Source organism: Eucalyptus grandis, chromosome 2 (genome assembly GCF_016545825.1).
Source record: "Eucalyptus grandis isolate ANBG69807.140 chromosome 2, ASM1654582v1, whole genome shotgun sequence".
NCBI classification, from domain to species: domain Eukaryota; kingdom Viridiplantae; phylum Streptophyta; class Magnoliopsida; order Myrtales; family Myrtaceae; genus Eucalyptus; species Eucalyptus grandis.
This window is the reverse complement of record NC_052613.1, coordinates 738,266-881,035: the sequence shown is the minus strand read 5'-3', so window position 1 is coordinate 881,035 and position 142,770 is coordinate 738,266. Positions and strand designations below refer to the sequence as shown.

At 40.7% G+C, this 142,770-nt stretch overlaps 12 protein-coding genes and 3 pseudogenes across 13 annotated transcripts in view; 9 read left to right on the top strand and 6 right to left on the bottom strand.

Annotated features, from left to right (window-relative positions):
• LOC104417107 (transcription factor GTE10) overlaps positions 1-3,421 on the bottom strand; it is a 5,850-nt gene extending 2,429 nt beyond the window's left edge. The window contains exons 1-3 of the mRNA XM_010028430.3: positions 1,445-3,421; positions 1,283-1,331; positions 1,017-1,175 (exon numbers count right to left, since the gene is read on the bottom strand). Coding sequence (XP_010026732.2) covers positions 1,017-1,175; positions 1,283-1,331; positions 1,445-2,758 — 1,522 coding nt within the window. The 5' untranslated portion in view covers positions 2,759-3,421. The remainder of the gene's footprint in view (positions 1-1,016; positions 1,176-1,282; positions 1,332-1,444) is intronic.
• A 3,442-nt stretch (positions 3,422-6,863) lies between these two features.
• LOC104417097 lies at positions 6,864-8,344 on the bottom strand. The gene has a single exon (XM_010028419.3). The coding sequence runs from the start codon at positions 8,150-8,152 to the stop codon at positions 7,160-7,162; it is 993 nt and encodes a 330-aa protein (XP_010026721.2). The 5' UTR covers positions 8,153-8,344; the 3' UTR covers positions 6,864-7,159.
• A 10,927-nt stretch (positions 8,345-19,271) lies between these two features.
• LOC104434230 (4-coumarate--CoA ligase-like 9) lies at positions 19,272-24,300 on the bottom strand. The gene is given in 8 exon segments (XM_039305991.1): positions 19,272-19,733; positions 20,336-20,438; positions 21,189-21,228; positions 21,231-21,255; positions 21,355-21,500; positions 22,081-22,270; positions 23,190-24,127; positions 24,130-24,300. Coding segments are annotated over 8 exon segments (1,698 nt in total). The 5' UTR covers positions 24,260-24,300; the 3' UTR covers positions 19,272-19,607.
• Positions 24,301-30,124: 5,824 nt separating this feature from the next.
• LOC104434229 lies at positions 30,125-39,221 on the bottom strand (annotated as a pseudogene).
• A 9,937-nt stretch (positions 39,222-49,158) lies between these two features.
• Positions 49,159-53,718, bottom strand: LOC104417088 (annotated as a pseudogene).
• Positions 53,719-65,719: 12,001 nt separating this feature from the next.
• Positions 65,720-70,038, top strand: LOC104417065 (beta-glucosidase 24). Its single transcript, XM_010028390.3, has 13 exons — positions 65,720-66,094; positions 66,307-66,376; positions 66,526-66,584; positions 66,714-66,789; positions 66,989-67,066; positions 67,733-67,820; positions 67,935-68,187; positions 68,275-68,390; positions 68,743-68,963; positions 69,050-69,081; positions 69,178-69,283; positions 69,362-69,470; positions 69,676-70,038. The coding sequence occupies exons 1-13, from the start codon at positions 65,906-65,908 to the stop codon at positions 69,881-69,883; spliced, it is 1,605 nt and encodes a 534-aa protein (XP_010026692.2). The 5' UTR covers positions 65,720-65,905; the 3' UTR covers positions 69,884-70,038.
• Positions 70,039-74,074: 4,036 nt separating this feature from the next.
• LOC104417080 (4-coumarate--CoA ligase-like 9) lies at positions 74,075-78,936 on the top strand. Its single transcript, XM_010028405.3, is given in 7 exon segments — positions 74,075-74,818; positions 74,821-75,356; positions 76,303-76,492; positions 77,127-77,272; positions 77,370-77,437; positions 77,879-77,981; positions 78,609-78,936. Coding segments are annotated over 7 exon segments (1,680 nt in total). The 5' UTR covers positions 74,075-74,307; the 3' UTR covers positions 78,735-78,936.
• Positions 78,937-79,226: 290 nt separating this feature from the next.
• Positions 79,227-82,007, top strand: LOC108954995 (annotated as a pseudogene).
• Positions 82,008-90,905: 8,898 nt separating this feature from the next.
• LOC108956559 (beta-glucosidase 24-like) lies at positions 90,906-95,497 on the top strand. Its single transcript, XM_039305901.1, has 14 exons — positions 90,906-90,996; positions 91,352-91,446; positions 91,648-91,726; positions 91,873-91,931; positions 92,042-92,117; positions 92,290-92,367; positions 93,203-93,290; positions 93,402-93,654; positions 93,769-93,884; positions 94,235-94,455; positions 94,544-94,575; positions 94,688-94,793; positions 94,870-94,978; positions 95,230-95,497. Exons 1-14 carry the CDS (start codon positions 90,906-90,908, stop codon positions 95,420-95,422), a joined length of 1,596 nt encoding a protein of 531 aa, XP_039161835.1. The 3' UTR covers positions 95,423-95,497.
• Positions 95,498-96,094: 597 nt separating this feature from the next.
• Positions 96,095-102,585, top strand: LOC104417055 (probable aspartyl aminopeptidase). The gene is made up of 11 exons (XM_010028382.3): positions 96,095-96,390; positions 96,619-96,754; positions 96,857-96,935; positions 97,055-97,257; positions 97,363-97,432; positions 98,764-98,850; positions 100,537-100,692; positions 101,353-101,526; positions 101,688-101,762; positions 101,841-101,981; positions 102,087-102,585. The coding sequence occupies exons 1-11, from the start codon at positions 96,312-96,314 to the stop codon at positions 102,306-102,308; spliced, it is 1,422 nt and encodes a 473-aa protein (XP_010026684.2). The 5' UTR covers positions 96,095-96,311; the 3' UTR covers positions 102,309-102,585.
• An 809-nt stretch (positions 102,586-103,394) lies between these two features.
• LOC104417044 (adenylate kinase 4) lies at positions 103,395-106,009 on the bottom strand. The gene is made up of 6 exons (XM_010028371.3): positions 105,687-106,009; positions 104,783-104,928; positions 104,556-104,675; positions 104,245-104,412; positions 104,020-104,109; positions 103,395-103,779 (listed from the first exon to the last, which is right to left on the bottom strand). Exons 1-6 carry the CDS (start codon positions 105,784-105,786, stop codon positions 103,678-103,680), a joined length of 726 nt encoding a protein of 241 aa, XP_010026673.1. The 5' UTR covers positions 105,787-106,009; the 3' UTR covers positions 103,395-103,677.
• Positions 106,010-108,191: 2,182 nt separating this feature from the next.
• On the top strand, positions 108,192-113,800 carry LOC104417009 (probable inactive leucine-rich repeat receptor-like protein kinase At3g03770). Its single transcript, XM_010028339.3, is given in 9 exon segments — positions 108,192-110,141; positions 110,144-110,176; positions 110,179-110,349; positions 110,520-110,653; positions 110,776-111,016; positions 111,861-112,072; positions 112,151-112,176; positions 112,433-112,544; positions 112,936-113,800. Coding segments are annotated over 9 exon segments (2,289 nt in total). The 5' UTR covers positions 108,192-108,988; the 3' UTR covers positions 113,143-113,800.
• A 3,425-nt stretch (positions 113,801-117,225) lies between these two features.
• Positions 117,226-127,236, top strand: LOC104434227 (ribonuclease J). 2 transcript variants are annotated; one of them, XM_039307725.1, is made up of 17 exons: positions 117,226-117,568; positions 118,188-118,416; positions 118,532-118,655; positions 119,116-119,172; positions 119,583-119,774; positions 119,872-119,949; positions 120,397-120,579; positions 120,666-120,746; positions 121,723-121,788; positions 121,877-121,969; positions 122,717-122,842; positions 123,076-123,189; positions 124,354-124,449; positions 124,528-124,625; positions 124,707-125,158; positions 125,846-126,321; positions 126,841-127,236. In XM_039307725.1, exons 1-17 carry the CDS (start codon positions 117,397-117,399, stop codon positions 126,934-126,936), a joined length of 2,733 nt encoding a protein of 910 aa, XP_039163659.1. In that variant the 5' UTR covers positions 117,226-117,396; the 3' UTR covers positions 126,937-127,236. The 2 variants fall into 2 exon arrangements, with proteins under 2 accessions (XP_039163659.1, XP_018721706.2); XM_018866161.2 differs by lacking the exon at positions 117,226-117,568 and having other exon boundaries at positions 118,247-118,416; positions 118,532-118,641.
• Positions 127,237-129,297: 2,061 nt separating this feature from the next.
• LOC104417001 (putative calcium-binding protein CML19) lies at positions 129,298-129,940 on the top strand. Its single transcript, XM_018866143.2, has one exon. It carries the CDS (start codon positions 129,430-129,432, stop codon positions 129,853-129,855), a length of 426 nt encoding a protein of 141 aa, XP_018721688.1. The 5' UTR covers positions 129,298-129,429; the 3' UTR covers positions 129,856-129,940.
• Positions 129,941-140,881: 10,941 nt separating this feature from the next.
• Positions 140,882-141,515, top strand: LOC104416990 (probable calcium-binding protein CML31). The gene has a single exon (XM_010028320.3). The coding sequence runs from the start codon at positions 141,039-141,041 to the stop codon at positions 141,468-141,470; it is 432 nt and encodes a 143-aa protein (XP_010026622.1). The 5' UTR covers positions 140,882-141,038; the 3' UTR covers positions 141,471-141,515.
• Positions 141,516-142,770: the final 1,255 nt, after the last annotated feature.

Here is a 142,770-nt window from a genome sequence, read left to right as displayed (position 1 = left end):
CAAAGAGATCCACTCCCCATTTCTTCAAAAAATTAGATGGTTAAGCATACACCAGCACATATACCATTCTACATGCATGTCTACTTGCAAACCTTGTATGAAACTACTTCAAAAAACATCATGTGCAAATTTGAGGGGACTTGCCGGGTGAAGTTAATCTTAAGAACTGATAAACCAAATTTAAAATCCAGTTTAAAACTAATAATTAATTTGGCAGGTTTAAATTACTACATAGAACATCATCACCCAGACCCTTCAGCAAACATGAGATGAACTTAAAAAAGGTGTACACCATGAGATATGATGTGCACATCTTTTGAATAAGTGGTGCAAAAAACCAGTTCTCATATTTCTCTGTTTCATACAATTTTTTACAGAAAAATGTTTATTGTCCTAGAAATAGGTACTACAGAAAAAAAAAATCAGAAATATAATGCAGATCTTGCCCAGATCCCCCAATTTTGACCACTCTACAGGCATATTTGCGTACATATAACCAAAATGAAGAGTCCTTCTGCCATTATATTGAAAACTAAAACTCCCCATAGCAGCACTTGTGGCTCCTTCTTCGAAGGACATCAAATGAACCCTGGAGAGAGATCATGACAGGCAACAGGCGAAGCTGACACAAAGAACCAGGGAATTTTCTTATTCTATTCTACTATTCTGAACAATTGATAACAAAGGCAATCAAACAAAGCAGATGGACTTGAGAACTTTAAACACTTCATATGCAAATACTAAGAAGAGTGATCAGCACTTAAGGACTTGGTGCATTCAACGACCAAGTTCAAAATAAAGTGCCCTCAGAAGTATGAACTTCACAAATAAAAGATTGAAAATATACAAAATCAGATTATGACGCGGACTAGAAAAGCAGAAGATGTCCCTAGCATTTGTGTATTGGTAATTATAGAAAGAGATGTGCTCCATACAGTTAGACAATACAACTTCCAAAAGAGAAAGTATAACTTTATGAAAAAAGAAAGTAGAAAAAGATCTGCAGAGGCACGAACCACTTGATGAGGACCCCGATTCAGTACCGGAGCTACTGGAACTACTGCATTTACTGTTTCTATGCACTGCATCTTTCTCTATCTCTACTGGAGGGAAGCATGAAACTGGAGCGTCATTCCCGCCAACTATATCTACATCCTCATCAATCGCGTCATTTCCTAGTAATATACAAGAAGAGAAGAATGCAGTGTCAGATAGACAGCCCTTGTGCAGGCCATGCGCTGGTGCATGCATAACTATGACTTGAATATTTGACAAGGATTACCTTTGCAAGGCGGCACTGATGAGGTGCTGACACCCGACATGTTATGAACCTGTAAGAGAGAAAAAAACAAAGCGATAAGCCAAGTGAAACTCATCTTCTTCTTCTTTTTTTTTTTTTTTTTTTGGGCAGCAAATATCAAAGGAATCATAGAGAAGTCAGGACCTCCATTTCACAAGGTTCAGCTTTTGCCTGTTTTTTCTGTTTCTCCAGCAAATAGTCATCTACAAGCTTCCGTAATTTGAACAGGGTTTCATGCCCAAGTGCATCAAGATCTATCTCAATTTCATCCTCATTGGTCTGCTCTGCTCCAGAGCTTTGCTCTTTAAGAAAATTGACAGTGCTCTCAGGCAGTTCTCCCAGGAGATCATCTAGTTCAACGCTTAGTTTATGCTTATCCTCATCACTCATGATCTGCTTCTCTGGCTCAGGCTTAGTCCGAGGGTCAACTGGACTACCTTTCTTCTTTTTCATAGGTGGCATTTCGGTGCCAATTCCAGTTTCACTATGGGCGGGGTATTCAGGGACTGCCTGCACGTCATTAACAGCTGGAAGCTTTTTCTCTACAGGTTTCCACTTCGTCTCAAAATACTTTCTGAGAGTGTCAGCCATAATATGCACATTGTTCTCACGAGGGTTGTAAGTCATTGCATTCGAGAAAGTTAGCCGTACGTCAGCCGCAAACCCAAGAGGGCTGGCATATTCTCCTGAAAGCAACTTTTTTTTCACAGTCCCTAAATCCATAGGGTGCTTAATCACAGTAAAGTAGTCCGGAATGTTCAACTCCACTATGTCCACAGGTGTATTAAAAACCCAACCATGTTGGTGCGACATCAAATGATTCAACACTGTTTCACACTGTTTTAATAACATAGCATTCGATGTATTTGCTGAAGTAGCAGCTTTTATTGATTCAGAGCGGCCAGGGGCACCCTTCTTACTTTGAGACCCGCTGCGAGCTGAAGGGAAACGCTTCTTTCCATTCCGAGCGGACAATTCTGAAGACCTTGGGAAGCCATCCACTGGAGGCTTTCTCTGCCCCTCACTCCAACTCCGTACATCACGAGATGGAGACAATGCAATTACATCAGAGCCCATGCGCGCAAGTTTTCTCTGGAGATTCTCAACTTGCTTAAGTTCCTTTTTCAACCTCAGCTTAAGGTCTCTCCTCTCACGCCTTGACATCTTAGCCAAAGACAACACCTGTATTGGGACCCTGAATTTATTGCTTCCGTCTACATTCAAGCTAATGCATTTCTTTCTCGGGGCAGATGAATCATCGGAGGCCGTCATCTCAGTGTCAACCCGTCCTGAGCTCCCGAAGCCCTCCGATTCAATAGTCTCAACAGCATGCCGATAATCTGGTACAAAGCCACTGGAAGGCCCTTTCGACGAGAACTTCCGCGACTTGCCCATCGAGGGAGAACACCTTATCGACTCTCTCTGCCCACTAAACTCTATGGGAAAAGCTGGTGCCATAAAATCAGCACCCGGTAATTGCACATGTCAACTGCAGGCGTCCCTTCTTTTCCGAGCGTATATCAGTTCCTATATCAATCCACCAACAACTCCAGAGCCCTAGTCTCGATCAACAAGGCTCAGAACAATTAATCATCCCGCGCCCCCGATGCCTCTTCACCCGCCGCTCTTCCTCTTCCACCAGCAGGACTCCACTGGAGATAAGCCAGTCCGCCTCGAGAAACGAATCCACCCCAGACAGGATGCTCGACACGAATCCTCCAATCCCGTTCCGACCGAGAACCCTAGCGCTCTCAGCTCTTCCGCCTCGTCGTCGTCGGCTCGGCAACCCGCATTCGATCCCCGCGACCGAATCGCCGCCGCCTCTCCGAAACCGAATCCCCGATCAAGCTCCCCGCCAAATAGGGAAAACAACTCCCGAACAATCCTAATCCGCAATCCGAGCGGGCCGCGCGAATCGAAGAATCCTAGAGAAAGAATCCGAAAGCAATCCCAATCCGATTCGAGGAGAAGGAGAACCTGGAAAACCCCCGCGCGATCCCCGACCGCCGGCCCCCGACCTTCGATTGCGCGCCTATGGAGGAAAACCCTAGCCTTCGAAAAAGCTAGAGAGAGAAACGACAGAGAAGGAGGAAGAGAGAGAAAGATAGAATGCTTTGCTACGGACAGCCCTCGGCCCCGCTATTTATAGCGGCCGAGTGGGATTCGTCGAGCGCCGCCACGGAGTCGATCCCAGCCGTCCAGCGATGACGCGGCCGGGATCGCACGGCCCCCGTTGTTAAGCCGTTGCGGGCCGTCCGATCGGATCCTGACGAGCGGCGTTGGTTCCCCCTCCCCCCCCCCTCGCCGTGCTGACGTGGAGAGTAGAGTAACAAGGGGCTCGTCGGCGTCGTGACGTCGACGCACTCGTCACGGAGCGTGCGCTGCACTCGCCAGGTCCTGAAGCCACGTCCGTAGCATTGACTTTTCTTTGTGCGTGACGCGGCAAGTCAGCCTTCGACATGTTTTCTAACTTTTTAGTTTTTATCATTATCGCTAACGAGAGAACAATCGAGATGCTTCTCACGTGTTAAACTTTTCTCCGCTCGAAATGCGTTACGCTTTTGCTGAATTTAATCAACATAAAAATAAAAAAGCCTTGCCCATAATATATTATTTAATTCCTACACATATATATATATATATATATATATATAACTGTAAGTGTAGACCAAAATAGTTACTTTTTATGTTTTAGTAGTTAGGACAATCAAATTCTTCCATGCATTCTTTCTTCTTCTTCTTTTTCGTCTCTAAGAAATAAATTTAGAAAATAACATAAATAGTCTTTGAATTTGGGTTCAATATGCAATACGATCCCCAAACTTTTAATTTGTTGAATATTTTCATAGAGTTCAATAAATCAAATTGAAAATATACAAAAATCAAAGGAATATATTACACAAATTAAAATTTAAAGGGTCGTATTATATATTGAGTTAAAGTTTATAAATTATATTAAGTAAATTAAAAATTTAAAAATAACATTGTATATTGAATTATAATTCTAGGTCTCATAATTCAAGGTCATTTTTGTCATTGTCCCAAATATATAACGATAAGTCACGGTCAACGCGACAACGTCAAAACAATAAATGAATGCTTCATGTCAAGAGGAAACGGAAAAAAGTGACCAGACGAAGTTCCAACCTCAAGGATAGTCTTTGGCTGATGTGAAGCTTTGGTGCGTCCCTTTCAGTCAGAATGTTGTAGATTTTCGGGTTGGTCAGAGACTGGTTGCTGGTTGCTCGTGTTTTGCCCAGATTCTTGCGAGCTTTTCAGATACTGCCATTGAATGTGCAGGTTTGATATGATGGTATAGAAGGTTCAGGTTTTTTTACGTGACAAGTTTTCAGCTACAGGATAACAAGTCATATAATCGGTGATTATTCGAGCAAACTGAATAGTGGTTTTGTTAATGGCTCTTTTGCATTACGACTCCAGTTATGGTGTTTGATTCATTCAATTCCGCAATGACATGGTTAAAGAGGACAAAGATGTGTTCAGGGTTGAAATACAGCGACGAATGGCGATGGGTAAGCTGTCACGAAGGATAAGTTAACAAGTACAACAAAAAATAAAAGTTTGAGGGGGGAGCATGTAACTATTCAAAGTTCGAAGGTTGCTGCTGCGCAACGATGTCTAAGTTTGGGGGGATTTCAACCATAATTCCAGATGGAAGAATCATGGGTGTTTGAAATTTCAAAGAACCAATCGAAGTTTGGCCCAAAATCAAACAAGATATGGCCCATTTGAGACCAGCCTGGTCGCGGAACATTGGTTTTTTGTCTTCGATTTTACCTCATGGGCCAGCAGAGTGTTTCTTCCTGTAGCAACATGGGCAGCCCTTGATCGCGTTAAAGCGTATGTTCTCCACAAACAAAGATCTTTATTCGCCGTTCCACCTTCTCCTCTGTCGAGTCGACCGCCATTTTGGCCGGAGCTCCTGTGGTGAGGCGAGTCGATGGATAATGACAGAGAGCTCCCGAGGGGTATTGCTTTATTCACATTCTTTATTAGGGGTATCACTGTAAAAAAACTATCGAATTATCCCTTCGGCTCACTCGATCTACATCAATGCTTGGTTCATATTGTCACGATCTACCAATCAGAGCTATCAATGGCCCGGACCCAAATACCAAATATGCATGCCACAATTGGGCAGATTCCATGACTCTTCTAAATATCTGCTCGGTCCTTGAATCCTTACCTCAATCGACTTGTAACCGAGAGTTCATCACGAGCTCGTACTCAGCTCGACTACTATACCTTTATGTCGTGTCCTGACCAAAAAGAGTTCCATAAGGACAAAGAAAATACCCACCATCATACATTTTCCCGTACGCGAAACATGTCAGTTCTATAAATAAATCCGAATTACCCCAAAATACACCTCACTTGATGGGGCTCAAAAGCACCATAAGCACCCGCAGAAAACATATGGAATCATGATAACCTCATCCAAGTGACCATTATCCTCTTCAGTTTAAGACCATCTATCTAACAAGTGAGTATTTAGATCTAACTTGTCACTTGGACATTAAAAGGGCAACTAATTTCGCACGAGAAGCCTCAAATGGTTAAAAATACCTTGCGCAATACCTGTATATTTCTATTATCTTTCTAAGCTGGGATTTTATTCTGCTGTAAAATATTGTTTAACCGGTGAGAACATGCCTGGGAAAAAGATGCACTGACTAATATGGGAATTAGGGTTTGCTCTTAGGCTTATGCCGGAGGGATCCGTTAGTTTTACGTTCCGCGCGAACAGGAGATACGACGGGCCTTATGTTCTTCATCTCAATCTCATCCCCCTCCTATTATGTTGGAGAACTTGCGCCAGTCCCCTACAACCGAGTTCTTAGCCTCTAGTTTCTACCATTCGAGATCGATCCAGCGAATCGGAGGATGATCTTTCTGCGCTTGGGTGCATAGCCAAGAACCAAGCTCGAAACTCTAAACGGGAGTCCCAAGAAGAATATGAAAGTGGGAAGAACACTTGGTTCTCAGAAAATCTCAAGAGAGAGAGAGTGCAGGAGCTCATGAACATGGGTTAATTTCCAGAGAGAGAGAGAGAGAGAGGAGCGAAAGAAGATGGGAGTGGAGCGACGAGAAAAGACAGAGAAATCTGGCGGTCAGATCTTCTCCGATGGCAGAATGAGAAAATATTGCGCAAGAATGGAGAAAAGCTTGCATGGCAAAGGACACGTCTTCACCCTCGTGTCACATCACGTGAATCATCGGCCCACCTGTCGCCCCAGAACCCCGGGACACGTACCCGGTTGTTCGGCACGAAAGAGAGATCCGAAAGCAAGGTGAAGGCCTCTTCCAATGGACGCCTCCCCTCTTTTTCGCAGGGGTATTCGAATTCCCTTCCGTTCCACGTCCACCACCTGTCCTTGCGCATGGTTCTTTCGTTCCATTATTATTTTTATCTTTCCCCGAAGACTCCGTATTAACTTGGACTGGTGCGATGGAAGGACGCTGCAGCTGTGCAGTGATGAACACCTCACCTCTCCCCCTGTCACCGCTAACGTGCATGCACAGTGATCTTGGGTACGGAAAATCAAGAACCAGCAGATCGGACATTCAAAGTTGCTTAAAGCTTGAACATCTTACAGAGTTAAAGATAATAATATGTACTTACATAAAAGGGCATTCCCGCTCCAAAACGGCTTCTCAGGAAAAGGCCAAATAACCAGAGAGAGAGAGAGAGAGAGGAGTGCAAGGGACAAAAGCTGAGAAAAAGCAAACTGTATTCACATGCACAGTTTAGGTTAAGTTCTTCCCAGGGTGGTTTTTTTGAAGAGTCTTAGGTTTGAGACTCGGTTATTATCTCATCCTGATCACCCTTTTTCGTTATCATCGTCCCAACCGCAACGCAGCCTCCACGTCCAGCCTCCATGCAAACCCTCCCCCGTCCATCCTCCACACGTCGCACGGCAGCGTGACCGCCCTCCTCTCCCTCCCGCGCGTGTACTCCATCCTCACCCGACACGAGAACGCCCCGCACATCATCCTCCCCACCCTCGCCCCGACCTCCTCCCTCACCGCCAGCCACACCCCGCAGTCCTCCTCCTCCTCCTGTCGCCCCACCATCTTCCGCAGCGCCCCGTTGGTCCACGTCACCCTCCCCAGGCCGTCCGATGTGAACCCGGGGCACGTATCCCGCTCCAGGTTCCTCCTCCTCTCGCCGTCGGTGCGCCCTAGCGCCTTCCCGTCCACCAACGTGTCCGTCACGCACTCCACCGTCACGCACGGGGACGGTCTGCCCCAAGGCTGCAGCAGCGGCGCCGCCGCCGCGATCGTTGCGCCAAAATGGCCTCCGCTCGCCGGATTCGGGGCGTTATCGTCGAAGCTAAGCCACTTCGGTACGTCCCGCATTTCCCTTTCGGCCTTGTCCCGGCAGAAGCCCGGATCCGCGGCACGTCTGGAATAATCAGCAGCCTGCACCAAGCCCGCCTTCACGTTCCCGAGATCGCCACCGACTCTGCGCTCGGGCATCTCCGGCAACAGCGGCAGGGTCACCTTCTGTCGAGGCGGCGACGCGTCTCCGGCCTTCTCCTTGCCGCAGGCCCTCCTCTTCCTGCAGGAGCGCTTGGCGGTGGCGGCGTCGTTGCCGCTCCTCGCTTTCCGTCTCCTGCCTCGGCCGGGCCGGACGCGAGTGTCCTTGCCCTCGGGGGAAGATCCGCCGGAGGAGGAGGAGCCCCCGCACGCCGGCTTGGGCGCGATGGGGCGGAACCTCAGCATTATGCGGTCCACCTTGGACATGTCATAGGGGCCGCCGCCGCCGCCGCCGCCGCCACCGCCGCCGGGGGCGTATCTGGCGATGCAACACCCTCCTCTACCGTCCATCTGTCTCCACAGCCCTCTCTCCTACACGATCTCTCGCCCTCGCTAATTCAAGCAAAACCCGAACCAACTATTTCTCATCGATCTACAGTTTCTCTCTCTTATCTCTCTGTTTCTCGAACCCTACCAAGTTCCTCGAGGAGTTCACCGTGGAGGAAAGATCGAAGGCAGTAAGTGCAGAGCCGGGAAAGATGCCCATTTATAAGGACTGTAGTCGGGGACACGTGTGACGCAGGACACGTGTGGGGGCGATCGACTCGAACGGCAGCGGCGCGGGGAGGAGATGAGAGAGCGCCAGCAAGCCATCGGTTGGGATGCGATGCGAAACGTGGCGCGGCGAGAGAGGTGGGCCCGCGGGGAGCACGCTGGGCGGGAACGTAGGGAAATAGTGCCACGCTATGTTAAGCAACCATAGTTAGACTAAAGTCCGTCGAATTGATATAATCATTATAACTACGCGACCCCAGTCTAATTGATCACACGCAAAATCTAATGAGATTCCACCGTACCGCTGGATATATTTGTTTGTATTTCGATTTCAATAGACTTAATATACTCCTTAATCACATTAAAGAAGCATGCTGTAATGATTTCGAAATGTCTACCTAATTTTGAATTTAATTTGTGAAAACCTTTGCTTTTGTATTCCATCTATCATGTCAATACAAATGAAAATTAAATCTAGTCAATGCAAATGAAGAAAACTCAAACATTCAACTATTTTTACGTTAATATTATGAAAAATCTGAAAACTTGTATTTTTATAATACTTGCCTTTACCAAAAAAAAAAAATTTACTTTAAGTTAACTTTTTGACCATAAAAAATTCAAATTAATATATCCACGACAAATCCAAATATTCTGAATTAGCACGTTAAATTGAATTAATATCATTAAAAATTACAAATTTTAGAAATTAAAATTCTAAATTAATATATCTATTAATTAGTAAAATTTAACGAAATTAATAAAATATTTCATAGGTTTTATCAATTCAAGTTAGTTTAGAATAAATTTATCAGGAATTTTTTGTGGTAATAATATTAATCTTTTTATATTAAGAAATGAGGACGAATCATATAATAGTTCAAGTCCAAATATGAGAAAATTCATTACACCGACCGGGCGAGATGCCGGGAGATCTTTTTTAGAAATGGTAAGGGCGGGGCCCACGGAAAGGAAGGGGAGCCAATGGGAGGGCGCGAGGTGTCGAGATAAAAAGAAGCCGAGGCAGAAAAAAGGAACCGGGGGGGGCCGCGTAGGTCAGCAGGAGGAGGAGGAGGAGGAGGAGTTAGTGGTGGAGGTGGTGGTGGCGGTCGACCTCGTGGGATATGAGGGAGTTCCAGAAGCTGGACACGTGGGGCGACGTGGGTAATCCGGATAGAGATTGGCCGCAGGGAGGGGGGGGGGCGGGGCGTTTCCATAATTAGCGAGACCGGGATGGCGCCACGTGGACGGCGGGATGGCGACAGAGATCTCCCTTCTCCCACCTACACCTGACGTGGGGTTTTTGCCGTTTGTTCCCCTCCGCCCGGCCCGCGATTGGAGATTGGAATGGGAAGGTGCGGGGACCGCGTCCCACGTTGCCGAATATGCCCTTTGCTTTTTTTTTTTTGTTTTGTTTTTGTTTTTTGTTTTTTCGCGTATTTTAAGGAAGGTGTCGAGGGGCGCCCCCGTTACTGGCACGGTTTTGGAAAAGGGGTCTCGGCGCCTCAAATCCCCTTACGTGGCTTTCAACGTTTTCGGCAAGCATCTTTTCAGGATTAATAAAAAAAAAAATTATTTACTTTTTCCTAGGATTGTGCAATTGAACCGATTCTATCCATAAATCAGATCAATATATCCTGAAAATTGATATGGTTTCAAGTTCCTAATTCCAAATTTTTGGAACCAGTAAGAATCGATTCCGAGTAGAGAATCGGACCACTCGAAAAGAATTTGGATTAAGGGTGTGTTTTGTAGTAATTTTGTTCTTATAAATAATTTCTGATTTGAAAATAGTGTTTTCCGATTATATTCCCTAGATGAGTTTTTGAACATTCAAAAATATTTAGTAACTATATAAAATTTCTATTCTCGGAATAAAAATGCATTTGGCACGATTTTTAAATTTTTTTGTAATTTTTTTCTTATTTTTCCCTTCCTCTTCTTCTTCCTCTAGTCAAATGCCGACCTTAACCATGGCCAAGGCGAGGTCGAGCCTTACCTAGCCATCTCAAGGTCACTGGACCTCATTTAGCCGGTCGTTGGCCCTCGTCATAGCCAAAGACAACTAGAGGAAGAAGAAGAGGAAGAGAAAAAGAAGAAAAGAAAAGAGAAAATAAGAAAATGGTTTGGGCTTAATTGTTAAATTGTTCCCGAGAACATTGGAGTAACTTTTTTCTACCTCTTAATTCTGTTCAAATCTGTTCCCAATAATTAAAATATTATCAAATGGATTTTTATTCTCTTTTTATTCCAAGGACAAAAAGAACGGAAATAATTACTATTTAGTTAGTTACCAAGTAGGTCCTAAAAAAACCCTAAATTATCCATAGACATTTCTCTCTCTCTCTCTTCAATTCTCTTCCAAAGGCACCCTTACTTTGGGTTAAGTTGGACTTGGGGCTTTAGCTACCCGTTCAGGTGAAGGAATGGTGTTTTGAACAGCGCACCATTCATCTTCTGTTGCATTCAGGCGAAAATGGGGGCAAATTAGGGAATCTCATTTGCATAATCTTTCATCTGCCAATAGCAATCGAGTAATCTATAATTCTAAACTCATTTACCAGCAATGAGAATGAAAGGACATGACTTTGCATCCACCATTAAGCGTCATTAGAATAATTGAGATCTTTGTTCCACGATTGGCCTCTCTCCTATCACTAGCCCTATGAACTTACTTAATCCACATGCAAAAGAAACTTTCATTGGACCACATGTTAGTTTTGCCATTCAATTCCTCATCTTCATATGCTAAGACACCACTGAATAAAGATTGTGGTAATCCCAATCAGCATCTAAAACTCTTTTTAACTCAATTGTTATTACCTATTGAGGATGATCTCGCAACTCTTTTTCCTATCCAACTTAAGTGCGTGTCTCTCTCTCTCAAACACAAAATGATTGACCTTTGCTACTCTTATACTATGAAAGGTCAGTATGATATCCGGAACTCGAAATGCCCTTGTCCTTGGCATTTGATCATCACGCCATCATATAGAGTATTTTACATGACGGCAAAAGAGATTAAAGTGGGGATGATGGTTCACCTTAGTTGTTAGAACACCGCGTGTAATTCGTTTTGATTCGTGCCATCAATGGAATGCCGTAAATCCTACTTTATAAGTCACATAAAAGGGTGGGATCTCAACGTGTTTCTCACGTGCATTCCTGGTTTCACCATGTGTGCTGGCAATCTGGACTCCTAGGAGGAGTCAGCTTGATTTTTCTATGGTTCATCACCACTACCGCCAAAAGTAGGATTCCTTCATTGTAGTTGTACCACAAAGGCTTGGCCAATAATGGAAGGACCGGTCACATCCATCATCCCTATTATATACAGGATCTGCGGAGGTCTATCTCGACAGAAGGATGACTCCACATGAAGACATTGAACATGCCACAGAGGTTTGCATCCACTGAACAAGCAAGAAACATCCAATCTAGACAACCTGCACATGTTTCGCACCTCACTTAAACGGCAAGAATTGCCCGAACAAGTCCTAGATCTATTATGATTATACCAATTCATTTAAACTTTTTGTCAATCGAACCATAATTTTTTTGTATTCATACCAGTTCTATCAATCCAATCAATTTTAACTGTAAATCACTAATATTGAAAAATGTTAACAATATTTTAACTTTTTTTAAATTATTTATTATTTATTTTTTTTCCTTTTTTTCTTCCCTTCTTTATTCCTCTAGTTGGTTGCTAGATCTTGATGACCAGCCAAAGGTGAGGGCCAACAAGGTCCTCGTGGGCCTTTGGCAAAGCTTGCCACCACTAGCTATTGGTGAGGGTGAGCCTTGCTCGCCCCTGGTGAGGCTCGACGTCACTGTTGCTAGATGAGGCTTGACCCTTGTTAGCTAGCCATCCCTAGGGGCCAAGCTTTGATGATCGTGGCCCTTGGATTGACCTTTGACTACCTAGGTCGATCTGTCACTCCCATGGTTGTGTGGCGACAATTACAAAAGTTGGATGGTAAGGATAAGGCTTGAACTCGTTGGATCTAGCAAGACTCAACCTCATTGTCACTAGATGAGGTCAGCCTTGCATGTGGCAAGACAAGGTTTTCAAGGTTCGATGATTGGCTAAAGAAAGAATGAAAGGAATGAAAAGAAAGGAGAAAGAAGAGAAAAAATAAATAATGAATAATTTGAGAAAACATTAACTTATAATTAAAAATGATCAATATCAATGCTTACCGCGCTATGTAGGATGACCGACATTCATGCTTGTGATTTCTAATCAAAATCGACCAAATTGGCACAAATAATTCCCTTGCATAAACCCATTGGTAGTTCCAAAAGAACTTCATTTCCACTTATTTACGTTCTCAACTGAATATGGAGACCCATCCTCGATTTTTATTTGTGAAGTGTCTATTTCTTGAATATGGAGACCCACATAACTATAAACTAGTCCATACTCAACTAGCCATGTAGACGAACGATCCTGTGCATTTTTATCTCTCTCGCGCATTGATTTGTTTGTTCATACCTATGGTAGTTCACACTGATCATAAAATGAAATTTATGAAGATTAATTCGTCCTTTATATGAAGCGATTCTGCATGGTAGTGGAATTTTGTGCATTGATTTTAACAGTTTGAGAAAGGGCAGCCGTTAAAAGCTGTTCTAAGCAAGTAATGCCCTGTCGTTTTAAACGTCACGACAATTTTAATTTGACAACTATCGGTGAGATGTAGACATCCTGGAAATTAAGAAACGAATGAAAGAGGATAAGGTACGGACTCATATGCATTTGTTTAAATCGTTCTCAAGTCCACAAAATACTACCGATGAAAGCAACCCTAAGCATGGCGGTTGTAGGCAAAGCATTGGATATTTGAGGAGCCAGAGAGAGAGAGAGAGAGAGAGAGAGAGGCGATTGAACTGTTGAAGACGTTGTGCGGAAAGGAGTGGGGCCAGCGTTGCCGAAAACTAGCTATACAGGTGGAGAAATCCCAGCGGGTTCACAGTCCAAAGAGGGGATATGATTGAATCTTGTGGGCTTAGATTGGAACATAAGAGAGAGATTTTCTTTATTAGGTAGCAGTAATAATTGAAGGTTTGAGACCACCAAAGCTCCTCGAGTGCGATGGCTTGGAAATGTCCGTTCCCTGCGCCAATGGTCAGCTGGACAGCTGACCTGTGGAATCATGAGCAGGCCTCTTACGTTGGCGTTCTCCCATACGAGCTGGGGCATCGACTTTCATGAGGGGAATTCTGAAATTGACGTGCACCTATAAGCTTCAAGATCCTGGAGATCTATTCGTCCAATGTCCTGAACGGCCACTGGTCCATTCGGGGCACTCTCTCTTAATCAAAAGATGCCACTCCAAAGCCGTCACGTCTCGTTTTTCCAAGCCTCGCTAGGGCCCGCTTTGCAGTGGTGGGCGCCGATCTTTATCATCGCTCAGGGTACGTGGCCCACGCATCTCCTGTCGAACTTTTCACTTCGCCATCGGATGCATACGCGTGTCCATGCCTGGAAGGTGCTCTCGAAGTCTGGGACCGACTGTTGGCTTTTGTGCATGGAGCTTTTAGCCTTCAACTGCAGCCTCCAAGGAACGACCAAGAACAAATATCTATCTTATTCTCTTCAGGTCACCGTTTCCTCTCGCCAATTGCAGCTCCATCCGCGCAGATAAAGAAAGAAAGGAAAGATCAGTTCAGCAGAAAGTGGGTGGTGGGAGTGACGAGGACTTTGCGGGGACCTTTGACCATATCTTTTCCTGTAGAAAAGAGAGAAAATATACGACGTTGTCTCACTATCTAAAGACGCTGCTTTCCCCTTGCGTCCATATCCAATTGAAGTTGCGGGATCGCTAGCTACTTGGCCAGTTCTCACATTCATTAGTCGACCTAGCAAGAGATTCTCCGTCATCTTCCTTGGAGGTTGTCTTTGGAAAACGATGCAAATGCACCTCTCTCTGTGTCGCTAGGTTAGTCCAAGTCCATGCATGTGAATATGTCTGAATAAAGACCAAAATGAAAAAAAAGATTACAGACGTTGTTCCAACGTCATTGGGGGCATAGATATAATGCTGGTGGCTGTCCAGAAATAGAATCAATCCATCATTACTTCATGTTAAGTGGCATTGCTTTTTCAAAGTGAATAAGACTTGTTTTAGCATAGGGTCGACCAAAGCAGACAAGATCTTCCCTCGCGTCATTCTCCTAAAATGCGTGCGAATCGATTGAGAGTTAGGTCTCGAGGAATATTTAAAAATGCTGTACAGTCCAGCCAAAAGGAGGGGTATCTAGGGCTTCGCCATTCCTTACTATAATAATTAGAGGGAACAAAGAAAAAACAGAGCATGCCCCTTTCTAGTGCTGATCACATGATAGTGAAAATTAGAGCAAAAATGTCTGACTAATTTTGGGTCTCGACTTATGAAAAACCCTAACTCTCGTCTTGTATGCGGTGATTTATCATTGGATTGAATTTGTAAGCGTGTACATATAATATACACAGATTGAAACTGTCAAGTAAGTGATGGATTGGTTTATATGGTTAGGTTGTATAATATGACACAAGAGTTACGTAGCTTCCATCGAAATAGAGATCGATTTCAGATATCATCAAATCGAATTTGCACACGAGAATATACATAGATTAGAACTATCGAGTAAGTGACAAATTGATCTATGTAGTTAGGTCATCTAATAAGATACAAAAGTTAGGTAACTCTTATCGAAATAAGAAACTCAACTATCGTACTAGAATTATCGAGATCTATGAGTGTCTTCTCCATCTCTCCATCCTCTCATTGTCGTTATTACATGATTAATTGATCTTTTCTTGCATCTCTAAATAACTATACGTCTAGACAATTTTCAGTACGTATGGTGAAGTGTGGGAATATATGCTATTCTTGCAAAATATCTTCAAGACAGGCATATATATAATTGAGCAAGAACATGGACGTCACGGCCAGGTTTTTATAATCTCCTGTATCCGTGAAAAGAACGTAGATATCGTCCACATGGCGGCTCCATCTTCAACGAGAGAACCTCTCTCTCATCGACTTTCGGGGTTGGTCTGAGAAATATTTGCTAGATCTGCAAGCTCCCTTCTTTAAATAATGTTTGTTGCTGTCGTGACCTAATAAAAGAAATGCGGAAGGACCATCGATGTTTGGCACATCTGTCTCCACTTAGGAGGAGGGATCGGCGTAGCATTTTACTTTCGTCGCCATGAGTTCGCGTGATCGAAGACTCACGGATCATTCCTGCGTGCATAACCAGCAAACTTACTCATTGGTCGGTTCGTGAATCCTAGGTTATGTGTCCTGGAGACTGTTCAGTCAAGAACTAATGATGTTCCATCGAGACGAATGATGGAAATTTGGTGGCTCTATCTCGCCAATAGACTCTTGACTCTCACGCATGCCGTTTCGCCGTTTGCGATAGCCTCGGGAGATGATCGAGCGAATGATGATGAAGGGTTCCTCAGTGCCTTTTATCTTAATGCTTCTCCAAGATAATTTATCAAAGTTCAATGCCTTCTATCTTAATGCTTCTCCAAGATAATTTATCAAAGTTCAAGGAATGAAAAAGCTCTACATGGCATGTCGCGTTATGCATATGTTCTTGAGATTGTGAAAGATCTATCGAGCATGTTCAAGCAAGGCTATTAGTCTGCATCAAGGGCCAATGTCCATGTTTTTTGTCCAAAAGTTGCATAAAGTATACGACTGAATGAGCTGAAGAGAAATTATTATGCTGCCCAGTCACCATTTAATAACAAGCAATAGGACGGTTCTCATAGTAAATCGCACATCTGTTTTTTCTTCTTTTTTCTTTTTCTATATTAAGAGGGAAAGTTAGGTTGCTCCATGATTCGAGCATCTGCATCCAGTGGGTTTGGAGCACGTCGAGGCATTAAGAAATTCGAAATGAAGAAAGGGGTTTGGAGCCCATTCCTCGGGGCCCTTAATTATTTGACCTTTTTCCCTTGATTTGGAAAGCTAATGCGGGGATGAAGCCACGTGTTGGAGTGGGTACCAACCTCACTGCTAGGGCATCTACAAGGTTGAGCTGAAGAAGGGATCGATCTGTAGAGAGAGAGATTAGGTTTTGGGGCCGCGTAATGAAAACCAAGAGAAATGACTAGAATCATCTATGACTTTAGGGCAACAAAAGAGAAATGTAACCACCACTTTTTGGGAATATCTCCTTACCTTGATGCTCCATTCGAGTGAACCTTACGTTTTGGCATGGAACCTTGTCCCTCTTTCGATGTTGCTCATAACTCAAGGAACTTGCTTTGCTTTGCTAGAACATTCTTTCATCACATGCATCATTAGAGGTTGAAGTGATCCTTAAAAAGTGATTTGAGTGGCGAAATGATTGGAATAATCTTGCTGCACTTTGAGAAGTGTAGGGTTTCGGGTTTGGTTTCTACCCAATGCAATTACTTGAAGGTGGAAAGTCACGAAGAAATATTTATTTTGAGAATCCATTGTTTTTGACATGAATGGTTCACTTTCGACTGGATTAAAAAAAGTGGACTTTTGTTTTATGTGCGAAAGCTGGCACACAACACTACCAAAAACGTTAAAAAAATGGTAGATATTGCAACGGTTAGAAGGATATTGGAACTTTACAATGCAAAATGATTGACAATTACTTTATCACCAAACAATATAACTAACGGAATAAAAATTCGGTATACACGTAAAAGATTGATTTGATTATTTTCATAACAGATTTTCTGAGTTTATTATAATCCATTGATCTAAATATTCACCGACAATTTGTTACTTTATTGAAATAGCTAACATCGCTCCTTTTATAAGACAGGGCCCAATGGGATTGCAACTTTAAACCTCAAAAAGAGTAGGGTTTCCATATTCAATTTTAGTATCACTTAACCCAATTAGATTCTAAATGGTCGGGGACTTCATTCTCTACCAAATTAGCAAAATAGACATAATTTAGTGTTGCTGGCCGACATAGCACTGGTTTACTTAGAGATATTATTCCAGATCGTGAACCAAAAAAAAAAAAAAGATTTCAGAAGTGGGAAATTATTGTCATTATTTTTGTGTAGACAAACCTTTTCAGGGGTTGTGTCAAGCTAGCAACAAATACCTTCTGCACTACATATAATACTATTCCATGTTACATGCTGCCATTTTCATCAGCTTCAACCCTAAATGCAGCTTCATGTCCAGTACATATTCTGATATAATTATTATACAATCAGTGCTGGTACGGACGGAGATATCGGGTTCGAGAGAGAGAGCATGAACAGGGAAAGAGAAAAAAAAAAGGGGAATCAACTTATATTAAAACCTTGGTTAAATAAAGGAAGGGTACTTAAAATTTGGTTAGATAAAATGACGGTTCTTTATATGTGAGTGCTCAACCGAAAGTTACAGATTCATATACATTCTCTCCATATGGATTTAAATATGTGGTCATGTCCAGCTCAATTGTTTTCAGGTTCTTATCATTTTCCTGCTCTTAAAGGAGAGATAGAAACTCCAATTCATACACCAACTCCTTTTATACTGGAAGTCCCAGCTTCCGAAACAGATGGCTTATTAGGAAATAACTTGGAAAAGATCTACGGGCGGTGATGTTAACCAGTGCTCGTTTATCTTGTGGGATGCAGTATACGTAAAGCCGAGAAAGGAAATAAAAATTTTACTGACTAAACTTCAGCTTCCTCACTTAACTAAGGGTACTTTTTTTCCTGCTCATCTGTCTTTATTTAATCTCTTAATGTACAAGCTTTAGAGATGATGGTGCCAAATTATTCTGGTCTAGCGGCTGATATCATCTTGACATGCATCTTTAGGTGGATGTCATGTTTACCTACCGCTTTTAGATAAGCCAAGCTTTCCAACATGTCGCCATTATCTGCTTGATTGCTTTTTCTAGATTTAGTGATGCATTCAGTGACAGATTGTGATGTTATTGATCGCAACGTCTTAATTTCTGCGTTCTTGAGAATTTCTTAATGCAATAATGTAGCTCTCCCCATCCCCAGCTTACCTAGTTTGAACTGAGAAGGAATCCTTTCTGTTTCTGTGTTTTTCGAGGTAGGGACAGAAATCTACAGTACTCAAACCAGAAGCCATACACAATTTCAACCGCAGCACAAGGAACTGAAGTATGAATCATGTTCTTTAAATGGATTTCCTTTTCATTTATAACATTTTTGGGGATAAATATTATCTAAATTTGGATTGTGTGTTGAAGACTCCTCCAAGAGATGAGAAATCCAGACGTAGTTTTATATGTCAAATTATGCACACATGCATGTAACATTTCATTTCTGATTGGCTACACCAAACTAGGCATAGTGAATGTAAAAACTAACGTTGGTATTGCCATATGGTTCGATATTTCAACTAAAGTTCACATTTCAAGCTAGGGGAAGATGTATGTATGGTCATATCATATCTGACAGTCACCAAAAGGGGTCATATTCCCGGATTTTTCCATTGAGTAGGGTTAATTGCCGATAGCAATGAAGATCGCAATTCACATTAGTCAAAGAATCGCGAGCATCTCGTGAAATGGTTAGTCTTTTCTAACATCGTAGAGTACGTACTTTCTTCTACCTTCTGTGGATTTTCCAGTTTTCAGTCTTCATTTGACATGTCCACACACTTGTTTCGAAACCAACTGAGCAGGACTATCTAAAAACCATCTGCCACAGGACATTGATTTAGGTTAGGTGATATTCTAGCATGTCATGTCTTCCATGTCTATTATCAAATAATGAACGCATTTACAAACTATTTGAAGAGTGCTAATTCATCATATCTTGCTTGTTCAGAAGCCAAACAGAATCACTTTAACATATAGCGATTGGTTTGATGGTTTGCATGAGTAGCGTAATTAGCTCAACATTATGCTCCCATAATTAGACTGATGCAATGGAATGAGAAGTGAATCACGTATGAAGTAGGCCGTTGTAATTCTTACTGACATTTAGTCACAAAGAATGAATACAGGAAATGCTTCTGTTGCAGTTCTACGAAGGGGGATTCCTAACGTTACAACATGGGTTGCTAAAGAAAACCCAGACAACAGAAACGAGGCTTTTGAAATGGTGTCAGTTTAGTCCTCTTTCACTTCAAGGAAGAGCTCTTTTTGATTAGCTTTTGTTTGAACAAATTAAAATGGATTACTACTCGCTGGTGATGCCTTGATGGCCTCCCAGATTTAGATAGATGCCTCAAAAACACAACACGTCAAGAAGCCTCATTTCCTCTTCTGAGCATACTGTCTAGAGTTTAGCTGATCTGACAGACATGGCCAGATTGACAAGTTCTCTCCTCAAGATCTTCCCTGCTGGAGATTTTGGGATGCTACTGATGAAAGCTACTCGCCGTATCTTCTTGTATGGAGCAACCTGCAGCAACACTCAAACTAGTAATTTGGATCCACCAAACATGCTGTCAATTCTAATTCATAAATTGTGGCTAAAATCCTATATCCCAGAGTATAAATTCCTAAAAACTCTCGAAACTATGGTTCCAAGAGTCAAAACATTTGAACAAAAAGCAGTACCATGTTTAGATGACCCATAAGGTATGCTAGCACATACTTATCCACAGTGTGCACAGATTATGAATAGATAAACTTCAATGATTGAGATGGAATGAGTGGAAGGTCCGGTGTTTGCTTTCAGTCCACTCAAACCCACAAGGTATGAGAGCAACATACGCTACTCCATGGCCTGTTACTTTTCTTATTTTACCATCTCCATTGTGATAAAGAGCATCAAGTGGAATCTGCTTCCTATCATGTTATGTGGCAGGAAACAGACCCCAGAAAAGCAACTTGCGATTTTTTGGCAGCACAGAGCATAAGATAGCAGCAACTCGTTGCAAATTAATGCAGATACATACAGCATCCCAGAGACCAAAGGCACCCATGCTATATGTTAAGAAACAATCATCTCCCTGCTTTATGGGAGAGAAAAGTACACAGACTGAGGATTCTAAAAATTACCTGTTTAGCAATGAAGTCCATAACCTGAGATTCAGTAATGTTGCTTCCAGGTTTTCTAACCACAAAAGCCATGGGAATCTGTCCTGCTTCTTCATCAGGATAACTGCTTCCACAAAATCAGAAGACACAGAAAAAGTGGATCAACAAAAGCAACATATCACTACTGTACAGTTAAGAGAAGGCGAGAAGACAAACAGTCTAGGAAATTCTCATAAACTTGTTTTATAACTGATGTCCATATCTAACTGATGTATCATCCTCAATCAGCAATAGTCTCTTGAAAATGCAGAGCACATCCTACTAAGAGATGCAAAATTTTTTAAGAGTGTGGGAAAAGTTTGAGATAGAAGCAAAGCCGGTGATTAATATGAATCATACCAAGGATTTAAAAACCAAAAGGATATATGAGTTCTAGACCCATCAAATGGGTGGGGTTGAAACTGGTCCAACCCAAATAGACCCATTTAACCCATTTTGACTTATCTTCATGCAATGCAAAATCTAGTGACCCATACTTGCCAATCCAACCCATATCACTAAAACACTTCTATATTTAACCCAATCTACGAAAACTCATACCCAAGTGAGGTGAAATTGTGGCTGAGTGAGCATGAGATCGAGTAACCTATTTATGAGGAGAGAAGGTTGGTTGGGTTTAAGTAAGTTATAAACCCATTTAACACCCATATTGTGTTTGAACCCATTTATGATCCATTTACTGAATATAACTAACCCACTTATGATCCATCTAACATCCATATGGGTTAAGAGTCTATGAGGTCTAATGAGTTGTTACTCCTGCAAAATGTAATTTGAGCGATAAGAAGAGGATTAAGGAAGTGAAGATGCATACGGAATCACAGCAGCATCCGCAATATCAGGTTTGGAGTGAAAAGATGTTCCAACTCAGCAGGAGGAACCTGAAAGATGCATGCGATAATTTATCACTGGTTCATGAGAAAAGACAACACAGACAAGTCAAAACCCATCCAGGGAAAATGCCATATCAAATTAGTCACCTGATATCCCTTGTATTTAATCAACTCCTTCAGTCTGTCCACAATGAACAAGAACCCCTTGGAGTCAATATAACAAAGGTCACCAGTCCTCAACCAACCATCCGAGTCAATTGTCTCGGCAGTTGCCTTGTCATCCCCTACATAACCTGCAGCTCCAGTCACCCACTTTTAGTGCCATTCTAATGTGGGGACTTCACATACTTTCTATTCAATGGATTAATGAGCTCAATTTATTAATGATAAATAATAAACAATAATGGAAAGGCAGTAATAGTACTTGCTAGCAATCATTATTTGCATAGCACCATGTCTAATGCAGCTACCTTTCAAGCAAGCAATTTGAACTTCCTGTTCACAAGGGAACCTAGAGTCTGGTCAACATAGATTCATTTTATACCGTTTTGATCATGCATCAACCAATCGGCCCAGTATTGGCTGTCATGATTACTAAACCTCGGAATTTCGATCCACAATGACAAAAAGGTGCAAAATGAAGAGGTGCAATGCTCGATACTGGGAAATATACTGTTAAAGGAAAATGTGTCCAGAGAAGCAACAGTGAAAAACTGTAATGTATACAGAGTCCTGTGATCAACAGCAGATCAAGTAACATCCCACACAGAAAAAGAGCCAATCATTTGATACTAGGCAAGATGCACGATAAACTGATGGAAGGTGTTATTTCCACACAGTTTAATAAAGCTCCTAATTATGGCCAATCCTTACCTTTCATGATAGTTGGGCCTCGTAGCCATAGCTCTCCTCTCTGACCAGGAGGCAGGGGATCCCCAGTGGTAGGATCAACTATCTTTGCTTCCATATTTTCAGCAATGCGACCGACAGAACCATGGTGGCTTGCCTCATCGGGCCCCAATGTCCTAGTTGCCCCTCCACAAGTCTCTGTCAGGCCATATCCCTATTATACAATGAGAAGTTTGACCCTTTGAGTCAGATATCTGAAGAATTATTAAGAGCATCGTAGTTTTCACACATTATGAACCTAATAATCAGAAGAACAATTTGACATCTCAAATGTAAGCAGAGCAGAAACAGAACTTCGATAGTTTCCCAGTTTGGTAGACAAGTAGAAGTTAGAGCTTAATAAACTAGATATTACATGAAGGAATCATTTGAACCCACACAGTCCAATCAACGCATTGTGTTACTTTCAGCATATCGTTCGAGTTATTAACAAATAAGTTGAAGAACACCCCGGCTATATCTACAATGATCCAAATCCGATCCTGGGGGCTTAAGTTCTAAAGGAAGCAACCAAACTCAACAACTTGGTTAGACAGTTATACAAATTTCGCATGTCGAACTCAATTGCACTCCATCGGACTTGAAATCCAATAATGCACCACTTGCTGCTATGCCTACTCCTCCATTGTCTCCAAAAGAGAGTATTCAAAGCTGAAAATTATGGGATGACCTCTTCTTCTCAATTGAACACATGTAAGATGCCATTTCATACTATTCAGCCCACAGATATCAGAACCATTAGAGTTCGCATTCAAATTGAACATTAAACAATAGTTTAATCGCACACCCGTCTACGGGTTTTGTTGCAGATTCGCACTCCCCCAAGGTATTATATTATCAGAAAAGTCAGAAGGTTAGTAGAAGATGGGGTCTTCCCTAAACTCGTCAACGGGCTCTAGAAGCCCATCATTTCGAGGTCAACAATGTCACACTATCGGTGAGGATAAACTATCGCGCATTTGATAAAAAGCGTCTCAAAAGCGTCTCAATTCTTGAATTTGACCCCTACCCACCACCGCCACCGAATGTCATGTGGGGGTCACATGAATGACAATGATGAATGATAAACTAACCTGGACGATCTCCACGTGCGGGAACTTCTCCTTGAACCGGTCGGCGACCTCCTTCCCGAGCGGGGCGCCGCCGCACCCGAGCACCTGGAGCGAGCTCAGGTCGTACTTCCCCGCGATCTCCGACTTCACGAACGCCACGATCAGCGGCGGGGACACCGGCATGTACGTCACCCGGTACTTCTCGATCGCGCTCAGCATCCCCACGAAGTCGAACCTCTCCATCAGGACCGCCGTCTCCCCGAACGCGAACGCCCGGACCAGCATGAAGAACCCGAACACGTGGAACAGGGGCAGCGTGAAGAGGGACACGGGGTGCGGCTGCTGCTCCGACTCGTCCTGCTCCTCCCGCAGGTGGTAGAGCCCCGCGAGCAGCGCGATCAGGTTGCGGTGGCTCAGCAGCACTCCTTTGACCTTGCCCGTCGTGCCCGACGAGAACAGGATGGCCGCCGGGTCGGACTGCTCGACCCGGCTCGGCGGCAACGCCTCGGCCGCCCCCGAGGCGTGCCGGGTCAGCATGGAGTCGAACTCCGGGGAGTCGACGAGGACGGTGCCGCGCGGGAACGCGGGGAGCTTGGGAGCGAACTGGGAGGTGGAGAAGGCGACGGCGGGGCGGGAGAGGCGGACCTGGTGGGCGATCTCGGAGGGGGAGCCGAGCGGGTTGGCGGGGCAGACGACGACGCCGATGGAGAGGAGGGCGAAGTAGATAACGGGGACGTGGGAGGAGGGAGGGGCGAGGAGGAACGCGACGTCGCCCTTGGACAGGGAGAGGCGGGACCGGAGGGAGAGGGCGAGGGAGCGGACGCGGCGGAAGAAGTCCGGGTAGGTGAGGCGGTGGCCGGAGGAGGCGTGGACGAGGAAGGCGGTGCCGGAGGCGGAGGCGGAGGCGGAGGCGGGGAGGAGGGAGGCGGCGTAGTGGGCGACGGAGAGGGGGAGGGAGGCGGGGGGAGGGGGACGGGAGGGCGGAGGCTGTGGAAGGTCCGGGTGGCGGAGCAGTAGCCGCTGTCGGGGTCGACGGCGGAGGCGACGGAGGAGGAGGAGGAGCCGGCGGAGGCGCTGGTCGGCTCGGCCATGGCGATTGGTTTTGTCGGAAGGTTCTCTTATGTTATGTGGCTGTCGGACAAAAGGCCAGAATCTGAATTTAAGGAGGACGTGAATCGAAGCCGAACCGTGTTTGTTTACATGTTGACATATAGCATGACGTCCTCCTCCTCTCTCTCTCCCGCCGCTAACTTTTCCCGGATTTTCAGCGGTAATAAATTAACGATGAGTTTATATTACAAAATTCAAAAAAAAAAAAAATTACTGCGGTCGTCGATGAATATGAAAACGACAGAAAGTGTTCTTAAACATTGACTGAACTTGCAGTCTCTTATCCGTAAGATTAGTCGTTGAAAAGAGAGCTTTTTAATTGTTTTGAGAGTACAGATTTCTCTGGGCACAACCAGAATTTCTATTCTCAAATTATCTTGAATCCCATTTTCCCTACTGTTGATATCTTCCTCGGAAAAGAAAAGAAATATCAAAATCTCGTAATTTGAGATTGATTCAGTCCATGCTTGCTGGTTCTTTTTTAGAGGTCAAAGGATCCTTAATTGGCTTTAAAGAAGGAGAGTCGCTCTCGCCCTAGCCCTCCCCTACTTGTAAGGATAGATAGATTTGGCTAAGAGTACGGATATAGATTGGGTCCCGTTTCGAACTGAGAAATAAGGAAAAAAAATCCTATTTCTATGTACCTGGAATGAATGGCTCCAATTGAAAGCCCTTTTCAATAAATGCTTGGAAGAACCAATTCAAGCTCCAAGCATTTATACTATTCAAATTTAATGTCAAAAAGAAGTGCCTTTGTCCTTTCTATCCAAAAAGGAAAAAATTTATACTTTAGTTTGGTGAATATGGTATTTGAACTTTAATTTATTAAATGTGGTGGTCCCTAAACTTTTAGCAAATATACAATCTAGTTCTTAAATCATATAAAAATACTTAAATTATCATTTCATTAATTCAAGTTCAAGGATCACAGTGAACAAATTAAAAATTCAAGAATGGTATTATAAATTAAATTAAAGTTCATAATCGCAATGAACAAATTAAACGTCCAAAACTTATATTGGGTTAAAGTTTAAGAATCACAGTGAACAAATTAAACGTCCAAAAACGACATAGCAAAATGACCCGAAATTCAAGGATCATTAATGAAAATCACTTAGACTTAGAATATATCATATTAGTGAACTCATTAAAGTAAGAAATCAATTTCGTTTTTGTTTAAGTGGTTTGATGAGGCACTCGGACCGATGGAGAGCGTCGGCGCACCTTCACGTGAATTTCCAATGAGAAAAGGACAAAGAGGCAAGCTAGATGGGAACATGTCGTGGAGGATTAGTTAGTTTGCGGCTAGGGAAGGGGGTCGTGTGAATGCTTGATGACTCGAATCGTATATGAGGAATATCCCTACATTTTGTTAATCTCGGTGCGGATAGCCCATATGACGGGCCATATGTGTCGCTATAGAGAAATTTAACGTCAAGGAATTCTAGATACATCATGAAAGTTTGGCAACAACAGTGTCGGAGGATTTTTAGCCATGAATCGTCAGGGAAAGGTTGGCCTACCATGAAATTGGTGTTTTTTCTTGCATGGGTTCTTGTGGAGACGAAAGAACAAGGTAAATCATGTACCAGATATGGCAACGTTAACACCACAAAAAAACATAGTCAAACTATTTTGGCTGACGGATAGTGTTCAGTCACCAAAAAGCCCCAAGAGTTGATTGATGAAACCATTGACAGAGTTATCGATAGTGAGCATTGACGGACTGCGACCAAGTGTTGGAGTAGAATGATCAGTGAGTAAAATGAAGATCCACTTGCATGTCAACATGAAGATGTAATGGTCAATTAGTGGAGTTGATAATTTTGGGAATTGAAACTTCTTGTGGATAAATGTTGATATATAATAGGGGTTGTGAATGGCATGTGCTCCTTAGTAATTGTTTGTAAGTATTGTCTATTGTAGGCTATATAAAGCCACATTGTGCTCTTTGTAAGGGTTCACTAAAAAGCATAGAATATTGATTGTTCTTTACTTTTTTTGTGATCCTTTGTCTTCCATTTATTATCTTCATTAAAAAACAATCGTTCCCAGTATTCATACACTTAAATTTTTGGCTATTTACTTTCATGTCCAAGATTAGTTGAAACTATTTTCCCAAACAAAAAAAAAAAAAGTAAGAAAAAAATTGCAAGATCAACTGAGGTGAAACATTTTTTTGACATGTCTAATAAGACACTTTTGATTGATTTGAGAATATTATCATGGCAAGAGCCAGAATGCAACAGGAAACTTGCAATGCTGTCGGCAACAATCCAAGCGATAACGAGAGGGCTGTGCACTTTGAACCTTTAATCACTTGAGAATCGGCCGAATGAGGGAAGTGGAACAAAACCCTAACATGGGGTCGACTATGCGAGGTTTCTTGAAGATCAGCAAAAACGAGATGGTCCCCAATATAGTAAGGCACCTTTCAAGCCTATGGTCCTTACTGCAGTCAACGATACCATGGCGAGACCAGGATCGTCTGACCAGCCACTTCCACTCTTAAGGGAATCCAATGGTGTATGGCTAAGTTCCTGCTTCATCTGGCCAGTTGGATAGTAATAATAATGTAGGGCAGAACTTTTCACCCCTGCAAGAATTTTTCGAAAGGCCCGATTCTAATCCAGTACAGAATAATAGTAATGACTTAAACGTGGCTGGCCTAGTTAATGCAAATAATGCAAAAATACTGCTGGTCCGAACAACCAAAACAGAGCTAATAATTAGACAGTCAAGATGGTCCACCGAATGGACCAATGCCAAACATTCAACGTGTAAGGCTGGCCGGTGCAGTAATGCCGCATAAGGTGGCAAACATCCTTGTAGGCCTAATGTGCCGATTTTTGGTAGTAAGGATAATTCGGCTAGACCAGCATTGCCTAGCATTGCCTAGGGTTTGAACGTAAGCCGAAGGAGTTTGGCAATAATTAGGATTAGATAGAGGAGTAGATAGACCTGCCTGCAGGAAACTCTTATCCTGAGTGGGTTGACGCCCAGCCTTTTCCTAGAGGCTTTAAAACTCCTGACTGTGCCATCTTCAATCTTCACTGGTGAAGATGATCGGTTGACTGTTGAACACGTTGGTCGAATCATAGCCCAATGCAGTGAAGGAGAAACAAATTAATTTTTAAAACTTAGGCTATTTCCTCAGTATTTGTCAAAAATTGCATTTATATTGTACACTAGTTTATTCCATAATTCAGATGTAATTGGGTATAGATGGAAAGATAATTCCATTCTTAATTCTATAAAACGATGCTTGATGTATCGGTTGCTGATCTTGCAAGACTCTATTAATCGGTCAATTCATTGCTTAATATAAGAGAGTTAGAAATAAATGCCTCACTTTACTCTTAGAGAAAGAAATTCTAAATTTGGCTTTCTACTTAATAAAATTCAAATTGAGTAAAAGATTTGGAAATCGAGATTTTGCTGACTTGTTTCAATTGGCAATGAATAGTTACCCAAAGAAAAAGATAAGAAGCCGTGCAAAGATTTCAAACCAAATGTGACTTTCAATAGAAAATCATGTACCGAAAGGTGAATCCGATCAAGACAAATACATATAAGTACCTTGCGGAAGAAATGGTGGTCGACAAGCCTCAATTTGTTTAGGCCCGCTTGTGCAAAAGAGAACCATGGCTACGGCTAAAAGATGCCTAAAGTCGGCACATACGATGTCGACAAACTGGACGTAATTTTAGTCGATTTGCTTTTGAAAAGTGGCTTTATAAAGTAAACGCAATTTGCGCCTTCGCGCTTTCTGATGACGTGGAATCTGTCGCGGCCCGCGGACCCAACTTTTGGAATCAAAAAAGGGCATCGAAAGAAAGCTGTCCCTCTGCCAAAAGTCAACTAAACTTACTTTAGTCGACGCACGAGCGGTTTGACTGCCTTGGTCCGCCACCGAAACCCCTTTTTTCTTTTTTTGGTTCGAAGTGCATTCACATGCCTCCGTCGTTACTGAAGACTACCAATCCAACCCAACAACCGCATTATATCACGCTGAGAATGGATGGGAATGCGTAATACATGATTTAGAAAAGAATAGTGTCGACAGTTCCTTCAATGGGGATGAACATGGGCAATGTAAACATGACCAGATTCGAAGTTCGGGCTCGCCAACCAAGTCTGTTTTCACACGTTCTTGGGAGGCCGAAGGTTGTATAGGTATTCTAAATTTCTAGAGAGCCTGGAGGCGGCAATCGAACTGAAGCCGGCTGAGCCACCTTGATCCAACCAAGTCAAGTTACTAATGACTTTGGATTCCAGATTCCTATCTTATAATAAGTATCTCTACATCATGTTAATCTTGGTGTTGGTTTCGTGTGCTGAGATAAAGCTCATTACACGGATCATTTGTCTTATTACAAAGAGATTTAGCGTTGAGGGATTTTGATACACCCATAGGTTGTGGCAACAAGGGGTGGAGGACGAGTGTTAACCGCCCATAGTAAGAGAAAGGCTGTCGTACCACGAAATTGGCAATTTCTTTGTGGGGGGCAGAGGCGAAAGAACAAGGTAAAACACGTACGAGATGCAGTAGATTCCGAGATGTCTGCGGTCAGCATCTTTTGCATCATTCTGGTTCAGATTCATGAACGGCTTTCCGACCATTATGATTCTTTGTTCCTATTTCTCAATTTGCTACCTAAGGAATTATTATTGTACTTGACGGGTGGAATCTTCTAGAAGATATAGTCTCCATGTGAAGTCATTCCACACAGCATAAGCATTTCCTATTGGGCCATTTTGGAAGTGGTTGATGGGTTTCAACGGGACTATATCATGGGTCGACAATTCCTTGGCTACGGAATAGCCCGTGTAGTGCCTGATGAGCGGATAACACCACGCTAGTGTTTTTTCTATTTTTGTTCAAGAAAACAATATAGCGAATAGTTTCCTTATATTGGATTGTATCACATCTAACTTAACCCGAACGTCTAGTTCATTAAGCAAAACAGTAAATCACTTTGGGCACAATAACTAGTTTTGGCCTACCATGGCCTCATTAGGTAAGCGGCCTCATCAGGTTAGCGGTATCAACTCCCTATCAGTTTGTGAACATTATGCCAAACTCGCCTTCATAATTCTGTAGAGATATATTTGTTTTATCCTAGAATTTCTAGCACCAATCATCCCGATGCCATTCTCACGGACCAATTATATTCATCCCCTCCGCATCACTTAATTTTCACTCAATAATCCAAGCTCCATTTACAAGAGTATACGAGTACAAAAGAATCACGAATCATGACAACTGCAACTGAATCAATCAATTGCATCTAAACTATTCATGCTGACAATATACACTTGAAACGTGTCAGAGTATACATGGTCTAAGAACGCTTAAAATAGGCAAATTGAACGGGAATCATCCATAGTTACCGATTCCAGGAACATGTGAGAGATGAAACGGAAGAGCATGCGACATTCTTACTACACTTCCCCAAGTCCGGCAGGTGATTTGGGCTTTTGTACGCATGTAGCTAGGGAATCATGTATGAAGCAGGCCGTGGTATTTCTTCCCAATAGTTACTTACAAGGAATCGATACAAGAAATGCTACTGCTTTCAGTTTTATAGGGGGGACTCCTATTATTGCAATGGAGATTGCTAGTGAAAGCCAGAGGACAGAAATAAGGCCCTCAAATTATTATGCCATTTTAGTCCTCTTTCGCTCCAAGGAGCAGCTTTTGTAGGAATCAAATTACGATGGATTAGCTACTCACTAGTAATGCCCTGGTGGTCTTCCAGATTAGATGGATGCCCCAAAAAGTGTCAAAATAACTTAAGACAACATGCACCAGGAAGTCTAATTTCCTCTTCTGAGCATGCTGTCTACAGTTTAGCTGATCTGACCGATGTGGCAAGATTGACAAGTTCTCTCCTCAAGATCTTCCCTGCTGGAGATTTTGGATTCTACTGATGAAAGCTATTCGCCTTATCTTCTTGTATGGAGCAACCTGCAGCAATACTTAAATTAATAATTTGGAAGCACTAGATATATTGTCAACTTTAATCTAGAATTGTGATAAAAATTCTAAGGTAATCCTATATTCCTGTGTACATATTCCTGAAAAATTCCGAGGCAATACTCAGAGTCCGAGAAACATGTCCCTCAAAATGAACAGCATCAAATGTGATCTGCTTCCTCCCATGTTATGTAGCAGGAAACGGACCCCAGGGCCCATGTTGTAATTCTTTTGCAGCACATAGCATAAGATAGCACAACTCCATGCAGATAAAAGCAGATAAGTGCAGCGCCTTAAAGCATACAGGCACCCTTGACATTTTTATTTAGCAACAATCATCTCCATTCTATATGGGAGACACAAGCACACTCACTGAGTGGATTCCAAAAATACAGGTTTTCTAACCACAAAAGCCATGGGAATCTGCCCCACTTCTTCATCAGGATAACTGCCTCCGTATAATCACAGTGGACAGAAAAAAGTGGATCAACATAAGCAGATGACTATTGTGAGTTAAGAGATGGTTAGAAGACAAACAGTCCAAGAAATTTTGATGAAATCGTTTTATAACATAAATTTGACTAAAATGCCATTATGTAAATTGATGTAACATCCCCAATGAGTGGTAGTCTCCAGAAAAATGCAGAGCACATCCTACTAACAGATGCAAATTTAACAGTGTGTGAAATGTTTGAGATAGGAGCCTGCAATTCATGTGAATCATACCAATTATTATAACTAAAAAGAACATATGAGTTCTGACTTCTACAAAATGTAATTTGAGTGATTCATACAAATCATACCGAATATTAAAACTAAAAGGAACATGAGTTCTGACTTCTGAAGTATGTGATTTCAGTGATATGAAAAGACTCAAGGAAGTGAAGATGCATACGGAATCACAGCAGCATCCACAACATCAGGGTTGGAGTGAAGAAGATGTTCTAATTCAGCAGGAGCAACCTAAAAGATGCATACGATGATCTGTCACCACTTGATAAGAAAAGGCAACCGACAAGCGAAAAAGCTCTGGGGAAAAAGGCCATTTTGAACTAGTCACTTGATATGCCTTGTGTTTAATCAACTCCTTCAGTTTGTCCACGGTGAACAAGAACCCCTTGGAGTCAATGTCACAAGGGTCACCAGTCCTCAACCAACCATCCAAGTTAATTGTTTCGACAGTTCCCTTCTCATCCCCTACATAACCTGCAATTCACCTAGTTTTAGCACCATTCTAATGTGGGGATTGCAGAGAGTTTTTATTCAATGGATTAATGGAATCAATTTTTTTAATTGTGAATGATAAAAGATACTTAGAAGGAAGTAATAAAATTTGCTAGCATTTATTATCTGCAACGCACCATATCTAATGCAGCTACCTTTCAAGCTAGCAATTTGAACTTCCTGTTGACAAGGGCGACCAAAATTCTGGCCAACATAGATTCATGTTCTATGGTTTCCATCATGAAACAGCAACTTGGGCCAGTATTGGCTGATATAATTTACTAATCCTCGGATTTTGGATCCACAATGAGAAAAAGGTGCAAACCTTGGCGGTCGCGATGGAGAGCTGAAATACAAGGTACGGAGAAATAAACTGTTAAAGGAAGATGTGCCCAAAGAAGCGACAATGAATAATTGTAAGCAAATTGTATATGGAGTCGTGCAGTCTACAGTAAATCAAGTAACACCAACCAGAACACGAGACAGTCATTTGATGCTTGGGAAGAAGCACGATAAACTAATGTGTAACTTTCAGTTGTCAAAACAAAAAGCAAAGAAATGTGTTATTTCCACACAGTTGAATAAAGCCCTAGTTATGGCCGACCCTTACATTTTATGATTGTTGGGCCTCGCAACCGTAGCTCTCCTCTCTGACCAGGAGGTAGGGCATCCCCAGTGCAAGGATCAACAATCTTTGCTTCCATATTTTAAGGTATGCGACCGAAAGAACCATGGTGGTTTGCCTCTTTAGGCCGCAATGTCCTAGTTGCCACTCCACAAGTCTCTGTCAGACCATATCCCGGTTATACAATGAGAGTATTTGACCCTTAGAAATCTGAGGTAGTGTTAGTAGCATCATAGTTTTCTCATAAAAAACTACAGATCAGAAGAACAATTTGATATTATAGACATAAGCAGAGCTGAAACACAAGTTTGATACTTCCCCAAATTAGTAGGGGCAGGAAGCCATTGGCATAGTAGTCGAGAAAGTACAGGATGGACGGGTAGAAGTTAGAGCTTGATAAATTAGTTATTGCTCAAAGTAATCATTTTAACCCACATAGTTCAATCAATACAATTTATTACTTTTAATCAATACTTCAAATTTTAACAATTGAAGAAGACCCACCACCGCCTACGGTGGCCCAGTTGGATAAGGCTCTCCTATGAAACTAACGAAAGTGGAGGGGGTCGAATCCCGCTGGCCGCACGGGATCTTAAGCGCGACGTCGGGGTGGTGGGTCCTCCGCTAGCGTCGCTCCAGGGTTTACCCACCGGCTACCAGCTGTACGGGTTCCTTGGGTACCAAAAAAAAAAAAAAACAAACAAAACAATTGAAGAACACCCTCGTTATATCTACAATGATCCAAACTCGGTAACGAGGGCTTAAGTTCCAAAGGAAGCAACCGAACACCCTAACATAGTTAGACAGCTACACAAACATTGAGCGTTGAACTTTGTTACATGCCATGGGACTTAGGATCTAACAATGCACCACCTGCTGCTATGCTCCTCTTAGGACCATAGTGCAAGAGGAAGGCGGTCATGCTGGCTTGGATTGTCTCCGAAAAGAGTTGAAGTTGACAATTATGGGAGATTCTTCTTCTCATTTGATCACACGTAAAATGCCATTTTTGTTAGATGTGTCTCAAGTTTGAGCCTGAAAAGAAAAGTTTCCTTATTCAAGTTGGTTTTCTATTTTGAATAGGCTTCCTAATTGAATGGTTTTCCAAGTTGGAGAAGGTTTCCTAAAAAGAGATTTCCTACTTTGGATTTGATTCTTACTTGTATATAAAAAGTTGAGACAAAAAGAGTCTAAGTTTTTCAGAGCCACCTTTTGTAATCCTTGATTTTTATAGTAGATTTTGCTTCTCCTCTTCCTATGGTTCCCACAAGGGTTTCCACGTAAACCTAGTGTTATTTTATTCTTCTTAGTTTCAATTTCAATTTAGTTTCCATATTTGCCATAACAATTTGGTATCAAAGCCTCAGGTTTTTTTTTTTTCCTTCAATATTCTAGTTATGGCTTCAAGTTCAACAATGACATTTGATATTGAGAAGTTTGATGGGAACAACAATTTCAACCTATGGCAAGTTCGTATGTTGGCTATTCTTATGTAGTAGGGTTGAAGAAAAATCTGTTTGCGAAAGGGAAGAAACTAGAAAGCATGTCAAATGAAACATTGGAAGAATTTGATGAAGAGCTTCGTTTGCTATATAGTTGTGTCTACAAATGAAGTTCTGTAGGAGGTAATAAATTAGAAAACAGTTATAGGTTTATGGAATAAATTGGAGAGTTTTTTTTATATTTATTTTATAAAATCCCTCACCAATCCGTTGAAGCTTTAGCAACGAGTCTTCACTCTCTGTATGGCTGAAGGTGCTTCTCTCAAATCTCATATTTCTAAATACAATGCTACTATCTATAAATTAAGAAGTATTGTTGTTAAGGTTGAAGATGAGGATTGGACTCTCTTATTATTAGTTTCACTACCTTCCTCTTATAGAAATTTTAGAGAAACCATGATTATTAGTAGAGAAAATATTGATGTTGAAGATGTCAAGACTAGTCTTCTAAATAAGCATAAACTAGATACATGATTGACTTTTGAAGGTAGTAATGATCATGAGGCTGGTTTAGTTGCTAGAGGAAGGTCTATTGAAAGAAGTAATGGTGGCAGATCCAGATCAAAATCAAAGCATAAGGATTTGATTTGCAACTTTTGTAAGCTTAAGGGGCATATCAAGATATATTATCTGAAACTGAAGGCAAAATAACAAAGAAAAAATAACATGAATTAGTAAAATCAAGAGAACACAAATCGGCAAAATAGTCAGAATTACCAGATCAGGCAGAATCATGGAAATGAAAACCCCACTCAAGCTGGTGTTGCTGAAAAAGAAAATGAAGATTGGTTATTGGTTGTAAATGATAAAGACAAATTTAGTGATAGCTGGATTCTTGATTTAGATTGCTTGTACCACATGTGCCATAATCGTGACTGGTTCTCCACGTATAAAGAATTTAACAGTGGAGTTATTCTAATGGGAAACAATGCTAAATGCAAAATAATTGGGATTGGGATTGGGATTGTCAACATTAAGATGTATGGCGGCATCACCAGGACTTTGGATAATGTCAGACATGTTCAAGATTTGAAGAAAAGCCTCATCTCTTTGGGGACACTTGATATTAATGGCTATAAGTTTACAGCTGAAGGTGGATCTATGAAGATTTTGAGAGGTTCACTTCTATCAATGAAATGGCTGAAAATTGACACTTTATATCAATTGCAAGGTGCTACAGTTAATGATTCAGCTACAATCTCATCCGATGATAGAATCAGACAATACTAAATTATGGCATATGAGTATTTGAGGGATGGAGGAGCCACGTAAGAGAGGTCTTCCGTGTGATCAGAAGATTGGAAAATTAGATGTCTATGAGCATTATGTCTTTGAAAAACAGAAAAAAGGATTAGTTTCAAGACAAGAATTTACACAACGAAGGGCACTTTGGATTATATTCACTTTGATCTTTGGGGGCCTATGAAAGTTCTTTTGAAAGGCCTTAGTTTGAGGTATTTACTCACTTTCATTGATGATTTTTCAAGAAAGGTCTGTGCTTATTTTCTAAAACAAAAAGGTAGTGTTTTCATTATGTTTAAACAATGGAAAATATTAATTGAGAAGCAAACTGGTAAAAAGATTAAGCAGTTGAGAACAAATAATGAGCTAGAATTTTGTGGGGGTGAGTTTAATGAGTTTTGCAAAGTTGAAGGCATTATGAGACATCATACGACAATGAATACACCACAGCCAAATGATATTGCAGAATGCATGAATAAAACCATATTAGAAAAGACTAGGTGCATATTGTTTAAAGTTGGTTTATGCAAGGAGTTTTGGACAGAAGCAGTCAATATAGCTACTTGGTTGATAGATTGTTCTTCTTGCACATTTATTGAGTGCAAGAAACCTTAGGAGGTAAGGTCAGGTAAATCTATTAATTATTCTTATTTTCAAGTATTTGGATATCCAGTATATGCAGTTAGTGAAGGCAAATCATAGCCTAGAGCGAAAAAAAATGCATCTTTCGTGGTTATACTTCTGGTTTAAAAGGTTATAGACTTTTGTGTGCTAATTTATCTAAGATTATTATCAACAAAGATGCTACTTTTGATAAATTTGCTATGCTTCATCCTAAGAAAGAATCATCTATTTTTAGGGATGAAAATTCGGAAAGTGTTGTAGAGAAAGTAGAGCTTGGAGTAATTTCGTCGCAACTAATTCAACTGTCTACTAATAATATTGAGTTTAAAGAACCTAAAGAGGAACAATATTCCATTGCCAAAGATTGACCAAGAAGAACAGTAAAGCCTCCACATAAATATGGATTCTTAGATTTTGTTGCTTATACTCTTTCAGTTTTAGAGTTAGTAGAGTATAATGAGCCTAGAACTTACAAAGAATTTCTTCAAAAGATTCAACAAAAATGGTTAGTTGCTATGAATGAAGATATGGAATCTCTTGAAAGGAATCAAACTTGGGAGCTTGTCAAACCACCAATAGGAAAGAAATTGTGGGCTATAATTGGGCTTTCAAAAGGAAGGAATGTATTTATAAAGTTGAAGACATCGGGTTCAAAGCTCGTCTAGTTGCTAAAGGCTATAGTTAGATTGAATGAGTTGATTTTAATGATGTGTTCTCACCTATCATTAAACACAACTCTATTCGGGTTTTTCTTGCATTAGTTGTCATGCATGATTTAGAGTTAGAGCAAATCGATGTATAAACAGTTTTCTTACATGGTGAACTTGAAGAGAAAATCCATATGGGTCAATTAGAAGGTTTTCAATTTGAAGGTAAGGAAGATCATGTTTGTCTATTGAAAGACATATATGCCCTGAAGCAATCGCCTAGACAGTGGTATAAAAGGTTTGATTCGTTTATGGTGCATCTTGGCTATTGTAGGAGCAAATATGATAGTTGTGTATATCTGCGTAAAAGATATTTGATATATAGAATTTGAAGACACAATTAATTGTTGAATTTGAGATGAAAGATTTAGGTACAACAAAGAAAATCCTAGGCATGGAAATTTGGCAAGATCATAAAAGGGGAAAATTATATCTCTCCCAAAAAAGCTACATTGAGAAGTTGTTAGATCGTTTTGGCATGAAAGATGTCAAACTAGTAAATACTCTTCTTGTTACTTATTTTAGATTATCGGCTAATTTATGTCTGCAAACAGATTAGGATATAAAATATATGTCACATATTTCATACTCTAGTGTAGTTGGTAGCCTTAAGTATGCCACGATTTGTGCTTAACCCAATATTTCACATGTTGTTAGTGTGGTAAGTAGATATTTTTCATGCCTAGGAAAAGTTTATTGGCAAGTTGTGAAGTGGATTTTGAGATATTTGGAAGGCACTTATAATTTTTGTTTAGAGTTTGGGAAAATTGGTAACATTTTAACAAAATATGTTGATTTTGATTATATGGATGACCTTGATAAGAGGAGGTCTTTGATTGGGTACATTTTTCCTATTAGAGGTTGTGCAATCAGTTAAAAAGCTACTTTACAACATATAGTAGCTTTGTCTACTACGGAAGCAGACTATATAGCTATTGCAGAAGTAGGTAAAGAGGCCATATGGTTAAAAGGCTTATTTAGAGAGCTTAGTGTGGATCATGGTGTGACTGTTGTCCATTGTGCAATTAGATTGCTTTATATCTTACTAAAGATTAGATGTATCATGAGAGGACAAAGTACAATGATGTGTGATATCATTTTATTCTAGACATTCTTGTTGATGGCTATATTAAGGTCTTGAAGATTGGTACAGAAAACAATCTAGCTAATACGTTAAAGAAGTTTTTGCCTATCGTCAAATTCAAGTATTTGCTTGGATTTGGTTAATATTTGTTGCAACTGAGTTTTACTCTAATGGTAGGAGAAGATTGTTTGTTGCTTATGTAGAATTCAAGCTAAGCAATTTTAACTTGACTCAAACGTCAAGCCAATGTGGAGATTGTTAGATATATTTCAAGTTTGAGCTTGAAAAAGAAAATTACTTAATTCAGGTAGGTTTCCTATTTTAAATATGTTTCATAATTAATTGGTTCTCCTAGTTGGAGAAGGTTTCCTAAAAAGAGGTTTCCTACTTTGGATTTGATTCTTGCCAATATATAAGAAGTTGAGACAAAGTGTTTAAGTTTTTCATAGCCACCTTTTATAATCCTTGATTTCTATAGTAGATTTTACTTCTTCTCTCTTGGTGGTTTTTTTTTTTTTTTTTTTTTTCGCAAGGGTTTCCATGTAAATTTGGTGTTCTTTTATTCTTCTTAGTTTCAATTTTATTTTAGTTTCTGCATCTGCCATAACACTTTTATTCTATGCAGCCAGCAGATATTGACTGGCTTGAATTAAGAGAGGTCACCAATACTAGGTCATTGTAAACATTTCAAAACCAGGAATCTTGAGAGTACAAATTCAAATTGGACATTCATTAATAGTTCAATCATGCATGCTTCGGCAGGTTTGATAAAGATTAGCATTCGACCAAGTATCATTTTAGTAAAATACAACGCAAGTATCTATCTGGATAAACAATTAAGCATTGACCAAAGCGTCTCATTTATGATTTCGAACCCACCTAATGTCATGACAGAGTAAGTATTTGCAAATATTACTTAAAAATTTACCTGGTTTATCTCTGCATGGGGGAACTTCTCTCTGAACCGGTCGGCGACCTCCTTCCCGAGCGGAGAGTCGCCGCATCCGAGCGACTGGAGTGAGCTCAGATCGTACTTTCCCACCATCTCCGACTTCACAAGCGCCACAATCAGCGGCGGGGACACGGGCGTGTCCATCACTCGGAACTTCTCGATCGCCCTTAACATGGCCACGAAATCGAACTTCTCCATCAGAACCACCGTCTCCCCGAATGCGAACACTTTGACCAGCACCGAGAACCCGAACACGCGGAACCGAGGCAGCATCACGAGGGAGATGGAGTGTGGCTCCGACTCGTCTCGCTGGGGCTGCGTCTGATAAAGCCCCGCAAGCAACACAATCATATTGTGGTGAGTTAGCAGGACTCCTTTGACTCTGCCCTACGTGCCCGACGAGAACAAGATAGCTGCCGAATCGGACTGCGAGACTCTGATCGGAGGCATTGTCTCCGCCACAGGACCGTCGCCGCTCGAGCTGTACTGAGTCAGCATGGACTGAAACTCGGGGGAGTCGATGAGGACCGTGCCGCAGGGAACAAGAGGGAGCTTAGGAGCAATCTGCAAGGTGGAGAAGGCAATGGTTGGCCGGTAGAGGTGGACCTGGTGGGCGATCTCGGAGGGGGAGCCAAGAGGATAGGCTGGGGAGACAATGACGCCGATGGAGAGGAGGGAGAAGTTAATAACGAGTACATGCAAGGAGGTAGGGGCGAGAATAAAGGCAACGTCGCCCTTGGAGAGGGAGAAGAGAACCAGAGGGAGAGGGCGAGGGAGCGAACGCGGCGGAGGAAGTCGGAGTAGGAGAGGCGGTTGCTGGAAGACGCATCAACGAGGAGGAGGAGGAGGAGGAGGAGGAGGAGGGAGGAGAGAGAGGACGTAGTGGGAGAGGGAGAGGGAGATGGGCTGGGGGTCGGAGGCTGAGGAAGGTCTCGATGGCGGAGCAGTAACCGCCGCTGGGGTCGACGGTGGAGTGGCTGGAGGGGTTAGTCGGGCCCGCCATGGAAATGGTAAGCAGAAGCAGAAGCTGAAGGAGAAGGGAGAGAGAAGCGAGAGCGGGAATGCATCAGTTATTACGGTTGGAAGCCAAAATCTGATGGCGTGCGTTGAGATGTCTGTCAGTTACAAAAACGTAAAGTCGTCCTCTCCTGCTGCTGCCGTTGCTTCTTGTAGTTAGATGGTAACAAGACATAGAAGAAGCAAAACTAATACGAAGGGATCTGTCCGAGATGATGAGCGTATCCCTCCGCCACTTAGTCATTATCGGGGAAAAGTGCCAAAAAGTCCTAAACCTTTTGTCATTATGCCGATTTAGTCCTAAACCCTTTTTGGTGCCGATTTGGTCCTAAACCTTTTTAAGTTGTGCCAATTCAATCCTTTCCGCCAATTTGGCCAGATTTTGCTTGGATGCCTACCGGCCGACGTGGACAACTTTTACTAATAATTTAATATTTTTGAATTTTTATTTTTATTTTTATTTTAATATTTTTTTTATATTTTTATTTTTTTTATTCTGCTCTTCTTCCTCCAGCCGGTCGCCGGACCTCGGCGACCGGCCGGGCGACGGCCGGCGAGGTCAGGTCGACCTTGCCGGCCACCTCGCCGGTGGCTGCGGGGGCGGCCTCGCGGGGCGGGCGAGCCTCGCCCTCGACCTCGCCGGCCGGCGGATATGGCGGTGGGTCGGCGAGCAGCGGTGGACGGCATCGGGCGGCATCATTGTGGCGGTGGTCTCACGTGGCCGGGTTTCCTCGGCTTGGCCGGAGAGAACTCTCTCTCTTTTCTCGATCTCTCTCTCTCTCTCTCTCTCTCTCTCTCTCTCTCTCTCTCTCGGGTCCCGCCCAGATCGAACGCCCTCAGATCTCGAATGGAATCCTTGAAGACCGTGAGCTCCGGCCTGGTCCGACCAACGCAAGGCACAAAAAAAGACCGAGGCCTACCGGAGCTTGAAACCAGGTGCGGCCGTAGGCTAACGGCCGCGGCTCAGGTGCGGTGGCCGGCGGTCTACCCCCTCCGACTCTCTCCCCCTGCTCGAACCCCCTCACTCGCCAGATCCGGCAGGCTGGGCGGGGCTCGCCCTCGCCGGCCATGGGCGAGGCTCGACCTCGCTAGATCCGACGAGGGCGAGCCTCCGCCCCCGGCCTCGAGGGCCTCACGCGAGGCTCGCCCTCCCCGGATCCGCGAGGTCGAGCCTCGAGGGCTTGACCCTCGCTAGATCCGGTGAGGTGAGCCTCGCCGCCCGCGCGAGGTCGCCCCCGCGAGGCGAGGTGGCCGAGGTCGACCTCGACCTTGCCGGCCGTCGCCTCTAGCCGGTCGCTGAGGTCCGGCGACCGGCTGGAGGAAGAAGAGCAGAATAAAAAAATAAAAAATAAAAAAAAAAAAAATATTAAAATATTAGTAAAAGTTGTCCACGTCAGCCGCCCGGCGTTTAGTCAGCAAAATCCGGCCAAATTGGCCGGAAAGGACTGAATTGGCACAACTTAAAAAGGTTTATGACCAAATCGGCACCAAAAAGAGGTTTAGGACTAAATCGGCACAATGACTAAAGGTTTAGGACTTTTTTGCCACTTTTCCCGTCATTATCAGAGACATTAAGTAACTTTGATCCACTTGTGCATTCACATCCCTTCTTCATTATTATAAAGATGGAAGTATCACGTAACTATAAAAATATTCCCCTTAAAATAGGGAATTTTTTTAAAAATAGGCCTCCCTAATCCAACCAATTTAAGCTCCTATTGATTATGGATTTCAGATTCCAATCATGTGATGGATGTCTCTACATCATGCCTGTGATGCCCAGAACGTCACCCGTGACGCTCAAAATGTCACCCATGACATGTATTTTCTCATAATATTATTCTCTTTTAGCATGCAAAAGCGTAATCAAACATTTACAAATGTTCCTGTTACAAGGAAAGTTGTACTAGGATAGATAACGTATTTATATTTCTTTTATTTATATAATATTTAATTTTACAACTTCATTTCATTGCAGGCAAAAATACAAAAATCTGAGTAGGGGTTGGGAAGACCTATCTTCATACGACACTTTCAAAACTCCGCATATATAAAAGTCCACACCGAAGTCATGGGTTGATAACTTCTCCCTATGTTGTGTCACCACCACCATCAAGATCGAAGCTCCCTAACGGACCAATCAACTCACCGTCCAAGTTCTAATACCAAGCAATGAATCTATAGTGAACCCACTCCATGAAACCTTTTACATCAACCCACACAATAGAACTACACTATTCCAAACTCAAATTCAAGTACTCTTTCATAAAAACCTACATAGTACATAGGAACTCCATAGCGCAAAGATTGAAGGGTGTCCATCCTACAAGGGATGAGCTAAAGCTTAGTAAATGATCTCTAGTTTTAAGTTAGAAGAATTCTCTTACCACTTCATTTGATATGAGCAAAGAGAATGTATAACAATCTAGTAAGTATGATAAAAACGTGAATAGACTTTACTTTTCTTATTTTCATTTACCATAGTAATCGTCATCCAACAATACTTCCATCTAAACTCATGCATATGACACTTCATGTTTCACAACACAAATAATCAATTTAAACAATGTTTGGTTTTACACATGGTCATGCATTATATGCATTATTACTTCTACCTCCTGAACTCTCTTGAGGCATGTGAGTGGCACCCCAACCCATGGGGCATCACAACTCCAAGGCGTCTTGCAAACTCCATCACGGGGCATCCTTCTTTCCTTGGTGCCAATAGTGATATTAATCATCCATAAACACTAGATTTTAAACAAATACTTCTACCCATTAATAACTAAGTCTATATTAATCAATTAATCCGTTCTACTATTAACGCACACATCGACATTTATCAATCTGATTCAACTTGTTAGAATCGAGACAGTTATGTTTACGAAAATTATTGTCCGTGTCTCACGAAATTCACAGGTCAACTAAAATTTCAACGTATCTGCTCGAATTCTAAGGTAAATAATACTTAGATTAACATTCTAAGTATCATTATCGAATACAGAAATTTCAGAATTTCACTTAATAACTAACTAATATGAAAATTTTGGATGTCACAATGCCAATCTCAGTGTTGGTTTTGTCTATTGAGGTGAACCCATTTTTGCTGCTGCAAAGAAGGAGACTTGTGGAGTTTTTATATTGAACTGATTTAAAATGACTTCTATCCAATAACCAACTTTGAAATTGATTCGAAATGGTTCTCCTGGGAATTGGCCTCACAAGGCCTATTTTTGAGTAGAAACGACTGGTTCAAGGCCAGGAATTAGAAACTGAAAAGGTTACTTTCCAAATTTTTTTACTTGGGAACCGAATCAGTCCCCATCTGAACTGGCTTGGAATCAACAAGGTGAGGTTGGTTCGGTTCGATTCTTGAGTTGAACCTGTCCAATTGCTTGCCTTTAGCATTAACCATGCAATGTCGAGAAATGCTGGCATACCATGAATTTGGCATCTTTTCATAGATTCGCTAGGAGTGGGAAGAACAAGTTGGCAAGTACTGATATAACTTTTCATCTCCCTAAAACATGTCGTTGGTGATCAACATGTTTTGGATTCACTTGAAATTGACATCTTATGGTTCTTGGATGAGCAGTATGTGTTTCAATGGCCACACACAGAAATTATGCCGATATAAGCTTCAATGCCAAGATGATGATGACCCATCACTCCTTTCGGGTAATTATCCTACGCTTTGATGGAGTTTAAAGCAAATTATTCAAGAGTCTCGTACAGCAAGCCAGAACGAATAAGGAAAATGAATCAGGGCAGGGAAGAAATTGGCATCAAGTTACTGGGCGGAGGCTTCATCCTTCTTCATTTGCGAGTACCTGAGTGAAGACAGAAGGATGGTTGTAGTGAGAAATCTGGGGCATGAAGCAGATAAATGTGGCGACCCGCAATCATGTAAAAACCAGAAAAAGAAAGTAAGTCACATGTATAGGTGACCATGAACATAGATAAGAATAATATGCGGAAGTATTTATATATATTTTGATGATACTTGTGGAGATATGATTTGATTCTGATTTTGATTATCGTAATTATGGGTTAATTGATCCAATCTATTTCTAAGATTAGGTATTTGGACAATAGAATAGGAAATGTCATTTTGTAAATTCTTTCCTACTATATACGTTTCTAGTAATGTAAATAGGTTTGCAAGACATGTACGGACACAAAGTAATACAATTACAATTTCCCCCAATAGTCTCCATTTTCTGTCATGGTAATCATAGTTCCCTTCCTAACTTAGCTTCCGCGAATATCTTCTGGAATTGCCTCCGTTTTTTTGTTTGTCTGATTTGCTGTTGCATCCCTATTTTTACAAAACAAAATCGGCACTTTGGCAGGAATACATACTTCATGATACCATGCAGTAAATCAAAATACAAGTTCTGGTTGAAACTCACCCCGGAGTCAATCGTCTGATTAGATTGATCCGACCCAAGAAGAACAAACTCCCGCTGAACATCTTGCCATATCGGTTCTTGTTCCTGTTCAGTATCCCGGCCCAGTCCAGGGGCCACAGGCCCACTGGTTTCAGTTTCAAGGTCAATGGGCAACCGGGCTGAGTCAACCTTGGGACCAAGAGAGCCCACTCGGAGGAGAAGCAACTTCAAGAATCGGAACTTAGCCCAATGGAGGTGGGCCGACCCCATCCGTCCCAGGAACCAGCCGGTGGACCGGGATGGACATCTCTGGGTCAGAGACTGAATCTGAATCCAGCGCGTCCAGGGACAAATCCCTACCAGGGATTCCAACGTGTAATCCAATCGGCTTTGTGCCCTATGCGTTTTTAGCCACAGGCGACTACCTGGAGCCTTGCGACCCATTATACACGTCACTGGCAGATGGGCCCGAGTTGAGGATTATCATCCTTGAACTCACTAGTCCAGATGAGTATATGATGTGGGCTCGGGACTTCTAGCGAGCTTTGGTGACAAAGGACAAAGACGACTTTCTTGATAGAACCGTAGCCCCTTTGACTGACAAGCGACTATAGTGATACTAGTGCAAGTGCAACTAGCTTGCGAGCACATGGATTAGAATTGCTTGAGTCTCGAGATTGCTACTGATCTCCCACCAATCAAAGATTTAATAGCCATGTGGGAAAACATCTGTGAGATGTAAGACAAACTCGACCGCACTAAGCTTTTCTCATTAACCCAAGCCTTGTCAGAATTGAAGCAAGGAACCTTTTGGTTACCGCTTGCTTCAATCAACTTTTGGCCCTATGGAATGAGCTTGAGGTGGACTTAAGTCCACACTTAGACAATACCGAGACATGAAGGATAGAGAGAAAGTCATGAGATTTCTATTGATTTTGAGTGAGATTTACTTGCATTTCCGATCATAGATTCTTGTCATGGAGTCGATGTTGCTACTTGGCCGAATATATGGGAAAAGTACCAAAAAAGTCATAAACCTATTGTATTGGTACCGATTCAGTCTTAAATTTTTCAATTGGACCAATTCAGTCCTAAATCTTTTAATATTTGTACTAATTTAGTCCATCCAAATCAATTTTGGCCGGTCGGCATTGACGTGGATGTTGGCCGTGGTCGGACGTTGACGTGGCAATTTTTATGATTTTTTAATGATTTTTTCGAATTTTTATTAATTTTTATTACTTTTTTTTTCTTTTCCTTTCTTTTATGCTTTCTTCTTCGCGGTTGCCAGCGAGCCTCCGGTGAGGCTCGCCAGCCACTGGGCGAGGGCCGCGAAGCCCTCGCCTGCCGCCAGCGAGGATCGCGGCCCTCGCCTAGCCTCTCCCAGAGCCGCCGGCGAGGCGGCTTCGCCCGGATCTAGGTGAGGCCAGCCTCGCCCGCGGCTGGCGAGGCCATGGCGGCCATCGCTAGGGCGGAGGCGAGGGCCGCGAAGCCCTCGCTAGCCACCGGCGAGGGTTGTGACCCTCGCTCGGCCTTGCCTAGGGCCGCGGGCGAGGCTAGCCTCGGAAGAAGGAGAGGAGGGTGTTGGGGCGACAAGCTAGGGTTTTGGAGGCGAAGATCGGGCGGAGGAGCGGCAGCGTAAGTTGCGGGAGGTGGGGGACTAGGGCCTCGAATTGGGATTTCGTGGAGGTGAGGGAGGCGGTGACGAGGTCGAGAAGCTCCGGGGTCGATAGCGGAGGAGGTGCTTTGGGGACTCAGCGGCAAGGCCAGGGCGAGGCCGAGCGAGGGTCGCGACCCTCGCCTCCACCCTGGCGATGGCCGCCATGGCCTCGCCTAGATCTGGGTGAAGCCGCCTCGCCGGCGGCTCTAGGAGAGGCCGGGTAAGGGCCGCGACCCTCGCTGGCGGCAGGCGAGGGCTTTGTGGCCCTCGCCCGGTGGCCGAGCCTGGTGAGCCTCAAACCACAAAGATGAAAGTAGAAAAGAAAAAGAAAAATGAAAAAAATTAAGAAAAAAATAATAAAAATTCGAAAAAATCATAAAAATCATAAAATTGCCACGTTAGCGTCCGGCCACCGACCGACATTCACATCAGCGCTGGCCGGCCAAAATTGGCGGATGAACTGAATTGGTACCAATATTAAAAGGTTTAGGACTGAATTGGTACCAATGCAATATGTTTATGACTTTTTTGGTACTTTTCCCCCAAATATATCGGTTGGTTGTCCAAGAGGAAAGCCATCGTTTGGCCATGGCAGAGTACGTTCGGGTAGGGGACAGCATCACTCTTGTCGCTTTGGTGAGGCAAACGCAGCAAGCTCTCGAGTTCCATGGAACACACCGAGCAACATCTGCTTCTCACTCAGCAGAAGAAGTAAATCCACGGGGGTTCGGGTGGATGGCTTAGATAATTTAGAAGGATCCGATGGCCAAAATCTATCCCCCCACTAGGTTAAATCCAATGGCCCACATCAAGCCATGTCAGCACAGTTTTTTAAACCATCAAACGGTCCATGAAGCGCCACATCATCACATAAAGGAGGTGGGCAAAACCCAAAAGGGGTCAATTTTGTGGATATTGCCGAGGTCTACACCATACTATTGATATGTGTTGAAAATTATATGGAAAGCCAAATAATTAGAAAGAAAAGGGAAAAATAATATTTTGCTCATCAGGTTTCAAAGTAAGGGGTTGAAGGGGCATCTCAAATAATTACATAGGATCAATACCAAAATATTATGAGAGCTCTGAGTCAATTGAGGACTACTAATAAGACTCTTGGTTTTTCAGGTTTTTTCTACAATTCGAATTTAGTTTTAGTGCTAGTAACCACATAATATATAATGATCAATTCCTTTCTTTTGCCCATAAGAAACCCCATTTTTCCATATCGATACATCTTCCGATTGGGGATGTCACTTATGTTGCCAAAATTGGCATTGTATATCTTAGTCCAAATATCATCCTTAAGAGTGTCCTTTATATTCCTAAGTTTGAATTCAACCTTATATATGTTTCCAAGATATGTGAGGACAATTCTTATTATGTTATATTCAACTCCAAAAGTCGCTTCTATTAAGATTATTCGACTGGCAAAATGATGGGCTTGGGTAGTATCGCACAAGAACTATATTTTTGGACCAATTTTCTTAATGATCTTTATTTATCTTCATTGAAAAGTAGCATTTTATGTAATACAACCACTAGCAATAAGACTATCATTTCTCATCAACCATTGGGTCATAGTACTCATTTTTCTTATCCCAAATGTTCCATTTGTCCATTAGCTAAACAATCATGAGCATCATTCCCAATTAATACATCTCGAGCTAGTAGCACATTCTCTTTACTTTATATGGATATATGGGGGCCTTATCATATCCCTAATTATTATGGGTTGCGTTTGTTTCTCATTGCGGTAGATGACTATACTTGGGCCACCTGAGTTTTTTTTATGCAATCCAAAATTCAAATCTTTTCCTATTTGTCAAATTTCTTCTCTGTGATTAAAAAAATCAGTTTGACAAATCTATCCAAAGAATTTGGACAAATAATGGGCGTAGGTTTTTCACCACCGAATGCACTTCTTTCCTATCCTTCCATGGGATACTCCATGAAAGCTTTTGCACCACCTAGACTCCCCAACAATATGGGATTGTAGAGTGCAAACATCAACATCTCTAAAAAGTACCTCGAGCACTCAAATACCAAGCCTTTGTCCCTGAAGATTTTTGGGATGATTGTGTAATCACAATAGCCTATTTAATCAATCACATGCCAACTCAAATTCCTTTAGTTCAAAAAAAAAAAAACTCAAATTCTTGAATAATAAACTCCATTTGAAATGCTTTTCGGAAAGAAGCTAGAGATCAACCACTTAAGAGTTTTTGGCTAATTATGCTATGCCATGAATATGGCCCTAAGAATAAGATGGATCCTTGTGCACTTTGGTGCATTTTAATGGGCTATCCTCCCTTGCATAAAGGTTACCGAGTAATGGGAATATCTATAGGGCATTTCTTTGTCAGTCGAGATATTATGATAAATCTCCATTTCAGGAGACGATTTCTTCATCTAAATCGTTTGTCTCGACATCAAATAACGGTCAATTCTTATCAGAAGAAGATTTGTCTACGAGTTCTTCATAGGTTTTCATTGTAGCAAATCACATATCATCTATGCTAGTTGTTTCAAATTCTTTGAATCGAGAAATTGAATCATCAATATCATCATTTGATGAAGATCATTTGCCTACCTCAATAGTGACACCTAACTCTTCGTGGGATCTCCACATTTGTGTATTGATGACTCTTGCTCACTAGTTCGCGAATGGATGCATACTAAGCAGCCTCAACTGTTCTCGACATTATGTTCGTCCTCTGACATAGACCAAAGATTCTATATGTCCCATCTTGGATTCTACATGTACACATTATCCCATCTTCTCTTACGTTTCATTTAGTTGACTATCATCATAACATGTGTTGTATTAGTCGCATATCGGAGAAACAGGAACCATCATCAGCATGTGATCCATGATGGTAACATGCCATGGAAGATGAGTTGATATTGTTTCTCTACCCTCACACAAAAAGCCAATTGATTGCAAATGGGTATATAAAATCAAGTACATAGCAAATGACTATTGAACGCTACAAGGCGTGCTTGGTTGCCAAAGAATTTACTCAGAGAAGATTTCGATTATTATGAGACTTTTTCTTCAATCGCCAATGAGGTAACTGTTCAATCTTTCTTGTCTATTGCTACACTTCGTGATTGAAAATTGCATCAAATCGACATTACTAATACCTTCCTCCATGGTGATATGGATGAAGAAATATATATGAAATTCCCATAAGGTTTATGGAGATAGAGGGAGTCTTAGGTATGCCCTCTCCATAAATCACTATATGGGTTGAAACAAGAATCTAAACAATGGCATGCAAAATTTACCATTGCACTCACAAATGCAGGTTTCAAACATTCCAAACATGATTATGCTCTATTTACCTGAATTGAAGGTGCTTCATCACTTTATTTGCTGATATATGTTGATGACATACTTAATATGAGAAATGATGACTTTGCCATTGGAAAATTTAATGAAACACCTGCATTTTGGTTTCCATATTAAAGATTTGGGACCTCCCAAATATTTCTTATTTCTTCAGGATTGAGATAGCTCGGTCCAATAGAGGAATTTGTCTCAATCAATGAAAATTCGTTTTAGAAATTGTCTCGGAAGTAAAATTATCAAGATGCAAGCCAACTGCCATACCAGTTGAACAAAATGCTAAATTGACAACGCATGAATATGAAGTGATTTATCATCACCTAATGAGGATCCATTGCTTAAAGATCCATCATGATATCAATGACTCGTTAGAAGTTGATTTACCGCACCATGACTACACCCGACATATGTTATGTAGCTCAGATACTCAGTCAATATATGCATTGTCCTAAACAATCTCATATGAATGTAGCTACTGCTTGCAGTCTTATAGGGGGGATTCCTAATATTGCAAAAAAGATTGCTAATGAAAGCCAACTTAAAATTGTGTGCCAATTATGTCCTCTTTCACTCCAAGAAACAGCTATTACTAAATTAGCTCTTATAGGTTTTAAATTACAATGGATTAGCTACTCGCTAATAATGCCTTGCTCGTCTTCCAAATTAGATAGATGCCCCAAAAAGTGTCAAAAGAACTTAAAACAACAAGCACCGGGAAGTGTAGTTTTCTCATCTGAGCATGCTTTCTAGAGTTTAGATGATCTGACAGATGCGGCAAAATTGAGAAGTTCTCTCCTCAAGATCTTCCCTGCTGGAGATTTTGGGATGCTACTGATGAAAGCTACCCGCCTTATCTTCTTGTATGGAGCAACCTGCGGTGATATTCAAAGTAACAATTTGGAACCACTCAATATATCGTGAACTCTAATTGAGAATGTGATAAAAATTCTAGGGTAGTCCTATATTCCCGTGTACATATTCCTGAAAACTGTCCAAAGTACAGTTCCCAGCAGTCAAAGCACTTGAACAAAGAGAACCCAACAATTAAATGACCCATTCATGCTAGCACATACATATGCATGGCATGCACAGATTATGTACAAATGTCCTTGCATCCATGAGATTTGAATGAGTGGAAAATCCTGTGTTCGCTTTCAGTCCGAGAGTTCTGCATGACTGCAAGAACATCTGAGTGGAGGGGAAAAGGCACTACTCAATGGATTGTTACTTTTCTTATTTTACCATCTCTATTGTATTAAACAGTGTCAAGTGGAATCTACTTCCTATCAAATTATCTATCGGGAAACAGATCCAGAGACCAAGTTGTGATTCTTTAGCAGCACAGAGCATAAGATAGCAGCAACTAAGTGCAAATTAATGCAGATACACACAAATGACTAAAGGCATCCTTGCTATATGTTTTGAAACAATCATCTCCCTGATTTATGGGAGAGAAGTACACTCACTGAGTGGATTCCAAAATGCACCTGTTTAGCAATGAAGTCCATAACCTGAGATTCAGTAATGTTGCTTCCAGGTTTTCTAACCACAAAAGCCACGGGAATCTGCCCTGCTTCTTCATCAGGATAACTGCTTCCACATAATCACAAAACACAGAAAAAGTGGGTCAACAGAAGCAACATATGACTACTGTGAGTTAAGATATGGCAAGAAGAAAAATAGTCCAAGAAATTCTGATGAACTCGTTTGATGATGGAAATTCGATTGAAATGCCAATATGTAAACTGATGTAACATCCTCAATGAGCGATAGTCTCTGAAAAAAATGCAGAGCACATCCTACTAACAGATGCAAATTTAAGGGTGTTGGTAAAGTTTGAGACAGGAGCCGGCAATTCATACAAATCATACCAAATATTAAAACTATAAAGAACACTTAAGATTTGACTTCTGCAAAATGTAAGTTGAGAGGTAAGACAAGGTTCAAGGAAGTGAAGATGCATACGGAATCACAGCAGCATCCGCAACATCAGGGTTGGAGTGAAGAAGCTGTTCCAACTCAGCAGGAGCAACCTGAAAGATGCATACGATGATCCATCGCCACTTGATGAGAAAAGGCAACCGACCAGCAAAAAACCACTGGAAAAGAAGGCCATTTTGAACTAGTCACCTGATATGCCTTGTATTTAATCAACTCCTTCAGTCTGTCCACGATGAAGAAGAAGCCCTCTGAGTCAATATAACAAAGGTCCCCAGTCCTCAACCAACCATCCGAGTCAATTGTTTCGGCAGTTGCCTTCTCATCCCCTACATAACCTGCAACTCCAGTCCCCTATTTTTAGCACCATTCTAATGTGGGGATTTTGGAGAGTATTTATTCATTGGATCAAATTTTGAATTGTGAATGATAAAAAAAAAAAATACTTGGAAGGCAGTAGTAGTACTCACTAGCATTTATTATTCACATAGCACCGTGTCTAAGGCAACTAACTTACAAGCTAGCAGTTTGAACTTCCCATTGACAAGGGCAACCGAAATTCTGGCCAACGTAGATTCATTTTCTATTGTGTCCATCATGAAATGACCAATTCGCTCAGTATTGGCTGTTATGATTATTAATCCTCAGAATTGGGTTCCATAAAGACAAAAAGATGTGAACCTTGGCAATCATTATGAGGAGGTGAAATGCAACATTTTTAGAAATATACTGTTAAAGAAAGATGTGTCTAAAGAGGGAACAATGGCAACCTGTCAATAAAATGTATATAGAGTCCTGCAATCAGCAGCAAATCAAGTAAGACCACTCAGAAAAAGAGCCCGACATTTGATGCTAGGGAAGAAGCACGATAAACTGATGGATAACTTCCAGTCAGAATTGTTAAAGGAAGCTGTTATTTCCACACAGTTGAATGAATCTTCTAACTATGGCCAATCCTTACATTTCATGATTGACGGGCCTCGCAACCACAGCTCTCCTCTCTGACCAGGAGGCAGGGCATCCCCAGTGCTAGGATCAACAATCTTCGCTTCCATATTAGGGATTATGCGACCAACAGAACCGTGGTGGTTGGCCTCATCAGGTCCCGAAGTCCTAGTTGCCACTCCACATGTCTCTGTCAGACCATATCCCTACTATACAATAAGAGTTTTGACCCTTGAAGTTAGAAATCTGAGGTAGTATTAGTAGCATCATAGTCTTGTCCTATTATAAACCTAGAAATCAGAAGAACAATTTGATATTTCAAACATAAAGCAGAGCTGAAACAGAAGTCTGATAGTTCCCAGATTAGCAAGGGCAGGAAGCCATTGGCATAGTAGTCGAGAAAGTACAAGACGGGTGAGTAGAAGTTAGAGATTGATAAAATAGTTATTCCTTCAAGTAATCATTTTAACCCACACAGTTCAATCAATGCATGTGTTATTTTCAATCAATCCTTCCAATTAACAACAATTGAAAAACACCCTGGTTATATCTACGGTGATCCATTCCTGATAGCGGGCGGGGGCTTAAGTTCCCATGGAAGTAACCAAACTCGCTGACTTGGTTAGATAGTTGCACAAATTTTGAGTGTTGAGCTCGCTTACACTCCATGGGACTCGGGATCTAATAATGCACCACTTGCCGCTACGCTCCTCCTTGGACCGTAGCGCAAGCAAGCGGAAGGTACTCATGCTGGCCTGGAGTGTCTCCAAAAGAAGTCAAAAGCTGACAATTGGAGGAGACTTCTTCTTCTCATTTAATCACATACCAGATTCATTGTCCGAACACTTTAAAACCAGGAATCATGAGAGTTCACAATCAAATTGAATATTAATTAATAGTTTAATCACGCATCCATCTGAGGCTGTGTCACAGATTAGCATTCGACCAAGTATTATTTTGTTAAAATGTGAAAAATTTAGTAGTTAGTGGATAAACAAATAAGCATTGACAAAAGCGTTTCAATTTTGATCTTGCCCCACCATATATTAATTATAAATTTACCTGAGCGATCTCCACATGGGGGTATCTTTCTCTGAACCGGGTGGCGACCTCCTTCCCAAGCGGAGCGCCACCGCATCCGAGCGAACGGAGCGAGCTCAGATCGTACTTCCCTGCGATCTCTGACTTCACGAACGCCACGATCAGTGGCGGGGACACCGGCGTGTGCATCACTCGGTACTTCTCGATCGCCCTTAACATGGCCACGAAATCGGGCTTCTCCATCAGAACCACCGTCTCCCCTAACGCGAATGCTCTGAGCAGCATGTAGAACCCGAACATGTGGAACAGAGGTACCGTGAAGAGGGACACAAGGGGCAGCTCGGGCTCGGCTTGCTCCAGCCGCATGTGATAAATCCCCGCGATCGGCGCAATCAGATTCCGGTGAGTCATCAGGACTCCTTTGACTCTGCCTGCTGTGCCTGACGAGAACAGGATGGCTGCCGAATCAGACTGCTCGACTCGGTTCGGAGGCATAGTCTCTACCACAGGACCTTCGCCGCTGGAGCTGTACTGAGTCAGCATGGACTCGAAGTCGGGCGAGTCGATCAGGACCGTGCCTCGCGGAACCGGAGGGAGCTTGGGAGCAATCTGCGAGGTGGAGAAGGCGATGGCCGGCCGGCAGAGGTGGAGCTGGTGGGCGATCTCGGAGGGGGAGCCGAGAGGATTGGCTGGGGAGACGACGACGCCGATGGAGAGGAGGGAGAAGTAGATTACGGGGACATGCAAAGAGGTAGGGGTGAGGATGAAGGCGACGTCACCTTTGGAGAGGGAGAAGCGGGACTGGAGGGAGAGGGCAAGGGAGCGAACGTGGCGGAGGAAGTCGGGGTAGAAGAGGCGGTGGCCGGAGGAGGAGTCAACGAGGAAGGTGGAGGAGGAGGAGGAGGAGGAGGAGGAGGGGGGAGGAGGGAGAGGGCGTAGTGGAAGACGGAGAAGGGCTGGGAGGGAGGAGGGAGAGGGGCTGGGGGTCGGAGGCTGTGGAAGGTCTTGGTGGCGGAGCAGTAGCCGCTGCTGGGGTCGACGGTGGAGTGGCGGGAGGGGTTAGGCCGGGCCGCCATGGAAAGGGGAAGCAGAAGATGAAGGAGAGGAGAGAGAGAGACGAGAGCGGGAGTCCTTCAGTTATTACAGTTACAAACATAACGTCGTCCTTCTGTTGCCGCTGCCATGGAAGAAGCTTATAAGAAGGATTTTTGTCTGAGATTATGAGCATGTCCCACTTTCGCACTTTAGATGGAAACAAGTCATGGAAGAAGCAAAAATAGTCTAATAAGAAGGATTCTGTCTGAGATGATGATCATGTCCCACTTTCGCCATTATCAGAGAGACTAAAGTAACTTTGGTCCCCCATCGAAACCCCCTTTATCAGAAGTGCATTCTCATTCCTTCGTCGTTATTACAATAATGAATTATCACCTAACGCATCGTTGAGAAAGGCTGGGCCATCTTGAAATCCGGATTTTTTGTGGATTTGCGTGGAGTGGAGAGGACAATTTTTTTTTTAATTTTTGGTTGAAGTCAAAAGAACAAGTTGGCAAGCACTGAAATAACTTTTTTTCTCCCTAAATCATGTCCGGCATAAAGTAGATCCGATATGTCTGCACAAGCATATTATTCAAGAGTCTCGTGCAACAAGACAAAATCGATAGGAAAATGAATGAGGGTGGCATCAAGTTACTGGGCGGAGGCTCCATCCTTCTTTAGCGCGTGCCTGAGCGAAGATTGAAGAATCCTTGTGGTGAGAAATCTGGTGCATGGAACATATATATGTGAACAACCCGCAGTTATGTAAAAACCAGAAAAAGAAAGTTGAGCCACATGTATAGGTGACCATGAACAATATTGGATGCGAAAGAGAGAAATATGAAGAACTTAAATATATTTTAATGATCCCTAAGGAAGAAAAGTAGTCGAACCTGAGGTGCATCGGGTGATATGTGCACCCGTTGCCTACCGAGCCTAATCGGTGCACAACTGTGCACGCCAAGATCGATAACAGGGGTCTGCAGAATAAGCGACAAAATGTTGAGGATTAATAGTTATATAAAAGGATAATGACACAAAATTCCCAACGGTTGCACGTGGGTGTGCACAACTGTGTACCGAGTGGTCTAGCTCTGATGAAGAATCCTAAATTGAATAAGTGGTGTGGTGTGAAACAATTAAATTTATATATTAGTTGGCATATAACATTGATATAAGTTTTTGAGTAAATGTTGATCACGGGCTTGAACTTGGACTCCCTCTAGGCTATCTCCATAGCTGAAGGTTTTAGACTTTTGGTGTTTACTCTCAATAAATGGTATCGGAGTCGATAGTTGATTGGTAGACCATTTTGAATGTGCATTGGTATTTGGTGAATATCTCAAGGAAGGAATCTTGTGATCAACTCAATTTTCAAGCCAGTGGGCATAATAGTGCAGCAATGCATGCATAATAGCAGACTTTATGGTTTGGTTTGCAGAAAAAGACTAAGGATGAAGTTGCACGTGAATGAAGACTCAACTTGCGATAAGTTGATGCAAAAGGATACCTAGTTTAAGAATCTCATATTGGATAAATGATGTGATGCAAAGCAGTTAATATATTTTAGTTGATTCGTAACTCATTGGTTTAAGTTTTTAAGTAAATGTGGGTCCAATTGGATATATTGATGAGCTCGGACTTAACCTCCCTCTAGGCCTTCTCCTCAGGTGAAGATATCCGAGCTGCACCATCCATGCAAACCTCATGAACATGCCGAGTACACACATGACTGCACAGGACAGATAGAATGAAGAGTTGAATGTCTTCTCGCCCTAAGAGCCGAAGATTAACAGATGGAAGTTTGGTCACCTGCTGTCATATTGCCTGATATCATGTATGGAAGTTTTCTCGTGTCCATCACTTCCTGTGAATTACAACAGAAGCTAGTTGAGAAGCTGACCCGCCTTAATTCTCTACCTTATAGGGCAAGAAAGAGAGGAACTAACTGCGACGACAATTTCCCCAATTGGCGACTGGGCCCAAAAAATGGGTCGTCTCAGGGCTGACAGGACTGTTCCAGAATGCCCGAAACGATACCATGAATGCTTCCTTCCGCTTAAGTATTTGTGTTGAAGGAGTAGATCAGTTTCCTAGGATTAGCACAACACATTCTCAAAAGGGTAAAACAATCGAAGCCACAACGGTGTAGATGATATGTGCTATGATGAGGAAAACTGGAAACATTGCCAATTTGTAGATCGGCTGAGCTTCTTTATTAGATAGGCAGCACTAATTTTCTCTCTAATTTTGTTTTCCTGGATCCCAACTCCCAATCTCCTGATTCTGGTGACCAGGTTATTCTAAGAGCTCCCGACTTCTGTCAAACTCGGCGAGGAAATTGCAAAAATACAGCACTCAATGAGCAAGCAATGAGAAATCGGGGGAAAATAGAATTTTAAGTAAAGGACACAACACGATGAGATGACACCGTACAGAATATTGGTGTTCTTCAGTTGGAGAATCATAATTCAAATAGACATCAGATCATAACATCAGAGACTTGCTGAATTCTGATCGAAGCTCCTTCTACAAGAGCCTTCTTTCCTACTTCTGGGTTTTCATTTTATATCCGTTTCAGCACCAAACAGAATTCACTATCAACATGCAGCTGATAATTCATAATCGTAGGCTTTATTCACATGCTAGACATGAAGGATATGCTAAGAACTACATGCCAGGATTGGCATTGCCATGCCGAACAACATTATCTTGAAAGCTGTTGGTAATGACTGATCTCCGAAAAACCGGATTCGACACTAAATCGAACTCCTAAATAAATGCGGAAGACGAAGCCCGGGAAAACACGTATCACCGATCGTAAAGCACACCACGGATTCGAGCGTACCTTGTTAGCCACAGATTAAGCACCGACGCCGATTGAGGAAGAAAATCCGGTCGAATTCGATCCAATGAAGCCTTGAAGGGAAGAATTTGAAGCCGTATGCCTACTGTTCCTTTTGAGAGAGAAAACACGCGGGAGAGGAAAGGCATACTGTTCCTTTTGAGAGAGAAAACACGAGGGAGAGGAAAGACGTGCGTAATTTCTAATTCCAACAGACGTCTTCTCTCTCTCTCTCTCTCTCCCTTTTATACCTCCCCCCATCCACGGGCCATATTCCCGTGGGCCGGGCTCTCTTGGCCCAACTTGGGCGGACGGGCCTTAAGCCCAAATTAAATAAAGCCTTCATCTCCCACTCGCACATGGTGGGCCGAACAATATTCTCTTTACCTCTCTTCAACATTCATACCGGTGAATAATCCGTGCGACCAGCATACTTTGAGAGCTCGTTGCTATACATCTGTTAGGAATATATAGCAGCTCATTAATGGGCGTCACACTCCGAGTAGATTTAGTATGCAGTACCCTAGATCGATCGATCACATTTATATCTCTCTTGATCTCTCTTAAACAATGATATATATATTGTATTCACAATTATGATTATTACAAAGACAGTCATAATTGGTTAACCGGTGAATACAAAAACTACAATGTGATTCTCCAAATTCGATCTTCCTCTTTCCTTCAAACTCTCAATTTCAGTTCAGCTTGCTTTTCTAGAAATGCCCCATTAGATCGAATCAACACATGACCATTGGCAACATCCTAAGATAGCAAACACTAAATAGAAATCTTGAGGATAAGTAAGAGTCATGAGGGGACTAAAAATTGAGGAACTCTTTTCCTCAAGAGTCTCACACGACATAAAAAGTTGAGATCAAACTTTTGCCACTCTTATTGGTCGTCTCATGCATACGTAGTATGAAATACGTATTATGGTATCAACTCATTTCCCATGGAGCGTATGTCTACACCTTTCAATACCGTACAAATGATAGTTCAGACATACCCAATGTCTAACTTGAGTTCACGTATATACTCATTCACTAAATTCATCGAACTCACATCGGCATTATAGACAATAAAGTAAAATATGTGGGGTATTTTACTCTCGGACATAGTAAGTATTATGTCCTCATCTTAACACCCAGTTAAGGCGACATACGTGTTTTAAGCTTGAGCTCTCGATTATCACCTAGATAATAAGCTTAAGAACAGTCTCATCTCTATTTATCACACAGTAAATAGAGGCGATTACCCGTGTGAGTGGGCTAATCTCATATCTGTCCGACATACTTTCCTAACTTAAAGTAATGCATTAAGCATTAAGATGCATAAAGATCAAACAAATATTTATAGCCATTAATGATGAAAAACATAAATTCATCATATGTGAACACTTAGGGAAAATTATAATATTCAGTACATTAGCCTCTACGCAGTCCTAGAGATTTCATATGGCCACAAAACACATCTCTAGGTATTGGCTTTGTCATAGGATCTGCTACCATTCTATGCATAGTATGTACTCTAAGTTCACATCTTTTCGTGCAATCATATCCATGACAAAATTATACTTGGTATCTATATGTTTGGTCTTGCTATGATATTTTGGATCTTTGGTGTACGCTTTTGCTGCTTGGCTATCATAATTAACCAACAATTAATCTGCAGCACTTCCAATAACACCTAAATAATCCAAAAAAAAATCTCTTAAGCCAAACATCTTCTTATACTGCTGCTGATAATGCCACGAACTCAATTCCCATCGTGGACAAGGCTATACACTTTTGTTTCTTACTTTGCTCCAACACATGGTGCCATTATTCGGTAAGAGAACAAACCTAGAGGTAGATTTCCTTTTATTTAAATCTCCTCCCCAATCAACATCAGAATAGCCTTAGAGTCGCAGATCCTTTCCATAATAACTCAGCGTATAATCAGCAGTCCCCTTTAGATACCTTAGTATTCTTTTAACGGCTTTCCAACGTGCTTGACCTGGATTGGATTGGTATCTGCTCACCATTCCAACTACATAACATATGTCGGTCTTGTACACATCATAGCATACATCAAGCTCCCAACAGCACTAGCATAAGGAACATGTTTCATTTGTTCCTTCTCTTGTGGAGTCCTTGGACACCTGTCTATGGCTCAATCCTTCACATTTTGCAATAAGAGTGTCTATGGGTTCGCAATCTTGAAATCTTAACTCCAAGAATGTATGCAACATCACCCATGTCTTTTATATCAAAGTTGGAAGATAACCAATTCTTCACAGTATTAACAAACTCCATATTGCTTCCGGCAATCAGTATATCATCAACATATAATGATATGATCACAAATTGATCATTGGATCTTTTGATATATACACAATGATCCTTTGTCTATCATTGTAAAGTCATATGCCATTATGGCATTATAAAAACGTATATACCATTGTCTTGACGACTGCTTAAGGCCATATACCTTTTCTTCTTGACCTTTCACTATGAAACCAGCAGGTTGTTCCATATATATTTCTTCCTCTAATTCTCCATTGAGGAAAGCAGTCTTTACATCCATATGATGTAACTCAAGATCCATACTAACCATTATTGCCGAATAATGCGAATCTAGGTAAATCTTACTACGGGAGAAAATGTATCTTAATAATCAATTCATTCATGTTGATTATACCTCTTCGCCACAAGGCGAGCCTTATGCATTTCTATCGAGCCATAAACTTTTCGCTTTATTTCGAGAACCCACTTGTTCCCAATAGCTCTGCGTCCCTTTTGGAAGATCAACCAGTTCCCAGACTTGGTCTGATTTCATTGACTCCATTTCCTCTTTCATTGCATAAATCCATATTTTCTTATTAGGGCAATTCAGAGCCTCATTAATATTTCTTGGCTCATCCTCATCTTGTGGAGCAACCATAAAAGTTTCCCCTTCAATGTCAAAACGTCGACGGGGAATACTTTGGCGACTTGTTCGCCGTTTGGAAGATTGTACACTTAGCACATCATTTCCCATTATGCTCCCACTTGGATTAGATAATGATGATGTTGTCTCATCATGTGGTTGTAATTGAGAATGAGTTGAATTCAATTCATCACTTCTCATATTACTCCCACTTGGATGAACTCCATTAATATCATTATCTTGATCCAAGGTTTCAAATAGGAAGTAATCTTCCCTTATTTCGCCCTTCTTAGGAAATTCATCCACTAAGAATGTGACATCCCGTGATTCAAAATTCAGTTATTCTCCCACTTTCCTGCTCACCTATGAACACTTACCCTTTCGAGTGTTCGGAGTATCTCATTAAAATACTCTACTTTTATCTGGGACTCAATTTCCCAAACTTGTGAGAGAACATATGAGTATATGTAGCATAACCCCATGGCTTAAGTAAACTTAAGTCCGGTTTCTACCTATCCATAACTCATATGGAGTGGAACTAACTGATTTGGAAGGCACCCGGTTAAGTATTTATGCAGCAGTTAACAACGCATCACTTCAAAAAAAGTGATATGTAAGTTAGCATACGCCATCATGGACCTAACCATTTCCAAAGGGTTCTGTTTCTTATCTCGCAACACCATTTTGTTGAGGAGTATATGGAATAGACAATTGTATTTCTATTCATTTTCACCACATAATTTTCTGAACTCATCAGATAAATATTATCGACCTCGATCGGATCTAAATACTTTTATTTTCTTGTCTAATTGATTTTCAACCAAGTTCATAAACCTTTTGAAACAACTTATGCTTCAGATTTATGAGAAATCAAATATACATATCCGAATCGAGTATAATCATCTATTAAAAGTGATGAAGTAAACAGTCCCATGCCTTTCTCTCACATTCATTGAACCACAAACGTCATAATGTATTAAATGCAGAGGAAGGTTAGCTCTTTTACCTTTTCCAAATGGTTTCCTTGTCGTTTTCCCTTCTAGGAAATACTTACATATGGACAAATCGACTTATTCAATATTGCCCAACAAGCCCTCTTTGGCTAGTTTATTCATATGTTGTTGGCCCATATGACCAAGTCTAGCATGCCACCATATTCACATCATTATCATATAAGGTAGAAGACGTGAAACAAGGGAATAACATATTGACATCATCACAGTCAACATTTAGTACAATAAAACCATTCAGTAGTGACCACAACCATAGTAGTTTGTATCTAAACACAAATCTACACCTCTATTATGGAAGTTCATATAAAAACCAAGCTTTACCAACACCAAAACAGACACTTAAATTTCGACGAATCTCCAGAGCATATAGAACATCAAGATGCGTCCACCATACATGTTTAATTGGCAGGTGCCAATCCCTTTAACGTCAGCTCTGGAGTTATTTCCAATATAGATCCACTTAGTTTCAATTGGTATCGTCGGAATTCCATGAAGGATCCTCTATCCTTTGCTACATGGTCTGTCGCTCCTGAATCTACATTCCACAAAGGATTGGATTCAGCCTATAATGCAGAACTTGACACATAAGCAAAGTTCTCAAATGTACAAGAGGTATATGCCTTCTTTGGCTCACGACAGTCGCGAGCATAGTGACCTCTCTTGTCACAATTGTAACATTTCACCCTTGACATTTTCTTCACTTGAGGACGTTTTCCTCTTTTGTGTTGGTTAACTCTTGATTTCTTGCAATAAGAACTTGATCCTTTGCATTCCCACATATTGAACGAATCAATACGTTTGCGCTTCTAGCACAAAGCCCTTTCTGAGCTAGAACCAGCATTGAAAATATCTATTTTCGGCTCACATGCCGTCAAGCGGTCCTCTACCAGCTCAAGGTGGCGCACAGCATCCTCAAGATCTTCCATAACATGGTCAAGAGCTTCTAGTGCTTCTTGTTTTTCCAGCACATATTGAATCTTCATATTCAATATTTCACAATTGTAGCCGTTCATATCAGCAATTACATTCTTAGTTGCTGAACCATCGTTCTGAACACATCAGACATACATGCACGAATAATTAATGCCTATCATTTATGCATCCACTTTTACATAGACCCATCATATTGATGAATAATTTTAAGTAAGGCTTCAGAATCAAAAGGTCACTACGTTTCCAATCATCCTCCAAAAATCCTAACTTAAAACTATCATTAATATGATTGTCATATGCGAAATCAATTCTATAAAGTTACAAAAACTTCTATAACTACCCACAGCTAACTACCCACAAAGAATCAGCAGATAATGAAAAGCAAATATTATCTAACATCCAATAAAATAACAGTGCTTTTACATAATACAACTATACATTACACTAAGCAATATATACTAAGAAAAATATCAACATAGAAAGAGATATTTACATCCATAAAAACTCTCACAATTAATCTAAGAAATAATTAGGGAATGTCCCTTCTAATCTATTAGTCAAAACATCTAAGAAAACTGAAGGTACATTTGCCAACCATGGAAAAACTTTTGGAGAGCTCTCATGTCGCCACCAAGGCGCATTCACTCTGCGCCATGTGGTGCTCAATCTAAGGGTTGAAGTTTTGGCCAACTCAATCCTATAGTACTCTCTTACAAAAGCTTCCACTAGCCCCCTGTAATCCGGGACCACGTTGATCTCCCATAGCCGATCTAACACTGCTTGCCATTCAGGTGGAAGAGTGTTCATCAAAGCCAGCACCTTCTCAAAATCCGGCATAAAATAATCATTCCAGATGATTTCCTGTATCATCTGATTGACCTTGACCATGTGTGATACTAAATCACCATCAAGCCACCGATAATCAGCTAACTCTTTCATCAGCCTTTTCAGTTTAGCTCTTCCTTCGTCCGTTCTTGGGATTGCAGGTATCCGTGCATAACGCATCATAGTTCCTACAACAAATGCAGAACTAAAAATGGATCACTTATAATCCATAATAAATAAAGGAAAATACATAATTTTCCAAAATTCATGCAACAAATGCAGAATTAAAAATAGATTACTTATAACCCACATAGGCATGACTGAAAAAGAAACAAATTCCCTTTCTTTTTTTTTTTTTTTTTTTTTTTTTTTTTTTTTTTTTCAGGTCAACGGTCAAAGTCAACGGTCGGTCAACGGGTCAACGATCGGTCAACGGTCACGGGTCGGGTCAACGGGCGCGCGGGTCGGAGGACCGGTCGGACCGGTCGGGCCGCCGTGCCGGTCGGACGAACCGACCGCACGTGCCGCCGCGTGCGGCGGGCCGACGTCACGCGGGCGTCATCCGGCCACGTGCCTCGCGCGTGAGCGTGCCGACGTCACGCGGCGTCATCCGCACGTGCGCGGCATGCGCCAGGATAATCGGGTCGGGTCGGTCGCCGTCGGGTCGGGTTGTCGGCCGGTGACCGGCCGGCCAACCGTCGTCGGCGTCATCGACGTCATCCCGACGGTTATCGACCGTTGGGTGACGTCACGATGACGTCATCGGGTGACGTCAGCACGCGTCGGTTCGCCGACCGGCGCGTGCCGTTTCGCCGGTCGCCGGCGCGCACGTGCCGGTTCGTCACCGACGCGTGTGGCGCACGCATTGACCATAGCCGGCGCTTGGCGCGTGGCGCCCACGCGCAGCGACTTGTGGCCGCGCGTGTGGGCGCGTGCGGCGTCTTCCGGCGACGCACGACATGTCGCCGGACTCGTCTCGACGTCGCCTTTCACCCAGTGCCTTCATAATTTGATTCTGATTTACTGAAACTCGGAAAAAAGGACGTATAGTGCTCGGGTGTCGGGATTTCTCGCCCGATCCGTACGGCCGAAGAACTTTTGCGAAAAATCAATCAGAAAGCACGAAACAAGATCGGGAAAACATGAAAGTGGGCTCTGATACCAATGTTGGGAATGACTGATCTCCGAAAAACCGGATTCGACATTAAATCGAACTCCTAAATCAATGCGGAAGACGAAGCCCTGGAAAACACGTATCACCGATCGTAAACACACCACGGATTCGAGCGTACCTTGTTAGCCACAGATTAAGCACCGACGCCGATTGAAGAAGAAAATCCGATCGACCCGATCCGATGAAGCCTTGAAGGGAAGAATTTGAAGCCGTATGCCTACTTGTTCCTTTTGAGAGAGAAAACGCGGGAGAGGAAAGACGTGCGTAATTTCTAATTCCAACAGACGTCTTCTCTCTCTCTCTCTCCCTTTTATACCTCCCCATCCACGGGCCATATTCCCGTGGGCCGGGCTCTCTTGGCCCAACTTGGGCGGACGGGCCTTAAGCCCAAATTAAATAAAGCCTTCAAAAGCCACTAGGGAAAAGAATTGCGTGTTGATCTCGAGAAAAAGTGCGATCAGCTCTCCATAGATTGCAGACATCGGTGAAGGAAACAAAAGAATAAGCTGCACTAGCCAGAACAACAAAAAACTTAGAGAGGAACATGACAAGAAGGTTGACTCTTATTACATCAAAACTTGCAGAGGAGTCCTGTGAACAAGTACCCCTAAGATCATTGTGCTGGAAGAAAATAACAGAGAACCGGCAGGAATTTCAGTGGAAACTGATATCAAGACTCACGGAATTGTGAAAAGACCAATCTGATCGACTGATTGATTGAAATCATGTTGAAACGAATTGGTGAAGATGAGAAGAGAGCTTAATGGGAGGAGATTATTAAACTGGAGAGAATCCTGGAAATGTTCCCCTCTTCTGTTAGATCAAGGTGCAATTCTAGCGTGCGTCATTCGAACCAATGTGAATCTGTGCTCACGCCTTGTTTATAGCCGGTTTATACTTTGGATCATTTGAAAGTTTACTACACATAGTTTTATTGAAAGCTGCTTCCATTGTTCCATGCATGTAATGATAATCACGCATAAATAATATTCTCTAAGATCAACATTGAAAGTTGGTAATAAAATATGAGATTATTAGTTCTTTAAATGGTCAATTTTTTTTTTTGTTATAATTATATCACTGGTCTCTTCATTTTGCTCGACATTCAATACCGTCCAAAATTATTTTCTTTTTCAAAATGGCTCCTATACTTTTAAATAGTGCAGCCGTTCCTTCTTTCCACTGTTTGGGCGCGGCTAACAATTGCTTACATGGAATTTTTCTTTATGCTGACATGGATGTTGGCTTTATTGCATTTTTTTTTTTAAAACTCTCTCTCTCTCTCTCTCTCACATCTGGGACATATGGGACATGACGGTCATCGGGTCAAGGCGTCCGGGTTTTATGCGCGGATTGACCCTTTGATGCTTGACTTAGCACTGAAATCTTTACAATAAAAGTAGAGGATACCAAGCTTAAAGATGAGGGGAAAGATGCTTTTCCTAGAGAGAAAAGGTGAGAGAGAGAGAGAATACCCATCACTCGAATCACTTGGTGAATTGTCAGTGGTCTGGTGGTGATCCATGGATGACAAGTGGTGAAAGGGTGTGATAAACAAAATTTATATTGCTTAGGACCCAATTATATTCAGCCCTTCAGGTAGTGATAGAATTGTTGTGTGCACCAATAGAATGATACCAAAGCGGTGTCTTGTCAAGATCAGATCTCAGGCAATAAAATGTCATTGTCGAGGTGGAATTAGCCATACCGTTGGTGAGTACTACCTGCACCCATCGGTGTCAAATGTGACACGTGTTAGGAAATGATTGGTTACTTAAAATCACCATCATTAAAGAGAACTCTAAGCAGTATTTCATGAAATGTTAAGATTCACATAGCAAATGATGAATCATTGCACGTGAATAGGTGCTTCCAATGTATCCAAGGAAAGTCCAGAAGTTGAGAGGGGGAGTATGTTTGGAGGGCACACATCATTTTTTGGGAGGTTGTAGTACGCAGATCTGGTGGTAAGCGGGGCCTAGAAGCTTGGGCAAAACCATGCCATGAATGGCTTGCTTGCTATTAATAGATTAAACTGCATTCGATTATCCTTGTTCCTACACGCATTTTGAAAATTCCTAATATGGAAAGTGTCTCTAAATAAGGTGAAGGCTTTGAGTATGTGATCATGGTGGCTTTCCTATATAGAGATCCCTGAGGAAACGGATCACCTTGAGTCCATCTGTTTTCAGGGAAACCTCTCAACAAGTAGTCCCCTAGCTTTGTCACCTCTATCCATTGCTTTTAGAGACGGCTATCTGGGTTGACCTTGATTTCTGCCGTGAGACTATGACGTCTCCTCTGTCATTATCGCCAACGACTTTTGCCCGGATTCTCGTTCCGTTCGTATTCGTCACTTTGCTTCTTTCTCTCAGTTATGGTTCGTCCTGATATTCCTCTTGGTTCTCCTCTTGAAGATTTTCATTTGGTTTAATCACCGATGGGTTATTCTTTCTGATCGAAATCGCTGAGATATGTTAACCAAGAAAAATTTGTTATACATATTGTTAGGAACATTTACTGGATTTAGAAAGAACTATTCTGGCTTTCCGTCCATTGATATGGTGCACCAACTTAATTGCCCTGGTTGAGTTGGTTGAAGTACATGGAAGTGAATAACCCCATTTACTTAGAAGTTCTCTGTCGGCGATCGGCAGGCACAGCTCCAAATAATAATTATTCGCATGAATCTTTTGCAGTTGGGAATTTTAACGGATCAGAGTCTGATTTAGATGTCAAGAGATCGGACTTCCCTGCTGACTTCTTGTTCGGAGCTGCTACTTCGGCTCTGCAGGTACATAAATCTTGTTATTATCCTAGGATATCTCAGCCTTCTCATTTTGAACCTCATTAATGCCATGGCATATCATCATCCTCTGCCATCACAGTCCCCTACCATTGATTTCATCCTTCAGCTTGACTGGCAATGCAGCTTGAGTAAATTTTCCCCCAACAAGAAATTACCTATGACTGACGCTAATCCGTGTGTTAATTTGATTTGCGCAGGTAGAAGGATCAGCCAGAAAATATGGGAAAGGACTAAGTGTCTGGGACACCCATGCTGTGAAAATCCAAGGTGGACTACAATGCCAAACCACTGTTCAATGGTTTTGTCTATTGTGATCTAATCACACTCAAATTTTTTGTGACTAAAAGCTTTAAGCAGTCACCATTGATACATTGACTTGGGTCTAACATACCCGATGGTCTCATTTTGTTGATCAGAAAAGATTGCAGACAAGAGTACACCAGAAACTGCAATCGATTCTTATAGACGTTACAAGGTAGAAATGTCATAACATCACACAAAGTCACAAACCCATTTCTGGTCTTTGATATGAGAACTTATACTGTATATTCTAAGAGGTTTAGAGACCGCTCTGGGTGATGTTTTGGTTTATATGTCATTGCAGGAAGATGTGAAGTTGCTAAAAGAACTTGGCGTGGATGCTTACAGATTCTCTATATCTTGGACGAGGATTCTGCCCAGTAAGTCGTCATCCCTATCATTCAGTAACAAAACCCGTTGTCCCTATAGTTTACCGTCCAACTTGCTGCCCTGAAAGTCATGTTTATGTTATTGAATTTGCAGTTTGTTGGACCTTTTAGCTTTTCTTTGACAATACATAAAAGATTGATTCTTCCCCGCTTAACATAAAACTTTTTTTGTTTACTTTGGAACATGAAGGTGGATCCTTGAGCGGTGGAGTCAACCAAGAAGGCATTGACCATTACAACAATCTCATTGATGAACTAATCAGAAATGGTGAGTACCACAATGATACAGGATCTCGGTTGCTGTTCCTTTTTCTTTCGATAAGTAGGTTATTGAATGGAGCACAAGCTAATAACCCCAGATACCCTCACAAAATGTCCCAAAGACTCAAATGTCACAGAGGATCCGATTAGATTGCTCAAAGACCATAGCCACAGAGTACTTCGAAATGGGAGCAACTTCAACAATCCTCCCAAGTTAAGCAGGGAAAGAAACCTCCCCACCTAGAGCAAAGATCCTTACTTTGTGCAGTCGAAGTCAACTTTTTGGCAATTGAAAAAATAGACATTTTAATACGAATAAAAAAAGAGTACACTCACTCTGTCAAGTGAAGGGTTAATGCCATTGTGGACTGTTCTCTCCCTCTGATGGTAATAGATAGCTCCACTCCATGCCAGTTTAAGGAATATCTTGCTCAGAGCTTTCCCCTCAACAGTTTGCAGCATCAAAGAAAATTCAACATTCCAGTCACCAATTTAATACTGTTCGAAATGTACTTTGTTAGCTTTCTGTTTCTCCAGTTGTAAGCATATCTTTTAGCGTTGGATGACCCAGTGAAATAGCAGTAATTTCCTCCTTTAGTACTCGCCTATGAAGTAAAAGTCCGTACATCGACTGTTAATTAAGATTTGACCTTTTTCTTGTGATCTAATGTAGGCATTGAACCTCTTGTGACAATTTTTCACTTTGATCCGCCACAAGTGCTGCAAGACAAATATGGAGGGCCCTTGAGTCAGAAATTTGTGTGAGAAGCATCACAAGTTCTTTTCCCATATTGTAGTTATATGCTTTATCTTCTTTTTAGATATATTAAACACGATTCTCATCACTCAACAATTCTTTTCTTTATCTTTTGCAGGGATGATTTTAGGGATTATGCTGAAATTTGTTTCAAAACATACGGAGATAGGGTTAAAAAGTGGATCACATTAAATGAGCCGCTGATGATAGCCCAACTTGGTTACGATTATGGAATTGGACCGCCTGGGAGGTGCTCCTTACCAGCTTTCGAATGCCCAGCTGGTAATTCATCCACTGAGCCTTATGTTGTGAGCCACAACCTAATACTTGCTCACGCTGCGGCTGCCAGGCTCTACAAGGAAAAGTTCCAAGTGAGCCAAACACTACATCCTTATTCTGATTGCTTCACCAATTGTCACATCAATGTTATTAATTCTAATTTCAAATTATTTTTGTAGCACAATCAAGGTGGAGAAGTTGGTATAGCCCTTGTAGCTGAGTATTTTGAGCCCCATTCAGAATCAGCAGAAGATAAAGAAGCTGCAAAAAGAGCCTTGGACTTCAACATTGGATGGTAAGTAAAATTGCTTGAATCCTGTATGAAGAACAAAGAAAAAATTTAACACATATGTCTGAAAGATGAAATTGTGATGGAACGTAATTTTAACTTTGCTTCTTATTTTTTTATCTTCAACAGATTGTTCCCTTAACTTGAATGAATTTATGCTGCTTTATTTTAGACTATGTCAGGAAAAGTGATAATGGAGTTGGCTTTATTCTGCTTCTGTATTTTAAGATGGTATCACTCTTGAATATTCTCTTCATTTGATCACATCGTGTTAACTAAAGTTTTCACATTTGCTTCAGTGTTCATCGCCATCTCCCTTCCTTATCTTTCAACCGCTAAAAACATTGCCTCTTAACAGGTTCATGGAACCACTAGTTTATGGATCATATCCAGCTTCCATGAGAAGTATAGTAAAAGAGAGATTACCCACTTTCACCAACGCAGATAAAGAGCTGGTCAAGGGATCATTTGATTTTATTGGCTTCAACTACTACACATCCAGATATGCAAAAACCATAACTGTGGATCCAAATGCACCACCAACCAGCTTCAGTCTTGACTGGCACTTAGACCTTCGAGGTATATTTGATAATATCTCATCCCGAAATGACCTAGGAAGAAGCTGAAAACAACAGCTGAGACTTGCTCTTTTTTGGTTGTCGCAGCTGATAAAGATGGAGTTCCTATAGGTGAAAAGGTGCGGAGGAAGAAAAAGCAGAAGCTTTAGTGGGAAGAAGATTCTCTTTGCAGGTGTTGTTCCTAAAAACTCAAAGCATCTTTTTTCTCATTGCAGGCTGAAGGAAGCGACTTTATTTTTATATATCCAATGGGGATACAAAAATTTCTGGAGCACGTGAACGAAAAGTACAAAAGCCCCAAAATCTACATCACTGAGAATGGTCTGAAATCTTAAGTGACTTTATTTGTCCCCGTAAATGAGGATGCCTGTTTCCTAAATGACTAGTCTTGATTGACAGGAGTCAGTGAAGCAAAAGTCAACGACAGGCCTATTCAGGAAGCTTTGAAAGATAAACACCGCATCAAGTTTGTCCTGCAACATTTGCATCAGATCAAGCAAGCAATGAAGTAAGCAGTTTGAGGCAAAGTGTTTATTTTAGCATCATCGTATTGGTTCTAATCATACTCACTTGACAAAAAAGTAATCTTTTCACTAGTAAATTGAGAACTTCAGACTCCAAATTAGAAAGTGACTAGAAAAAGGAACTTCTATAAGGCTACAGATAGGCAAAGCCCTGACTTAACTTGTTTACTTCCTTATTGCGTTTTGCAGGAAAGGAGTAAAGGTGAACGGATACTTTTACTGGTCTCTGTTCGACAGCTTTGAGTTTGGAGCGGGCTATACAACAAGATTCGGGCTTTACTACATCGATTACAAGAACAATTTCAGGCGCATACCAAAACTGTCGGCAAAGTGGCTCCCTGTGTTTCTCAAAGGCAAAGAAGAAACAGCAGACGTGTCATTGTCTTCTTTTAAATAGATCACTAGCGTATGTACCTAATCTTACCTGATCCTGTTGTAGATAGTTTTGTACATCAGATCTAATGCTATTTGCTAGCAAGCACCCACATGTGAAAAGAGTTGCATTTTTGTAAACGATGTATTATTGGCATCCACCAAAGGAAATGCGGTGCATTGTATGAGAAATTAATTAGATGTAAGTATTCTGCTGCCGACTCTCACAGGGACTGTGCCAATTGTTGAACTTGAAATTGAGTGCATCCTTTTGTCGTGCTTGCACTCGCTCATGCGTCAGGAACCGATCCCGCTTGTTATTCCACAATTCAGGTCCTCCTGATTTCATTTTGAGATATGTTTTCCTCAATGAAATTAAAACAGCGAGAGTCAGCAGTGTTCAGAGTCCCATCCACTACGGAACACACGACAGATTTTACCGGTTCTGTTAAATGAATGTGGTTTGCTCACGGCCTGAATTGGTTGCCATACTAGCGGTTGTTGAATTGTTTCCCCCCTAAGCAGAAAGCACTCGCGTTTGATAATCAGGTTGATCAGAGAATGAAAATGAAACAAAACATAAGTTTGTCCGACCAGGGTTGTCATAGAACTCTTTGTAGTAACACAAATGGTCCGGGCTATATCTCAACAGGTGATACTGACACCAAGAATAACATGATGCAGAGATATTCATTATATGATACGAATCACGAATCCAAAGTCATCAGGAGCTGAATTTGGTTGGATCAGGATGGACCGGCCAGTCTCAGTTCGATCGCCACTTCCAGGCTCTCTATCGGAATACCCCTACACGGCCTCTCGGCGAGTAAAGCATAAACAAAATGGACTTCGGTCAAGGGAAATGCGAGCAAGCACGAAAAAGATTCGGTTCATGAACCCAAACTTCATATCTAATCATTTTCACATTGCACGTGTTCATCCATTGATGGAATTGTCAAGACTTTCTTTTTCTAAATCATGCATTTGCATTCCCATTCTTATTCCCACATCAAGTATCCATTCTCATCGTGATGTAATGCGGTTGTTGAATGGATGGTCGTCTTGCAGTAACAACCGAGGCAGCTGAATGCACATCAGAAGAAAAGGGGTTTGGTATCGGACCATTCATCTCTTAGGGCGAGGTAGACATTCATCTCTCGTTTTTATCTGTCCTGTGCAGTCACGTGTGTGTACTCGGCATTGTTCATGAGGTTTGCCTGGATGGTGCAGCCGCGCAACTTCTTACTTCTTGCATGCCATGCCTCGAATGAGGCTCTACAACTGTATCAACTCTCTCGATGGGCAAAGGACCAAGGGTGAGAAAAGGCCATTTCACCATTGAACGTGAGCTTACTCGTACTCTGTCTCCTTTCTTTTCCATTTGCAAGCGGCAGTCGGGTCTCCTTTTTCTGTCGAACTTCTTGGGGATTACTTCATTACTGTACTTGGCTGGCATCCAATTATATATGCACAGAGGAGCACAGGTTATGTCGGTCCATGTTTGCGAGAGATAGTCATGATACTTTTCATATTTCACGTAATTATGCATATATCTGAGAGATTCTTCATACATATTTTGATTGATCGTACTTGATTTGATTATCATAGATAGTCATCTAATAAAATATATGTACTCTTACCGACCAAAAAATATATATATGTACTCTTCATTAGAAATCATCAAAATAGTAAGAAATTCTTCATCAAAGGTCGTGCCATCTTCTTTTCGGATGATTACTAAGTGAACATTAATCTTCAATATTCTCCATCTCGTCCGATAGCCATCGTCAGCCTGTTTAGTCATCGGTAGTTTGTAGAGCCCTGTTATCTATCTCCAGTGTGTGCGTTGCACGGAGAGTGGACTTGGTGTGCACCTCAAGTTCGACTATTATTCTCCATTAGGTATCATCGAAATATGTATGAATATTTCACATATTATTATTATCTATGTTCATGGTCACCTATACATGTGGCTTATTTTCTTTTTCTGGTATTTACATAATCGCGGGTTGCAATATATATCTGCTTCGGGATTCTTCCATTTCGCTCAGGTCCTCGCAAAAGAAGGATGGAGCCTCTGCCCAGTAACTTGATGCCAATTTCTTCCCTGCCCTGTTTCATTTTCCTCATCGGTTTTGTCTTCTGCTACGAGACTCTTGAATAATTTGCTTTTAGCTCCGTCAAAGCGTAGGATGATTATGTCACACCCCAAATCCTATATGGATAAAGAAGTAACACAGCTGTCCTTTCTCCGAAAGACGCAGCCTCAAATTATACTCCAAATATACAGCTCTAAAAAATTCTTGCGATAATGCTCTCGCTCTATCAATCACTAATTAAGGTGATAATAATAGGTAAACACAATGATCCAATGCATTGGTCAATCTCATAAAAATACATGTTAATGGTTTATTCCATTGACTAATCTTTTGCTCAATATCAAATTATGGTCAAGACAAATGCCTAGTGACAAGACGATTAAGATTCCCCCGTTGATTAGATCTCTACCCATTATTAGTCGATGGCTTAACCTACAAGGATATCCTATACTAATATGCGCATATTTACAAGCCCTCATTGAGCTCACAGTGATATTGAGCACCCAAACTTATCCACCAACACCACAAATTCAATCCATAAATAATCTCACATGTCAAAATGCATTTCACAAATCAATCACTAACAACTTTCGCAACTCGACTCATAATCATTTTAAGACTTGTCTCATATATTAGTTTCATAAACCAAATAAAATAAAATGCATGTCATAAATCATTTCACAAATCGATACACATACATACATACATAAATACACACACACATATATATATAATTTGTCAACTTTGTTCATCAAACAAAATATATAATTTTACCAAATATTTCTCATACCATTCACAAATATCAAAACATAGTAAATATCTGATCCAAATTTTATATGACAAACATGCTTATTCATGACTCATAAAATATCAAATTTTTATCATTTCGAAAACATGAGTTTACAAATTCTTAAAAGAAATAGTATCACTCACTTGAGAAAAAGTTGAAAACCAACCTATGGTAGTTACTTGGGCCAATGCACTTGCATTCCTATTGATTAATCATAAAATGATATAAATCGAGTAATATGAAACTCTAACGAACAACTCGACTAAACTTGTGACAGCCCAAGCAACGGTGCGCGGGGAGGAGGGATGGCGGTGAGTCCGCGTCTTGGTCCCTGGACGTGCGCAGGGAAGGGGAATGGGTCATCTCTAGTCTCACATCGTTTAGGGGGAGTCCTGAACTAGTTTATAAGGCTTGGTCCTTTTAATCTGTGTAACATATTTTAAAACCGTGAGGACTTAGTGTCTAAAACGGATAATATTATACACCTAGGCCCCACTGGCTTTGGAGCTCGGGTTTATAAATGTTAGAGCAAATACATTTAATCGATAAAACAACTTCCAAGCACTAATGAGTAACCTTGTTCAAAGCACACATTCATTCTTTTGCTTATGCGTAACTTGCACACAAACGTCAGAATATCATTCCAATCAAATTATACTTCGGAATCGAATTTCTTCGAACTCCAGAGCTCCACAATGCCTCAATCATTTCCATATAAATCTAAAGCTTAATAGCTTCTCAATTGATCATCGCAGTTTAGAATCCACATAAGTTTGAACTTGCATTTAGAGTCGACTCCAAGCACTAATGACCGTTCTGTAACTCCTAAGGGGTGGAGAGCCTCAATCATTTCCATATAAAAATCAAACTCTACAAGTGACAGTACGACGGTGCAAGGGGTTCCTCTCTAGTCCCACATCGCTACAAAACTACATTTAATCGTCGATAAAACAACTTCCACGCACTAATGAGTAACCTTGTTCAAAGCACACATTCATTCTTTTCCTTAAGTCTAACTCGCACACAACACAAACTTCAGAATTTCATTCCAATCAAACTATACTTCGGAATTTCTTCGAACCCCAGAGCTCCACAATGCCTCAATCATTTCCATATAATTGATCAGTCCTAATTAATACTGCCGGCGTCGTCCTCTCCCCCGCCAATCCTCTCGGCTCCCCCTCCGAAATCGCCCACCAGGTTCACCTCTGCCGGCCAGCCATTGCCTTCTCCACCTCCCAGATTGCTCCCTATTTTTAAATGGAATATTTTTATAGTTACGTGATGCTTCCATCTTCGTAGCGACGACGAAGGGATGAGGGAAGTTTAATCAAAACTCTGGCAGAGGAACATGCTCACCTTCTCAGACAAGACTCCTTATTTAGTTTTGCTTCTTCTCTGTCTTATCATCGTTTTCGTGCAAGCAGAGGACGACGTTAATGTGTTTGTAGCTGACGGACATCTCAACACGCGCCGTCAGATTTTGGCTTCCAACTGTAATAACTGACGCATTCCCGCTTCTCTCTTTTCCTTCAGCTTCAGCTTCTGCTTCATATTTCCATGGCGGGCCCGACTCACCCCTCCGGCCACTCCACCGTCGACCCCACCAGCGGTCACTGCTCCGCCACCAAGACCTTCCACAGCCTCCGACCCCCAGCCCCTCTCCCTCCTCTCTCCCGGCCCCTCTCCGTCTCCCACTACGCCCTCTCTCTCCTCCCATTCTCCTCCTCCTTCTCCTCCTCCACCTTCCTCGTCGACGCGTCTTCCGGCCACCGCCTCTCCTACACCGACTTCCTCCGCCACGTTCGGTCCCTCGCCCTCTCCCTCCAGTCCCGCCTCTCCCTCTCCAAGGGCGACGTCGCCTTCATCCTCGCCCCTACCTCCTTGCATGTCCCCGTCATCTACTTCTCCCTCCTCTCCATCGGCGTCGTCGTCTCCCCCGCCAATCCTCTCGGCTCCCCCTCCGAGATCGCCCACCAGGTCCACCTCTGCCGGCCCACCATCGCCTTCTCCACCTCGCAGATTGCTCCTAAGCTCCCTCCTGTTCCCCGCGGCACAATCCTCATCGACTCCCCGAGTTCGAGTCCATGCTGACTCAGTACAGCTCGAGCGGCGACGGTCCTGTGGCGGAGACAATGCCTCGGAACCGAGTCGAGCAGTCTGACACGGCAGCCATCCTGTTCTCGTCGGGAACGACGGGCAGAGTCAAAGGAGTCCTGCTGACTCACCGCAATCTGATTGCGCTGATCGCGGGGCTTTATCACACGCGGCCCGAGCGAGACGAGTCGGAGCCACATCCCGTGTCCCTCGTCCCGCTGCCTCTGTTCCACGTGTTCGGGTTCTTCGTGCTGGTCAAAGCGTTCGCGTTCGGGGAGACGTTGGTTCTGATGGAGAAGTTCGATTTCGTGGCCATGTTAGGGGCGATCGAGAAGTACCGAGTGACGCACATGCCGGTTTCCCCGCCGCTGATCGTGGCGTTCGTGAAGTCGCAGATCGCGGGGAAGTACGATCTGAGCTCCCTCCAGTCGGTCGGATGCGGCGGTGCTCCGCTCGGGAAGGAGGTCGTCGGCCGGTTCAGAGAGAAGTTCCCCCATGTGGAGATAAACCAGGTAACTTTATAAGTAATATTTGCGAATACTAACTCTGACGTGACGCTACGTGGGGTCAAAATCAAAAGTGAGACGCTTTTGTCAATGCTTAATTCTTTACCCAGATAGGTACCGCGTCATTGTTTACCTTGCGTCATATTCTACTAAAATAGAACTTGGTCGGCTGCTAATCTTTAACAAATCTTCCGAAGTATGCGGATTAGATTATTAATGAACGTTCAATCTAAATGTGAACTCTCATGATTCCTGGTTTTGAAGTTTTTTAGACGATGACCTGGTAGCGGGGACCTCTCTTAATTCGAGCCAATATCTGCCTGCTGAATAAATGAAATGGCGTTTTACATGTGATCAAATGAGACGAAGTCTCCCCTAATTATCAGCTTCACTCTTTTCGGAGACAGTCCAGGCCAGCATGAGCACCTTCCTCTTGCACTATGGTCCTAGGCGGAGTGTAGCAGCGGGTAATACATTGTTAGATCCTGAGTCCCATGGTGTGTAACCGGGTTCACCTCTCAATGTTTTGAGTGTAGCTGTCTAACTACGTTGGGGAGTTTGGCTGCTTCCTTTGGAACTTAAGCCCCTGTTACCGGGTTTGGATCATTGTAGATATAACCATGGGTGTTCTTGAGTTGTTAATAATTTGAAGGACTGATTGAAAGTAACAGAATGTATTGACTGAGCTATGTGGGTTACAACGACTACTTTGACTAATAACTAGTTTATCAAGCTCTAACTTCTACCCATCCGTCATGTACTTTCTCGACTACTATGACAATGGCTTCCTGCCCCTACTAATCTAAGAAAGTATCAGACTCGTGTTTCAGCTCTGCTTATGTTAATAATATCAAATTGTTCTTCTGATTTGTTGTTTATGATGTGAGAGAACTACGATGCTACTAATACTGCCTCAGATTTCTAAGGGTCAAATACTCTCATTGTACAATAGGGATATGGTCTGACGGAGACTTGTGGAGTGGCAACTAGGACGCAGGGGCTTGATGAGGCAAACCACCATGGTTCTGTCGGTCGCATAACTCAAAATATGGAAGCGAAGATTGTTGATCCTACCACTGGGGATGCCCTGCCCCCCGGTCAGAGAGGAGAGCTATGGTTGCGAGGCCCAACAATCATGAAAGGTAAGGGTCAGCCATAACTAGGAGCTTTATTCAACCGTGTGGAAATAACACATTTCTTTGCTCTTTGTTTTGACACTTGTGACTGAAAGTTACACATTAGTTTATTGTGCTTCTTCCCCAGCATCAAACGACTGTATCTTTTTCTGGTTGGTGTTACTTGATTTACTGTAGACAGCCAGACCCCATATACAATTTTTCTGCAGTTATTCATTGTCACTTCTTTGGCCACATCTTCCTTTAACTGTTTATTGCTCTGTATCTTTTATTTCACCTCTTCATCATGACCGCCAAGGTTTGCACCTTTTTCTCTTTGTGGATCCAAAATCCGAGGATTAGTAAATTACATCAGCCAATACTGGCCAATTGGTTGTTTCATGATGGAAACAATAGAAAATGAATCTATGTTGGCCAGAATTTTGGTTGCCCTTGTCAACAGGAAGTTCAAACTGCTTGCTTGAAAGGTAGCTGCATTAGGCATGGTGTGTTGCAGATAATAAGTGCTAGTGAGTTTTATTACTGCCTTTTAAGTATCTTTTATCATTAACGATTGAAAAAATTGAGCTCATTAATCCATTGAATAAAAACTCTCTGCAATCCCCACATTAGAATGGTGCTAAAACTAGGTGAATTGCAGGTTATGTAGGGGATGAGAAGGCGACTGCCGAAACAATTAATTCAGATGGTTGGTTGAGGACTGGTGACCTTTGTTATATTGACTCTGTGGGGTTCTTGTTCATTGTGGACAGACTGAAGGAGTTGATTAAATACAAGGCATATCAGGTAACTAGTTCAAAATGGCCTTTTTCCCCACTGGTTTTTGGCTTGTCATTTGCCTTTTCTTATCAAGTTGTAACAGATCATTGTATGCATCTTTTAGGTTGCTCCTGCTGAATTGGAACATCTTCTTCACTCCAACCCTGATGTTGTGGATGCTGCTGTGATTCCGTATGCATCTTCACTTCCTTGAGTCTTTTCATATCACTCAAATTACATACTGCAGAAGTCAGAAGTCATGTTCTTTTTAGTTTTACTATTTGGTATGATTTGTATGAATCTCTCAAATTACAATTTGCAGAACTCATATGTTCTTTTAGTTTTAATAATTCATAAGATTCGCATGAATTACTGGCTCCTATCTCAAATTTTTCCCATAACATTAAATTTGCATCCATTGGTAGGATGTGCTCTGCATTTTTCTGGAGACTGTCACTCATTGAGGATGTTACATCAGTTTACATAATGGCATTTCAGTCAAATTTCTGTTATAAAACGAGTTCATCATAATTTCTTGGACTGTTTGTCTTCTTGCCAACTCTTAACTCACAGTAGTCATATGTTGCTTATGTTGATCCACCTTTTCTGTCCTTTGTGATTATATGGGGGCAGTTATCCTGACGAAGAAGTGGGGCAGATTCCCATGGCTTTTGTGGTTAGAAAACCTGGAAGCAACATTACTGAATCTCATATTATGGACTTCATTTCTAAACAGGTATTTTTTGGAATCCCACTCAGTTAGTGTACTTCTCTCTCCCATATAGAATGGAGATGATTGTTACTAAACAAATGTCAGGGGAGCCTGTAGGCTTTAAGGCGCTGCACATATCTGCGTTTATCTGCATTGAGTTGTGCTATCTTATGCTCTATGCTGCAAAAGAATTACGACTTTGGTCTCTGGGGTCTGTTTCCTGCTACATAACATGGTAGGAAGCAGATCACATTTGATGCTGCTCATTATGAGAGACATGTAATATACAAGAATTCAACAGCCCATTGAGTTGCGCCTTCTCCTCTCCTCTTAGATGTTCTTGCAGTTATGCAGAACTCTCAGACTGAATGCAAATGCATGATTTTCTGCTCATTCAATCTCATGCATCCAGGAGCATCTGTACATACTCGGTGCGTGCCATGGATATGTATGTGCTAGCATACCCTATGGGTCATGTAATCGTTGTCTTCTCTTCGTTCAAGTGTTTTGACTCCTGGGAACTGTACTTTGGACAGCTTTCTGGAATATGTACGGAGGAATATAGGATTATCCTAGAATTTTTATCATAGATCTCAATTACAGTTGACAATATATTTAGTGATTCCAAATTATTACGTTGAATATTGGCAGGTTGCTCCATACAAGAAGATAAGGCGGGTAGCTTTCATCAGTAGCATCCCAAAATCTCCAGCAGGGAAGATCTTGAGGAGAGAACTTGTCAATCTTGCCACCTCTGTCAGATCAGCTAAACTCTAGACAGAATGCTCAGAAGAGGAAATTAGACTTCCTGGTGCATGTTGTTTTAAGTTCTTTTTGACACTTTTTGGGGTATCCATCTTATGTGGAAGACCACCGAGGCTCTACTAGCGAGTAGCTAATCCATTGTAGCTTGATTCCTACAAAAGCTGTTCCTTGGAGTGAAAGAGGAATAAACTGGCACAAAATTTTGAGGGCCTCATTTCTGTCCTCTGGCTTTCATTAGCAATCTGTATTGCCATATTAGGAATCCCCCTCATAAAACTGAAAGCAGAAGCATTTCCTGTATTGATTCCTTGTAAGTAAATGTTGAGAAGAAAAACCACAGCCTGCTTCATACATGATTCCCTAGTTACATTGCCCATGCAAAAACCGAACCAAGACTAGATGGTAAATTGGTTGTGTTTGGTTTCTGAGCAAGCTAGAGAATGAGAAGAAACCAAAAGAATTGAGCTGGACAGCCATCTCTCCCTTTATTTGGGCTGTGCAGTCATGTGTGTGTATTCGGCATTGTACATCAGGTTTGCATGAATGGTGCTGCCGCAAAATTACTTATTTCTGGCTGCCGTGCCTCGAACGAGGCTGTACAACTGTATCAACTCTCTCCATGGGCAAAGGACCGAGGGTAAAAGAGCCATTTCACCATTGAATCTGAGCTTATTTGCATTCTCTCCTTTCTTTTCCATTTGCAAGTGGCAGTTGTCTCCCTTTCACTGTCAAACTTCTAGGGGGATAATACCTTCAGGTGGATTTGTTCCTCTTCTCTTATCTTGTCACACCCCAAAAGCCATCAAAATGGGGATGACACAGCCGTACTTGCACCTGAAGGATGCCACCTCAAACCACTAAATCCAACTCTCAAAAGTCCCCATCGACATCGCTCTTGCTCTATTACCCACTAACCGAGAACCTGAAAAGGTTTGGAAAGAGTGGGGTGAACAACCACAAGAGTGAGTAGTAAAAGTTCCAGAAGAACCTTTCTGAACCTGAAGCAACGTAATGGCCCAAATCACAAATCAGAGCCTTAAAACCCCAGAAACTCTCGCAAGATATCCCAAAGACTCTCAAATGTCTCAAAGAGTCCAACTAGATTGCTCCAAGACCATAGCTACAAAATACTTTGACAGGGGAGCAACTACAATAATCCTCCCAAGTTAAGTAGGCAAAGATACTCCCCATCTAGACAAAGATCCTTATATTGTGCAGCCAAAGTCAACTTTTTGGCAATTAAGAAAATGGGTATTTTAACACGAATAACAAACAGCACATTCTTGAGAACTCTACCGACAGAAGGATTAATGCCAATATAAGAACAATCCCTCCAAAGGTGATACGATGCTCCATTCCATGCGCATTTAAGAAATATCTTGCTTAGAGCTTTCTCCTTAGCAGTTTGCAGCATCCAAGAAAGTTCGATATTCCAGTCTCCAACTCAATACTGTTCTATTGCACTCTGTTAGCTATCTGTTTCTCCAGTTGTAAGCATTTATTTTAGAGTTTGATGACATAGTGAAATAGCAGTAATGTCCTTCAGTACTCACTGATAAGGTGAAATTCCATACACTGACTGCTAATCAAGACCTGACCTTTTCTTGTGATCTAATGTAGGCATTGAGCCTCTAGTGATTTTAAGGATTATGCTGAAATTTGTTTCAAAACATACGGAGATAGGGTTAAAAAGTGGATCACAGTGAATGAGCCGCTGATGGTAGCCCAACTTGGTTATGACTATGGAGTTGCGCCACCCGGGAGGTGCTCTCTACAGCTTGTGCATGCCCAACTGGTAATTCATCCACTGAGCCTTATGTTGTGAGCCACAACCTTATACTTGCTCACGCTGCTGCTGCCAGGCTCTACAAGGAAAAGTTCCAAGTAAGCTTCATCCTTATTCTGATTGATTTATCAATTGTCACATCTTTTTTATTTGCTCAAGTTTCTGGTATCTCCAAAAGGACTATAGCTTCAAATCTTAAAATTTGTTCCTAGGCCGAACAAGGTGGAGAAGTTGGTATAGCCATTGTAGCTCAGTATTTTTCAGAATTAGCAGAAGATAAAGAAGCTGCCGAAAGAGTCTTGGACTTCACCTCAGGATGGTAAGTAAATTTGCTCAGATCATGTATGCAGAACAAAAATAAAAATAAAAATCAAGATACATAGGTTCCCGTAATAAAACTGTGATATGAAGTAATTATAACTTTGTTCGTTATTCTCATCATCAACAGACATTGTCCCCTCAGGTCAAAATGAATGTACTTTATGCTTCTTGATTTTATGCTATGTCAGGAAAAGTGAAAAGTCAACGATGCTAGCTTTAATCTACTTACGTAATTAAGATGGTATCACAATTGGATATTCTCTTCATTTGATCACATCATATAACCAAAATCTTCACATTTCCCTTCAATGTTCATCCCGTCTCCCTCCCTATCTTTCAACCACTCAAAAACATTGCCTCGTAACAGGTTCATGGAGCCACTAGCTTATGGATCATATCCAGCTTCCATGAGAAGTATAGTAAAAGAGAAATTACCCACTTTTACCAATGCAGATAAAGAGTCGGTCAAGGGATCGTTCGATTTTGTTGGCTTCATCTACTTCACATCAAGATATGCCAAAACCATAACTGTAGATCCACATGCACCCCCATCCAGCTTCAGTCTTGACTGGCACGTAGACATTGAAGGTATACATTTGATAATATTTCATCCTGAAATGACCTAGGAAGAAGCTGAAAACAAGAGCTGAGACCTGCTCTTTTAGGTTGTTGCAGCTGATAAAGATGGAGTTCCTATTGATGAAAAGGTGTGAGAACAATGAAGCAAGAAAAGGCAGAAGCTTTAGTAGGAAGAAAATTCTCATTGTAGGTGTTGCTCCTAAAACTCCTATACATTTTTTGCACATTGCAGGCTGAAGGAAGCAGCTGTATATATATATATATATACGAAGGGGATACAAAAATTTCTGGAGCACATAAAGCAGGAGTACAAAAGCCCCAAAATCTACTTAACCGAGAATGGTCTGAAATCCTGGATAATTTTATTCATCCCTGTAAAGGAAGACGCCCATTTTCTAAATGACTAGTCTTGATTGACAGGAGTCCCAGAAGCAAAATTCGATGCCAGGCCTATTTGGGAAGCACTGAAGGATCAACACCGCATCAAGTTTGTCCTACAACATTTGTATTTGATCAGGCACGCAATGAAGCAAGCGGTTCAAGCCAATTTTAACATCATCACATATAGTAACAAGGATTTGGTTTAAACCATACTTGTCAAAAAAGGGATCTTTTTGCTTATTTTAGCAAAGAGAGAACTTCAGACTCCGAATTAAATAGTGAACAGTTAAAAAGGAATTTTTATAAGGCACCAGATGGGCAAAGCACCAAACTTAACTTATTTACTTGCGTACTGCGTCTTGCAGGAAAGGAGTAAATATGAAGGGATATTTTGAGTTTGGAGATGGCTATACAACAAGATTCGGGCTGTACTACATCGATTAAAAGAACAACTTCAAGCACATACCGAAACTGTCGGCAAAGTGGCTTCCCGCATTTCTTAATGGCAAAAAAGAGACAATGCACCCGTCATAGTCTTCTGGCTAATAGATGACCAACGTATGTGCTTGCCTATTTGCCAGCAAGTACCCACAATTGAGAAGAGTTGCATTTGCAAACGACGCATTGTTAGCATTGATGAAGACGAATCGTGCCATAATATATGAGAAGTAAGATGAATTTTTCTGTCAGACTCTTACAGGGATTGTGCGACTCATCGAACTTGAAATTGAACATATCCTATGGTTGTGCTTGCACTCGCCCATGCACTCAGGAACCAATCCCACTAGTTGTTCCACAATTTAGGCCCTGCTGATTTCATCACAAAATGTGTTTTCCGTGTTCAAATAACAGTGAACATCGTTTTACAGAGGAAGTGCTCAGAGTTACGTGCACTTCAGAACACACAATAGATTCAGTCGGCTCCTGTGAAATGAATGTGCTTCGCTTGCGGCCTGAATTGGTAACCATACTTAGTGCTCGTTGAATTGTTGTCCCCTCAAGCAGAAAGCACTAGCGTTTGATAATCAGATTGATGAGAGAATGAAAATGAAACCAGGATTCTCATAGAACTGGATATCTTTAAGGGAGAGGGAAGCGTCCGACAAATTCCAAGCATGAACACAGTGCGGTAACGGCAACGAGCACAGACACGCAACAAAAGATTATAAAAGGTACAGGGACCGTTTTAATAAAATAAAAGTAAAAGAAAAGATAGATGAACAGTATTGAATTTCCCACAAAAATGGAGGAATCACGTGTGACATGTTTTTTAGTATAGAAAGTTATTACAATATAGAGAATGTTCTAGCTACGGAAGTACCATTTTCATTTAAATGTTTAAAAAATCTATAAAGCGCGATGCTAAGATTACTTACGTTAATATTCACTCACAGTGATGAAGCGCTTTAGTGCCGCCCCAATGCTACATACACGAGAAAACCATCACTCAAAAGTCAATGAAAGTATTTGAGTGCATCTTTCGAACAAGATATAAGATTAGATTCCATTATTGAAAAGTTTTACAACAAAATAGAAAAAAATAAAAGAACTGTTGATGTCCCAGTCGATGAAAACATGTTGTACTAAGACAGCTCTGTGGTGGAATGTAGTGCCAAGAAACAAACAGTGGAGGCTAGAGAGATTGAACCGGAGGGGTTTATAGAGGTATTCTCCATTATTGCCTTATTTGCTTTTAATTGACGCTGGTGAACTAGAAAGTTTTTTGAAAGTACTGGAGGTTAAAAGATAATGCGGAATGAGTAGGATTCATTCGAGAAAAACAGAACTCTTGGGTCTTAACACAGTTACCAAATGAGAAGAAGGTATTTTAGAACAAGTGGGTGTACCAAATCAAAGAAAAACGTGATAGCAGCAAGAAGGCCAAAGAAAGGTTAGTACTAAATGGTTTTCAGCAAAAGAAATGAATTGATTACGCATAGATTCTTTTTCTATCTGCGGAAGTGACTACTGTTAGGCTAGTGTTGAGTATTGTTATTGTTGAAAATTTACATTTGGAATAATTAAACGTAAAGACTGCATCTTTCATGTTAACTTAAACGAGGATATCTAAATGGTAAACCAAAAAAATTTCAAGTTCCTAGAAAAGAGAGCTGTCTTCAAGCTGAAAAAAGTTTTTATGGTTTGAAATAGGCTTCCAACTACTGGTACAAGAAATTTGACACATTTATGTGTGGTAACAGGTTCACTAGAAGTGAAATGGATCATTGATATTACTTTAAAAAATTTGATGACTGCTCATTGCAAGATTGAGCATGAAGGAGACCAACATATTGAAGCAACAGTTGTCAAAACAATTTGAGATAAAGGACTTGGGTTCAACGAATTAGATTTGTGGGACGAAAAGTACATCAAAGGGTGCTGGACAGATTCAAAGCTCAGAATGCAAAACCCAAAAGTACTCATTTAGGAAATCACTTCAAGCTCTCATAGAAGCGTTCACTAAAAAAAATGAAGCGGGAATCCATGGCTAAGGTGCCTCACATGTTAGCGGTTGGTAGTTTGATATATACTATGGTATATATCATACCACAGTAGACATAGCTCATACACTGGGAATTGTGAATAAATACATGTCTAATTTAGGAATAAAGCATTGGGAATCTGTGAAGTGGCTATTAAGATATTTGAGAGGCACTTCAAGTATGTCATCATGTTTTTAACTTTACAAAGTTTTGTTGATGCACATCCTATTGGTGACTTGGATAATAGGAAGAGTAGCTTGGCTTATGCTTTTAACTTAGGTGGCATTGTAATAAATAGGAAGAAATCAAGTGAAGGTGGGTCCAATATAGACACCCGGACCCCTGGAGTGCCAAAAGTTGGCACGAAATGACACTTAAGTGTCAAAAGTTACGAATGCGACACTTAAGTGCCGAAATTAGAGCAAAATTGATCACTTAAGTGCTAATCCGGCCAAAATCTAGTCAAAATGTTGACATGTGTAATTTCTAGTGAAGTAAGTGCAAAACGGCGTTATTTTGCATGCTAATGTGGCTAAACAATGTAAAAACGACGTCGTTTTGGCGTTGACATGATAAAAATTAATATAAGAATTAATTAATTTTAAATTTTAAAAATAAAAATACAAATATTAAAAAAATTAAATTAAAAAAGGGAGGTGACTCGAGGGTTGAGCTCTCGCCGCCGCCGCCTCCTTCCCCGTCATCGGGAAGGGTCTGGTGACGAAGGGGGAGGGTTAGCCATCCCTCTTTTAATTTTTTTTTTTTTTAATATTTGTATTTTTATTTTTAAATTTTTAAATAAATTTAATTTAATTAATTTTTATATTAATTTTTTATCACGTCAACACCAAAACGATCTCATTTTTGCATAGTCTAGCCACATCAATGTGCAAAACGACTCTGTTTTGCACTTGCTTCATCAGAAATTGCACATGTCAGCATTTTGGCCGGATGGGCACTTAAGTGATCAATTTTGCTATGATTTTGGCACTTTAAGTGTCACTTTCGTTAACTTTTGTTACTTAAGTGTTCATTTGTGCAAATTTTTGGCACTTGAAGTGTTCTTTTATCGTCCAATATATATGTTAATGGGTTCGGACTTGAACTCCTTGGCGCTCGCAACAACCTTCATCAGAGAGAACTGAAAGTAGTTTTTCATGGAATGCTATGAATACGAATCAACATTGCAAATGATAATTGATTGAGCATGAAATGACGGGAAGGCAAGAATTTATTTGGTGCTTCCAAAGTAAACGTGGGAAATCCAGAATGTGAGAGAGCAGGAATCTGTTTTGGGATTGCACACAGTATTTTTCTGGAGGAAGTAGAACGAAGATTGGGTGACAAGCACAGCCTTCAAGCCAGGCGAAGCGCGGACCAAAAAAAGAACATCTCTGCAAGCGCTGTTGAATGAGTCAATGTTTTTGGTTTGTTTTTATGTGTTAATAGTCTATTATGTGGATTGGTTGTTGTACGTGTGAAATTAGTGGGCTATGGTGGTTACTTGTTTTTGTTAAGCCTATATAAAGGCTAAGGCGTCAGTTTTTTTTTTATATATGTATGGTTATGCAGACGTTCCTCTGTTTTTGTGCATATCAGAAAATTTCCTCTGTTTTCCTCTGTTTTTAACGATGTTCTTGTGCACATCTGCATATTTGCATCTCCTCTGGTTTTTAACATTGGTATCAGAGCGGAGGTTAGGAAGAAAAGTGTGTGTTTGAGTGCTGTAAAAAGGTGAGAACCAAAAGAGAGTTTTTATTGCAGCAAGTACTTTCGTTTGCAGTAGTCAAGGGAGAGTATTGCAACAGGTTATTTTCATTTGTAGCAACAGCAGGTTGCTTTTGTGGTGGTTCTATTTTGCAGTAGCAGTAATGGCCTCAGAAACATTTGTACAACCTGCTATTCCACACTTTGATGGTCATTATGATCATTGGAGCATGCTAATGGAGAATTTTCTCAAGTCCAAGGAGTATTGAGATGTTGTTTCTTCGGGAGTTGCCGAACCTAATGAAGGAGTTGTGTTAACGGCAGCACAAAGAACGGCTTTGGATGCGTTAAAATTGAAGGATCTCAAGGCCAAAAATGATCTTTTCCAAGCAATTGACAGATCCATTTTGGAGACAATTCTTTGCAAGGATACCTCCAAGGAAATATGGGATTCCATGAAGAAAAAGTATCAAGGCTCAGCAAGAGCAAAGAGGCAGCAACTTCAAACGCTTCGTTCGGAGTTTGAAATGCTACGAATGAAGTCGGGAGAGACAATCATAGATTTCTTCTCTCGGACAATGGCAATAGTTAATAAGATGCGGATTCATGGTGACAAGACAGAGGATGTCATCATCGTTGAAAAGATTCTTCGATCGTTGACACCAAAGTTCAACTTTATTGTTTGTTCCATAGAAGAAGCTAAGGACATTGAAGAACTTTCCATTGATGAGTTGCAAGGATCCTTGTTAGTTCATGAACAAAAACTCCTACAACAAGAGACAGAAGAGCAAGCTTTGAAGGTCTCAACTGAAGATCATTCTTCATCAGCAACAAGGGTGAACAAAGGAAGAGGCAGAGGAAGGGAGAACAACGATCGCAGTGGCTTCAGCTTTGATCAAAAGTCTGAAAGCTATTCCTATCGTGATTTCCAAGGGAGAGGAAGAGGTCATGGAGGACGACATTCAACTGGTTTTAGGCCAAGGTCAGCAGACAAATCCAAAGTGGAGTGTTTTAGATGCCACAGGTATGGGCATTACAAATTTGAATGTCGAACTAATTTGAATAAACAAAGAGTTGAAAGAACTAACTTTGCTGAAAAAGAAGAAGAAGTATTTCTTTTGATGGTGTGCCATGAGAAGGAAGAAACTCAACCAAACATGTGGTATCTCAACACTAGTTGTAGCAATCACATGTGTGGAGACAATAAAATGTTTTTTGATCTAGACGAAACGTACAACAACACCGTAAAGTTTGGTGATAATTCCATTGTGTCGGTGATGGGGAAAGGAACAAAGGCAATTCATCCAAAAGGGACTTCGGTACAAACTATCTCAAATGTATTGTATGTCCCCGAATTGAAGACTAATCTGTTAAGTGCTGGTCAGCTGCAAGAAAAGGGATATGAAATCTCTATTAAAGGTGGGATTTGTAGAATCCAAGATGAGAAGTTGGGTTTAATTGCTAAAGTCAAAATGACGGGCAATCGGATGTTTCCATTGTATCTCCACAACACTACAAATTCATGTTTCTCTGCAAGATTGAAGGAGGAAGCCTGGTTATGGCATTTTTGCTATGGGCATCTTAATTTCGGTGGGTTGCGAATACTATATAAAAAAGAGATGGTGGAGGGTCTTCCTCAAATCTCTGCTCCTTTGGAAATTTGTGAAGATTGTGTTGTTAGCAAGCAACGTCGTGCTCAATTTCCACAAAGAAAATCGTGGAGAGCAAAAAGTCCATTGGCGTTGGTTCATTCAGATATTTGCGGACCAATATCTCCAATTTCCAATGGAGGTAAACGGTATATCATTACCTTCATCGATGATTTTAGCCGGAAAATTTGGGTGTATTTTTTGCAAGAAAAATCTGAAGCTTTTGTAGCTTTCAAGAACTTCAAAGCACTTGTTGAAAAGGATGGAGGAAATCAAATAAAGGTCCTTCGCATGGATCGTGGTGGAGAGTACAACTCGCTTGAGTTTACAGATTTTTGTATGAAGCATGGGATCAAGAGACAACTTACAACAGCCTATACACCACAGCAAAATGGCGTATGTGAGAGGAAGAATCGTACCATTCTGAATATGGTGAGAAGTCTCTTGAGAGGAAGTGGAATTCCAAAAAGTTTCTAGCCTAAAGCAGTCAATTGGAGCATTCATATTTTAAATAGAAGTCCCACTCTAGCTGTTCAAAATATGACACCGGAAGAAGCATGGAGCGGCCAAAGACCTGCAGTAGATCACTTCAGGATTTTTGGGTGTATTGCCTACGCCCATGTTCCTAACCAAAAAAAGGAAGAAGCTAGATGACAGGGGAGTCAAATGTGTTTTTCTTGGCATTAGTGATTAATCAAAAGCCTATAAACTTTATAATCCTATGACCAAGAAAATCGTTATCAGCCGTGATGTGATATTTGATGAAGAACAAACTTGGCCGTGGGGTGAACGAGATGTTGGTAAGCAAATTCCAATGAATTTTGAAGATGAAAATAGGCTGGTGTAGCAATCCACAACAACCCAAATCGTCACAGGCAGTGTCCAAAGTACAGCAACAGCTGCGGAACCTGAAGATCGGCCTCATTGTGTTCGACGGAGGCCTGCATGGATGAGTGATTATGAAGTAACAGGAGTTGATCAATATGAAGATCCACTTATCCATTTTGCTTTGTTTTCAGATTGTGATCCAACAACTTTTGATGAAGCAGTACAAAAAGAAAATTGGAGGATAGCAATGGATAAAGAAATTGCAGCTATTGAGAGGAATGACACTTGGGAGTTAACAGATCTTCCAAAAGGACACAAAACAATCGGAGTCAAGTGGGTGTACAAGACAAAATTGAACAAGAATGTTGAAGTTGATAAGTATAAGGCGCGCTTGGTGGCGAAAGGCTACAAGCAAGAATTTGGAGTGGATTACAAAGAAGTATTTGCACCTGTAGCAAGACTTGACACAATCAGATTGGTAATTGCATTAGCAGCGCAGAATTCATGGCCTATCTTCCAATTGGATGTGAAGTCAACATTCTTGCATGTTGATCTTCAAGAAAAGGTATTTGTTGATCAACCTTCTGGTTATGTGAAGCTCGGTAGTGAACATAAAGTTTATAAATTAAAAAAGGCACTATATGGGTTAAAACAAGCTCCCCGAGCTTGGTATAGTCGCATTGATGCCTATTTCTTGAAGAAATGTTTTAGAAAATGTCCATATGAGCATACACTCTTTATTAAAATTAGTGATGGTGGAAAGTTACTTCTTGTATGCTTATATGTGGATGATCTTATTTTTACTGGGAGTGATAGTGCCATGTTTGACAAATTCAAGGAGTCTATGATGGATGAATTTGAGATGACTGATCTTGGATTAATGCATTATTTTCTGGGCATAGAAGTTATTCAATCTGCAACTGGAATCTTTATGTCTCAAAAGAAGTATGTTCAAGAGATTTTTGATAGGTTTCAAATGAATAATTGTAACCCCGTGACTACTCCAACTGAAGTTGGATTGAAGCTCTTGAAAGATCCTTATAGAAGCAAGGTGGATAGCACTCTCTACAAGCAGATTGTTGGAAGCCTGATGTATTTGACGGGGACAAGACCAGATATCATGCATGCTGTGAGCCTTATAAGCAGGTATATGAAGCACCCAACTAAGTTACATTTACAAGCTGCAAAAAGGATTTTTCGCTATTTGCAAGGAACTAAAAATTTTGAGTTGTTCTATAAAAATGGAGAAAAGTCAGATTTGTTTGGGTTTACAGATAGCGATTATGCCGGAGATGTTGATGATAGAAGAAGTACTTCAGGGTATGTATTCATGCTTGGTTCGGGGCGGTTTCATGGTCTTCAAAGAAGCAATGAATTGTTACTTTATCAACAACTGAAGCAGAATTTGTTGCTGCAACTTCATGCGCTTGTCAAGCCATATGGTTACGGAAGATTCTTGAAGAGCTTCAGTTCAAATAGCAAAACAAGTATAATCTATTGTGACAACAGCTCAGCTATCAAGCTGTCCAAAAATCCAGTTCTACATGGGAGGAGCAAATGATGTGAAGTACCACTTCTTAAGAGATCTTACAAAGGATGAAGTAGTTGATCTAGTTTTCTGTAGAAGTGAAGATCAAGTGGCTGATATATTCACCAAGCCCCTAAAGTTGTCCATGTTTCAGAAGCTGAGAAAGCTCATTGGTGTTCGTTTGTTGGATATTCCAAATTGAGAGAAGGTCCTTTAAACCGATTGTTTGCAACATCAGGAGGGAATGTTGAATGAGTCAATGTTTCTGGTTTGTTTTTATGTGTTAATAGTCTATTATGTGGATTGGTTGCTGTATGTGTGAAATTAGTGGGCTTTGGTGGTTACTTGTTTTTGTAAAGCCTATATAAAGGCTAAGGCATCAGTTTTTTTTTTTTTATATATGTGTGGTTATGCAGATGTTCTTCTGTTTTTGTGCATATTAGAAAAATTCGTCTGTTTTTCTCTGTTTTTAACGCTGTTCTTGTGCACATCTGCATATCTGCATCTCCTCTGGTTTTTAACAGTCACAACGGATCAAGACCATAGCATCAATGGCATGCTATCAGGGCATTTGGTTATCTGTTTTCGAACGTGCGTTATATAGATTCCTAAACTTAAAGCTTTGAGTAAATGACGTGGCGGTTTCCTTATATTAATCATTGGTCACATTACTTATAGTAAATGATCACAGCGGGGTGCCTGAAAAAACGGATCGATTGGGTCATGCTTTATTTAAGGGGATCGATAACTCTTCAACAAGTAGTCCCGACGGCTTTGTCATCTCTTTCCTGCGTTTTCAGGGACGGTTAGTCTACAGAACAAGAAAAACTTCGTTGATCCTCCGATGATTTTTGTATTGATGAGGTAGAGATCACGAGTCATAATTCATAAGGACTCGACCTTTCTTTCTGCAGTGAGACCATGGCGTCAAATCTGTCATTGTCGCGGATGACTGTCGCCCAGATTCTCGTTCCATTCCTATGCGCCACTTTACTCCTCTGTCTCGGTCACGGTACGTCATATTATTTCTCTTGGTTATCTTCTCTTGAAGATTTGCAGTGGTTTAATACCGATGGGTTGTTTCTTTCTGATCAAAATAGCTGAGAAATCTTAACCAAGACAACTTTTTTCAACATATTGTTGGAAAGAAGCAATTTCTTGCCGTTGACTAATTTGATGCACCAACTCAATTGCCCTGGTTGAGTTGGTTAAAGCACATGGAATTGATTCTATCGCATCATTACTCAATCTATGGAATATAAACTATCCTAGAGCTCCATCCCGAACAACCCATTTACTTAAAACTTCTCTGTCAAAGCTTGGCAGCAGCAGCTCCCACATAGTGATGATTCGCAAATCTTTTTCAGGTACGGATGTCAACGCGTCACAGTCTGAACTAAACGTCAAGAGGTCAGATTTTCCTGCTGACTTCTTGTTCGGAGCTGCCTCTTCTGCTGTGCAGGTACATTATCTTTTTATTATCCTAAGATATCTCAGCCTTGTCATTTCCAAATCGCCAGTGCCATGGCATGTCACCATCCTCTGGCTGTCACAATCCCTTACTGTTATTTCATCCTTCAGCTCAAGTAGCAATGCAGCGTGATTGAATTAATCCGCAACAAGATATCACCTATAGCTGACCCTAATCCTTACGTTGCTTTGATTTGTGCAGGTAGAAGGATCGGCCAGGAAATATGGGAAAGGACCAAGTACCTGGGACACCTTTGCTGAGAGATTCCCTGGTGGATTACACTGCACAAACCCTGTTCAATAGTTTTGTCTTCTGTTATTAAACGACACTCAGTTGTTTCTGACTAAATTTTAAGCAGGTGCCATCGGCACATTGTCCTGGATCTAATATATTTGATGGTATCATTTTGTTAATCAGGAAAGATTGCAGACAAGAGTACCCCAAAAACTGCAGTGGATTCTTATAGACGTTATAAGGTCGGAATTTCATAACATCACTTGAGCACATTTCTGGCCTTTGATATCAGAACTTACACTTCATTTTCTAAGAGGTTCTGGGTGACATATTGGTTTATATGCTATTGCAGGAAGATGTGAAGTTGCTAAAAGAACTTGGCGTGGATGCCTACAGATTCTCTATTTCCTGGACAAGGATTCTGCCTAGTAAGCGTCATCCCTATCATTCAGTAGCAAAATCCACTTTCCGTATTGTTTACCATCCAACATGCTTCCCTGAAACTCATGCTTATGTTATAAAATTTGCAGTTTGTCGGACCTTTTAGCTTTTCTTTGACAATTTTTTAACGCAGAACTTCTGTTACTTTGGACCATGCAGGTGGATCCTTGAGCGGTGGAGTGAACCAAGAAGGCATTGATCATTACAACAATCTGATTGATGAATTAATTCAAAATGGTGAGTACTACAATGATACAGATTCTCGGTTACTCTTCTTTTTTCGCTTTTTTTGTTTTTTAATCCATATGTAAGATATCATATTGAGCACAGAACCTATGTGGGTACGATATCCACTAAAGGTCGCATTTTCCAAGTCAATCCTACAATTATCCCATAAGAAAATTTCTGAACCCAAAGAAATATAATGTCCTGAATCACACATGAAAACCTAATAACCCCAGTACCCTCACACGATGTCCCAAAGACTCAAATGTCTCCAAGGATCCAACCAGACTGCTCCAAGACCATAGCCACAGAGTACTTCAACATGGGAGCAACTTCAATAATCATCCCAAGATAAGCAGGCAAAGATACTCCCCATCTAGAGCAAAGATCCTTACTTTGTGCAGTCAAAACCAAGTTTTTGGCAAGTAAGAGAATAGACATTTTAGTACAAATAACAAATAGCACTCTTGAGTACTCGATCAACCGAAGGATGAATGCCACTATGGACTGCATCTTGTCTCTCCCTCCAAAGGTGATAGATTGCTTCAGTCCGTGCCCATTTCAGAAATATCTTGCTCAGAGCTTTCTCCTTAGCAGTTTTCAGCATCCAAGAAAGTTCAACATTCCTGTCACCAAGTTAATACTGTTCTTTCCGACCAAAAAAAACTTAATATTGTTCTATTGTGCTTTGATAGCTATCTGTTTCTCTAGTTGTAAGCATTTCTCTAAGAGTTAGATGACATAGTGACATAGTAGTACTGTCCTCCTTCAGTACTCACCTGCGAAGGCGAAATTCCATACACCGACCGCTAACCGAGATCTGACCTTTTCTTGTTATTTAATGTAGGCATTGAGCCACTTGTAACAATTTTTCACTTCGATCCACCACAAGTGCTGCAAGACAAATATGGAGGGCCCTTGAGTCGGAAATTTGTGTGAGCAGCATCACAAGCTCTTTTCCCATATTGATGTCATGTGATGTATCTTCTTTTAGATATATTAAACGTGATTGTAATCACTCAACAATTCTTCTCTATTTTTCGCAGGGACGATTTTAAGGATTATGCTGAAATTTGTTTCAAAACATATGGAGATAGGGTTAAAAAGTGGATCACAGTGAACGAGCCTCTGATCGTGGCCCAAGTTGGTTATGATTATGGAGCTGCGCCACCTGGGAGGTGCTCCGTACCAGCTCATACATGCCCAGCTGGTAATTCATCCACTGAGCCTTACGTTGTGGGTCACAACCTGATACTTGCTCATGCTGCTGCTGCCAGGCTCTACAAGGATAAGTTCCAAGTGAGCCATATACTTCACCCTTATTCCGATTGTTTTACCAGTTATCACATCTGTATTATCTGCTCTAGTTTCTGGTATCTTTAAAATTACCATACCTTCAAAATTTGTTCCTAGGCCAATCAAGGTGGAGAAGTTGGTATAGCCCTTGTAGCTCAGTATTTTGAGCCCTATTCAGAATCAGCAAAAGATAAAGAAGCCGCCGATAGAGCTTTGGACTTCACCTCGGGATGGTAAGTAAAATTGCTCGAATCCTATATGAAGAACATAAAGGAAATACATATGTTTGCATGATAAAATTGTGATATTACTTAATTATAACTTTGTTACTTATTTTTCATCTCCAAAAGATTGTCCCTCAGGTTAAAATGAACGAATTTTATGCTGCTTGATTTTAGACTATGTCAGGAAAAGTGATAACGCAGTTTGCTTTATTCTGCTTCCGTATTTTAAAATGGTATCTCTCTTGGATACTCTCTTCATTTGATCACATCATGTAACCAAAATCTTCACATTTCACTTCAATGTTCCTCCCGTCTCCCTCCCTATCTTGCAACCACTCAAAAACATTGCCTCGTGACAGGTTCATGGAGCCACTAGTTTATGGATCATATCCAGCTTCCATGAGAAGTATAGTAAAAGAGAGATTACCCACTTTTACCGACGCAGATAAAGAGCTGGTCAAGGGATCGTGTGATTTTTTTGGCTTCAACTACTACACAACCAGATATGCCAAAGCAGTAACTGTAGATCCAACTGCACCACCAACCAGCTTCAGTCTTGACTTGCACGCAGACATCCGAGGTATATATTTGATAATATCTTATCCCAGAATGACCTAGGAAGAAACTGAAAACAACATCTGAGACGTGCTCTCTTTGGTTGTTTGCAGCTGATAAAGATGGAGTTCTGATTGGCAAAAAGGTATGAGATCACTGAAGCAAGGAAGGCAGAAGTTTTAGTTTTAGTTTTAGTTTTTGTTAGAAGAAAATTCTCATTGTAGGTGTTGCTCCTGTACATTTTTTGCACATTGCAGGCTGAAGGAAGCAGCTTTATCTATATATATCCAAGGGGGATACGAAAGTTTCTGGAGCACATAAAGCACAAGTACCAAAGCCCTAAAATCTACATCACTGAGAATGGTCTGAATCCTAAAGGATTTTATTCGTCCCTATAGAAGAAGACGCTCTTTCCTAAATGACTAGTCTTGATTGACAGGAGTCACCGAAGGAAAAGTTGACGCCAGGCCTATTGAGGAAGCACTGAAGGATCAACACCGCATCAAGTTTGTCCTGCAACATTTGCATCGGATCAAGCAAGCAATGAAGTAAGCAGTTTGAGCCAAAAACATTTATTTTAGGCATCATCACATATAGCACGAGGATTTGGTTCTAACTATACTTACTTCAGAAAAAAAAAAGGGGGGGGATATTTTAGCTTATTTTTAGCAAATAGAGAACTTCAGGCACACAATTGAAAAGTGAACAGTTAAAAGGAATTTCTATTAGATACCAGATAGGCAATCCACGGAACTTAACTCATTTACTTCCTGATACCTTCCTTCCTTGCGTCATGCAGGAAAGGAGTAAATGTGAAGGGATATTTTTACTGGTCTCAGTTCGACAGCTTTGAGTTTGGAGATGGCTATACTTCAAGATTCGGGCTGTACTACATCGATTACAAGAACAACTTCAAGCGCATACCGAAACTGTCAGCACAGTGGCTCCCCGCATTTCTTAAAGGCAAAAAAGAAACAGTGGACCCATCATAGTCTTCTGGTTAATCGATCATTGAGTATGCAGTTACCTCTTATCTGGTCCAGTTGTAAAAAAAATTCTTGGTATGTCGGACCAATGCTATTTGCTTCCAAGTAACCACATCTGAGAAGAGTTGCATTTGCAGACGACATACTGTTGGTCTGGTCGGAGAGGAAATGTGGCATAAGTTAGAAGAACAATTCCGCTGTAGGACTCTCATCAGAGGGACCGCGCCCTCTCATCGAACTTGCACTCGCTCATGCGCTTGGGAACCGATCCCACTAACCATTCCACAATTTAAGCCCTCCTGATCTGATCACAAAATCTGTTCTCCGCATTCAAATAACAGCAAACGTCAGCCTAAGTGCTAACAGTCACATGCACTACGGAACACATAATAGGTTTAGTCGGCTACCGTTAAATAAATGCAGTTCGCTCACGGCCTAAATTTGTAATCATGGACTCATCCTAGTATCACCTTAGCACGCTTAACGGTTTAATTTCACCTATATAATTAAGAGACCCTTCTATCTATTCGTTGTGTCCGGTTCATTTCTATTTGGTTCGCCATCTTAGAAGCATACCGAGAGCAATAGTCCTTGCGATTGTTCAGTACCCTGGTCGGATCCGGTCACTACAGACTGGAAATGAAATTCACATAAAAGATAACATTGTTATACACATGTTACGCAAGCACACGGAAGATGACACGAACCCAATTCGATCCGATTGATGACTTTCACAGGAATAAAATTATTGCGTTCGCTCTGTACGAGAAAACCTCACGCGATCCCCCGTGAAAGCCGCTTTTGAGCTCTTGAGCAGCTCCATGTTATAATAGCAGAACACGGGTCCATCTTCTTCACATTCATCGACGGATATCAGACGCGAGAGGAAGAGCCGATGGGCAAGGAAGCCAGCAGCGTCGTCCCCGATTTCGTCGCCTTCCTCAACGCCTCCCCCACCGCCTTTCACGCTGTTGGTAACTCTCCTCTCTCTCTGGGTTCCTCTGTTTGATCCGATCTCGTTCGTAAAAAGAAGCGACCCGATTGAAAAGTAGGTGAAAAGTTCACGCCTTTCGATTGAAAGAAACGATTTTGCCGACTACCCATTCGTGGGTAGGTCGGTGGCGCGTTCGGGCTGCTGTCTAATGGTGATTTTGATCGATTTCTCCATCCCTCTCTCTCTCTCTCTCTCTCTTATACTGTAGATGAGTCGAAGAGACTGCTGCGGGAGGCGGGTTATGAGCAGGTTTCGGAGAGAGAAGATTGGAACTTGGAAGCAGGAAAGAAATACTTCTTCACTAGGAATCACTCTACCATTGTGGCTTTCGCCGTTGGTAAAAAGTATGCTTCGTTTTCGGGAATAACCTTTCCTTGGTTTTCTTGGACTACTCTTGGTTGTTTTCAATCGATGTCTTATTGGGTCTTATTCGAATGATTGGCTAGATATGTTGCCGGAAACGGGTTCCATATAGTCGGCGCTCACACTGACAGTCCTTGCTTGAAACTGAAGCCTGTCACCATGGTAATCAACTTGATGCTATCTGCGTTTTCATTTGCTCAATGCCTCAAAATATGAACCCCATATGATTCCACGAAAAGGGTGACATGAGACTTAGTTTGGGAGAATGGCGGCTTCTTCAGGTGAGCAAAGGTGGGTGTCTGCAAGTAGGTGTGCAAACTTATGGAGGTGGGCTGTGGCATACTTGGTTTGATCGGGACTTGACTATTGCGGGACGTGTCATGATACGAGAAGAGAACGATGGTTCTGCTTCGTATTCACATCGACTTGTCAGATTAGAGGAGCCAATAATGCGGATTCCAACCTTAGCAATCCACTTGGATAGGTCTTTGCTTTATTTTATCTGTTGTTCTAACGTTATGCGGTGTGGTAACATGTTTCTTATGCTATACCCTGTATGTGCCTTGGCATCTGACTCATCTTTGGACAGAGGTGTAAATGATGGATTTAAAGTGAACACGCAGACTCATCTTATTCCGGTGTTGGCAACATCTATCATGGTAATCTCAGAACACTTCCTTTTTTTATTTTGTATTTTTGTATTTAACTAAATGTTTCCAACCATATGGTGCTCAGAGATGTAGTTTGAATAAATTGTTAAGGTAAAATGAAAATCATTCAAGATTAAGCACTCAGCTCAGAAATATCAATCCCATTTCGTCAAGGTTTTATATAGATGCTGAATCTATGAAAATGACATTACTCGTTCTATTGAATCTATGTGAGAGTTCTATTTTACCAGTGCTTAGTCAATCATGGTTAGAGATGATTCTTGTTGATAGTTTACCTCGACAGTTCTCCTTCTCATTCTTTTAGAAAATTGGACATACTGCTGCCTGTTTGTAACATTGTGACTATGAGCTCTAGGAAGTTCTTTTCATGAGAACTATCCTTACTTCTTTACTCTAATTTTACTTCTGAACACGATCTTTGCTTGCTTTCTATTTAAATTTTCTATTTTACTATTTTATCTTTAAGCCACTTCCATAACCACATTCAGTAGCTATATGGCTAAACTTGGTTTTATATATTCCCTAGCTCCAATTGAGATTTAGTTTCTTGACAGCCTTGATTCCATATTCCTGTACATGGATTCATAATATTATCTTCTCATGAAAGAATCTAAGGGTCTGTTTGTTTAGCAGAAATCTGAATGATTTGGAAAACATTTTCTAAAAAATGATCCGCTTGTATTGCTTACAAAAATGAATTAATGAAAAATATTTTCACTGGCTGCAAAAACGTTTAGACGTAAGTTGTTGTCAATAGTAAAAACATTTTTCATTGACTAATTATTTCAAGCGATACAGGCTATCATTTTTTTGGAAAATGTTTTCCAAATTGTTCATTTTCTGTGAAATAAACAGAGCCTAAGTCAATCAACTACTATTTGAAGAGTCAGCATTAACTCATGTCCCCGTGGGGATAATTGAAAGCCTAATTGGATCTCCTCTATGCTTGAGCTTGACAATATACAGGCAGCTTATTTCTTGCAGGAAACGTCTTACTCTTTTTTTTTCCCCAATAGATAAAAGGTCCAACAATAGGGCATCAAGGGGGTGCAAACTTTATACAAAAAGAGCCAAAAACTAAAGCCATGTACAAAACAGCTCTCAAAACCAAAAGGGAGCTAAGACAAGATAAATCATTGATTACATCAACTAAGGCATTTAACAGGAAATTTTTTAGTTACTTCATCTACGAACTTATTGTCAACAAGGCAATAGAGCGATGCTTCCTAAGTTTAGCTCGATTACACATAGGAGTATGGGCATCTTACTTAAATTTTACTTTTATCTTGCTTCGATTATTTAGTGAATCCTTTTTGCAGGCCGAGATGAACAAACCAGCTGCTGAAAATGGTCCTGAAGATGTAGGCATCGTTGGTAAACCAAAGCATCAGCCACTTCTACTTCAGGTAACTGACTCCCAAAATTTGTGCTTTCCTAAGCGTTTGTTAATCCTTTCGAATGGAAGTTGGAATCTGTCAAGGGATGGGTCAGTTCCTGTTCAGTTTGGTTTGTTTCCTTTCAGTAAGGTTCATACAATGGGTCGTTTGGTCACAGTTTGTTCTACCGTAACCTAATTGCGTCCATTTTTGTGTTCAACAAATGAACATCTTCTTATGTATGCATGGATTCCATGTATAAATATACTTCATAAGGAACATAGATAGAAATTTAATGCATTAATTGTAATGGTTCCTAAAATAACTTCAAAAGAATCAAAACTCGTTTACTTGACACACCATACCACTGGATTAGGAATTTGAGACGTGGCAGAAGGGATATATCCGTTTTAGGTTAAAATCCAATTTGTTGACTTTTGAGGCACTAAGCAAAACACAGAGATTAGGCTTCTTACTGTATTACCAATGGTGGTGAATTTCACTTATAGACATATGAGAAAGAGGGACTTCGAGACCAATTTGTATGATCTTTTAAGATTATTTTGTTAATATCTCAAATTTTGATATTTCTCTTTCAATCAATTTAGAGTTGAAGAGAAATATTGCCGTTCTGGCATTAAGTGAATTTTTGAAGGAAATCACTAAGTTCGTATTTCAATTATGTAAACTCTTTTTAAAATCTAACTAGATCTGATTATGTTTAATTATGTTGCCAAATTACTGCTTTTATTGATTCAACATTTCAACACAGGTGATTTTACAAAATCATGTGATTATGATGAGGTATTGCTCATGTCTTGGGTAAAAAGATCTAAAGTTGAATGATGAAGATTCAATTTGCACGACCTCTTTATTATATTCTGCTAATATCTCAGATTTTAAATTTCCTTTTGTCACGAATTTTAGATTTTAAAAGAAACTTTGGTAATGGGATTAAGTAAATTTTAGGATGAAATCACTAATATAATCCAACTAATTCTGGTTATGTCTAAATTATCTTGCCCAGTTACATACTTCTATTGATTCAATAATTCAAGGCAGGTCACATTGTAAAATCATGTGATTACCTTGGGATATATCGCTCATATCATGGGTAGAAAGATCTAAAGTTGAATGATTTCATGTGATTCGAGATTTCTATAAAGAGGATAAAAAAGTTAACTTGATCTATCGGGTGACCCATCCAACTCAGACATTTAAGCCAGGTTGGGTTGATCCAGATATTGGTGGGTCAAAAGAACATTCAACCATACTCTAATTTTTCGAGAGAAATTCTGGGTTTGAAATTCAGGTTCATTTTGCCAGGTCTAGGTGGGATAGCGTGTGTTTTCTGGGATAGCTGAATAATATATTGCATCAATTTCCATGTCTAGCTGAAAATGGTTAAGCTCTACTGATTTTTTGTATGGACTCTGTTATATAGTACAACTGTATTAAAATCCGGCACTTCGTGTAAACTGTCAAACTGTAAATCTGCTAGATAAAAACACGGACAGTGTAAAGTATCCATGCCCTGAGCAATGGATATATTACTCGTGTAGATGTTAAGGTACTTCACAATTTGTCGGGGGTGACCACCAAATTGAGTTTTACTTTAGAATTTTTAGGGTGACTGCTAAATTCAAGTTTTGAGTTTATACAGTATGGATGTTTGAAATTTTTTCTTCTCCTTAACTGTCCTCCTTTTACTTGTAGATGTTGGCAAACCAAATTGGTTGTGCACCCGGTGAAATTTGCGATTTTGAATTACAAGCATGTGACACTCAACCTAGTGTGGTAGCTGGTGCTCTGAAGGAGTTTGTTTTTTCAGGAAGACTTGACAATCTGTGCATGTCATTTTGCTCTCTAAAGGTATGCACTTGTTATTATCATAGTAATTGCAGAAGATGTGAAGAGAGCCACAGAGGTTCTTTTCTTTCTTCTATTGATAATATTAAGTTTCCTTCATCAAATGTGCATTGTTTCTCTAACAACCATAAGTAGAGAGTCTGGATTTTTGCTTTATCATTGTGCATAAATTGAAGGTTCGTTGTATGTTCCTATTTCTCCTGTGCTCTTTTAAATGCCAGGGGAAGATTTCTGTATCTATCGGATCAAATGGAGGAAACATATTGGTCGTGAAGCCTCTGTTATGATACTAGAACACTATCCAGTAGACATGAGAGGGAAAAATAATCCTCTTAGATCTGTCCTCTTGTCTAAGTATCAGAGTCAGGTGACTGGAGATCTTTGGCTTTGAGCATCCATGTTCCTTTTACATTTCAAAATAATGACCTCAGATCTTTGTGCAGTAACATCAAAGTTAAATGATGTTGGAAACAATGTTAATTGAAATTTAAAAATATAAGAGATGAGCAGCATCTTGCTTGATGGACTCAGGCTTTTTCCTGGGTTCGGAGAACAAAATACTGTGACTGCTTTGGTATTGTGAGAGATAGCTCCGTTGTCATACTTCTTGTCAACTATAAGTACTAATGTCACCACTTGTGCCTTTATTTTTTCTTTTGATAGGCATTGATAGATGCCACTTCTTCTGAAAGCAGCCTAGACGATGAGACTGGTGTTAGAATGGTGGCATTGTTTGATCACGAAGAGGTTGGATCCAATTCAGCCCAGGGAGCTGGATCTCCTGCCATGTTTGACGCCTTGTCACGAATCACCAGCTGCTTTGGTTCGGACCCCAATGTATGACACTCTTCTATCCTACTTTTGGCAATTTCCTTAAGTTGTCTTTCTGGTTGCATGGATGGTTTCTTGCATTATTTTGTAGTTTGTTGTTAAAAGGGGATGTTTGCGCTGACTAGTGACATTATCGTTGATCTTTGTGAATTCTCGTTTCTCTGCAGCTGATTCAGAAGGCAATACAGAGGAGTTTTCTTGTATCTGCAGACATGGCTCATGCTCTCCATCCAAATTATATGGTAACGTTGCTACTGTTCACAGAGCTCTGTAACTCATAGATGTCTCTTGTACTCCCTGACTTACAGTTATCTTCTCAGGAAAAACATGAAGAAAATCATCAGCCTAAGATGCATGGAGGACTTGTCATTAAGCACAATGCCAATCAGCGCTATGCAACCAATGCTGTGACATCCTTTGTTTTCCGGGAGATAGCACAGAAGCACGACCTTCCTATCCAGGCTAGTGTCTCGCTGAGCTGGAAAGAAATTCCTCTTTTAGTTGTTACTTTTCCTATCGTTTAATTGGTGACTAGATTTTCTTTGAATGTTTTTTTGGGCGCGCAGGATTTCGTAGTGCGCAATGACATGCCTTGCGGGTCAACCATAGGACCCATTTTAGCAAGTGGCGTGGGGATTCGCACTGTTGATGTCGGTGCTCCGCAGTTGTCGATGCACAGCATCAGAGAGATGTGCGCAGTTGATGATGTTAACCATTCATATGAGCATTTCAAGGCCTATTTCCAGGAGTTCTCTTATCTGGACGCTAAGATCGCCGTCGACATGTAATTATCAGGGTCTGTGCTTTGGAGTTCCCTGTTCTCAACTCCTCCAACAGATAATGGGGAAGCTTTCAGCACACGTGCTGCTACAAATAACAGATATCTTGTCTTCTCTGGACCATTTGAAAATTATAAAGGCTCTTTGGATACTAAGATATCATGGGAGGTTGTCGATCGTTCTGTATACCTAGGATGACTGGAATGCTCGCACTGTTTGCACCATCAGCTGATATTTGCTCTTCTGGTTGGCTAACTTATACAGTCATTTGCCCTATTTCTCTCCACCACTATCGATCTTCAAATTTTCGGGACTGCCGTGACATTTGGCTCATTTCAAATGGATAGGGGCGTCAACGAAAACGATAGGCTTAAAAACCCAAATCTAACAGGAAATTTTGGTTTGTTTTCCAAGTACGGTTGCGCCAATTGCAACGTTGTTTATTCTTTGCCATTTCAGTCTGGCAATGACTTGACTTAAGATGTCGCGATCACTTCAGCTTCCGAAGCATTGTTTGTATCTTTCTCTTAACTCGGTTTTAGGACATCTCATAGGTTCATGGATTTAACTTTGTCTAGTTGTTTCTACCGCTTGTGTGTTCTCCCTCGAGTCGTTAGTAACTAGTGCAGTTACTTGCCATTTCTTTTTCTTCCTGGTCCCTGAAAAATGACAGCTGCCACGGGGCGCAAGCAAGATGCAAAAGGGAGAGCGAAACGGGCAAAAACCCACAAAACAAAACTAACTACTTCAAGTTGTTGACTCAATGTACTCAAGTGATCCAATTCTCGTAGCAGATTGCTTCTGCATTAGCTTTGTTATGAATAAGAACCCAATTGCCTATCTAGCAGAGGACAAAGAAAAAAGACCCCAAGGTGACTAATTACAGCCTACTTACATACTAGCTATCATCAGTGAAAATTCACCATGTAACGAATTATATAAGCTATCGGTACAGGACCTTTTTCCCTCGATGCCTGTGTTATATAGGATGATCACGTCAATTAGTGAGCTTCAGATTTGCTTCAGCTTAAACATCAGTAGCCAAATGAACAAAAAGAACACCGTAATAGCATGTCCACAACACGTGCCAGAAAGTGCTCGAACATGCAGTAAACAACTGTTGTAATCAGCCAATTAAATGCTGTAAAAGCATATGCCCACAACACATGCCAATAGAATTGTTCAATTTCTGTTTGTAACTTTATTCTTGACCACTGAACTAAACTAACCCTCAAAAAGTATGGATAGCAGCCGGAAATCAAATTTGACGCATGATGAAAGAGGGGGGATTGGGAAGGGAAAGGGGGTATTCAGCTCAATCGAAGGTACTTTGATAATGCAAAATCCTAGAATTAAATTATTCTGCAGGGAACATTTCTCATGATGAAAGCACAGTCTGGACCTCTGCTGTGACTTCCTTGGGAGGTTTCTCAGCATGAAGATCTGCAACCATTCCCTTTTTGGAGTAATAATCAATCACCTGCAAAGACATGGTAATTATGTTAAACTTGGGGCATAAGAAACTTCAAAAGTAAATGCTGGCATCAATAAATTCAACTGCACATCAAGAAAACTTTTGAGATCCAAAACACCTATCTAGACAAATATCAGCAGGCATCTACAAGAGGAACTACACAACTGGAAATGAATCATTGGCTCCCTATCTAAACAGCTTGACATTCAAATTAATCGAACCGAAGAAACCCAGACAGCACATTACCGGCTCAGTTTGCCTGTGGAATGACTCCAGTCTTGATTTCAGAACAGCTGCCGTGTCATCCTTTCGCTGAATCAAAGGTTCCCCAGTGACCTACAAAAAATAGAGTAGCGACACTTAGTAATGCCCAAAAGTTTACCCAGCTACAATACCTACATTGTCTGAGCAATAGTCCTGAGGTCTAAGTATATGCTTTAATTAAGAGACCACTGGAGGCAAGAAGCTTACATCATCAATCCCAGGAACCTTGGGAGGTGCGTACTTTGTGTGGTAGGTTCTGCCACTGGAAGGGTGTATCCAGCGACCAGTAATCCTCTCCTCCAATATTGCATCATTAATAGCAAAGTTGAGCACCTTATCGACTTTAGCACCCTGCTTTTCCAGCATTTCATCAAGCTGTTGCCAGAAAGATAGAACAATGGGTTAGAAGAATCAGCTCAGCATTTCGTATCTCAAATCTATACTGCATTTAGTGTGTTTTTGTGTGCATCTGCGGGAAACATGAAACAGAAAATAAAGCAAAGACGAGTTTAAAGCACCTTCTGAGCTTGGACCACAGTCCTTGGGAAGCCATCAAGAATAAAGCCCTTCTGGCACGAAGGCTTTTTCATTGCTTCATCGATAATGCCAACAACCAAGTCATCAGAAACAAGCTCACCCTAGTAAGAAGTTACAGGCAACCTCATCAAGAATCATTCGCGAGTAAAGGAAGCATAAGCAAATTAAGCTGTGGATAGATAACAGGACAAAACAGAGAGAATTAAACCTTGTCCATAGCTTCTTTAGCTTTAACTCCAAGAGGGGTTTTTGCAGCAACAGCGGCTCTTAACATATCACCAGTGGCCAAGTGGCACAAGCAGTATTCATCCTTAATAATGGGCGATTGAGTACCTTTCCCCGACCCAGGTGGGCCTGCAATAGTCAAGATCATCAAAAATCAATCTTAGCCACCTAAGACAGCTCATCAAACATTAAAAATCCTTCTAAAACAAAAGCCCATGGAATTCAAAAATAAAGGACTGTGCAATCACACATAATTAGTCTTAGATAACGAAAATGTCGCAAATAGCAATGTATACAAATCCTCCAACAACCGCTGTATAGTACAACCATGTTCGTGCTGCCATGGGCCATGGCACTTGCCCCATATTCCACGACACCTAACAAGCGTCCAAGACGAAACAAAGCAGCAGCGAGCAGGAAATACAAAAGGCTTACAGAGAACTAATGTCGGACATATTCAACATCCCGGCAGACCCACCCAATCATTCATCAAATCCCAACAAGAAAGTACCACAGACCCTTCCATTCAGTAGCTCCTAGAACACAATGCGCGTGGCCTAAATCAACTCCAAACATATTTTCCGACAGCCCAAAGCGCACGTCTTCCCGATTCGATACCGCACCAGGCAACCTCCGAGCTACCCGATAACTCTCTACCCAACAGAGGCAACACCATAAGCCAGGCGCACGCGATAAAAAAAAAGCCCGTAAATTTCAGCCTCCCCCGAGCGTTTCGCCATGAATTCGACCCTGTCGAGTCGCGAATCTAAGGGGAGGACGTCGAATCGATAAAACCGAGCCAAACCCAAAGCAGGACGGCACAAAATTCGACATGGGTAATCCAGATCCGGCCAGATTCTAGGCAAAGGCGGAGACTTTTTTCTTACCAATGAGGATGAGGCGCTTGTCGGGCTTGGAGCTGCACTTCATGCGGCGGAGGAGCTCCGTCATGAGATCGAGGGACGGCACATCTTCCAAGTTCGCCATTTCAACACCCCCCGCTTGTAGAGAGAGAGAGAGAGAGAGAGAGAGAGTATGCTGCGAAGATGGTCTTCTCTTCTCCGCTGTCAGAAGAAGAAGAAGAAGAAGAAGAAGAAGGGAGAAGAGAGAGAAGGGGAAGGACAGACCACCAAACCTGGTTGGGCTCTTCGGACCTTCCGATGCTTCCCTTCAATCTTAATTCAAAGACCAAAAACCCCAACTTCACCACCAACCCCCCAAACTAAACTGCCTACCTTTTTTTTATATAACGTTCTTCTTGTCCCGTCTCCCCCTTTTCTTTTGGTGTTCCTAATTTCCTCCAAAAAAAACAAAAAAAAAGCCTTCGAATTTTAAGTCCAATCCTAATTGTGTCCCCAATCTTTTCTTATTTAGAGGTAAATCCCAAATTTTAAGTCTAATCCCCCAATTTTTTCTTTGTCTAAAAAAAAATCATATGATTTTATATTCAGTCCCCAATCTATCTTGGACTTTCTTTTTATTTAAGAGAAAAATCATCAATTTTTATTCTAATCTCAAATCTACTATCGTTATCCTGCTATCCAAAAATTTGTTGGTAGTTGCTCCTAATTTTCTTATCCTAAAATGGTTTCATTTTGGAGATAATTTTTCATGTTAATGTCAAGTTGGGACTAAATAATAATGTATATTTGAGAATGGATTGAAAATTAGTGATTTTTTTCGATAAAATAAAATTCATGGTAGATTTGAGACTAGATCTAAAGATTGAGTTTTGTTGAGAGTTCAAGATAGAATGGAGACTAGACCTAATACTAGTTTTTAAAAAGAAAAAAGAAAATAAAAATGAGGCCCTTCATTTCTCTTTTTTCTTTTCCTTTTTTATTTAAAAAAATGAAAATATAAATTGTGAGTATGGGCTGGGCTCCTCTAGAAACACTAGGTCGGGCTTCCTTGGACAATCGGGCCGATCCGGATGAAGGCTGACGGGCCGAAAAGCAAGCCCAAACGCACAGATGATCGGCGGGGCCCATCTTGGGGAAACCGAATGAAGGACAACCTCTTTTTAAGGATTTTTATTTTATTTTTTTTTATTTTATGCTTTGATTCGGTTTACGAAATCTGTTTTTACTTGGACCGATTTACACAACTGGTGCATTAATAATTAATCTTTTTTAACATATCGACAAGAATATATGAAGGACATATAGTAGGATTATATACCAAGTCTATAATTTCAGAAACACGAGTTCAACCTACAATTCATTAATTTTCTCCAAATGAGTGAAATCTCTTATTCCTATAATGATGATTAAAGGATGATTCTATAAATTGAGTAATAATTTACAAAAGTTAGCCATGATTTTTGGATGAGTGATGCTTTAAAGAGGTTTGTATCAGCTCCACAGCCAAGTCTTTTCTAACTTTTTATCCCATAGGGAAAAGGAGAAGCTTTTGGTAACTTTGGAGGATAAGGATCCCTCAACTTTCGTAGAGAAAGATGGCCCCCAAAGAATGAATGGATAAAGAGGCCTGTGCACATTGCACATGAGGGTGGGGCATGCTCCATTTCAACTAGCTACACTATTATATGTGCCCAAAAACACTACTCACCAGTCCACTTTCTCTTTCCCATCACACCCCACTTTTGGATTTTCTCTTGGCCAGAAGAAGGATTCATCGATTTCAGCGCTCTCTATTATCATGTACCACATATTATATCCATCAAACTTAATGAATTTCAGAATTCGTTTGGTTAGATTCATAATATGTTCTCCAATAATATGAATTGGATTTTATCCTTAACTCCATGGTGTACATGTTTGAATTGCAAAATGATTCGTAGAACTGTAGTTGAATGTTGGCAATAATATGAATTGGATTTTATCCTTAACTCCATGGTGTATACTCATAAAAAAAAAAATAGGGGGGCAGAAAGAGAGAGAATCTGCATTTCTTGAAAGTCTGATGGCAGCATTTCTCTTTCCTCCTCCTTTTGGTGGTGTCATAGGATGGCGGTGCCCATGTTTTTGTTGTCTGAGATGGAGCGAGAGATGCTGAGAAAAAGAGCATAGGGTCGGGCAATGCAAATCCAAGTTACTAAACTACACATTGCAAGCGCAAGTGCCTGTGAGAATCTGCTGTCGGGGCTCTTTTTTTCTTTTTGTATATTATCTGGAGTTGGAGACAACCTGTCTCGTCGGGGCAAGTTGCAAAAGAGAGTGCCTCTTTTTTCCTGGACAGGGACTGGGCTGATGCAAAGGCAGACATGGGACCGAGACCGAGCGCCCGTCAAGAAGTAAATGAGCACGTGGACCAGTCATAAACTCATAACCCACTCTCCAATCCAAGGGCTGCTACTGTTGCAACTGATACTGACGTACATCCGAATACAACGCTCGTCCGTTCAGATTCAAGACATTAATGTCTGACGATTCTTCGGAGTACTGAAACTTTTTCCCTGCACTTCCCACTTTTCTAAGTGTGACACCCATGGAGCAAAAAGACCATTTGATAGTACCACCAGCTTCTAGCTAAAGGCTTCGATGCCCTGTTCCAGGCTCCAAATTCGAAAATAAAATGGCTTGTTTTCGCTACTGTCTGAGACATTCTTGGCCAAAACAAGAAAAGCAGATTTTTACATGTTTTCTTTACTGACCGCAGTTATCTATGTCCTTTTCATTTCCTTAAATATTGAGAGCCAGCTACACCGCTCTTTCTGCTGACACTCCAGAGTTTTAAGAAGCATTCTCTCTTTGACGTTATCCACCCTTTCTGCGGAAGCTATTCGTGTATTGCTCGCTGGTTCACAGAGCCGGTGAGACTTCTTCGTCTTTGTGCTGCATCGTATTCATCGTCATTACGAGCGAGGGAGCCACGACCAGTGTCCCTTTCCCCATTGCAGAAGACAGACAGGCAGTCCAACGGGGTAGCTCTTAATGCATTAACTCCATCATATCCCCACCATGGACTGACAGAGTGAGAATTCCAGGATTTCATATTTTTCCTACTTCTTGCTTCTTGTTTCTTCCTTTTGAGAAACATTCTGCGCATTTTTCTTGAACTGAACCCACCAAGTTGATGCCGGTCCATGTTTGGCGCTGATGGGTAAGCAAACACAACTCGTCGCTTTGGTGGCTTTTGTTTTGCTATCTTAGCTTCTTTGGCTTTGGAATCTTGTTCAGTGAAGTGGGTTGTGGACATTACTTCCCTTAGAAAGGAGAGATCTTTCATGGGTTTTCGCAACTTCTTGTCCTCGTTCTGCTTCGCTTTCGCATGGAGCATGCTTATTGCACACACACACCAACTCCAGTCGTCGCAGACCCAAGTGCTGCTTCAGCTTAGAAAGCAGTTAGAGTATCCGCCGCAGCTAGAGATTTGGAACGTTCATGGAGTGGATTTTTGCTCGCTCCCTCCTTCCCCAACTGTTAACACCACGTGCGAGAACAACTTCATAACCGAGCTCAAGTTAGCCGGCAATAAGGTGCTCAAAGGGGGTTACTTTGAAGGGTTTGCAGTACCGAATAAGAGCTTGTCGCAGAACTTCTCCATGGATTCTTTTGTGAGCACTCTGGCAAGGTTGACCAGCCTCAAAGTTGTTCATTTGGTGTCTTTGGGCATGTGGGGTCCTCTTCCTGACAAAATTCATCGTTTGTCTTCGCTTGAACATCTGGATTTTAGCTCCAATTTTCTCTACGGTTCGGTTCCTCCAAGGATTTCAGCTATGGTGAGGCTTCAAACTCTGGTGCTGGATGATAATTTCTTTAATGGCACTGTGCCCAATTGGTTTGATGCACTGCAAAATTTGACAGTTTTGAGCTTGAGGAACAACCGGCTGGGAGGTGAATTCCCATCTTCAGTGAACAGTGTCAACACTCTGAGTGAAGTTATTCTGTCTGGGAACGAAATAGATGGGAAATTGCCGGACCTTAGCAGATTGAGAAATCTACATGTTCTGAATTTAAGTGGAAACAAGCTTAGTTCTAGCTTGCCTGCATTGCCGAAAGGACTGGTCATGGCCTTCCTCAATAAGAACTCCTTTTCTGGCCAAGTGCCAAAGGAATATAGCCAACTGAATCACCTTCAATATCTTGATGTTTCTTACAACATTCTAACAGGAGTGCCTCCAAGTGGACTCTTCTCTCTGCCAAACATCAGTTATCTGAGTTTCGCATCGAATATGTTGAGTGGGTCGCTTCCGCATGATGTGGACTGCAGCAGTAAGCTGGGTTTTGTTGATTTATCCAACAATAGATTAAGAGGCAGCTTGCCTACTTGTCTAAATTCCAAATCAGGTGAGCTAATTGTTCATTCAGGTGGGAATTGCTTATCTGTAAACTCACAGCATCAGCATGCACAATCTTATTGCTTGGAAATTCGTGAGGCGAAAAATCTGGCTCTGGAGGGAAAAATGTGGGAGTAACGTGGGTGTGATTGGAGGAGGTGTGGTAGCTTTGGTGGTTCTGGCTTCTGCCTTTCTCATTCTAGTCAAAAGATACTGTTCTCGAGGAATGTCGGAGCAACATTTGCTACACAAACCAGGTCTAAATAACTCAGATGTTGGATTCTCGTCTGAGATCTTGACGAGCGCAAGTAAGTTGTTCGCTGTTCAACTGAGAGAGTCATAATATGTTTGTGTGATCGTTTTCTTGCAAATATTACAAAGAAATTCCTTGTTTGGAAGTGAGAACACCACAGATATAACACTTTTAAGTCTTCAAATATGCAAAGCTCTAACTGCCTCTTTTTGCTCTGCTGCTTAGGGTTCATATCTGAAGCTGCAAAGATCAATGCGCAAAGTCTCCCACCATGTCGCTCATTCTCTTTTGAGGAGCTGAAAGTAGCTTCAAACAACTTCAATGAAACTTCTCTTTTGGGTGAAGGTTCTTATGGGAAGGTAAATTCCCTCATGTTTATCCTCCTGCCTCTCAATAATGTAAAGATAGGTCAGAATCTCTTGATTGTACTTTGACTGGGTACTTTATATAGCCGTAACATAGAATTCCTACATATTTCCAGCTTTACAGAGGACGACTAGATAACGGGATGCAAATTGCTATAAGATGTTTACCTTCAAAAAAATATTCAATCCGCAATCTGAGGCTTAGATTGGATTTGCTAGCAAAGCTTCAGCATCCACATTTGGTATGCCTACTGGGCCACTGTATTGACGGAGGTGTAAGACATGATCCAAGGATTGACAAAGTCTTTCTTATATTTGAATATGTGCCAGACGGCAATTTCCAGGCTCTTCTCTCTGGTAAGCACAGAATGTTGGTGTGAGATTGATTAGTTTTGTGCTACTTCATTTTAGGAGTAAGAGTAATCACTATTTGCTTTTGTTGGAACCACGTCCTGCCCCTAAATTGCTTGCAAACTGAATACCTTTGATACAGTGCTACTATTTCTTTTAGCAAGTTTCCACATATGTCCCCAGCTTTACTTTTCTTATCTTGAATGTCTGCGGCAGCAGACCTTTGGGTATGCTCTGTATGAATTCCATGCTAACATAATTAAAGGTGAAGAGTGGCAAATGTGGCTTGAATAAACATAACTTATTTAGGAGCAGAAACTTATGAAAAAGAAAGAGCAATAACCTTTCAACTAGAGGCAGCGTATAGGTACGGGAGCAATCTATTGTGATTATATATGGGAAATGGATAATAATTGATTTATGATAGGGCTAACACCACAGAGTACCAGATTGGGATTTTTTGTGACAGAAAAATTAGTTTGGGTTTAATGTGGCACGGGTGCACTGCTTTGGAATTTTTGGTGGTATTAGCCCTTTATAATATGAAAATTCAACACAAACTTCTGTTAGGAATGTACAGAGAAGGTATCTTAAGGAAATAAGCTATCAAAAAATAGAATCTGAAGTCTTCACTATGTGATTGTAATGATAATTGAAAGCCTTAAACTGAGCTTGGGTGTAGATTCTCCTTTAGTGTGAGATGTATGGGGTTGATTATCTATTGACGCCATGAGTCCCGGATGACTTGATGAAGAACATTCTATATCAACTACCTGATGAGCAGCCATAATGTATTTTCACCATGCTAAAATCATCAGCAAGGGCAATCAAATTGGTTTAATACATGCAGGGAACAATCCTGCGAAGGTTCTTAGCTGGTCGAAGAGGTTGGCAGCATTGATTGGCGTGGCCAGAGCCGTGCACTTTCTGCATACTGGAATAATTCCTGGTTTCTTCAACAACAGATTGAAGACAAATAATATTTTGTTCAATGAGCATGGAATGGCGAAGTTGAGTGACTATGGGTTATCTGTAATCTCAGGAAAAATTGATAAGGATGAGGTGAGGTTCATTAATGTCTTTGTTAAGTGAAGGAGTAATTTTTGGTGGAACCGATTGTGACTTATTGCCACTTGGCAGGGGGAAGCAGAAGGCCGTCGATCAAGGTAAAGATTTTCTCTCATTGCAGTTCGATACACTCTTTCCTTTTATATCATCTTGTTGGGGTCATGGATATCAGTTAGAGAAGTGGAAATCTTCTGTGCAAAAGTTGTTGATCCTGCAGGAGAAAGGAGGTCATCTATGTAGACAAAGAATTTGAGTAGATAGCTTTCTTCCATCTTGCTCCATCATTTTTATTACTGGAAATTGTTTTTGTCACAATCATTTCATGTCTTTAACAGCAGATAATTCCTATTTCAGTCAAAGGAGAATTTTTGAGGATGATGCCTATAGCTTTGGATTCATCATATTGGAGTCTTTCATTGGACCTTCAATAGAGAGTAGAAGAGAAGCGTTTCTACTAAATGAAATGGTATGATCTGAAGATCTTGTTTAAAACGTTTTATAGTTCTTCTTAAAACAAACCGAGGATGTAAGAGGTAAAATTCCTGAAAAAGAAAGCAGCTGATGAGACCTACCTGTGCCCTTTGTCCAGAAAAAAGAAAAGATAACACTTCTGCTCTCTAATAGCTATTAAACAAATCTTACCAGCGTAACAAGAGGCACAGACAGGGTTCTTCACTTGACTTTCTTGTGCTCCTTGAGAGCCTCAATACCAAATCTGGAAACCAGAGGGTATGTACTATATAGCCTAGAGTTTGGATGCTTCATGATTCTAGCGGCTGTTTATGGGGAGAAAAAGACCACGCCAAAACTGCTGTACAAGAGACTGGGTTGACTTTTTTCTTCTGTTGCTCTAACAGGCATTATTGAACAGCCAGGATGGCTGGCAGCGTATGGTGGACCCATTTATTCTAACCACTAGCTCACGAGAGTCATTATCAATTGTCATCTCCATAGCGAAAAAGTGCATGTCTTTTGATGGGAGCCGTCCGTCGTTCGAAGACATCCTTTGGAACTTACAGTATGCAGCTCAAGTCCAGGCAACGGCAGATGATGAGCAGAAATAAGGAACTGTGTAAAACCAGCAAGTTGCTCTCATTGATGCACAAAGACAATGCCATTGGTCCTTGCTTCAACCTCTCTTTGTGTACAAGTTAGCATACACAGCATATCAATTGGGCCATGGGGAGGCACGACGCTTGAGTTGATATCAATCGTGGTAGCCCTTGTATGCATTGCATAATCCATAATGGTTATCCTGCAGAAAGCTGCAACCAGACAGAGAGACAAGGAAGTGCAAGCCACAGATAATGGCTTGCACATTTCTTGCCGATGCATTACCTGCAAAGATCGCCGCATAATAATGATGGAATTCAAACCATGCTCTATTTGCTGTAGAGTAGTATGATCTGAGATGGAAATGCTCGCAATGACAAAACCTAAGTGGATCATCTCCCATTTATTTGTATGCTCTTTACCATGACGTTCGTAATGCGCAGCTTGATTAGTCCAACCAAAGCTTTATGCGAGACTAGAAACCACCTTATCTGTGAGGTTGAGGCTGTACTGATGTACTAATGCATGGACTAGATTCCTAGACTATGCCTGTTTTTCACCAGCAGTCCCTAACGAACTAGTAAGGCCTTATGGTCACAAAGGTGCTGGTGTGCATCTGTACCTCGTTTTTAGGATCAATTCGATTTGAAGTTCACCTTCTCGGCTTCATCCATCCGCATTTGGTCTCGTCTGCATACGCATAAACTACAAGGCCAGGGAAATTGTTCGAGTTATGGAGAAGAAAAGAATGTGAAAACTACCAAAACAAAATAGTTCAAACCCTGGATCTGCATTTGTAAGATGATTCTTGGGAAACAAGATTTTTTCCAACTTAACCTGAGAATTCATCCATTTGATTTTCCCCTAGGTTCATCTGATATCTTGCCGATAGGTGAGGAAAAGTGTAAGAAAAGTCATAAATATTTTGTACTTGTGTCAATTTAGTTCTAAATCTTTCATTAGTGTTAATTTAATCATAAATCTTTTGATTTGGTACCAATTCAGTCTTTTCGGCCAATTTTGGCGGATTTTACTAATTAGGCTAATCATCAATTGGCTGACATGGCATAGTCGATGCTAACATAAGCAACTTTTAATAATATTTTAATATTTTTTTAGTTTTAGTTTTTTTTTTTTTCTTTTTTTCCTTCTCCTCCTCCTTCCTCCAATCGATTGACAGACCTTAATGATCGGCCGAGACGATGCCCAAAGAGGCTCCGGTGAGGTCGAGCCTCCCCATGGCCGGTGAGGCTTGACCCTTCCCAGATTTGGCGAGGGCTCAAGCCTCGCTAGAGGCTGGTGAGATCGGGCTCAACCTTGCCTGTTGTCCCCTTTGGCAGCCGCCGAGATCCAACTATCGGAGGAAGGAGGAGGAGAAAGAAAAACAAAATAAAACAAAATAAAATAAAATAATTTAAAAAATATTCAAAATATTATTAAAAGTTATTTACGTCACCGATCGGTGTTTAGTTAGCAACATCCGACCAAAATTAGTCAAAAATGACTAAATTAGCACAAAATGAAAATGTTTTGGACTTTTTTGACACTTTTCCCCCAACAAGTGGGTCTTACTTATGAATAAGATCATATGGCATCTTCCGTCGGATTTGGGACTATAGTGTATCACATCAACAATTTTATAATGTCGAGCAAAACTTTAGTAACAAATCATACACAAGTTAGAATAATTAATTTCTAAGAAAACGAAAATTCCGTGAGCAGGTATTTCATTATTGAGATTCAAATTGGTAATAAGTGTTAAATTGGTCCATAAGAGTGTTCTGGTCATCCAATTCAAGGATCATCTGTTGTAATATATTTTGGATTCGCCTTTAAATTTTGCGAAGATTTATAATCTGCTGGAGTTGAGAAAAGAAAGTTCAAAATTCAAAATAGTCATGTTAGCAAATTAGAGTTTTGAGGGTGAGTCAATTGCCATGTCAGTGCGAATAAAATGACTAGAATGAAGAGATCGATTCAAACACTGAAAATCCAAAGTAGTCATATTAGCAAATTAGGCCCTGTTTGGTAACCATCCAAACAGGGCCAAATTTTGATTCTTTGTTCTCGGAATCGGTTTTGGGCCTAAAATCGCGTTTAGTAAATTTTTTTGTTCAGGAACAAATTTGTTATCGGGAACGATTGTGAATAGAATTAAGAACAAAAAAAAAATTGATTCTTGTTCCTGAACAAATTTGAGAATAAAAAAAAATTGATTCTTGTTCCCTTGACCATCTCGCGACCGCCATCCACCATTGCTTACCACCGTCCGCCGTACTTGCCGTCGTCCGCCACCCACCGCCGCCTGGGTCGGCGAGCTCGCCCGGACCCGGGGCGAGGTCCGCGAGCTTGCCGAGGCAAGCCCAACCACCAACGAGCTTGCCGAAGGCTTTCATGACCATAGGCGAGGCTCGGCCTCGGCTGGGGGGGGCGGCCGGGCAAGCCTCGCGACGCCCCAACCCCGAGGCTTGCCCGGCCCCATCGGTGGCCGGCAAGGCTCGCCCGGCCCTGCCCGGTGGCTTGGTAGGCCTCGCCCAGCCGCCCGGCAAGGCTCGCCAATGAGGGCGCAACGCCGGCCACAAGAAAGAAGAAGAAGATGAGAAAAAGGAAAAAAAAAAAAGAAAATAAAATAAAAAAAAAAAGTAAAAAAAAAAAAATTATTTAAAAATTAAAAAAATTGATTTGGAATAGAATTAATGAGCACGGTACCAAACGCAATTCTATTCCGGGAATCGAAAATTTTGGATAATTACCAAACGGCTTAAAATGCTTGGAATCGGTTCTGGGAACATAATAAAAAAGAACCGCCCGATCATAATCTACTCCCAGGGAACAAAATCGTTACAAACGCGCCCTTAGAGTCCTGAGACTCGGATTGCTATATTGGACATCAATTCGAATAAATTGGCTAGAACAAAAAGATCGATTCAGAACACTGAAAATCAAAAGTAGTCATTTTAACACATTAGAGTCTCGCATAATCGGATTAGTTGGATTGCGAAATTAGATATAAATATGAATAAATTGACTAGAACAAAGAGATCGATTCAAAACATTAAGAAAAGAAAGCTGAAAATCGAAAGTACCAAATTAGAGTCTCATGAAATAAAATGAGTTGGATTGTCATATCAAATGTCATTGCAAATAAACCAACTAGAACAAAAGGTTTAACACTGAAAATCCAAAGCCATGTCATCAAATTATAATCTCGTGGAATCGGATGAGTTGGATTGCCATTTAGACATCTATGCGAATAAACTAACTAGAACAAATAGACTGATTTAGAAAACTAAAAAAATAAAAGAAACTAAAAATCTAAAGTAGTCATGTTGGCAAATAGAGTCCACGAACAAAGAGATTGATTCATAGCACTCTGAAAAAAAAGAGAACTAAAAATCTGAAGTAGTCATGTTAGCAAATTAGAGTCCCGCAGAATCAAACGAGTTGAATTGTCATTTCAGATGCAAGTGTGAATAAATTGACTAGAACAAAGAGATCAACTTCATAACACAAGGTTCGATGCACATGAGGGTATGCCAGCCCTGCTGCTGGCCTTGCACTTGTTCTCACTCATCCCAAACATGAGTGGCTATTATATCAGCTTACTCCACTATAGTTGGATGTAAGGATGCCCCAAACATGGAATCTACCTTTTTTTTTATCGTGAGGCTCACAAGTTCCCTATCTATCTTTGTTTTTCCGATAGAGAGGAAATAGTCTTACGAGATATTATCCCAACCTTTTATCTTTATTGAGGCAAGAGAGCAGCCTCAACCCTCCTTAGTTTTACGCCGGGAGGGAAACCCTGATGTGGGGTCAAGGTCTATCAGTTGGTTGATCCCCACTAAAGGGATTTGCCCCATCCTTTAGGGACAGAAGCATAAGAGGTCACCCTCCCCGGGAGGTTTCTTCCCTTTGTTTTCGCGTAGGCTTTTTAAGGACTTGCCTAGGTCCAAAATTGCCATATCAGATGCAAGTGCGAATAAATAAACTAGAACAAAGAGATCGACTTCACAAGGTTCGATGCACGTGAGGAGGGCACGCGGCACGTGAGAGCGCTCGGGAGATGATAAGAGAAGGGAAGAGAGTGAGGCAACGATTGATTCCTCTTCATTTCCCGCTCCGACAACCTCGTCCTTCTCTCTCTATCTCTCCAATCTCGTCACCTTAAACCCTCCGCTGCTTCCGCTTCTCCGTCCGAGTTTGCAGGGGTTTATCTTCTTCCCGACAGTCTTGAAGCAGATGGGTGCGGCTCGATTCGACGCATGAAGTTCGGGGTGCTGCCGTCTCCGTTTCCGCACGCGCAGCCTCGCGTGCGGCGGGCTTCTCACCGCCCAAAGATGGCCGCTTTTGGTGCTTTCTCCCTCTGCCCCTACATGCCCACTTGCCCCAAGAACAAGAGACTTGGCAAGACCCCTGTTTCTTGCTCTGTTGCTGGTGAGTGCCCCTTTACAGGTTTCATGGCTGTGGCGTAGTTCAAAGTTATTCAAAGTGGAAGGAGTCTTGAGATGTAATCGGTCTTGATTGTTTGTACTGTTGGGCTTCGGTGGGTTTTAAGTTCTTGATGGTAGTGGCTTGGTCAGCCACGAGCCGGTGATTAAGCACTCAGGATAAATGTTCTGTTATCCTAGTAGCTCTGGACTGTGATAAGTTCTTTTTCGATATGCTTCTATAAAGTAAAAATTGGTGTGGTTCTGGTGAAACTCGGGTTGGGGGGGGGGGTGATATACCCTATTGTAGAAATTGATTGTCTGACTGGAAAAACATCGGACACAATACAGTCTTTCCAGTTCTTATGTTGGTGGATTTTAGTCAGCCTCGTATGTTCTGGGAGAGTTACTTGGGTTCCTCTCACCTTAATCACATGTTCCAGACATCACCATTCAGGATTATGTCTTGTGCTCTTCAGCGGCTGGTTTTTTGTGTTTTTGCATACCTGTTTCTGCACTAAAAAGGCAGACTGAGCTGCATTATATCTCAAGTTGCTTTTTCTTCTCATGGTCTCATGGTCTCATGGTCCGCATGAAAGTCATGTGTATGGTTTTATCTCTTTTAGGTACGCATAGGTCTAAAATTCCACGCAAGAAGTCTGGAAGAATGGAAGGAGCTGGAAAAAGTATGGAAGATTCTGTTAAGCGCAAGATGGAACAATTTTATGAAGGTTCTAATGGTCCACCACTCCGTGTTCTTCCAATTGGTGGATTGGGTGAAATTGGGATGAATTGTATGCTTGTTGGGAACTTCGATCGCTATATCTTGATTGATGCCGGTGTCATGTTTCCAGAGTAAGTTGCCTTTTAAAAAAAAGAAAAGTTCGCAATGTAAGATATGCACTTTCATATGTTGAAGTTTAAGCTTCTGCAGAGAACTCTCTTGATGACCTTTCTTTCATGGTTTCAGTTACGATGAAATCGGAGTGCAAAAAATCATCCCTGACACCACATTTATTAGGAGATGGAGCCACAAAATTGAGGCAGTTGTCATTACTCATGGCCATGAAGATCACATTGGTGCGTTGCCTTGGGTAATTTTTCTTCCTACATCTTGCAGTTGCCTTCTTAGACTTATTATGTTCTAGACACTTTTAGGGTGAGTTTGGCAAATGCAAAAAATTGTGGCGTCAATATACAAATGGGAAGAAAGGATTATGTAGGCTAATGAACTCTCTGCAGATATTCTGATAGCTTATGCAGAGGAGAGGCTGAAGTAGGCTCTCCAACTATTTCTATTTCACTGTTCTTTTTTTGTTGATGGCTTGGTGGTAAGTGCTTTATCCTGCCGATGGTAAAGCAGTTGGGAAACTTCAAAGATTTATTCAACCCAAAAACTTTAAAGATTTAGCTTTTTCTGTATTCAGTAGATGCCTTTTCTTAACTTTTTATTCCCTTTCGTTGTCTCTACCCTATTAGAGGCTTAAACCATGCTTACTCTAATATTATTTATTTTATGCTATGTTGCTAAAAGTATATTTCATTTCTTTGCAGGTGATCCCAGCGTTGGACTCCCGCACACCAATATTTGCTTCATCCTTTACTATGGAGGTACTCCTTAAGCTTTTTTTTTTTTTTTTTTTTTTTTTGGCTATAGTTGTAGAGTTTTAACTCTTGAAAGGAATTTCCCATCTGCCACAAAGTACTAGCATCTCAACCAATCACAATTTATCTCTAGATGCTAACCATAACACATTGATATATGCAAGTTAGAGTAAAGAACTAATAGTGCTTTTGTCGGAAGTTATTTTTGCATGCAGTTTATATTCTCATCATATCAACCCTGGTGGGAGCTTCTTGGACTGCCTTTCTTTTGTTTAATGAAATCCTTTGAAAAAAAAGTTAATCATCAATTAGATTCATACAGATTGTTAATCATATAAGTTTCTTCGATTACATAGTCAACTTTTTCCTTACCTTTTGTAAAGATCTCTTCTAATCCTTTTGTGATGATTATACAGCTTATAAAGAAGCGTTTGAAGGAGAATGGGATCTTTGTTCCATCGAGGTTGAAGGTATTTAGAACAAAGAAGAAATTTATGGCAGGGCCTTTTGAGATAGAGCCTTTAACGGTTACCCATTCTATCCCTGATTGTTGTGGGTTAGTACTTCGCTGTGGAGATGGTACAATTTTCCATACTGGAGACTGGAAAGTAAGAATTCATTCTTCTTTTTGTTCTTTCCTGCTCTATCTTATATATTTATATATTTATGTAAGGTAAGCGGTATAAAAGCTCTTATCTCCAACAGATTGACGAATCACCTTTGGATGGGAATGTTTTTGACCGTGAATCTCTGGAACAGCTTGCGAAGGAAGGAGTCACACTGGTAGGCTTCCTTGTGTCTCATCATTTCATTTGTTATCGCTTGTTTGGCTACACATGTTTTTGGTGGAGAAAGTTTTTAATTAAACACAAAACTTTCTAGTTGGCATCCTTTTAAGTTCTCTTTCATTCTTCGGTTGTGCATACCAATAAATATGAATAGCGTGAGAGTGAACTGTTGCATATATAAATTGCATATATATATCGATGAATGCTGATGCTATGAGAACATGGTTAATCTTTGCTAACGTACCTCAGACTCAACTGTCAACCCATATGCTAATGATCTCATGTTTGCCACTCCAATCTTGCTAGACTTGCTACATACATGTTCTGGTTTGGTGGAAATGAGTGTTCCTTCTCTCTCTCTCTCTCTCTCTTTGAATCTCCTTTACGGATAGAAGCTCAAGAAAGGACATTTAGTTAACTTGTTCAGTCCCTTTGCTTTCAGATGATGAGCGACTCTACAAATGTGCTCTCACCTGGGAGGACAACAAGTGAGACTTCTGTGGCAGATGCGTTATTGAGACATATTTCTACTGCTAAAGGGAGGGTTATTACTACTCAGTTTGCATCAAACATACACAGACTTGGAAGTGTAAAAGCTGCTGCAGATTTAATGGGCAGAAAGATGGTATGCTTTTCGCTGTTACAATATTGTCATGCATTTACTTTAATTTCCTGACTGTGGATCTTACATATAGCTTGTGATCCTGTTAGGTCCTTGTTGGCATGTCACTGAGGACATATCTGGATGCAGCTTGGAAGGATGGGAAGGCATCAATTGATCCATCAACACTGGTATAGCTCTCAGAGCCTTTTTTCATCCCCTTGCCAATATCTTTTGGGTTACGATCCCTGTTTTGCCTTTGTAACTGCTGTGATGGGCTATCACTATTAGTCTGAACCTAACTAATAAACGTATAGCTACAAAGTCATTCTAGCCTCTAAGCATTACGGGAAAAATCCTTTGAAGAATCCATGTTCATGGTATCATTTCCATAAAATAAGCCTTTATTGTTATTCTTGTCTCTTGTGTATATTTATACATATATACATACAGATATATGTGTATATATACAGTCCCTCTAAGTGACATGGCTGAATCCTTTGCCAAAGTCGTGTCTGCATTATCAGCCTATGCTTTTCCATCTTTTCCTTTAATTGCTTTTACCTCCAGTTATGTGGATATTTTAAGACTTTGCAAATGGTAGTATATTGTGATTATGGAATTTCAGAGGATTTACATACTATTTCTTGCAGTATCAATGCATTTTGGAATGACTTTTGCTTTTAGGTTTTCACTTACAATTCTACTTTCAATAATTGAGATTTGGTTCTACTTAACAATGAACACCTCAAATCCTTCAGTGTGGAAATATTCAAAGTCCTTAATAGTCAAGAAGCTTTTTATAGTTTCTTATAAATCGAAATATTTTTTTGTTTCTTTTTTTCCCTTTCGGTAGAAAAGTCATAAGCACTTTTCTGCTGTAGACTATGTTTTGTGTTTTCATGAGTGGGAGTTAAGAAGCTCTTGTTCAGGTTTTGTTAGCTTTGAAAATTCATGATCAATTTCGGTTGGTGTGAACTTTATAGAGTGATTTGTTGACACCTTATGTCCATCGTGTGGAATTTCATGGGTCACTGCCAACTAAACCAAAAGCTTAAGCTGATAGATGAAATGTTAAATGGTGAAAAGCTATGTCAAGCATTGTATTTGTCATCTTGATTACTCCAGTGACCTTTCATGTCAATTTAAACTTTTTTTTTGGCACAGATTAAAGTGGAAGATATTGATGCATACGCTCCAAAGGATCTACTAATTGTCACAACGGGCTCCCAAGTAAGGAACTTTGGAGGATTTTACTTTTTGTCCTTTTAAGTAACCAGAATGTAGCAATTACATGTTGGTATCTGCATCACAATGTCAGGCAGAACCACGAGCTGCCCTGAACCTTGCTTCTTATGGAAGTAGTCACTCCCTCAAATTGAACAAGGAAGACGTAATATTATATTCTGCTAAGGTAATGAAGCTTGCATTGTCCTCCTTTATTTGCATGATACAATCTCAATATACATGAATCCTTGCCAAATATGTGGGGATCTCTTGAAATGAGATAAATGCAGGTTCCACACCAGTCACAATTGGTGATCTAAGATACTTATGCCTTTATTAATGGACAAACTGTCCATATATCAATATTAGCTCATATATACATTGTCGTTAAAAGCTTCTGTTGGCCTCCTCTTGGATCAGTTGCAAGAATCACAAAGCATATTTTTACCAAATCTTTGCCTAAATAGTAATCGGGTCTTGGAGGTCGTTTTCTGAATTATGCATGAAATAAATTGCTTAATGCTTGTGGGTAAATGCTCCATAATGAGTTGAAGCGCTTTTTCCCAGGATCAGTTAATGACGTTTAACAGAAATGCTTTATTTGATTGTGATGATTACGTTGTTTGTTAAACCTTTCATGCAAACGAATATGTGCACCAATTTTTTTTCTAAATATTCTTTAAATAAAGAGGAAAAACCACCATGTGGTCAGAATGGTTCTTCATTGGCTTGAACTTAACTTTCCTATTTTATTGATAAGGATAATTTACTTTCAATATTTTTGGCATGGCAAGCCATCTTTTGGCTTTTCAGCGAGTTGCTCCTGTCTTGTACATTTAAAGTTCCTTGATTAGCGCCTTAAAGCATTAATACTTGTAGTGTTATTATATCTTCCCAAAATTTATAATCAAAATATGTAATTTGGTTTCTTCAGGTGATTCCTGGGAATGAGTCGCGAGTGATGAAAATGATGAACCGCTTAGCAGATATTGGGTCAACTGTAGTAATGGGTAGAAATTCGGGGCTGCACACATCTGGTCATGGATATCGGGAAGAATTGGTAAAGAGTTTTCTTGTTCCTCATGAGATTCATGTTTCTTTGAGTTTCCTCTTCATCTTGTTGGTTAAACTATTGTGGGCTTATAATTACCGACTATATGTTGCCTAACCAGTTTGATTATCCGTTCTTATTTTTCATTTGTTTATGCGACAAACTTTTATATTTTTTGTGTTGGCATCACTTTCATGATTTTTATTGTATTATGGATACTGATGTTAACTTGATATTTGAAGGATGAAGTGCTGAAGATTGTGAAGCCCCAACATTTTGTTCCCATACATGGAGAACTCTTGTTTTTGAAGGAACATGAATTGCTTGGCAAATCAACGGGTATACATCACACAACTGTAAGTCCCAAGATGATTGTTTGTGGTATAGTAGGTTAAGTGTCATTGTAAATTTCTTCTGTATTGTTTTTTTTCCCCTATTAATTGAACTCTTTTTTATGTATAAATAAAATGGTTAAGAAACCTATTTCTGCTAAATGTAGGTCTGATGGTTCTTGATGTGCTTTCTTGTCCTAGCTGGAATGCTTTAGAATAATAACTTGTGCCACGCAAATAAGTTGAGTTCTGAATGTAAACTGTTGCCTTTTCTTGTTTGAATTTATGTCACACATAGTATAGATGGTTGGACACTATTGTTGATGCTCTGGTGATAATTATATATAGAGAGGCTACAACTGAACTAATGCCTTTTGTTTTCTTGTAAGTGGTTTTCTAACCTTTAGCACTGCCTTTGTGTCTACCATGGAATTCTCTTTTACTATTGCCAGGAAAATATCACACCATATCACTTTCCTAGATTTCACATTATGTCCAACAGATTTGATTTGGTCCTAGAAGAAATAGGTTAATCTTGTCTATCGTTTAATTAGCAATAAGATAATGTGATCATGCAGAGGGTTGTTTTCTGGCTCCCTTTTCCTTCATTCTATCAGCTAATTTAGGACTTGGAGTCATCAACTGTCTACTTGGTTACATCATCTGTCCTGAGTATATGAAAGTTACTGCAGCAGCATTAATAAGTCAATCTTGATCTCATGTCAGAGTCAGTTGTTTTTCATCTGGCTGCTACTTAGTGAAAATTACTCTTGATGTTTTCCTTTGTTTTTTTGCTTTTCCTTTGCTTATTTCTTTCCTTGTACATTTCTGGTGAGCTTGAATTTCTTATTTAGCAAAATCCTTTTTTAACTATAAAAGAAAGTCCTGTCTGTTTGCTTGAGAAGAGTCAGAGGTGCATGGGAGCATGTGTCTTGTCGATCTTGTAAGAAATTTAGCTCCATTTCGTTCAGAGTGCTTGGCAAGATATCACTTCATACATGCTAAAAAGAATGATAGTGTGCCCCCACTGGGTATGGTTTATCACCTGCATTGACTTCCATGTGTCGGTTTGAGATTCCTTTGTAGATCATGGTATCTTTTTGTATGACTACGACTTCTTCTGGCAATACTTCATTAGATTTTCTCTATATTTGGATCAGTATGTAGTCTTAAAATAACTGTTATCAGGTCATAAAAAATGGAGAGATGCTGGGGGTTTCTCATTTGAGGAACAGAAGAGTCCTTTCGAATGGTTTTATCTCCCTTGGGAAGGAGAATTTACAGGTTGGTGTCTCTAAAATGCTTGAATGTCTGAAAGAAATCAACAGGTTTAACCTAATCAATCTGTGGTCTATATTTTAGTTGATGTATAGTGATGGCGATAAAGCTTTTGGTACATCAACTGAGCTTTGCGTAGACGAGAGACTAAGGATTGCTTCTGATGGCATTGTTGTGGTCAGGTAGGCTGGCAAATACTTTTTCCATGTCAAGCAATTTTGTTCTTTTGATGCACTTGGTTTCTGATGGTCCTTCTCTTGCAGCATGGAAATTCTGAGGCCTCAGAATGTAGATGGTGTGGTGGGAGGCAGTTTAAAAGGAAAGATACGAATTACAACTCGTTGCTTGTGGCTTGATAAGGGGAAGCTTTTGGATGCGCTTCATAAAGCTGCCCATGCTGCGCTTTCTAGCTGTCCTGTTAACTGTCCCCTGGCCCACATGGAAAGAACTGTGTCCGAAGTTCTGAGGAAGATGGTACGAAAGTACAGTAGTAAAAGGCCTGAAGTGATTGCCATCGCTGTAGAAAATCCGGATGCAGTCCTCTCTCATGAGATTGACAATAGGTTATCTGGAAAGTCACATGTCACCTTTGGGTTTTCTGCACTTAAGAAAATGGTTGACAGTAGTCCAAAGAAAACAAAATCAAGCAAGAGGCAAGTGGAAGATGGCAATAGCCACTATTATTCAGAGAAATATTCAGAGCGGAGTTCTGAAGGTTTGTCTCTTCCTCTTTTGTGCTATATGTCATGTATGTCATTGTATAATCTATGGATCATTCTCTGTGGAAACCTCTAGAATTCTGATGAGATTAGTAGTTGACTTTGGAAAAAAAGAGGTATTTTAAAACCTACACTTAATTTTCCTTTTCTTTTCTTTTGGGTTATTATACTTCTATTCATCTTGTCATGTTCATGACAGCTATGAGAGTGATCTGGAGTAGAATTGGCTAGTCTTGGAGGTTGGAGCTGCGCAAAGGTGGAGGGTTTCAAACCCCTCACTAATAATTTGAAGTGGCAACTAAATAAAGTAAACTGATGTAAAAATCGAACAAAAAAATAATAAAGAAGTAAGGGTAAAAGTTTACTAAAAATATTGTCCTTACAAAAGGTGTGCTCGTATCCAAACTGAGTGTATGCAAGTTTATATGCTGAGCTAATTAAATTTTTCAATCTGTGCTTTGCATATCAACTGAATGCCTATTTCTACAATCAACAGCTGTGTAGATTCTCACAGTGGTGGATTGATGCTTATTTTTTTGTGATCATTTGCTTTAGATAAGTTGTATAGATTCTCTTTTAGGCATGGTGTATCTGCAATCATGCATCTGAACTTGATGCCATGGCGAACATGTATGTCCTATTTGTTAAAATTTGACTTTACTTTGAAACAATTCTTGATCCAGGTGAGGACATTGAAGACAGAAGTTTTTTGCATGAGGAAAACACTCCTACTACAAGTTCCAATGCAGCCAAAACACAAACTGCATCTCCCAGTTCTGATGATTTAGATGATTCTTGGAAATCATGTCTATCTTCATCTTCTGTGGATAAATTGGCAGGAGATGTCAATGGTTCCTCCCAAATAAACGTTGCTGAGTTGAAGTCCATAGAAGATGGAACTGAGAGTAACGGTGAGGACTCCTTAGAAATGTCAACTACTCAGGCAAAACATTCCAAGCCTCTGAAAAGGAACAAATGGAAGCCCGAAGAGATTAAGGAGTTGATTAAATTGCGAGGACAGTTGCATGGCAAATTTCAAGTTGTGAAGGGCAGAATGGCCCTATGGGAGGAGATATCGACAAACTTATTAGGAGATGGAATTACCCGTAGTCCAGCACAGTGCAAATCTTTATGGACCTCTTTAGTTCAGAAATATGAGGTTGGTTCTCCTTTGCATCTTGTCTTTCCGTGTAGTGAAAATTCTTTGCCAAAACATCGAGTTGTTCCACAAATCACAACATTAATTGAACTTAAAAGTATTTCTGCACACACTTAAGTTCCTATATGTTTATAACTTCTCCTTGTTTCTGTCAGTTTTTTTTACACTATCTATAGGTTACTGGTTTCAGGGTCCTGTAAGTTTGTCAAATTAGCCCTTTTTGCCAAAACACTTTCTGTCTGATATGTCATCTACCAATTCAAATGAGATTATGGTTAGAAGAGTGTTATTTTTATCGTCCATTTGAATCTCAGCACTTGTATCATACAAGGATATATGGACCCAGAACAAGAGAAAAGTGGATTGAACTGATTTGCATTGGTTGCATGCTTATTGGAATTTGGTTGGGTTTACTAATCACGATTTGCACGGACTTGCTCCTTCATCTCGACATGAATTTTGTCGATGACTCTGCTTTCCAGTTCTTACGCATGTGTAATGCTCTTTTTTCTTAAACAGCAAAGCAAAAGTGGGGAAAGAAGCAGAACAAGTTGGCCATACTTTGAGGAGATGGATGAAATTTTATCTGTTGTTGAGGCAACAACATCAAAATGATTGGTTTCCCCTTTGCTTTTTCAAGATGAGAGCTCTAAGCGCCGAGAAAAGTCCCTCGGCAGTGAGATTTCAGTGCGTAAGGTTGGCCAGGAGATTACCATTGGAGATGATGACCTGAGCTACGATTTGGGGCACATATCGTGATTTTCATCATGCTTCTGCCATCAGGTAGAGGAGGTTTTGAGTAATTTGTTTTGATCAGATAGAGGATATCGATTGATTTCTTATCTGTTATAGGGCCTCAATGAATTGGATAGTGATATATAATATTTACAAGTGAATTCACTTGCTCAATCTCCATCTCTCAATTCTTTCTTCCCCTTTGCTTATGTAAAGGGTGGTGTAGAAATCTTAGCTTATAGTATCTGAGGAGATCTTTGTGGAGAAGACCTTTGAGGATGAAAATGCATTCGTTAAGGTAATTGAAGACAATATGGAAATATGTTACACCGAGGTGAAAAAACTAACACGCAGCAAAGGCTGCCCTTAGTTCCTATCCTACTTAGATTTTGTACATAATTGAATTCAAGATGTATTAGGTGTCTTCAACCCCGTAGTCGATGCATTTCATCTTGAGCACCGCAAGTTGAGAGTGGTTGCAAATGCTTTTTTCCCATAAGATTGGATTAACGTGATTCAAATACAATGTGATCGTATCAAACTCAAGAGTTATCATATTAAATATATGTTATATCCTATAGTCTATTAACAAATTTTGTTACTTCCAAGCCGAAGTAAAATATATATGAGGATAAACGTAAAAGAGTAATCGGATAAAAAAGATAATTACTTCTTGTGTTTTCAGAATTTAATTTATAAGGATTGCTATATGACATGATTTTTAAGGTGCTTATTACGGGATTTGTAAGTCGAGAAATTATCCAATTAATTTGAAACTCATTGTTTAGATGTTAATTTAGTCATAAATTTTTTTAATTCACAAATTTAATTCTAACCCTTTGTGTGAAGTTTTAGGAAAATTATTTAAAAAGTTTTAAACTTATTGCATTTTTGTCAATTCAATTATAAATTTTTCAATCTTGCTAATTCAGTCATAAACTTTTTCATATTTTGCCAATTTATCCGATTAATTTTGGTTGGAATTTGTTGATGTGGACGCTAACTGTTTTACGTGACATGGTCGGCGTTGACATGAACAAAATTTATTAGTTTTAAAGTATGTTTTTTAATTCTTAATTATTTTTTTATGTTTCCTTTTTTTTTTTTTGGGCCCTTTTGTTCCTCTGGCGGTCACCTAATCTTCGATGATCGACGAGAGGCTATGATCGGTGAGGGGCAACCTCACCGGCCATGGCAAGGCTCGCCCTCGCTAAATTTGGCGGGGGCGAGCCATGTCGAAGGCCGGCGGGCGAGGTTGCCCCGCTGCCTTTGGTGTGGGCGACCGTTGCTAGCTTCTAGCGAGGCTTGATCTTGTCGGATTTGGCAAGGCCAGCCTTGCTGGAGGCTGGCAAGGTTGCCCCTCACCAGATCTCGAGCCGGTGAGGCTGACCCTCGCCAATTGTAGCCTCTAGCTGGTCATGGGAGGCGGGGCGAGAGGAAGAAAAGGCAAAAAACAAATAGAAATACAAAAAAATATAATAAAATATTAAAAAAATAAATTTTGTTTACTTCAAAATTGACCATGACACACCACACCAGCGAATTTTGGTCAAAATGGACTAAATAGACTTAATCGGTAATAAATGAAAATGTTTAGAATTAATTTGATAAATTTGAAAGGTTTAGGACTAAACAATACATTTATGATTTTTTGGACAATTTTCTTGTGAAGTTTTAATATAATATTTCTGCTCAAATTTTGTTAAAATTACTTAAGACAGCCCGTGATAAATTTAGGACTAGATTAAGTGGGTTTAGGATTAATTGAGCAATTTTTTCATTTTTAAGTTCTTCAAGATTTTATATGTAAAAGGTATCGCCAGATTATAAGCGTGAAGCAAACAAAAAAGAAAAAAAGAAAAGAAGGTTTGCCAATTACTCTGGTGATATATTTATACAGATTCCCAAGCACGACAGAAACTTTCCATTTCTTGACGCGAAGGAGAAAAGAATAAACAACTTTTGGGACGAAGGGAAGATCACCAAGAGACCGATTTCATGGAACGTTCGACCCCAATTAAAAATACTTAAATCCCGTACTTTGTTCTAGACGGTTGAGAAAATTGAAGCCTTCTTTGGCTGCCTCATTCAATGTCGCCACCTTCGTCAAACCTGCCCACGCGCAGTAATTTAGACTTTGCCCTTCTGTATCTCTTTTTCGAAACTCGTTTTTAGAGGGGAAAACTCAGAGTAACTTCTACGCTCCATCCTGGATACTCTCTCCTCCGCGTCTCACGCGGTACGTACGACGTATATAGACTCCGTACCTTGATCATGCAAAACCCATCTCAGCCTTCGTTTCTCTCTTCTGTTGACTTCTCTTTCTTACCTACAGCTGAGTAAGTGCTCTCGCTTTTGGGTGTGCATCAGAACATGGCGAGGCTTGCAGATCGATACGAGCGTGTGTTCCGGTGCTTCGACGAGGATGGAGACGGTAAGCTTTCGCCCTTGGAGCTGAGGCGGCAAGTGGGCTTGATTGGTGGAGAGCTGCTCCTGGAGGAAGTGGAGGTTGCGGTAGAGTCGCTGGACTCGGACGGCGACGGCCTCCTGTGCTTGGAGGACTTCGTTGGGTTAATGGAAGGCGGGGGCGAGGAAGAGAAGATGGGTGACTTGCGAGAGGCGTTCGGAATGTACGTGACGGACGGGTGCGAGTTCATCACGCCCAAGAGCCTCAAGAGGATGCTCTCTAGGCTCGGACAGTCCAAGACTGTGGATGAGTGCGAGGCCATGATCTGTCATGTCGATCTCGATGGAGACGGTGTGATCAGCTTCGATGAATTTAAGGTCATGATGATGTAGACATTTCACTGTACATGAGCTTGAATTATTGTTTGATTTCATATTATGGAACATCCGTTCATATTGAGCTGTTCTTCTTGCTTCATTTAAATGAGTTTCTCCGACATTTACACAGTTCAAGCAATTTGCCAACTGCCCACCATCTAAATGGCTAATATGATTGTTTTTGTTGAAATATAATACACGGAAACAACAGATCTTGCAATTTACGTGGACGTGAAATCACCAAAGAAATAAATGAGAAAAATAATAAGGACACAAAAAATTTACGTAGTTCGGTCTGAGTATCGGTACCTACGTCCACAGAGAGAGCCAGTAACAAATAATCTACTATAATCGGAGAATCAAAATTTACAATCGCTCGTTCAAATATTTCTCACACCTAGATTTAACCCCAAATTCAAAGTATTTATAAATAAACAACTTACTCGAACATAAACTCACTACACAAAATTACCGCACATTCAAGCCCGAAACAAATATGCGTGCGACTCTCTTCAGCTTGACGTGTGCGGCTTGTGGCTCCTTTTTTTTTTCTCTACTTTCATGGGGCTTCAGCGGCACAACCTCCTGGCTAGGTAGCACCGACACGTGACACGACACGACACGTCGACATGTCATTTCCAAAAAATAGAGAATTCCGACACGTTGCGACACGTTGTATATTAAATAAATATTTTTATTTTTAATTAATTTGATTCAAATTCATAAATAAATAATTAATTAAAAAAGAGTCTATAAAAATTTACACTAATAATATTAACAAATCAATTCATTTGAAATTCGAAAGATATATTTACAGTTAATGCGAAATATTTTTTTAAGTTTAACAAAAGTTATCGATGAAACTAATAATTAATAAGAAATTAGAATCAATTTATTTAAATAAATTCATGATTTTCTATTGTGATCAAAATTTATCATTATTCAAAATTCAATACTTTTATTTTTCGAAATTATTTTTTAATTTCATTTATTTAATTTTCCAGTTCAAAAACAATCCCCCAAATCCATCTCTCCGTCCATTCGTCCGTTTCCCTCCACCTCAAGTTTATTTTAATTTTTTCCCTCTCCCACCACTTGACAGTGACAGGTAAGCTGTCACTTCCCCTCCCCCTCACGCCTTTCTTATATTTTTTTGGGTTTCTTTATGAAAAACCCTAGCGAGCCGCGAGCCCTCCTTTTCCTATTCCTCCTTGCCGCTCGCCGCACGACCCCCTTCCCTCCTCTCCTCTTCCTCTCGTCGCCGATCCATCGCAACAGTGGCGGCCCTCGCCGCTCTCTCTGGCCGTCTCTCGCCGTCGCGGTGGTCTTGGTCCGTTCGTGGCTTCGTCTCGCCGGCGGGAGTTTGCCTTCTCTCTTCTTTCTCTCTGTTCGGCTCTTTCTCTAGCCGTCTCTCGCCGTCGTGGCTACGTCTCGCCGTCGCGGCTTCGTCTCGCTGGCGCTCGCGGCCTCTGCTCCCTCGCCCTCCCTCCTCCACCCTCCATCAGTCTTCCGGACAGGCGTCGACGTGCTTCCTAGCCTCCTGGAGACGTCTGCTTTGTATATATGTGTGCCCAAAAGTCAAAGTCTTGACTTGGGCTCACCATCCTTTTTTTTTTTTTTGGCTCAACGTGCAGGACTTCCTACGTGCGTCTCTCTTTCCTCGTCTGGTAGGGTTTCAGCCGCTCTACGTGCGGCTCTCTTTCCTCAACGTGGAATATGTGTACCCAAAGTCATTGACTTTGGGCCCCACCATGGATAACTTGCATGAATTCAACTCCTATGGATTAGGAAACTTTTGCTCATTTTATTTAATTTTCCTCTTTTGTATAGCTATAAGGAGTCCAAGAAAAATAAGGGCTTCTTTATCCAATTTTAAAATCTATTTGAGAAATTTTTATCAACAAATTCGATTTAACAAATCGTTATCCGAATTCAAACTCAAAATATTAATTTAACAATTCTCAACATTGACTCGATGTTTAAAATCAAGTTATAGTGTTCATCATGCCGCTCTCCCAATACCTCGACAAGCGTTCACTCTCCACAGATGCCAATAAAGCTCAAGTAGAGCTTGAGCTTCGCTAAAGGAACATATTTAGTCATCATGTCTGTCGGGTTATTTGCTGTAGTGATCTTTTTAACAATAACATTACTCTTAGCTAAGACATCTCAGATGAAGTGATACCTGATGTTGATATACTTCGTTAGCTCGTGATAAATTGGATTATACGCCAAATATATCGCACATTGGTTATCACAGTATATATTCACACTTTTTTGTTTTAACCCAAAGTCCAAGAGCAAACTTTGTAATCATTTTCGCTACAAAGGTTAGTGCCATGTACTCTGCCTCAGTCGAAGACAAGGCAATATAATCATGTAAGGATGATTTCCAACTAACTACACCATCCGCTAGCGTAAATACGTACTTTGTTAAAGACCTGCGATCATTCAAGTCACTGGCGTGATCCTAATCCACAAAATCAGTGGTCTCACTACCATTGCTGTCCCTCCGGTACACTATACCCACATCTCTTGTCCCCTTTAAATATTTAAGGATTCACTTCACAGCTTCCCAATGAGCTTTACCAGAATGTTTCACATAGCGACTAATCACGCTCACAGCTTGTGAAATATCAGGTCTAGTGTACACTATAGCATACATACGACACTAGAATAAGGAACACAAGACATATGCTCCTCTTCCTCCTCAGTCTGGGGTGATAATTTATCTAAAAGTTTAAAGTGCTTCGCTAACGGTGTACTTACGGATTTTGCCGATTGCATATTAAAATGTTCTACTATCTTCTCAATATATATATATTTTTTTTCTGAGATAGACGTAAAATTCTTATAGCCCTGTCACGCAAAATTTTTATACTAAGTATTTTCTTTACAGAACATAAATCTTTCATCTCAAATTCAACATTTAACCGCCTCTTCAGCATATCAATATCAGACATATTCTTAGCTACTATCAGCATATCATCAACATATAAGAGTAGATAAATCAAATAACTATTCTCCAACAGCTATCCATCTGACTTTTCGAATAGTCATGCCTAGCCATGAAAGCATCAAAACGTTTATACTACTGCCTAGGAGACTGTTTCAGCCCATACAAAGATTTATTTAACAAGCAAATATGATCTTCTTTTCCCGGAATAGCAAATCCCTTTAGTCGCCTCATATAAATCTGCTCCTTCAACTCACCATGAATAAACGCAGTTTTCACATCTAGCTACCCTAACTCAAGATCCTGTGAAGCAACTAAGGCAAGTAAAACAAGATTAGAAGTATGTCTTACCACAAGAGAGAACACCTCATTGTAGTCAATGCCCTCACGCTGTGTATATCCCTTTGCCACAAGTCTCGTCTTATACCTCGCTGCCTCGACACCGGGAATGCCCTCTTTTCGTTTAAAGACCCATTTACTTCCGATAATTTTTTGGCTCTTGGGTACTTTGACCAGCTCTCATGTCTGATTTCGATAGAGTGATTCCATCTCTCTGCTCATAGCCCCTAGCCACTACAACAACTCCGAACTAGCCATCACCTTAGAGTAAGACGAAAGCTCATCTATCTCCACCTGATCACCTATAATCAATGCATAAGTAATATTTGTATAACCATAATGTACTGGTGATTTAATGTGCATTCTTTGTCTATCTACAATTATAGTGTATTGCGGCTTTGCTGGTTGTTCATTATTACCGACTTCAGAAACTGCGGCTTCATCTGCAATCTCAACTTCTGTTACCTTTGAAGTCTCTGAAGTCTCAACTTCAGCTCCATCTCACTAATGATACCATGATCTGTCTTCTCTGCTAGTTGTGTCTCAGAACTCCTTCGTTGAAGTATTGCGATCTTGTCAAAGATTACATCTCTGCTGATTAGAAAACCGGGTGATCTAGGATTAGTGCACCATAATTGGTAGCCTTTCACCCCATGCGCATAACCTAGAAATATGCACTTCTTCGCCCTCGGTTCAAGCTTACCATCACTTGCATGAGTATATGCAGGACATTTGAATATACGTAATCCGGAGTAATCAATAGGTTTTCCTGACTATACTTCCTCAGGAATCTTCCACTTGATAGCAGATGATGGGGATCGATTAACCAAGTAACATGCTATGTTCACTACTTCGACCCAAAATTTCTTGCCAAGTCCTGCATGCGAAAGTATGCATTAAGCTCGCTCAAGCAAAGTTCTGTTCTTCTATTTTGCTATGCCATTATGTTGTGGTGTCTTAGGTACCGTGCGGTGTCTCACAATATATTCTCTCTCGCAGAACTCGGTAAAATCTTTACCACAGAACTCCATGCCATTATTGGTTCTCAGGCATTTGATTTGTTTATCTAACTGTTTCTCAATTAATGCCTTAAATTTCTTGAACTGATCGAACATATCATATTTGTGCTTTAGAATGTATACCCATACCTTTCTCGAATAATCGTTGATAAATGTCAGCATATATCGGGCACCTCCTTTCGAAGGAACCGAAGACGGGCCCCAAACGTCTGAATAAATATATTCAATTGGTTGTTTAGTCGAATGAGTAGTTGTAGTAAACTTAACTTAGTGCTGCTTCCCAAAGATGCAGTGCTCACATAAGTCTAGCTTCCCTATCTTTTGACCCTTCAACAACCCCATTTCACTCAGTATCGTCATACCTGTCTTATTTATGTGCCCTAAACGCATATGCCATAATTGAGTCAAGTTAAAATATGACTCATCTGATGAAACTGTAGTGGTTTTGGTCATGGTCTCTTCCAATAGATGATAGAGAGTATTTATTCATCACTATCATGGCACCTCAAGAGATTCAGTACTCCACATTCAATGGTGTACCTACACTCGATGTCATCGAGTGTTCCTAGAGAAATAAGGTTTTTCTTGAGCTCCGGTACATGCCTCACATTTGTCAATGTGCACACCACTCCATCGTGCATTTGAATCCGAATTGTCTCTATTCCCACAACCTTACAGATTGCGTTATTCCTCAAAAGAACTCTACCACCATCTACAGTCTGGTAAGTAGTAAATCAGTTCTTATGAGGTGTCATATGATAAGAACACCCCGAATCTAGCACTAATTTGTCTTCTAATGAAGTAGTAGTTACACATAAAATAGCTATGCATCACTATTATTCTTCTCGGCAACATTTGCCACACTACTTGTAGCATTTTGCCTATCAGCTTTATTCCTCCGTTTTGGACAATCTCTCCTAATGTAGCCCTCCGCGTGACACTCAAAGCACTTCACGCGTCCCTTGGACTTTCTATGCCGTGATTTTGATTTGCTTTTACCTCTGTTACTACTAGGCCCCCGATGTTGTTCTCTACCCTGAATTGTCAGTGCTTGCGCTACTCCTTGCGCTAGCCGTCATCTCACAATTTTCTCTACCACTCCTTAGAGAATAGGGCGGACTTTACCTCTCTGAGGTAATTATAGTACGCCCCTACAACAACGAATTAGTAAAGTGCTCTCATGACTCTAGTAAAGAGGCTAACAACATCATACCCTGTTCTTCATTATCAAGTATCTTATTAACGTTCTTCAGATCTATCATGAGTTTATTAAATTCATCTAGGTGGGTTCTGATAGACATACCTCCAATATATCTAAATTGAAATATCTTCTTCAATATGTACAAGCGATTGTTCAAACCTTTCTTCACATAGAGTGCTTGAAATTTTGTCCATAATGTTGCAGCATCCTTCTCCTCAGCAAACTCTATTAAAACTCCATTCAACAAATTTAACATGATTATGCTTTTTGTTTTTCCATTAGCTCTACCCTTTTAGAGGCTTTCATTATAATAGACAACTCATCTTTGCCATCCAGTGTCTTAGCCAAACGTTGTCAATAAAGCCCGCATCTTGACGCTCCATAACACAAAGTTGCTCCCGTTAAATTTCTCAATTTCAGATTTCCTCTCAGACATAATTACAATAATATAATTTCCAGATAATAATTAGACAAGCAAAAGCTCCAAATTATAATAAAAAATTTGATCCCAAGCTCTGATACCAATTGTTGGAATATAATACGTGGAAACAACCGAATCTTGCAATTTACGTGGACGCGAAATCACCAAAGAAATAAATAAGAAAAATAATAAGGATACTAAAAATTTATGCAGTTCGGTCCGAGTATCGGTACCTACGTCCACAGGGAGAGCCAGTAGCAAATAATTCACTATAATCAGATAATCAAAGTTTACAATTGCTTACACGCTCGAGTGTATCCCACACCTAAATTAACCATAAACCCAAAGTGTTCATAAATAAACAATTCACTTGAACATAAACTCATTGCATAAAATTACCGTAAGTTCAAGCTCGAAACAAAAACACGCGCGACTCTCTTCAGCTTGACGTGTGTGGCTTGCGGCTCCTTTTCCTTCTCTGCTTTCGTAGGGCTTCGACGGCACAACCTCCTGGAGACGCTTGCTTTGGAGACATTTGCTTTGTATATATGTGTGCCCAAAAGTCAAAGTCTTGACTTGGGCCCACCACCCTTTTTTTTTTCTCCACGTGCAGGACTTCCTACGTGCGGCTCTCTTTCCTCTTGTAGGGTTTCAGCCGCTCTAGGTGTAGCTCTCTTTCCTCAACGTGGAACATGTGTGCCTAAAGTCAAATATTTGACTTTGGCCCCCACCATGGATAACTTGCACGAATTCAACTCCTCTGGATAGAAGAAGAAACTTTTGCTCCTTTTATTTAATTTTCCTCCTTTGTACAGCTATAAGGAGTCCAAGAAAAATAAGGGCTTCTTCATCCAATTTTAAAATCTATTTGGGAAATCTTTATCAACAAATTCGATTTAACAAATCGTTATATGAATCCAAACTCGAGATATTAATTTAACAGTTTTATCAGGTTGGGGGACTGGATTCCCACCTTGGATTATCTCGTCGGACCTCTAGTTAATTACCCGTGCAGAATGTACGTTGGATAGGATTTTGTTTTTGAACTATCATTTGAAATTTAGGAAAAATTGAGTTAAAATGTCTAACCTCAAAAGTTTAAATTGATAGGTGGAGGAAATCCACACGTGCATAAAGAGCATGTGGACCTCATTGTATATTTCAACACATTCTCTCACTTGCAAATTGGATTAGGAATGACACATGAAATTTGACTATAAGGCTAGACATGTACATGAAAGATGTAGATCATGGGTTTTGATACCATGTTAAGAGTTATGATATAAAAGAGAAAAATGTAATGTTCTGTGTATTATCAAATGAAAAGGACAAGACTCATATACAGAGAGAGAGAGAGAGAGAGAGAGAGAGAGAGAGAGAGAGAGAGAGAGAGAGAGAGAGAGAGAGAGAGAGAGAGGATATGCAATTCAACTTAATTATAACCGTAATCCTAGAGAGAGAGGGGATATGCAATTCAACTTAATTATAACCGTAATCCTAAATATAGAGACGGAATACATCAGATGGTGAAAATGCATTCTTAAGGTAATTGAAGACAACATGGAAATAAGTTACACGGAGGTGTTAATACTAACTAGGAGCAAAGGCTGGCCTTAATTCTTATCCAACTTCGATTTTTTACATAACCAAATTCAGGAGGTGTCTTCACCCATGCGTTGTGCGGATGTCAGATGGAGTTGATGCATATTATCTTGAACAACGCCAATTGATAGTGGTTGCAAATGTTTTCTCCTCTTAAGAGAAAACTAACACAATCCAAGTAAAATGTGATTGTATCACATGCAAGAGTTATCATATCTGTTAGTGATATTAATAATACTTTTGAAGATTTTTTTGTATCTCTCTATTTGATTATTCGTATTTTTATTGAAATATTAGGGAAAATTTCAAATAAGGGCTTGAAATGCCTTAATTTCCTCAAATAAGGTCTTGAAATGAACATTGTGTCAAGTAAGGGTTTGAAGTGTCTTTATTTTCTTAAATAAGTACTTGAAGTGGACATTATTTCAAATAAGGGCATGGAATAACAATATCAGTCTCAAATAAGGGCTTAAACTCACTAGCTGTGAAGGGCAATTTTATCTTTTTAATTTTTTTCCTTTTATTTTTTCTATTCTTTCATAAAAAAACTAAATAATACTAAAACTTAATATATATATATATATATATATATATATATATAAAAGGGAAAACACAGGCCATCACCTCATCGCTAGTGGGGGTGGCGACGACAGCTGGCGAGGGTCATCGACCCCCTTCGACCAGAGGCCAGGTGACCCTCTCCCAGATTTGAGCAAGGGTTGCTCGCCCTCACCCTCGTCTAGGCAAGGGTCGATAGCCCTCGCATAGGCCCAGCAGCCCTTAGGTGATGGGATGGCAACCATAGGCTTGAGGGCCTATGTGTGCCCCTTCTTCTTCTTCTTCTTCTTCTTCTTCTTTTAAAGATTTAATACAATTAAATTTAAATTTAAATTGTGCATGGACAAAAATATCCCTGATTAGTCAGAATTTTTTGCTCATCGGTGAGTTGGTGAGGTTAGGCTCTTATTTGAAACAAAATCCACTTCAAACTCTTATTTGAAAAAAATGATAGCACTTCAAGCTCTTATTTGCAATTTTCTTAAAATATTATTTTATTTGGTCATTTCATAATTTATTACGATATATTGAAATATACTAAAGTTTCTTGATTCTCTCTTCCGCAAATATTATTTGTTAGCTTAGTGTCAGAGCTAGTGGATCTTAAAGAGCATCAAGTGCACTCCCAAGTGCCCATCCAGAGCTCGTTTAGCTTTTGCTTCTTCCTCTTTTTGCCCAATAGGACCAACTATCCTCCGGTCAATGTTGAATCCAATATTACTTTCGTTGCATAGTCTATAGAGCCCTCTCATATGAGGAAGTGCTTGTGGTTGTGCTTTTAGCTTTTGCTTCTTCCTCTTTTTGCCCAATAGGACCTACTATCCTCCGGTCAATGTTGAATCCAATATTACTTCTGTCTGCAGAGCCCTCTCGTATGAGGAAGCGCTTGTGGTCGTGCTTATGGTTGTGTTTCAATGCCAACTACAATGGCTGCATCACCTCGTCGAGCCTTTCACAAAGGTGGCTTTTCTTTTTATACTAGTTGCATATGTTGCATCGCTCAGTAACTAATTTTACAAGCCAATTGTATAGGTTGCGTCGCTCAATTTTGTTTTGCAAGCTAGCTGCATTGGCCACTTTCTATTTCTCCTCCAATTCTCAATATTTTGCATGTCATTTTGAGAAGTGATACCATCGCTAGACTCGCCACTCTCGGGCCAGCTAAATTTTGAAGTTTTGCCATGACCAGTTGCCGAACGCCACCTTATCCACCATGTCTTAGTTGTTGGACACCGTTTAGACTTGCATTTAGACTCAAGCTGACATCTTCAATACACCTTGAGTTTGAGGGGAAATATTAGAGATTTTAGGATGATTCTGATGGTTATTTGTATCTCTCATGATTGTGTGAATATCTTCTATGACTCTACGTATTGTGATTGATATGTTATCATATTTTGTCATTTCATAAAGTTTATAAATAGGTTGATGTAATATTTGTTATAGTATATTGAAATATACACAATTACTCTCTTCCACATATCTTTCTTATTTCTCCACTTGGTTTAGTTGAAAAATAATATTGCGGAGGAGAGAATCAAAGAACTTTAGTATATTTTGATATATAATAATGAACGTTACATTGGCCTATTTATAAGCTTTATGAATGATTAAATAAGATAACATATCAATCAATATACACATAATCAAAGAGAAATATGTGTGCAATTTTGAGAGGTACAAAAAATTATTAGAATTATTCTAAATATCTATAACATCCCCTCAAATTCAAAGTGCATTGAAGATGTCAACTTGAGTTTGAATTAATGTTGAACAGTACCACAAAAACTTGTTTCTCTAATGACACCACGGGGGCATCGGGCTTGTTGATTTGTGGAGTGGTGGTGTGTGAGGTAACATCTTCCAAATTTGGCTCATTTGAGGGTGGCAATCTAGTGGTGGTGTTGACTTCTCAAAACGACATGCAAAAAGTCAAGAATCAAAGGGGAAATAGCAAGTGGCTAGTGCGGCTAGCTTGTGAAATAGTAGCTGAGTGATGCGGCTTATATGACTGACTTGGAAAATAGTTACTGGGATGCAGCTTATGCAGCTGGCATCAAAAGATAGTGACCTCCATGAAAAAGACTTGACCGAATGATGTGGTTGGCTTGGAAAATAGTTACTAGGATGCAGTTTGTGTGGCTGGCATCGACCAAATGATCCGGTTGGTGCGATTAGCATCAAAACACTACTATTATAGAAAGGACTCGATTCAATGCTTCCTCATACGAGACTTGTGTACATGAAGTGAACACTATTGAGAGGCGATGATGGGGATGGATTTATTTGGATGTGCACTGGGGTGCATGATTTCCACGGGATTGAAAGCTCTGATACCAAGTTGAGAAATAAGAAAGATATGTGGAAAATAGTAATTACGTATATTTTGATATATCATAATGAAGACTACACTAGCCTTTCTATAAGTTTTATAAAATGGTTAAATAAGATAACATATCAATCTAGAAAAGTACAATTATAGAGGACATTCATAAAATTTTGAAAGATATAGAAAATCATCGGAATTATTCTTAATATTTCTAACATTACTAAATGTACTTTCCTTTAGTATTGTCAACAAGTTTAGAAAGATGATTTGCATCTTCTTTTATTTTGAAATCATAATGATTCCTATATAAATCTCGATTTTTTTTATATCATAATGATCTCATCTCACTGTTTCATCTAATTGAAGATTCCTCCCACCTAGTGTTTTGCGGAACCGTCGACGAGGTTTCCTTTAATAAAGTGGAACAAGACAATCCGCACGTAGCGTAGACAGGGTTGAATTCCATGATGCCTTTTTTGGCGGCCGCTTGAAAACCCATCGCCTTGTCAAGCTTGCGTCCGCACAGAAATCTATTCTGTCCTTCCTCTCTCCTTCTCTCTCTCTCGACTTTTTTTAAGGGAAATCTCACAGCAACTTCTGCGCTCTATCCCCGCTGCTCTCTCTTCCGTGCCTCACGCGGTACACTTACCATCTATATAAGCTCCATGCTCGACCATGCAAAATCTCAACTCCGCCTTCGCTCCTCTCTTCTCTTGTTTCTGTCTTTCTTAGTTCTAGCTGAGTAATCTCGCTTTTCGGTGTAACGTCATAACATGGTGAGGCTGGCTGAAGCTGAACAGTACGAGCGTGTGTTCCGGTGCTTTGACGAGGATGGAGACGGTAAGCTTTCGCCTTCGGAGCTGAGGCGATGCGTGGGCTTGACCGGTGGAGAGGTGCTCTTGAAAGAAGTGGAGGTCGCGGTCGAGTCGCTGGACTCGGACGGCGACGGCCTCCTGTGCTTGGAGGACTTCGTTGGGTTCATGGAAGGTGGGGGAGAGGAAGAGAGGATGGGCGACTTGCGAGAGGCGTTCGGGATGTACGTGACGGACGGGTGCGGGTGCATCACGCCGAAGAGCCTCAAGAGGATGCTCTCTAGGCTCGGGCAGTCCAAGGCTGAGGATGACTGCGAGGCCATGATACGTCATTTCGATCTCGATGGAGACGGTGTGATCAGCTTCGATGAATTTAAGGTCATGATGATGTAGAGATTTCACTGTACATGTAATTAAATTATTGTTTGATTTCATATTATGGAACATCCGTTCATATTGAGCTGTTCTTCTTGCTTCATTTAAATGAGTTTCTCCGACATTTACAGTTCAAGCAATTTGCCAATTGCCCACCATCTGAACAACTAATCTGATTGTTTTTGTTGGAATATAATACGTGGAAACGACAAGATCTTACAATTTACATGAACGCGTAATTAACAGAGAAATAAATGAGAAAAATAATAAGAACACCATAAATTTATGTGGTTCGATCTGAATATCGGTACCTACGTTCATAGAGAGAGCTAGCAGTAAATAATTTACTATAATTAGAGAATCAAAGTTTACAATCGTTCACACACTTGAGTATTTTCCACACATAAATTTAACTCCAAATTCAAAGTGTTTATAAATAAACAATTCATTTGAACATAATTTCACTGTACAAAATTACCGTGCGTTCAAGCTCGAAACAAAAACATGCGCGACTCTCTTCATCTTGACATGTGCGGCTTGCGGCTCCTTTTCCTTATTCTGCTTTCGTAGGGCTTCGGCGGCACAACCTGTTGGAGATATTTGCTTTGTATATATGTGTGCCCAAAAGTCAAAGTCTTGACTTGGGCCCACCACCCTTCTTTTTTTTTTGGCTCCACGTGCAGGACTTCCTACATGCGGCTCTCTTTCCTCTTGTAGGGTTTCAACCGCTCTACGTGCGGCTCTCTTTCCTCAACGTGGAATATGTGCGCCCAGAGTCAAATATTTGACTTTGGCCCCCACCATACATAACTTGCACGAATTCAACTCCTCTGGATAGAAGAGGAAACTTTTGCTCATTTTATTTAATTTTCTCCTTTGTACAGCTATAAGGAGTCCAAGAAAAATAAGGGCTTCTTCATCTAATTTTAAAATCTACTTGGGAAATCTTTATTAACAAATTCGATTTAACAAATCGTTATCCGAATTCAAATTGGAGACATTAATTTAACAATTATCCACCTTAACTCGATGTTTGAAATCAAGTTATAGTGCTCATCATCTATACTGCTCTCTCAACACCCCGATGAGCACTTACTCTCCACAGACGCCAATAGAGCTCAAGCAGAGCTCAAGTTTCGCTAAAGAAACAGACTTAGTCATCATGTCTGCAAGGTTATTTGCTGTAGCAATCTTTTTAACAATAACATTACCCTTAATAACATTACCCTTAGCTAAGACATTTCAGATGAAGTGGTACTTGATGTTGATATGTTTCGTTTGCTCGTCATAAATTGGATTATATACCAAACATATCGCA

Bases quoted from the DNA above. Each gene is read 5' to 3' on its own strand.
- LOC104417097 (XM_010028419.3), bottom strand. From the start codon at position 8,152: ATGGACGGTAGAGGAGGGTGTTGCATCGCCAGATACGCCCCCGGCGGC.
- LOC104417065 (XM_010028390.3), top strand. From the start codon at position 65,906: ATGGAAGTGAATAACCCCATTTACTTAGAAGTTCTCTGTCGGCGATCG. The intron at 66,585-66,713 runs GTAGAAATGTCA...ATGTCATTGCAG, and splicing joins ATTCTTATAGACGTTACAAG to GAAGATGTGAAGTTGCTAAA. The intron at 68,391-68,742 runs GTAAGTAAAATT...GCCTCTTAACAG, and splicing joins TTGGACTTCAACATTGGATG to GTTCATGGAACCACTAGTTT.
- LOC108956559 (XM_039305901.1), top strand. From the start codon at position 90,906: ATGGCGTCAAATCTGTCATTGTCGCGGATGACTGTCGCCCAGATTCTC. The intron at 90,997-91,351 runs GTACGTCATATT...AATCTTTTTCAG, and splicing joins ACTCCTCTGTCTCGGTCACG to GTACGGATGTCAACGCGTCA. The intron at 93,885-94,234 runs GTAAGTAAAATT...GCCTCGTGACAG, and splicing joins TTGGACTTCACCTCGGGATG to GTTCATGGAGCCACTAGTTT.
- LOC104417055 (XM_010028382.3), top strand. From the start codon at position 96,312: ATGGGCAAGGAAGCCAGCAGCGTCGTCCCCGATTTCGTCGCCTTCCTC. The intron at 96,391-96,618 runs GTAACTCTCCTC...CTTATACTGTAG, and splicing joins CACCGCCTTTCACGCTGTTG to ATGAGTCGAAGAGACTGCTG. The intron at 96,755-96,856 runs GTATGCTTCGTT...ATGATTGGCTAG, and splicing joins GCTTTCGCCGTTGGTAAAAA to ATATGTTGCCGGAAACGGGT.
- LOC104417044 (XM_010028371.3), bottom strand. From the start codon at position 105,786: ATGGCGAACTTGGAAGATGTGCCGTCCCTCGATCTCATGACGGAGCTC. The intron at 104,676-104,782 runs GTTTAATTCTCT...ACTTCTTACTAG, and splicing joins CTAAAGAAGCTATGGACAAG to GGTGAGCTTGTTTCTGATGA. The intron at 104,110-104,244 runs GTAAGCTTCTTG...TATTTTTTGTAG, and splicing joins AGGTTCCTGGGATTGATGAT to GTCACTGGGGAACCTTTGAT.
- LOC104434227 (XM_039307725.1), top strand. From the start codon at position 117,397: ATGAAGTTCGGGGTGCTGCCGTCTCCGTTTCCGCACGCGCAGCCTCGC. The intron at 117,569-118,187 runs GTGAGTGCCCCT...TATCTCTTTTAG, and splicing joins TGTTTCTTGCTCTGTTGCTG to GTACGCATAGGTCTAAAATT. The intron at 122,843-123,075 runs GTAAAGAGTTTT...TGATATTTGAAG, and splicing joins ATGGATATCGGGAAGAATTG to GATGAAGTGCTGAAGATTGT.
- LOC104417001 (XM_018866143.2), top strand. From the start codon at position 129,430: ATGGCGAGGCTTGCAGATCGATACGAGCGTGTGTTCCGGTGCTTCGAC.
- LOC104416990 (XM_010028320.3), top strand. From the start codon at position 141,039: ATGGTGAGGCTGGCTGAAGCTGAACAGTACGAGCGTGTGTTCCGGTGC.